General features: G+C 38.5%; 1 protein-coding gene across 1 annotated transcript; it reads right to left on the reverse strand.

Annotated features, from left to right (window-relative positions):
- Positions 1 to 51,107: 51,107 nt before the first annotated feature.
- On the reverse strand, positions 51,108 to 113,232 carry CENPF (centromere protein F). The gene is made up of 20 exons (XM_007175575.3): positions 113,103 to 113,232; positions 110,241 to 110,439; positions 109,055 to 109,251; positions 102,891 to 103,012; positions 102,381 to 102,472; positions 100,070 to 100,361; positions 98,734 to 98,936; positions 90,370 to 90,495; positions 89,302 to 89,430; positions 85,154 to 85,276; positions 79,189 to 79,324; positions 73,847 to 77,241; positions 69,826 to 72,567; positions 68,436 to 68,588; positions 65,349 to 65,525; positions 64,840 to 65,001; positions 62,397 to 62,559; positions 60,701 to 61,177; positions 59,084 to 59,262; positions 51,108 to 54,071 (listed from the first exon to the last, which is right to left on the reverse strand). Exons 2-20 carry the CDS (start codon positions 110,400 to 110,402, stop codon positions 53,868 to 53,870), a joined length of 9,234 nt encoding a protein of 3,077 aa, XP_007175637.2. The 5' UTR covers positions 110,403 to 110,439; positions 113,103 to 113,232; the 3' UTR covers positions 51,108 to 53,867.
- Between the last annotated feature and the right edge of the window lie 8,664 nt (positions 113,233 to 121,896).

The following is a 121,896-nucleotide window of genomic DNA, read 5'->3' on the forward strand; positions in this document are numbered from 1 at the left end:
TATTCCCTTCCTCCCCTTGAAACTGTGCTGGATTGAGAGACTTGATTGACCAATAGAATGCAGAGGAATGATGCTCTGGGACTTTTGAAGCTAAGTAATTGGAAGCCTTACAGCTTGGTATGCTTTTGCTTTCTCTTAAAATGCTCTGGGGGAAGCCAGCTACCACTTGAGAAGTTTCACTCCTGTGGCACCACTAATGTAATAAGCCCAAGTAACTTGGAGAGGCCCTGGAGTGTGAGAAGCTATATGGAGAATGAGAGGTATCCAGGAGCACTGAGAAGCCAATTATGTGAGTGAAAAAGCCATGTTGGGAACAGGTCTTCAAGCCACAGCCACCCCAGTTGATGCCACAGGGAAGAGAGGAACTGCCCAGTGAAGCCTTTTCCAAAATCCTAACTTACAAAATTTTGAACAAAATAAAATTGTTGTTTAAGCTAATAAATTTTGGCATTGTTTGTTACTCAGTGATAACTGCAATACAAAAAAATAATCTTCTCTTAGAAATTTGGTGTCATTGATCCATCGACAGTTCACAAATACTCACTTTTTTTCCCATTGTGTGACATTGGTATGAGCTGATCTACTTAGACTCTTTCACTTAGTTTTGATTGTGATCAGTCACAAACATTTATGAGACAACTGGGCAGAGTTCAAGATGCAGAGTCTGGATGGAGAAGATGGAGAAATTAAACAGCTTATATAGTAGTAAAGCCTCCAACCCTGGCTTCATGTAGCTCAATAAACTTCCAAGGAATAATGGAAAAAATGTGCAGGATTCAGCCTTTTGGTCAATTTCATAAGGGTATGCTTCTTATATTAACATTAGAATTAGATTAACATTAATGTTAATCTAATTAACATTAGAGTCCTTCCTTCCACCAACTTGCAGGAAGAAATCAAGTGGAACAGTTAAGAAAATGTTGCCTTAAATAAGGTGAATAATACAAATGCAGTCTAAAACTAAGCATAAGCTCTATCTATGATTATTTGAGTTATTAAATAATTTGCCCTACAATCACCTTTAGCAAGATAACTGAAAATTTTTAATTACAAGCCCTGAAATTAAAAACTCAATAGTTATAAATCACAGAGACTTGTGACAAAGACTTGACCATGGAAAATAAAGTCTGAAATAATTTCCTTCTAAAAGTGAAAATTTTTGATACATCACATTGTGGTGATGAATAAAAATGTAGGTTTTTGTTTAAGAAACCAACATGAACAAGCTAGAGGACTTCAAATTATTTTAATAAAATATATTTTCTTCACTGTAGTTTTTAGAAATGAAAGATGAGAGGATTGAAACCAAAAATGTGACCATAAGAGAAAATATAAAAATTCTGCTCCCAGGTAATGCTCAGATGAAAATAACATACATGCTCATGTCTCATAAATGTATCTTTTTATCACAATTTAATATTAAAATATTTATGCTTTTCTATTTCCTTTGTATTGAATTTTTTAGCCCTAGTTGGAGACAATAAATCAGAAATTAAAAGACATTGAGTTTTAGGCTTTTTACAGCCTGACATGTAATTGATTAATGTAAATATTTAGAGTTTAGAAAGCTCTAAAAAGTTACAACTTTATCTAGAAAACAAGGGAAACTGTGCACAGTTACAATTTGTACCTTTTGTTACTATTGTGTTGCAATCAATTATCCTGTCAATATTTTTGCTTTTTTTCTTAAGGGAACTAGATGTGGTGTTTTTATTTTATTTTTCTGATAATCTCTTTTCATTATTCTATTATACTTCAAAGGGCATTTGACTGCATTTCAGAGACATATTAAGAATAGATAAGTCTGGGTCATTAGCACCAAGACATGGCCCACCCAAGAGCCTGTAGGCCCCAGTGCTGGGACACAGCAGGCTAAACAACAAACAAGATGGAACACAGTCCCTCCCATCATCAGACAGGCTGCCTAAAGACTTCCTGAGCCCACAGTACCTCCAGACATACCCCTAGACACAGCCCTGCCCACAAGAGGGCCAAGATCCAGCTCCACCCACCAATGGGCAGGCACCAGCCCCTCCCACTAGGAAGCTTGCATAAGCCTCTAAGCCAGCCTCACCCACCAGGGGACAGACACCAAGAGCAAGAAAACTAAAATCCCACAGCCTGTGTAACCGAGTCCACAAACACAGGTCAGAACCTACTCTGTGACCAGCTGGTCCCTGGCCCTTGGGTGACAGAAGAGGAGTGTACTGCTGGGACACATAGGACACCGCCTACAGAGGGCCACTTCTCCAATGTCAAGAAACATAATTAACTTTCCACATACATAAAAGTAGAAATAGAAATTTAGACAAAATGAGACATCAGGGGAACATGTTCCAGACAAAGGAACAATATAAAACCCCATAAGAAGAACTAAGTGATGTGGAGATAGGCAATCGACCTGAGAAAGAGTTCAGAGTAATGATCGTAAAGATAACCCAAGAACTCGTGAAAAGAATGGATGCACGGGGTGAGAAGTTACAAGAAGTTTTTAACAAAGAGTTAGAAAATATAAAGAACATCCAAGCAGAGTTGAAGAATACAATAAATGAAATGAAAAAATACACTAGAAGGAATCAACTGCAGAATAAATGAGGCAGAAGAACAGGTAAGTGAGCTAGAAGACAGAGTGGTGGAAATCACTGCTGCAGAACAGAAGAAAGAAAAAGGAATGAAAAGAAACAAGGACAGTTTTAGAGACCACTGGGACAAAGTCAAACACACCAATATTCACATTATAGGGGTCCCAGAAAGAGAAGAGAGAAGGAAAGAGCCTGAGAAAATATTTGAAGACATAATATCTGAAAACTTCCATAACATGGGAAAGAAAACAGTTACCCAAGTCCAGGAAGCTCAGAGTCCCATACAGGATTAACCCAAGGAGGAACATGCTGAGGCACATACTACTCAAACTGACAAAAATTAAAGAAAAAATATTAAAAGCAATGGGGGAAAAGTAACAAATAACATACCAGGGAATCCCCATAAGGTTATCAGCTGATTTTTCAGCAGAAACTCTGCAGGCCAGAAGGGAGTGGCATGATATATTTAAAGTGATGAAAGGGAAAAACCTACAACCAAGAATACTCTACCCAGCAAGGCTCTTATTCAGATTCAACAGAGAAACCAAAAGGTTTAGATACAAGCAAAAGGTAAAAGAATTCAGCATCACTAAATAGGCTTTACAACAAATGCTAAAGGAACTGCTCTAGGCAGAAAGAAAAAGCCACAACTAGAAAAAAGAATTACAACATGGGAAAGCTCACTGGTAAAGCAAACATACAGTAAAGGTAAGAAATAATCCACACACAAATATGATATCTAAACCAGTAATCGTGAGAGGAGGAGAGTACAAATGCAGGATATTTGAAATGCATTTGAAATTAAGAGATCAGCAACTTAAAACAATCATGTATGTGTGTGTATATGTGTGTGTGTATATATATATATATACACACACACATATATATATACAGTGTGTATACATATATATATGTACACACACACACTACTATATCCAAATCTCATGGTAACTGCAAACCAAAAATCTGTAATAGATATATACACAAAAAAGAAAAAGGAATCCAAACACAACACTAAAGAAAGTCATCAAATCACAAGAGAAGAGAACAAAAGAAGAAAGGAAAACCTACAAAAACAAATCCAAAACAATTAACAAGATGGCAATAAGAACATACATATCAATAATTACCTTAAGTAGAAATGGATTAAATGCTCCAACCAAAGGACATACACTGGCTGAATGGGTACAAAAACAAGAACCATATATATGCTGTCTACAAGTGACCCACTTCAGATCTAGAGACACATAAGACTGAGAGTGAGTGGATGGAAAAAGGTATTCCATGCAAACGGAAATCAAAAGAAAGTTGGAGTAGCAATACTCATATCAGACAGATAGACTTTAAAACAAAGACTGTTACAAGAGACAAAGAAGGGAACTACATAATGACCAAGGGATCCATCCAAGAAGAAGATATAACAATTTAAATATATATGCACCCAACATAGGAGCACCTCAATATATAAGGCAAATGTTAACTGACATAAAAGAAGAAATCAACACTAACACAGTAATAGTGGGGGACTTTAACACCCCACTTACATCAATGGACAGATCATCCAAACAGAAAATAAGTAAACACAGTCCTTAAATGACACATTAGACCAGAAGGACTTAATTGACATTTAGAGAGCATTCCACCTGAAAGCAGCAGAATACACATTCCTTCTCAAGTGTACATGGACCATTCTCCAGAATAAATCAAGTGTTGAACCACAAAGGAAGCCTTGGTAAATTTAAAAAAGTGGAAATCATATCAAGCATCATTTCCAACTACAACATTATGAGATTAGAAATCAACTACAAGGGAAAACTGCAAAAAACACAAACACATGGAAGCTAAACAATATGCTAACTAAACAACCAATGGATTACTGAAGAAATCAAAAAAATGAAAAACAAAAACCTAGAAACAAATGAAAACAAAAATATGAAGATCCAAAACCTATGGGACACAGCAAAAGCAGTTCTAAAAGGGAAGTTTATAGCAATGCAATCTTACCTCAGGAAATAAGAAAATCTCAAATAAACAACCTAATGTTACACCTAAAGGAACTAGAGAATGAAGAACAAACAAAACCCAAAGGTAATAGAAGGAAAGAAATCATAAAGATCAGAGCAGAAATAAATGAATTAGAGATGAAGAAAACAATAGAAAAGATCAATGAAACTAAAAGCTGGTTCTTTGAGAAGATAATCAAAATTGATAAACCTTTAGCCAGACTCATCAAGGAAAAAAAAAGGGAAAAGACCCAAATCAATAAAATTAGAAATAAAAAAGGAGAAGTTACAACTGACACCACAGAAATACACAGGGCCATAAGAGACTACTACAAGCAACTATATGCCAACAAAATGGACAACCTAGAAGAAATAGAAACATTCTTAGAAAGATACAATCCCCCAAGACTGAACCAGGAAGAAATAGAAAATATGAACAGACCAACTATGAGTACTGAAATTGGATCTGTGTTCTAGAAACTCCCAACAAACAAAAGTCCAGGACCAGATGGCTTCACAGGAGAATTATATCAAACATTTAGAGAAGAGTTAACACCTATCCTTCTCAAACTATTACCAAAAAAATTGCAGGAGAAGGAGAACTTCCAAACTCATTCCATGAGGCTGCCATCACCCTGATACCAAAACCATATAAAGATACCACAAAAAAAAAAAAGAAAGAAAAAATTACAGGCCAATATCACTAATGAACATAAACGCAAAAATCCTCAACAAAATACTAGCAAACCAAATCCAACAATACGTTAAAAGGATTATACACCATGATCAAGTGGGATTTATCCCAGAGATGCAAGGATTTTTCAATGTCCGCAAGTCAATCAGTGTGATACATCGCATTAACAAATTGAAGAATAAAAACATATGATCGGGCTTCCCTGGTGGCGCAGTGGTTGAGAATCTGCCTGCCAATGCAGGGGACACGGGTTCGAGCCCTGGTCTGGGAAGATCCCACATGCCGCGGAGCAACTGGGCCCGTGAGCCACAACGACTGAGCCTGAGCGTCTGGAGCCTCTGCTCCGCAACAGGAGAGGCCGCGATAGTGACAGGCCCGCGCACCGCGATGAAGAGTGGCCCCCACTCGCCGCAACTGGAGAAAGCCCTCACACAGAAACGAAGACCCAACACAGCCAAAAATAAACATAATAAATAAATAATAAATAAAAATTAAAAAACAACAACAACAACAACAACATATGATCATCTCAATAGGTGCAGAAAAAGCTTTTGGTAAAATTTAACATCTATTTATGATAAAAACTCTCCAGAAAGTAGGCATAGCAGGAACCTACCTCAACATAATAAAGGTCATATATGACAAACCCACAGCTAACATCATACTCAGATGTGAAAAGCTGAAAGCATTTCCTCTAAGATCAGGAACAAGACAAGGATGTCTGCTCGCACCACTTTTATTCAACATTGTTTTGGAAGTGCTAGCCACAGCAATCAGAGAAGAAAAAGAAATAAAAGGAACCCAACTTGGAAAAGAAGAAGTAAAACTGTCACTCTTTGCAGACGATGTGATACTATGCATAGAAAATGTATTTAAAGATGCTGCCGGAAAACTACTATAGCTCATCAATGAATTTGGTAAAGTAGCAGGATAGAAAATTAGTGCACAGAAATCTGCTGCATGTGTATACACTAACAACAAAAGATCAGAAGAAGAAATTAAGGAAACAATCCCATTTACCATTGCATCACAAAGAATAAAACACTGAGGAATAAACCTACCTAAGGAGGCAAAAGACCTGTACTCCAAAAACTATAAGAAAATGACAAAAGAAATCGAAGATGACACAAACAGATGGAAAGATATACCCTGTTCTTGGATAGGAAGAATCAATATTGTGAATATGACTGTACTACCCAAGGCAATCTACAGATTCAATGCAATCCCTATCAAATTACCAATGGCATTTTTCACAGAACTAGAACAAAAAATTTTACAATTTGTATGGAAACACAAAAGACCACAAATAGACAAAGCAATCTGGAGAAAGAAAAATGGAGCTGAAGGAATCAGGCTCCCTGACTTCAGACTATACTACAAAGCTACAGTAATCAAGACAGTATGGTACTGGCACAAAAACAGAAATATAAATCAATGGAACAGGGTAGAAAGTCCAGAGATAAACCCATGCCCCTATGGTCACCTAATCTATGACAAAGGAGGCAATAATATATAATGGAGAAAAGACAGTCTCTTCAATAAATGGTGTTGTGAAAACTGGACAGCTACATGTAAAAGAATGAAATTAGAACACTCCCAAACACCATACACAAAAATAAACTCAAAATGGATTAAAGACCTAAATGTAAGGCCAGACACTATAAAACTCTTAGAGGAAAATATAGGCAGAACACTCTCTGACATAAATCACAGCAAGATCTTTTTTGATCCACCTCCTGGAGTAAAGGAAATAAAAGCAAAAATAAACAAATGGGACCTAATTAAACTTAAAAGCTTTTGCACAGCAAAGGAAATCATAAATAAAATGAAAAGACAACCCACAGAATGGGAGAAAATATTTGCCAATGAAGTGACCAGCAAGGGATTAATCTCCAAAATATACAAACTGCTCATGCAATTCAATATCAAAAAAACAAACAACCCAGTCAAAAAATGGACAGAAGATCTAAATAGACATTTCTGCAAAGAAGGCATACAGATGGCCAAAAAGCACATGAAAAGATGATCAACATCACTAACTATTAGAGAAATGCAAATGAAGACTACAATGGTCAGAATGCCCATCATCAAAAAGTCTACAAACAATAAATGCTAGAGAAGGTGTGGAGAAAAGGGAACCCTCTACACTGTTGTTGGGAATGTAAACTGGTGCAGCCACTATGGAGAACAGTATGGAGGTTCCTTAAAAAACTAAAAATAGAGCTACCATATGATCCAGCAATCCTACTCCTGGGCATATATCCAGAGAAAACCATAATTTGAAAAGTTATGTGCACACCAATGTTCATTGCAGCACTACTTACAATAGCCAGGACATGGAAGTAACCTAAATGTCCATCAATGGATAAATGGATAAAGAAAATGTGGTACATATATACAATGGAATATTACTCAGCCATAAAAAAGAACAAAATAATGCCATTTGCAGCAACATGGATGGACCTAGTGATTGTCATACTGAGTGAAGTAAGTCAGACAAAGACAAATATCATATCACTTATATGTGGAATCTAAAAAAATGATACAAATAAGCTTATTTACAAAACAGAAACAGACTCATAGGCATAGAACACAAACTTATGGTTACCAAAGGGGAAGAGAGGGGGATTAATTAGGAGTTTGGGATTAAAATTTACACACTACATATAAAATAGATAACCAACAGGACCTACCATATACTCAATATCTTGTAATAACCTATAATGCAAGACAATGTAAAGAAAGAATATGTATATTCTTTTATATATATATAACTGAGTTCATATATATATATAATTGAATCACTTTGATGTACACCTTTAACACAACATTGTAAATCAACTGTATTTCAATAAAATTTTTTTTTAATTAAAAAAAATGAAAGCTGAATCCTTAGGTGCCAAAGCTTCCCTATGAGTTTGAACTTTCAAAATAAAGAAAAAAGAGAATAGATAAGCCTGGGCTTGATGAGATGGGTTAATTTAAAGATCTGAAATTTGCATTTTTGTAGTCACCTCACAGTCATTCTTACATCTTCCAACCAAGCTTGAAAATTAAACAATTGTTTTAATCCACTGTGTTTGCAGATAGTAAAGAGACCCTCCAAGCTTCCTTTTATACTTTTAAACTTATTTTTTACTTCTGCCTCCAAAATCTTAAGTTAAACCATTTGGACACTGTGCTTATTGGTTTAAATACTTTAGGGCTTGGTAGAGGTGCTATTTGTCACTACAGATTCCTTCTCTGTCATGTGTGAAGCACAAGGGAGGATGAGCATATAACTTGTTTTGAAAATCGTTCTGAGGGTAGCTCCACTTCAAAAGCTTCGGGTCCAACTTTGAAGTTTGCTTCACTTCAAAAGCTTTGCCTTGAAGTGTGTTATGGAGAGAAATACACACCAAGACATCCTGAATTTTAAGGTTTATTGAGAATTACTTCCTGTGGAGAAAAAAGCAAGATAATAAATGAGGGGAAATCAATCTGAAAAAAAACTTGAAGAGATGTAGAAATAGAATTTTTCTTTATAAAATAAACTTTATTTTGCAAAAGTTTTAGCACACTTTTTCTTCATGGTTTATTCTATTAGTAACTTTAAAAGATTGTTCATTCTAAATAAAGTAATATTGTAAATATTTGAGTATTTTTAAATCCAATAAAATTTAAAATAGCATTAAATAGAGACCACCATATAGAGTCAAGGGTAACAAAGAATAATGCTATTTGTCTTTGCCATGTAAAAACAGTTTAAAGTATCACTTCCTGAAATGAGGAACAGAAGAAATGTAGTATAAAAGATACATGTTATTTGCTTTTATTTAGAAGTTACACTTAAACTATGATAGTCCCTTAAGGACAGGGGGTTTTCTGTTTTGTTCACTGATGTGTCTCTTTCACTAGGTTAATGCCAGCCACATTGTGAGTACTCAAAAATGATTCACTAAGTAAATGAATGAATTAATAATAAACCAGAGAGGATACAGAGAAAAGATAGCAAAGTGTTCTCAGGAATAGAATGCGAATGTTTACTACTCACAGATTATTAAAATCAGAAATTAACTAAACCTTTGCCCCTCAAAGTGTGGTCCACAGACCAGCAGCATCAGCGTCACCTGAGAGTTTGTTAAGACGTGCAGATTCTTAGAGCCCATCCAGATGTATTGAATGAGAACCTGCATTTAAGAAAACTGCAGGTGATTCACATGCACAATAAAGTTGGCAAAGCCCAGACTTAGGTAACTTCGGTGTTCACAAAACACCAAAGTCCCACAGGATGGGACTGAAATAAGAGGCATTGGGGAAATGCATCGCACAGCTGATATGACAAAGAAGAGTCGACCTGAGTAATAGGCACAGCATCCAAAAGGAAACAGAAGTCTCTGAGCATAAACTTCAACAAAGTATGGTTGAAGACCATACTTCCAAATAAGTGGGGGTGGTAGGGGTGGGGGAAGCAGTGGTCCATTCAGATAGGTTTCTGGAAGTCCAAAAAGGCAGTAAGCACATTTTGGTTCCTTGGATGGCCCATGTAGGTTACAGAGCCTCAGACACTGGGCTGGAATATAAGAGAAGGACTCTGAGGTTGGAATGAAAAAAGGAAGGAAGGAAGAAAGGAGTAAAGGTGGGAGGGAAAGAAGGAAGGATCCAGAAATGTGTGAGAAGACTAGAAGATAATCTCAGAACAGAAGAAAAGAAGGGAAAAAAACCTGTTTCTATTAAAGATCTACTATGTGACAGACACTGACCAGATGCTTTGCATAGAGTATATGGTTAAATTCCACTAGATATGTATTATTATCTGAATTTGCAGATCAAAGGGAAAAAAAATACTGAGGCTCAGAGAATAGAAAACCATAAATAGTCATTTCAGAGGAATCACATATGACCAAAACATATGAAAAGCTCAGCTTCATGAGAAATCAGGGAAATGCAAATCAAGACCATTTTATAACTATAGATTTCTAAAAATGAAGAGGCCTGACAACACCAAGTTTTGTAGCCCATGTGGATTAATAGGTTCTCTTATACATTAGTGGTGGTAGTATAAATTGGTATAATCACTTTGGAAAAAATTTCAGCATCATCTCATAAAATTGAAGATATGCATACCCTTCAAACTAGCAATTCCATTCTTAGACATATACTCTTAACTATAGACAATCTTGTGCATGTGAACAAAAAGAATTTTTGCAGCAGCATGAGATAATAATAGCCAAACTGGAAACAATTAACATACATTGACTGAAGAGCAGATAGATAAATTATGGTATAGTCATACAGTGGAATAATTTACAGCAATGAAAATTAATGAATTAAATCTGCATCCAGTAATATGGCTAAATCTTTGTAATATTTTATTTAGAGAAGTAAGCAAGTTCTAAAAGACTACATATAATATGAAACCTTTAAGCAAATTAAACTAAAAATATTGAAGCATATATGGTATTAAAACTAAAAAAATAAGGCAAAGGAATGATAAGCACAAAATTCAAGATAGTGACAACAGGAAGGGAAGAAGTAGATGGAGGAAATAGAGAGGAGCATAAATATGAAAGTTGCACCATAGTTCTTGAATTGGATCATGGATTGAAGGGTACCAATTATATTATTAAATAAATGAAACCAAAGGCCAGTGATTAAACTATATAATAAACAAGGATGATCATTAACTCAGTGCTGTACACTGACCATCCTAATTTGGAAAAGAAAAAGAAGAAAATAATCAAAAAAGGATTAAATATTTTTGATCAGGTTGCAAAAGTCAAATTTGTTGTGAAGATTACCAAATCATACAATCATATAATGTAATCAGAAGTATTTTATTAAAAATCATTTGATTTATTTTTACTCTAAAATACATATGTGCATTTAAAAGCATTTTAAAGCATCTTGTTAACTCTAAGATGAAATCAATTTATTTTCAAACTTTTCGCTTCAATTTAAAATCTCAAACTTTTTTTTCTGTTTACTATGTTTTTTGTTCAAAGTGGTAAACTTTAACTGGTCCTTTCCTAGAACCAATAATCTTAAATTAATATATGTCTTCCATATTGGAAAGAGCTTCCTTATATTTGTCCCAAAATCTTCCCTTTGTAATTTCTCTGTTGGCTCAAGTTCTGTCTTCTGGTATGCTTCTCTATTTATTTGAAACCACCTTGCTTCCAGAGTTCTACCTCCTGCATTATAAATCTCACTCTGAGTACCCCAACACTCAGTGATTCCTGTCTTTTATGAATCCCTGTCTGCATCAGTAAGTTGATACTTTAAATTTTTAATTGAACTTTATATGCTCGTTCCTGGCCTCCTCAACTACATTATAAGCTACTTGAGGGCTGCAGACTTAACATGTTTTATATCTCATAATATTAGAGATTTGGAGTGTCAAAAATTTGGAGTAGAGAATGGATGCTGGGAGATGTATAGAGATCTAAAAATCAATTTTGTTAGTGATGATCTAATAACTTTTTAAAAAGACTGAAAAGCTGGGTTGGGTAATGTAATTGGAACCTGAGGCCACACTGGGAGTTCCTGAAAACAGTTGAGACTGCAAAGCATTTGCAACCGGAGAAAATGGAAAATGTCAGACTTTCCCTTCTCTGTCCTTCATCCCTTAAAAAGCCCCTCACAAGGGTCCTATGTTGTGGAGAATAGTCATGTAGGACCATACTGCATGAACACAGGCCACAGGCATTTCCCACGAGAGAGATTCCCCATTGTCAGGCAATAGCACTAACCAGTAAAATTGGTTAGTCCATCTAATTAGGTGAAAAGAAAAAAACTGAAGCGTTCACTCTGCTAGTCCCCCACCCAGTGGGAAAGGAGTGGCACTTTTCTCTGGTAGAAATACAAGGGAGAACATGGGCATCCTCTGTTGAATGAATGAATGAACTGAAAATGTTCATGGGACAAAAAGCAAATTGTTTGTGATAAGGCATGCCCCTGTAAAAAAGAAATAAACACAGATATTCCGATGCACATGATCCCTAAACTACAACCTCATTGGTCCTTTGGACAACAGCTACAAGTCAAGATATTGTACACTGGGCTGTTGTTCTACATATGTACAATAATACAAACTGAGCTTTCATGTCTGGAAACATATTTCATACCCAAAGAAATGAATATAAAGCACAAACATGTTTTTACAAACGGCTAAATATAAAGCTACATATAAATATTGTGGGGGGGAGGGTTCTCTGACTTGGACTAGGTGAGGCTTTCTCAAATATGTGTCCAAGGATGTGTCTCTTTGCTGATCAATCTCCCTACATGAAACAAAGGCATTCTTCTTTCCTCCAAGGAACTTTGATCTGCATTCAAAATTAAGGTCATCTTTTCTACAGTTATCATTGCCCATGCGATGTGCATGAATGCATCCAGAAGCTTTTGAACAGTAATGATAAGAGGGTGAGGGAGTGGAGGAGAAGAGATGGCAGTTTCCATATTGACTTCTTTACTGTGACCAATAGAGATAGAAGAACAGCTGTTCATTCTGGGTCACAGTCTTTAGGCTGTCATCCATAAATAAGAGTTAGGATCAGGATTATAAACAGCATAAAAGCAGAAGTGGAGAGACTGTTATATTGAACTATTTATGAATGCCCTGTGCCAGTAAGCCAGTAAGTGACTTAAGATGTACTTGTTTGTTCATATCTTAGTCTCTGGGTTTTTTTTAATTAACTAAAATTTAAAATGGGAATTTATACATATTTATGCCTTTCAGTTACCCAGAAATAATGACTCTTAGTTCATCATTTCTAGCAAAGTAATAAACCCCACAATCTATTTGAGGTGGAGAGAGAGGAGTTTCATATATCTTCAGCAGACAGTGAAGTAGCCATACATATGAAGCCATGGGATGTAAAAATAAGAAATGGTAACATCTATAGTTCCTTCTAAGTCATTTAGCTTCATTGGGTTAAGCAAACAAATAAATACAGAGCTAGAATCAGATCTGTATCATTAAGTTTTCCACCCTTCGCAGCTTTATGGCCAGCATCTACCATAACGAAAGGAGGAGGAAAGTTGCTCAATGACTAAAGTCAACATATAGCTGCATCGAAAGTAAGAATATAGTCATCTATTTGCAGTTCTTAAGCTTTTTGTTTGTTCAATAGATCTCTTCAGCTGGGCTATTTTTAGGGTATGCCTCTCCTGAGAGGACAATTCTTTACAGTCTGGCAAAAAGAAAAGCAATCATTATAACCAGCAGTGACAAAATGCTATGTAAACATCAATTTAGTAATTTTCTCCTGTAGATTACCAATTTTTTCATAGAAGTGCATTAAGCACTTATGGGAGTAAAAAATATCTGTGTTGCATATTGTAAGGAAAGACAGTGAGGAAAATCACACAGCGTCTCCCTCAAGGAGCTTACAGACTGGTCCAGAAGTGACAGTACAAAAGTAAAACAGCTGGCCTGTATGGAAACAGAAAGATATTCTAAGAAATAATAACTGGGTTAAAGAAGAAATTATAAGGGAAATTTTTAAATGCTAAGAACTGAGTAACAATGAAAACACTGCATGTCAGTATCTGTGGGACACCACTAAAGTAGTACTCAAAGAAATTTTATAGTTTAAATAAGAAAATTTTTAAATAAATAAGCTACATGTCCAACTTGAGAAGGTAGAGCAACGGAATAAGCCCAAAAGAACAAGAAGGAAGAAACTGACAGCTATAAGGGATCAATGAATTAGAAAACAAAAGAATTAAGACATGATAAACTACACAAAAATTAGATTCTTTGAAAGGTTTAATAAGATGGAAAATGTTCTGAAAACTAGATGGGGAAAAAAAGGAGTTAAATAAGATACATAATGAAAGGGGAAAATGACACTATATATCAAAATGTCAAAAGATACTTTAAAATAATAAAAAGATAACATGAAAAAGTATACATTGATAATCTAGAAGAAATAGACATAATTTTGGAAAAAACATAAAATGCCCAAATTAGAAGAAATAGAAAACTTGAACAGATCCAGAAGATTGTACAACTGAATTCCACCCAACATTAAAGTAACAGATGACCTACTACAGGGAAAAAAGATGTTTCAAAAAACAATAAGTAAAGTAGTCCACTTTATCTTATGAGATTAAAATAATCTTGATTCCAAAATTGAAATATAAAAACAAGAAGAAATTAAGAATATAGGACTATTTCACTTAAGACTGTAGATGCAAATACATACTAAATAAAATATTAACTGAATACAATGGTTTGTTTTAAAATACAGTAATACATCATAATCAAATGAAGTTCAGTGCAAGAACACAGATAGTTAAATCTCAGAAAAATCAATGTGATTCACCACATTAATAAATTATGGAAGAAAATTCACATGATCATCACAATCAATCCAGAAAAGTTTCTGATACAATTTTAAAAATTAATTCCTAATCATCAGAAATTAGTAATAGAATAGAACTCCCTTGACCTTATAAAGACTATTTACCAAAAACCTCAGTAAATATCATGGTTAAAAAGAAACTTTAGATGAATTTTTAAGATAAGAAACTAGACAGGAACGTCCTTAGTATAGTAGAGGAGTTTTGATTGCCACAGTGGCTAGTACAGCATCTGGCATAAAACACAAGCTCAATAAATATTTGTAGAATGAATGACCATTGGTACTCCAGAATCTTGGCCAGCACACTAAAACAAGAAAAAAAGAGTTCTTATAAGGGCTGGGAGAAATGACACAGTTTAGCATTATTTGCATATGGTTTCATCTTTTACAAAGAAATCTCAAGCAAATCAATGTAACACACCAACTAATTGTTTAATAGAACTAATAAAAATTCAGCAATATCAATCTATACAAATTGTGTTCTCCTATGCCAGCAGTATCAAATTAAGAAATACGGTGGAAAATAAGCTGCATATCAGTTAGCTTTTGTTCAGCTACATATACCAGAAAAACCCTACTTATAACAATTAGGAGTTGATTTTTCTCACAAATCTGTTGGTAGATGGATGCTTGTATTTGTTTCAGGGATGCAATAATATCAGGGAGACTGTCTCTGCAACACTCTTGTATTTTCCCTCATGGGTGCAAGAGGGCTGCTGAGGCTTCAGGCATTGTACCCACATTTAAGGCAGACTGAAAGGGGAAAGGCTGTGCATCCACCTCTTTTTTCATGAAAGCAAAATCTTTCACAGGAACCCTCCCTAAAACAGACTCCAACTTACATTTCATTAGTAGAACAGTGTCACAGGACCACCATTTTTTTTAAATTAAAGTATAGTTGATTTACAATGTTGCATTAGTTTTAAGTGTACAACAAAGTGATTCAGTTATATATATCACACATATATATTCTTTTTCAGATTCTTTTCAATTATAGGTTATTACAAAATATTGACTATAGTTCCCTGTGCTATACAGTAGGCCTTTGTTGGTTATCTATTTTATATATAATAGTGTGTATATGTTAGTCCAAAACTCCTAATTTATCCCTCCCCCCCTTTCCCCTCTGGTAACCATAAGTTTGCTTTCTATGTCTGTGGGTCTATTTCTGTTTTGTAAATAAGTTCATTTACATCATTTTTTTACATTCCACATATAAACGATTATCATACGATATTTTTCTTTCTCTGTCTGGCTTACTTAGTATGATAATCTCAGGTCCATCCATGTTGCTGCAGATGGAATTATTTCATTCTTTTTTATGGCTGAGTAATATTCCATTCTTCTGCCCATTCATCTGTTAATGGACATTTAGGTTGCTTCCATGTCTTAACTATTGTAAATAGTGCTGCAGTGAACACTAGGGTGCATGTATCCTTTTGAATTATTATAGTTTTCTCCAGATAACTATCTCCAGGAGTGGAATTGCTGGATCATATGAAGAACATTCTCTAACACCATATACAAAAAAGTAAACTCAAAATGGATTAAAGACCTACCAGATACTATAAAAATCCTACAGGAAAACATAGAACACACTTTGACATGAATCACAGCAATATCTTTTTGGATCGGTCTCCTAGAGTAGTAGAAACGGAAACAAAAATAAACAAATGGGCTCTAATTAAAGTTAAAAGCTTTTGCACAGCAAAGGAAACTATAAACAAAACAAAAAGACAACCTACAGAATGGGATAAAATTTGCAAACAATGCAATGAAAAGGGATTAATCTCCAAAATATAAAAACAGCTCATACAGCTCAATATCAAAAAAAAATAACAACCCCCTCAAAAAAATGGGCAGAAGATCTAAATAGACATTTCTCCAAAGAAGACATAAAAATGGCCTAAAGGCACATGAAAAGATTCTCAACATCAGTAATTCTTACAGAAATGCAAATCAAAACTACAATGAGATATCACCTCACTCCCTTGATATAAAAAATTATATCAAGCATGTTTTCTAAACACAACAGTATGAAACTAGAAATCAACCACAGGATGAAAAGTGGGAAAAACAAAAACACATGGATACTAAACAACATGCTACTTAAAAACCAATGGTTAATGAAGAAATCAAAGGGGAAATCAGGAAAAATCTCAAGACAAATGAAAGTAAAAATACAACTTTCCAAAATCTATGGGATAAAGCAAAAGCAGTTCGAAGTCTACTTTAAGAAATAAGAAAAATATCAAATAAACAACCTATCTACCATCTAAAGAAATTAGAAAAAGAAGAACAAAGTGCAAAGCAGAAAGAAGGAAATAATAAAATCAGAGAGGAAATAAATCAGATAGAAACAAAAAAGAAAAATAGAAAAGATCAGTGAAACCAAGAGCTGGTTTTTTGAAAGATAAACAAAATTGATAAGCATTTAGCCATGCTCGTTAAGAAAAAAAAAAGAGAGAGAGAGGATCCAAATAAATAAAAATTTTTTTAAATGAAGGAAGAGAAATTACAACCAGTATCCCAGAGATACAAACAATCATAAGAGAATATTACAAACAGTTATATGCCAACAAATTGCACAACCTAGAAGAAATGCATAAATTTCTAGAAACATACAATCTTTCAAGACCAAATCAGGAAGAAATAGACAATCTGAACAGACTTATCACTAATAATAAACTTATCACTAATAACTTATCAAAACACTCCCAGCAAACAAAAGTCAGAACCAGACAGCTTCACAGAGGAATTTTACCAAACATGTAAAGAAGAGCTAATATCTATCCTTCTTAAATTATTCCAAAATACTGAAGAGGAGGGAACATTCCCAAATTTATTCTATGAGGCCACAATTACCCTGATGTTGAAACCAAAGGCATTACAAAAAAATTACAAATCAACATCTCTGATGAATATAGATGTAAAAATCCTTAACAAAATATTAGCAAACTGAATTCAACAATATATAAAAAGGATTGTACAGTATGATGTAGTGGCATTTATTCCAGTCATGCAAGAATGGTTCAATATCAGCAAGTCAATCAACTGATACACCACATCAACAAAATGAAGGGGGAAAATTACATGATCATCTCAATAGATGCAGAAAAAGGCAATTGATAAAATTCAACATCCATTCATGACAAAATCTCTCATCAAATTTTTATGGAGGGAACATACCTTAACATAATAAAGGCCATTTATGACAAAACCACAGCTAACCTCATACTCAATATTGAAAAGCTGAAAGCTTTTCCTCTAAAGTCAGGAACAAGAAAAGGATGCCCACTCTCACCACTTCTATTTAATATAATATTGGGAGTCCTAGCCACAGCAATCAGACAAGAAAAAGAAATAAAAAGCATCCAAATTGGAAGGGAAGAAGTAAAACTATCACTGTTTGCAGATGACATGATACTATATATAGAAGACCTTAACATCTCCATCAGAAAATTCTTAGAACTAATAAATAAATTCAGTAAAGTTGCAGAAACAAGGTTAATATACAGAAATCTATGGCTTTTCTATACACTAATATTGAACAATCAGAAAGAAAAGCCAGAAAACAATCCCATTTAAAATTGCATCAAAAAGAATAAAATACTTAGGAATAAACTTAACCAAGGAGATGTAGGACCTATACTCTGAAAACTATAAAACATAGATGAAGGAAATTGAAGATGATACAAAGAAATGGAAAGATATCCTTTGTTCGTGAATTGGAAGAATTAATATTGTTAAAATGTCCATACAAACCATAGAAATCTACAGATTTAATGCAATCCCTATCAAAATACCCATGACATTTTTTTGCAGAACTAGAGCAAAAAATCCTAAAATTTATATGGAACCATAAAAGACCCTGAATAGCCAAAATAATCCTTAGAGAAAAAGAACAAAGCTGGAGGGACTTCCCTGGTGGCACAGTGGTTAAGAATCTGCCTGCCAATGCAGCAGACACAGGTTCGCTCCCTGGTCCGGGAAGATCCCACATGCCGCGGAACAACTAAGCCCATGCACCACAACTACTGAGCCTGTGCTCTAGAGCCTGCGAGCCAAAACTACTGAGCTTGTGTACTGCAACCACTGAAGCCCGCGCACCTAGAGCCCATGCTCCACAACAAGAGAAGCCACCGCAATAAGAAGCCCACGCACCGCAACGAAGAGTAGCCCCCACTCGCTGCAACTAGAGAAAGTCCATGCGCAACAACGAAGACCCAACACAGCCAAAAATAAATAAATAAATTTATTTTATAAAAAAAGAACAAAGCTGGAGTTATCACAGTCCCTGACTTCAGACTATACTACATAGCTACACTCATGAAAACAACATGGTACTGGCACAAAAACAGACACATAGATCAATGGAACAGAATAGAGAGTGCAGAAATAAACCCACACACCTAAGGTCAATTAACCTACAGCAAAGGCGGCAAGAATATACATTGGAGAAAAGACAGTCTCTTTAATAAGTGGTGCTGGGAAAACTGGACAGCTACATGTAAAAGAATGAAATTAGAACATTTTCTCACACATATACAAAAATAAACTCAGGGACTTCCCTGGTGGTGTGGTGGTTGAGAATCCGCCTGCCAATGCAGGGGACACAGGTTCGCTCCCTGGTCCGGGAAGATCCCACATGCCGCGGAGAAACTAAGCCCATGCACCACAACTACTGAGCCTGCGCTCTAGAGCCTGCATGCCGCAACTACTCTGAGCCCGTGTGCTGCAAATACTGAAGCCCGCACGCCTAGAGCCTGTGCCCCGCAACAAGAGAAGCCACCGTAATGCAAAGCCCATGCACCGCAACGAAGAGTAGCCCCCGCTCCCTGCAACTAGAGAAAGCCCACGCGCAGCAACGAAGACCCAACGCAGCCAAAAAAAAAAAAAAAAGAAAACCTCAAAATGGATTAAAGACTTAAATGTAAGACCGGAAACTATTAAACTCCTAGAAGAAAACATAGACAGAACACGTTTTGACATAAATAATGAAAATATTATTCTGGATCTGTCTCCTAAGGCAAAGGAAACAAAAGCAAAAATAAGTAAGTGGGGCTTAACTAAACTTAAAAGCTTTTGTACAGCAAAGGAAACCATCGACAAAATGAAAAAGCAACCTACTGAACAGAAGAAAATATTTGCAAATTATATGATCAGTAAGGGGATAATATCCATACAACTCAATATCAGAAAAACAAACAACCCAATTAAAAATGGGCAGAACACCTGAGTAGATATTTTTCCAAAGACATACAGATGGTCAGCAGGCATATGAAAAGATGCTCAATATCTTAAGATACTTACAACTTGAGATGGTGGCAGGATCAAGGAAAAATATGTTGTAACAGAAAACTTGACATGTTTAGAGGCAGAGGAGGTGGAACAAGCAGAGAAGGCAAAAGTGAAGACCTGAAAGAGACTGGGGATTACACACAGTGTAATCAAGTGGGAGGACACACAAAATGGAATCATTAGCTCACATATCAGTTTGGACTTAGCAAGGACAATGGACAGTTTTTACCTAGAAAAGAAGTGCACAAAGGTCTAGTATCTATACATAGGGATTTCAGAGGTGGCAAGGGGGAAAACTAAGACATGTAAGTGATACAGAGCTCAATTTTATCTATAAAATTGAAACCAAGGTTATTTGTCAAGAAAGAGATGGGCAGAGATTAGTTAAAAACATTAAAAAAGCAGAAAATCTTTTTGAAATCTTACTGGCTACTGAGAATATTTCATCAGCCCTGTCTTGATATTTGAAAATGAATATTATATATGGGAAAATATTGAGAGGCTGAAATCCCACACCATGGTTAGTACACTGCAGTTTGCCAAGCTGATTTTGCAAACAACCACTTCATTCATTCAATCTGCATCATATGTACTGCAATTTGCATAACTGCTATCTGGCCAGTAGAGTTGGATGCCCATGTCAGGCAGTGGGGAAGAAGCTGTCTTTCTTTGTTTTACTGAGTTTGCGTTTGCCTATGGAGAGGAATGATTAGGAAAATATGTTCAGTAGGATGATGAATGTTTGCACTTATTTTGACAACATGGTTGAAACCTCTAAGAAATAAATCAGAAATCTGCTCTCAAAGAAATGTATTTGCAACCAATTTGATTTTATCTAAAATAATTATAATAATGTATTTGAATCTTAGTAGTGGTAGCTTCCTCAAGATTTCCTAATAATATTCATGTGCATTTAACCATTTTCCAATAACCAAATCAGTAGCAGAGGACCTCTCTGAAATGCATGTGATGTGGTTTTAAAGTTATTCAAATTGTGGTGGAATCAGTCTGACTACTTTTTTGAAGATTTGCCATAACTTTTTTTCTAGTATTATCTTTTTATACATAGACAATGTCAGCATCCTGATGTTTGGTTTTGCATTATTTTACATGATAGGTTTGTGGTAGTGAAATGTGTGCAGTGTATGAAAATGGAATCACAATCGACATACTTTGAAAGTGCACTAAATGCAAAGAATAATCTTGGATTCTTCGCGAGGTCTCAATTAGTATAGAATTGATCTTTTCAGTGGTTGTTTAAATTTTAATTTGAGTGACATACGGTAGGCAGTGAATAGTCTCTTAAGGAAAAATAAGTTGAAATCTTTTAAATCAGTTAATCTTTTTGACAGAAAGGAACTTTGTAGAAAGAAATGAGTGCCTGTAATGATCCATGCTTCCCCCCCACCCCAGACTCACTTCAGAATTGTTTTCCTTTTTAATACCTTCTCTTCCATATGAGTGTTGATTTTCAACTAGTTGTTGCTATCTGGGTGTTCTCTTAAAAGTCAGCTCCAGGCATTATTTTAGAGTCACTCAGAGACAGCCAAAGGTATAAATTCAACCCCTTTCTACTGGACCTTGTGACACATTTCTTTGGGATTTATAACTGTACGTTAAAGTTTTATTTTATTTACCATGTGCAGTAGTTGCTCTCCATGTATGTTCCCTAGTGAACAAGGGAAGCTCCTTGAGAATAACTCCAAAATTCTATCTGGTTTCATGTCTTTCATGCATTCCCTCTTTAACTAGAGTGAACATGCACAGAGACAATTAACTGCACACAGTAAAAGAAACAAATGACTGTGTTTTGTGCTACTTTTCCTTTTATGTCTCTATTGTGTATAGTCAGTGCTCCATATTCAGGAGCACTTTGTAGTCCGTGATGCACTCCTTCTTAATAATACACCAAAGATATCATATTTAGCAAAAAACAACTAACAGAAATTTAGATACAGAAGGTTGTATAATTTTTAAAACTTACATGGGCTGCTTGTGCCAGCAACTAGAACAGCTAATTCTAGAAACCCAGCTACATTTCAAATAGAGAACTGTGGTTTTGTCCCTCACTGATCTATGTTAGTTCATAAATCCAAACCAGTTCTCAAGTGATACAGTAAGTACAGCACACAGATCTGTCTATGAAAAAAAAAATCAGAGCTTTCTGGGAATTATTAAAGTGCCAAAAAAATATAAACAGTCAAACACCAGAATAGGAATAAATATGATGCACTACTCCTTTTATTGTAGTTCTGTATCTTTCCATGATTACTTTTTCTGTTTTCCATGCTATGTTTTCATGCTGTTTCAGCACCATTTGTAGATCCCTATCATGCTAGGAATGACTGGTTCTTCTTCCTCTGGGTTGATTGACTCTCACACCTCTGAACACATCTGCACAGAGTTGCTGGTGAGGGTGGAGTGGAGGTGAAGGTTTGATAGTTGGCCTAGAAGTAAAGTTCAGCATTTTAAAACTTGCTCTCCTGTGGTTCAGAAGAGTTGAATTTTTGTTTCCTGTATCATGTGATCCAACACACTACACCTACTTTCCCCAGCCTCACCCCTACTCACCCATCACAATCTAGGATTTTGCTATTCTAAAATGTTTTGCCTAATATATATGGTCACATTAGGCAATTTGTGTTGATTGAGCCATATGAAATTGTTAATATTTTACCAATAAAAAATGGCCATATGATTCCAAACTAAAATTCTCTATTCAAATACCATATTCCAGTACAGTGAGACATACTGTTTGTTTAAGAAATGTTCCTTTTCAGTTATATCACCAGTTTTCCACAATTCAGTAATTATCATTCCTTTTACTTTATACCTACATCATGACATAAAGATATTTGATTGGTATTTCAGATTCTATAACTTGAGATGAAAACTTTCCAGCCAACTGTGGCTAATCCAGTCATCTGCTTGTCTTTATTAGTCCTACCCATCTTTCATGTTGCACTAACAACTGTCTCAGAAAATAGACAGGTAGATGCAAACATGAATCAAGGTAATCTTCCTGATAGTTTATAGTTTGAGTAACTTTTTATTATGAACAATGCTGAAATTAGGTTTAGAGATTAATCCAGTGCCTATGTCCCCTTTCCTTGGAGAAATTGAATGCCAACTGCAGATACAATGGTGAAATAGATATCTGCATTACCATCCATAAAATTTCCCAAACCTTCCACGGTTATTTTCATCCAGTCAAATAATACAGTATATGTGATTATGTGAGACCAGTAACACAAAACCAAGCAACGTAATCCTCTAAAATACTTTTCTGGGGAAACTAGATATGCTACGAATTCTCAAGAGCATTGTGTTGCAAAATTAATACTACATATTAAAAGCACATAAGCAGCTGAAGGCATCTTGGGAAACAGGAAAAGTAAGCCATTATCTTAAAAGGAAACTTATATTTAGATAATATTTCTTTCTTTAATGGGGCCTAGTAATTTGATGCATTTAGTAAATTACAGTATGGTTCTATTATACCCTAAAAAGACCATTTAGCTCTCACAGAGACTACTTATCTTACTTAGAGTACTAAGAATTCTACACCTAAAAAAGGAATTCTTATCTAAGTACTTTCGGTGTTTTAATTTTTTGTCTCTTTTGTGAATTGCACAAAAATAGCAAAAATATAATAAAACAGATTTTGTACATCTCTAGTTTTAAAAGAATCTCTAACATCTCCATGATATTCCTTGTAAAATTTGATTTATAAATTTTTTTAACAATTAGAGACGTCACAGTAGGATGAAAAAATTTCCAGAATTGCATATATTTTTAAAGTTCCTTATTAGCACAGGAAACCATGGATTGACTGATACTTCACTAAATTTTTTTCATCGGGGCTTTTACATTTTGAACCTTAACATTTGTAGCATCCCTATAATTCCATCATTTTTCTTCAGCTTGAACTCATTGATATCAAATTTCATATACCAGTTGTTAGCCAGTCATATTTCTATTTTAATTGTCTACTTTTCTCTCACCCATTTTAAAAAAAACAAAAAAGAGTCTCCTTAAAAATTCCTATGAACGAAATGGTCAAAGACTTCAAAAGCAAAATTAAAAGAAAAGTTACATCTGAGAGAAAATACTTGCAATACAAGTAAGAGAAAAAGTGTAAATATTTGGATATTAGATGAAATCCTAAAAATCAATGAGGAATGCTTCCACATCTGGACAGATGGAATGGATGTACTTTTCCTTATTTCTCTCACCAAGAAAAACTAAAAACTCTGGACATTACATATAAAACAAACATATATAAATATGAATATATATTTATATGAGCTATATAAATATGAACATATTTAAACATATATTATATATAAAACAAACATAAGAAAACTCTGAAAGATGGAGAGAGTATGGCAGATTGGCTAAGGATCTTGGGACCCAAGGAGCAACCCATTGATGAGTTCTGTGGGTTTTCTTTTTGCCTCAGATATACCAGACTTTGAGCTGAAGAAGCTACCAACTCAGAAATGACAATAGGCACAGACCAAAGAAGTCTCAACAAAAGTCTGCTCTCTCTAGTCAAAGAATCAGGAGAGGGGAAAGCCTAGCAATAGAGAAACATTTTAGACAATAACCATTCTACTCTACCAAACAACACAGAAACACTATAACCCCACTCCTACCCATGCCAGCAAAGGGCAAAGGGGGAGCCCAGAATTCCACCTTAGCAAGGCTGTAACAAGGCACCCAAACATTTCTCCACTGGGGTGGCATCAAAGGAGGTCCAGTAGAGACCCAGGACTTTCACTATCACCCAGTGTTAATAAGACCACCACAACATGGTGTCAATGGAGACCATGTGGAGAGCAGGAACTTTCATTCTCACCCAACAGTAATGAGGAGGCAGCTCTCTCACATGTCAATGGAGGCTGAGTGGGAAAACTGGACTTTCACTTGCAACTGGCAGTAACAAGGCAAACTTCTCCTTTCCCTACCAGAATGGCATCAGGCAAAACCAGTGAAAACAGAACATTTAAATAAGATCCAGAGTCTCATAACATAATACAAAAATGTCTAAGTTTCAATTGAAAATCACTTGAGGAATATCTCAAACTGAATAAGAAAAAGAAAATCAACAGATGTCATCACCAAGATGACAGAGAGGTTAAAAGTATCTGAAAAAAATTTTAAAACAGCCATGATAAAGATGCTACAATAAGCAATTATAAACACGCTTGAAACAAATGAAAAAAGAAAAACTCAGGAAATAAATAGAACATCTCATCAATGGAATATAAAGATGATATAAAGAAGAACTCTGTGGAAATTTTAGAACTGAAGAATACAAATAACCAAAATAAAAAGTTCAGCTGGATAAACAACAAGGTACTACTGTACAGCACAGGGAACTATATTCACTATCCTGAGATTAAACAATAATGGAAAAGAATATGAAAAAGAATGTATATATATGTATAACTGAATCACTTTGCTGTACAGCAGAAATTAACACAACATTGTAAATCAACTATACTTCATTAAATTTTTTAATTCAATAAATAAAATCAACAGCAGAATGGAGAAGACAGAAAGGATACAGTGAATTGGAAGATAGAACAATATAAATTACTCAATCTGAAAAAAAAAAGAGAAAATAGGCTAAACAATGAACAGTGCTTGAGGGATTTGTAAGACTATAACAAAATATCCAATATCCATGTCCTTGTAGTCCTAGATGGAGAGTAAAAAGAGGATGAGGCTGAAAAGCATGCAAAAAAAATAATAGCTGAAAACTTCTTATTTGGCAAGAGACATAAACTGACAGAATCAAGAATCTGAATGAAACTCAAACAAGATAAATCCCCCCCAAAATTCACACCAAAACACATCATTATTAAAATTCTTAAAACAAAAGACAGAGAAAATATCTCAAGAGCAGCCAAAGAAAACAATACCTATCTATAGAAGAAAAACAATTAGAATGAGATCTGATTTCTTATCAGAAACCATGAAGAACAGAAGGAAGTTGCACAATATTTTTCAGGTGCTGAAAAAAACCCTATCACCAAGAATCCCATACTCAATGAAATATTCTTCAAGAATGAAGGGAAAACCAAGACATTCTCAGACAAAGGGACACTAAGATAATTTGTCATCAGCAGAAGTACCCTAAAAGAATGGCTAAAGGAAATCCTTAAGCAAAAAGGAAACAATACAAGAAGAAACCTTGGTAGGTCATGCAGGAGGAAAGAGCACAATAAGTAAAAATATGAGTAAATACAGTAGGCTTTCCTTCTCTTCTTCAATTTTTAAAATTTGGTTAACAATTGAAGCAAAAATTGTAACATTGTCTTATGTGGTACTACCTGTAATACAGCAGTCCCCAACCTTTTTGGCACCAGGGACTGGTTTCATGGAAGACAGTTTTTCCATGGACCTAAGGGGCACGGGTTGGTTCAGGTGGTAATGTGAGTGGGGGGGAATGGTTCAGGCAGTAACATGAGTGATGGGGAGTGATGGGGAGCGGCAGATGAAGCTTCACTTGCTCACCAGCAGCTCACCTCCTGCTGTGCAGCCTGGTTCCTAACAGGCCGTGGCCTGGGAATTGGGGACCCCTGCTGTAATAGAAGAAATATTTAAGGCAATTATATGACAAATGAGGAGGATAAAAGGACATAAAAGGGAACAAGTTCTCATATTTCACTCAAACTAGTAAAATGATGACACCAGTCAATGAAGTAAGTTATGTATATACAATGCAATACCTAGAGCAACCACTAAAAAAGGTCTATGAAAAGATACACTCAAAAATGCTACAGATAAGTCAAAATGGAATTCTAGAAAATGTTCAAGTAAACCACAGGAAGTCAGGAAAAAGAAAACACAGAAATGAAAAATGTAAAGAACAAACAGGAAAAAAAAATGGCAGACTTAAACCCTAAAATATCAATAATTATATTAAACATAAATGGTCTAAACATACTTAAATAGACTGGCTGAGCAGATTAACAGACTCACAGACTTAGAGAACGAACTTATTGTTACCAGGCAGGATGGGTGGAGGGAGGGATAGATTGGGAGTTTGGGCTTGACAGGTACACACTGCTATATTTAAAATAGATAACCAACAAGTACCTACTGTATAGCACAGGGAAATCTGCTCAATATTCTGTAATAACCTAAATGGGAAAAAAATTTGAAAAAGAATAGATACTTATATATGTATAACTGAATTGCTTTGCTGTACACTCAAAACTAACACAACATTGTTAATCAACGATACTCCAATATAAAATTAAAATTTTTTAATACATAAATAAATAAAATATTATGGTCTATAGGAAAGTTTAATTGAAGCTGTCAAAACTTTAAATTTTGTAACAATAAACTAAATCTTTGATGAGAAAAAAAAAGACCCAACTCAATGTCATCTAAAAGAAACCTCAAATATAATGTATATTGACTGGTTGAAAGTAAAAGGACAGAAAAACATAAATCAAATAAGGGCAAGAATGGCTATATTAATAGCATATAAAATATACTTTAGAATGAAGAAAATTACCAGGGACACTGAGAGACATTATATATTGATAAAAGGGTCAAGTTACCAAGAAGACATAGCAGTCTTAAATGTGTATGTGACAAACTACAAAACTGCAAAATATGTGAAGCAAAAACTGATAGAACTGAAAGGAAAATAGACAAACCAACAATTATTGTTGGAGATTTCAACACCCCTCTCTCAACAATTGATAGAACAACTAGACAGAAAATCAGAAAGGATACAGAAGAACTCAATAATACCATCAATGAACAGGATCTAATGACATTTTTACTCCACCCAACAATAGAATATACATTCTTTTCAACCTCCCATGAAACCAAGATAGACTCAACCCTTAAAGAATTAAAATCATACAGGGTGTGTTCACTGACCACAGTGGAATCAAACTAGAAATCAATAAAAGATAAGAGTAAAATCTCTAAACACTTGGAAATTAAACACTTATAAATAATCCATAGGTCAGAAAGGAAATCCTAAGGGAAATCAAAAAGTACATTGAACTGAATGAAAAGAAAAATACAATGTATCAAATTGGTGGGTCACAGCTAAAGCAGCACTGAGAGAGAGATTTATAGCACTAAATCATCAATTAGAAAAAAGGAAAAGCCTCAAATCAATCATCTAAGCCTTGACCTCAACAACCTAGGAAAAGAGCAAAATAAATTCAAAGCAAGGAGAAAAAAGAAAATAATAAAGATAAGAGGAGAAATCAATAAAATTGAAATTACAAAAACAATAGAGAAAATCAGTTAACCAAAGAGCTGATTCTTTGAGAAGATCAATAAAATTGACAGTCCTCTAATAAAATAGACAAAGAGAAAAAGAAAGAAAACACAAATTACTAATCATAAATAAAGCAGGAGATATCACTGCAGACTGTGCAGACATCAAAAAGATAATAGGGGAATACTATGGACAATTCTCCACACCTAAATCTGACAATTTATATGAAATGAAATAATTCCTCAAAACTCACTAGCTAGCACAACTCACTCAGTATGAAACAGACTATTTTAATAGCCCTGTAATTATTAAGGAAATTGAATTTGTAACTTAAAAACTCCACAAAAAGAAATCTCTAGGCCCACATTGTTTCACTGGAGAATCCTATCAAGTGTATAAAGTAAAAGTTAACACCAATTCTCCCTAAGGTCTTCTAGACGATAGAAGAGGAAAGAATGCTTCTCAATTCATTTTATGAAGCTAGTATTACCCCAATAACAAAACCAGAGGACAGTGCAAAGAAAGGAGAACTACAGACCAATATCCCTCATGAATACAGATACAAAAATCTTTAACAAAACATTATCAAATAAAATTCAGCAATATATAAAAAGAATTATAAAACATGGCCAAATGAAATTAATTCTAGGGATACAAGGCAGATTCAATATTCAAATATCAATCAATGCAATCCACCATATTAATAGGCTAAGAAGAAAAATCAATAATTATATCATTTGATACAGAAAAAGCATTTGACAAAATGCAACACTCATTTATGATAAAAATTATCAAAAATAGGACTAGAGGGAAACTTCCCTAACTTGACAAGAGCATCTCTAAAGAAACCTATTGTTAACATTATACTTAACAGTAAAAGATTGAATATTTCCCCTAAGATTGGGAACAAGGCAAGAATGTCTGCTGTCACCATTCTTTTCAACATAGCACTTGGGAGTTCTAGCCAGCACAATAAGACAAGAAAAGGAAATTAAAAGTGTGTATAACAGAAAGTAAGAGGTAAAACTCTCCCTTTTTGCAAATGACACGGCTTTCTACATAGTAAACCCCAGGGGATCTACAAAACAAACAAACAAACAAAACAAAACTAGAAATAAGTTAATTTAACCAGGTCACAGGATACAAGATAAACATACAAAAATTGATTATGTTTCTATACACCAGTAATGAATCCAGAGACACTAAAATTAAAATGTAATACCATTTACTGTCACTCCAATAAAATTAAATACATAGGTGTAAATCTAAGAAAACAGGCTTTGAAAACTACAAAACGCTGATGAATGAAATCAAAGAACTAAGTAAATGAAAGACACACTGTGTTCATGGATTAGAAGACTCAAAGATGTCAATTCCCCTTCAAATTGATCTACAGGTTTAAAGCAATTTCTACCAAAATCCCAACAATATTTTTGTAGACATAGAAGTTATTCTAAAATTTACAGGGACACAGCAAAGGAAACCATAAACAAAATGAAAAGACAACCTACAGAATGGGAGAAAATATTTGCAAATGACATGATCGACAGGGGATTAATCTCTAAAATATACAAAGAGCTCATACAGCTCAATATCAAAAAGACAAACAACCCTATCAAAAACTGGGCAGAAGACCTAAATAGACATTTCTCCAAAGAAAACATACAAGTGGCCAACAAGCACATGAAAAGATGCTCCACATCACCAATTATTAGAGAAATGCAAATCAAAACTACAATGGGGTATCACCTTACACCAGTCGGAATGACCATCATCAAAAAGTCTACAAATAATAAATGCTGGAGAGGGTGTGGAGAAAAAGGAACCATCCTACACTGTTGGAATGTAAAGTGGTGCAGCCACTATGGAGAACATTATAGAGGTTCCTTAAAAAGCTAAAAATAGAACTACCATATGATCCAGCAATCCCACTCCTGGGCATATATCCAGAAGAGATGAAAAATCTAATTTAAAAAGATACATGCACCCCAATGATCATTGCAGTACTATTTACAATAACCAACCAATGGAAGCAACCTAAATGTCCATTGACAGATGAATGGATAAAGATATACATGTATATAGATAAAGATATATATGTACAATGGAATATTACTCAGCCTTAAAAAAGAATGAAATAATGTCATTTGCAGCAACATGGATGGACCTAGAGATTATCATATTAAGTGAAGTCAGACAGAGAAAGATGAATAGCATATGGTATCACTTATATGTGGAACCTTAAAAAATTATACAAATGAACTTTTTATAAAACAGAAATAGACTCACAGACATAGAAAACAAACATATGATTACCAAAGGGGAAAGCGGGGAGAGATAATTGGGAATTTGGGATTAACAGATACACACTACTATATATAAAATAGATAAACGAGGACCTACTGTATAGCACAGGGCAATATATATTGATAATTCAGCCTGGTCACCCTTGGGTCCATTCGCTTTCTGCCAGTTTACAACATCCAGGTGCTACAGACCGTGGCTCTGCAACAGAAGAAAATTTTTGGTGAAGGGGGGAAGGTTTACTAGGAAAGGCTCATCAGGAGAGGAGAGTAACTGAGCAGCTGAGCTTTCTTCTCAAACACCTTGACCAGGCATTTCACTGTACTGAGATATGGAAAGAAAGGCCCCTTTTCTCTACCACATTCCTCCATTTCCCGAGTTCTGGCTCCCTGAATCTACTCCCAGTGACCAAATGTGGAAAGAGAGAAAGGGTCACACAGGAAATGGACCCAGGATGAAGAGGCAACCCAAGGGCTTGCCCTGCCTGAAGCCACGGGACTCCCTGACAGTTGGGATAGTTTCTCTGACACTCTACAGCCCACAGTTCAGAAGTGCATCCTGGGGAGATCAAAGAAAGCACAGTAACCCCAGGCTTCTGCTGAGCAGCAGAAACATGTGATTGTCATGAGCAAACTAGTGACCGCAGATTTGGAGTCCTGCTAAATATATTATGTACTTCAATTTCTATAAGCACTAACAAAAAAATCTAAATTCTAGCTTAATTATTTAGCTTCCCTGAGAAAACAAAAAATGACATCACATCAAGTATACATAGTCAAAGAGAATAACTGTCTTTAAAAAATGGACCCAGAGAATGTCCTCAAAATGTTTAATCATGAAGACTGATTATAATGGGGAGTTGCTGAGTGCTACTCTCCCCAGGGCACAGAGTTCCCAGACTATTCTGAATAGAGAGTTAATCTTGTAGGTAGAATGTCTTTATTCAACTTCATTTGCCCCCTGCTAAAATGAATGGGTACACAATTTAAACAAAGAAATGTATCAATGGAAGAAATTCTAAATAAAAATCTAGCTTCTTCATCCAGTTATCATAGAACTAACAAGAAATCTGCATTTCTAAAGTAATCCAAATATCATTTCCAGTAAACCAAACGCGGAGAATCTTATGTTAATGTTTTGCAGATTTAAAACTGAGAGATTTATTTGTGTAAGGAGAGAGTATTCCAGAAGTTGAGTTTGGCTGAAATAACACCAGCACCTTTGATTTTGATGGTGCTGTCAGAACTAAGAGTTCAAAGTGCCCTTCACAGGGAGATGCTTCACGTGCAAGTAAATCCAGAGATTATTGAGATTCAAACCACTCCTCACGTTTGCAATCTGATTTGTGTTATCTACTAGGAACTACTTGCAGTGAGTGCTACTTGAAATAAGCAGGGAATAGAAATATTTTTTATTAATCTAATACTGAGATTTTTTTTGGGGGGGCGGGATTTATTTCCTCATAATGGGATTACAACCAACAGTTACGTGCTAGTCACAACACTGATTGCAAAAAATACTGTCTTATGTGCAATTTCTAAAAGTTCACTTCTAAAGTGCAGAGTCCTTGCCCACTGTTTTTCTATGGCTATAGTTACTGTTACTAGCAACAATATTAATAATGGCTGCCTTTTTGGACATTTATGATAGCCAAATAATATCACATATCTAAAATCATGTAACCTCACAACGGCCCTGTGAGGTTGGTATTATGATACCCATTTTAAATAAAGAGAAATCAAGCCTTGGAGAAATTGCATAACTCCTCAATATCACAGAGTTTATAAGTGAAGAAGCAAGATCTGATACTGATCTGTCTGCTTCCACAGCCTGTGCTTGAACCGCTAAGCTAGACCACGATTTTGAATGTTCTCTCCCCAGATCTATGTGATGCAGGGACTAGGGAGCACCTCTCAGCACCAGGGCATTAGGGCCTTCGCATTCCCTGAACCACATTACACTGGTGGGTTCTCTCTGGATTGCAGTGGAACGATTCCCCTTTCTTAACTGAATGTTCCCTAAAAACATTTAACTTACCACTTAGATAATGCATCACCTTTATGGAGTTAATAATCACAGCAAACACTTTTAAAGTATCTGCCAGTCCCTTTTCTAAACACTATAAATATTTAAATATCACCTAATAATTGGTACTATTGTTGTCCCAACTTTACAGCTAAGGAAAAGAACTTTCCTGAGAGCCCACAACTAGTAAGCGGCAGAGCCACATTCACACCAGGCAGCACTGAGGGTCCCCTAACATTTCTGAGCAGGAGCTGTATGCTCAGTTCTGTCCTGGGCTCCAAGGAGGCTACTATGAACCAAGCAGACTGACCTCCCAATTAGTCTGGTGTGGAGAGACAGAAATGAATCCTGTCAATACATGTATGATTACAAACTGTAATAAATATATGAAGGAAATGAAGCAGGAGCTAAGAGAGCATAACAGGGGCCCATCTTAGGCTGGGCAGGCCAAGCAGGCCTCTGTGGGAAGCTACATCTAAGCCGAGACCTGAAATGGAAGAGGAGCCAGGCGCATGAATGCTCCAAGCCCAGAAAGCAGCCTGCGGGGGCAAAACTGAAGGAGGGACAACACCAACTCATTTCTTTATTATTTTAAAACTGTAAGAACATGCTAAACTATGGCTTGTTCTATCTGTTTGTTCTCTCCATAGGCTGACAGCAAAATAATAGATCCCAGACATCCCCACAGGAATTGCAAAGAGGGTACCCAGCCATCCCTTTGTCAATCCCTAATCTATCACCCATCTTGAGGCTCCAACAGGGTTGGAGTTGAAAAGGTTGAGAGCAAGAATTTCTCTGGAGAAGCTGTCATTTTGCTCTGCATCCACTCCCTTGCCCTCTCTCTTCCACAAAAGGGAAGAGGGATCTTTTACCCCCATGCTTTGAGATCTAGTGGGGATATACCAGGAGACTACTCAATGCACTGCTGTCTGACTCAGCTGAAATATCTAAAGTCATGCTAACGAGAAACATTCAGAGGAAGTGACAGCACTGGAAACAAACTGCACTTCACACAGGCAAAGATGTAGGAGAGATTCTCTTCAAACATATATGGGTCTCGTGGGAGCCAGACTGGAGCCATCTTCCAAAAGACCTTGCTCTCAAGAGGTTTACCACAGAGAGTCTTGTGGGGTGGAAGGCCCAATGCTCCAGGTCTGAGAGTTTGTGCTGTTAAGTGGCCAACCACATCCCACATCACAGGACTGGTCATTATCGAAGATTCCCACCGGAGGAGTTTCCTAGAAACCCACAAGATGTATCCCAAGGGAAAGATCTAGGTTTACATTTGCCAAGCCTCATGAACACCAAGGACAATCTCAATCTCAATTGATCTCAAATATCAATCTCTGGATACTGTGTGTTTTCTTAATGCCTTCTTCCCAATTCAGAAGGAGTCAGAAGCCTGGACTAGTGAGCAGCGTTCAGAAAAGGTGAGGATACGGAACAGAAGCATCCATGCTCCCCTCCCCAGTGCAGGATTCAGAAACTGGGGATGGGAAACACTTTAAATATGACTAAAAGTCTGAATCTTAGTGTTTCATGGAACTGGGTCATTTAAAGCATTGAAATAAAACTGTCCCTGTGACAGGAAGTATCCCACAGCCTTTTCATTATCCACCTCTAACTAGAAAAGCTATAGACCTGGTGAAGACTTTATCTAGGAGGAGGGCAAAAAATGTAGACTTCACTACACAGGGTTGAAGACCCCTGGATGGATTACAAAGAAAATTGTTTTTAATCATTCAGCAAGTATGAGGAATGTTTTCAATGTGCCATGTATGATTCCATACTTGGAAATATCAGTGAACAGAGCAAGTATCTACATTCTATTGGGGTGGGAGAGGGGAGGTATGATGAGAGACAACAGTAAATGTGATAAATAGGTAAATTATATATTATGTTAGAAGTGGTTAATGCTATGTATAATTTGATTGAGCTAAGGGCATTAAGAATGCTGAGGGAAGGGTAGCTTGTAATTTTAAACTGAGTGTTTATTGTTAAGTCTTATTGAGTGAGCAATACTTGAGAAAGGAGGCTTAAAGCAAAAGTCAGATCTTGTCACTCCTCTGGTCAAAACCCTGCAATGGCTCCTACACTTTGGCCACTGGGTCAAGAAACTATAAATGGGAAGAGAGAGCTGCTAGGAGGCCACTGCAGTAATCAAAGTGGGAGATCATGGTGGCTAACAGCAGCAGTGGGAGAGGTGAGAAGTGGTCAGATTCTGGAGATATTTCCAGAGAGAAATCCTGACTGGTAGATGTGAAATGTGGGGAAGGGGGGAGTGGGGGAGAAGGAAAGTTTTGCTTGATTCCAAGGTTTTTGGCCTTAGCAGATGGAATTTTGGAATTACCCAAACCTGACACAGGGAAGACTACTGGTAGAACAGATTTGGGGTTTAAAGACAGTCTTGGGCACTGTTAAGCCTGAGCTGTCCATGGGACTATCAAGTGAAAAGCTGCCTAGATGATTGGGTACATAGATCTGAAGTCCCAGAAAGAGGTGTGGGCTGGAGCTCCAAATTTGGGAGTAGAGACCAAGAATTGTCTATAACTTGTAATAAGGGTCGCAGTATAAGAGAAAAAGCAGCCCATTGTAAACCAGCATGAGTGAAGTGTCCAAAACCCAAGTAGAAAAGAAAAAATAATAAATAATAATGAATTTGCATAAAGCCAGAACAGAGATTTCTGCCAAATCTCATTATTCAAAGAAATCCTGCATGGATATTATTTGGTAATTTGGAAAGTCTTTTTCAATAATTGCTATTTTTCTAAAGATGTTCTGGGTCTCTTTGTCTAGATTTTTGTTTGTTGAATTTCTTAAAATGAGAAACACCATGTATCTTCCATACTTAGGAGACGGACACACTGCCTAGGGTCAGGGGTGGCTTGAAAATGTGATAGAACCTCTCTACTCTCAACATAGAAAATGCTCTCCTGTTAAACTTCCCTCTCTTGTTTCATCTATTCATCTTTCCTCTTAGTTGACATAGTAATCTGTCAATCACATAATCATATGGCTGGCCCTGGAAAGGTAAGCAGCTCACTGGCCCAATTCTCTTCCCAAGGAGCACACAGGGCACCAGCTGAAACTCAGCCTGCTTGACCAGGAGAGCCTCTTGATCATACCATCCTGATAAGCCTTCATCAGAGCCCCGTTCGCTCTGTAGCTCTTGGCAAAATAACTGGCATGACATTTTTCTGGTGGAAGAAAAGAAATAAATGTCAAAATCACTGTTATCAATAAAGCCAAATATAGTGACTTTTCTCCCTTAAGAGTTGGGGTGAAGTCCTTCTCTAGCAATTTATTTCAAATTTAGAGTACCACATGTCTCTTAAATACAGACAAAATTATTTTTTATAGAAGAGTGTTAATTTCTTTAAGCCAACCAGTCAGTTAAGAATATTTTTAGAGTCCCCTCTGTCTGTAAAGTATTATTTAGTTATCTACAATTTTAGAACTCAGAGCTGTTGAATACATTCCTGCCATTGTTCCTTGGTGAACCCTCTAACCACAATAAAAAGGGAAATTTAGTCTCCCTCCCCGTAGCCCAGACAAAGAAAATTCAAACTAGAGATCACAGGAGCAGACTAAATGGCACCCTGACCCAAAGATTTGGAAAGAATGTAAAAATGCTATTATGAAAAATGAGGGGGCAAGAGAAATCATGGTGCAATGTCAAACTGCTAGGTATAGTCCTAGGATGATTATGTTCCCATGAAGGATGGACCTAGAACACAGAAGTATAGATAGTCTGATCAGTTGAGTTCCGGACTGCAGGCCGGAACCAGACGATTCAGTACTTAACAGTCCTATGGCTCTAACACAGTGAGTAATTAGGGTACAGAAAACAATGGAACGAACACTGAAAAAAACAGAGAAGTGAGAATAAACATAGCCCAACAAAGAAAAACATTTGTAATATACTTAAACTCAGAGGATTTCACTTTGACTTAGAAGGCAGTAGAAGAACTAGTTCCAAATCAGGCTTGGAGAGTTGTTTATTTTGCTTTGCTCGAGTCCGATCTAATGATCCTAATGACTTTAAATGTTCCTAAATTATTCCCCAGACTTGGTTAGATTTTGTACTGGGGCTATAGTTTAGACAGCAGAGGCTGATTTATTTAGAGTTCAATCAACCCAGCTCTCAATTTGCCAGCATCCTGGTCCACTGTCAGTAAGTACAGTGAGTGTTGAAATTCATACTCCCACCTCTAAAATATTTCAAGGTGATAGCATCCCTTCAGATTTATCAAAGTACATTTTCAGGGTTAAGTTAACTGTATTGACTTCTTTTTCCTTTTTCATTTCTTTCTTTCTTTGAACTAAAATTTTAATTTAATAATTTTAATTACTTTAAACTAAATTTGAGTTTTAAAGAATCACATATAACTAGTGGTAACTATATTATTGGACAGTGCTGCTATAGAATAACAGAGGAAGTGTTATATATTACTAGCTTATAGACAAATACTGCCTCTCTGTGCAAATGTGTCTGCAAAACACAGTGGTTCTTTCCATACTCTAAGCAGAAGAAGCCTATCTTTTATTATATGGCCTGTGGTAAGCCATAGGCAGACCTGATGTGGGACTGCTGACAAAGTAAGAAGGAGTATTAGTTGCACCAAAAACTGGATGACTTGACACAAAGGGAATGTATCGTCTCACAGTTTTGGAGGCAAGAAGTCCAATATCAAGATGTTGGCAGGGCCATGCTGTCTCTTACAGCTCTAGGGGATAATCCTTTCTAGCCTCTTCTGTCTTCTGTTGTTTGCCAGCAATCCTTGATATTCCTTGGCTTGTATATGCATACTTCGCCTTGTGTATCTTCACATCATTTTCCCTCTGTGTCTGTCTCTATGTCCTAATTTCTCCTTTTTATAAGGATACTAGTCATAGGGATAGAGCCCACCCTAATGACCTCATTCTAACTTGATAACCTCTGTAAAGACACTATTTCTAAGTATGGTCACATTCTGAGGCCTCTGGGATTAGGACTTCAACATATCTTTTCCAGGGGGACACAGTTGAACACAAAACATTCAGTAAAGCAATAATTTCCTTGTATGGAAGTAAGCGGATCCCTGAATGCTAACAAGCCCCCTCTTTCATTCTAATCCTTAAAAGACAACAGGAACAGGTCAGAGGTCCTGGCAGCCTCCCATTTCCACATAAACAGTATTGACCACATGACTCTGAGCAGGAGATATTGAGAAGCCTCATCTGCTCATGTTTAACCTTCCCTAGTGTCTTCTCTGTTTGGCTGTGTGCAAGTTTGGCAGTAGACTGAGGAGAAAGTGACTTTAAATGGAACCCAAGGCATCATTTCCCCAGCCTTCGGACCAGACCAGCTCTGTGGTCTGGGCTGCACAGTGCTGCTCTCAGAACTCACCACTATTCACAGCTTCCAGGAAGTTTACATAAGGAAGGCCTTTCCTTTAAAAAATAAAGAAAGTGTACTTGCCCTTCTCTCCTTTTGCCTTTCTCCTCAATTCCCTCTGCTAAGTCAGTCTGGTGTCTACTGCTCTTTTTTTTAAGCAGCATCCTTCCACTACTGGATGTGGTGTTTCATCTTATACCTGATCCTTTAGGAAACTTGTTAGGTACCAGCCAAGAGCAAAGGGCACAAATCTCCCCCAGATGAAATTTGATCCAGGCAGCAGCTCAGAGAAAGCCACAGGCCTTCATGAACTGGGCTGGGGAAAATGTTCCTGGTGAAGCTGGAGACCTGTGCATGCTGGGAGGGCTGAGGAGGAGGAGGAGGATTTGCATTGAGCAAGCAAGTCCAAAAACCACAAAGGGAAGGGAGATAGATACGAAGGTACTGGAGAGATGAGGTTTGCCAAGGTAACTCAATAAGGACTTTGAAACACAGAACAAGAACAAGGACCTGAGGTGAGATGCTGAGGAAATCACTATGTTAGCATGAGGAGAGGGAGGTGAAAAACAAAAAAGAGAGAAGACCATTCAATCAGCATCTCCAAGGATTGAGTAAGATGATGTCAACCAGAATTTGATAATACTTCATCAGTGGAGTGTTGAGTTAGACAGTAAGCTCCTTGAGGGCAGTAAGAAGAGACTATCTTATGAGTCTTATATCAGCACCTAGTATAGTCCCTGGTACATGGAAGTTGTCCAATAAATATTAAATAAACAAAAAAGCAAATGAATTTTGGAATTACTGTATGATGTCAAAGTGTCGGAAAGACAGGCTCAGATACTATTCTGAGAAGTTAGTTGAGAGATGGAGATGGATAGCTTAAGAAAGATATTAGGAAGTAAGTGATAAAACATGAAGAACAAAGATAATCTCTAGTAGTATTGAATAAATAAATGAAGAAAATGGAGAAATGAATGAATAGGTCAGAAACAACTGAGGTTTCTTACCTGAGACATGGGTGTTATAATGCATCAGCTATTAAGATAGAAACCTGAGTATAAAGTTTCATATGATGACAAAGGATGACATATGATCACACTGCAGGTGTGTTTTATTTCACCCACACAGGGTTAAAGAATAGTTTTTAAAAAGGAGATTTCCAATGAACACAGAATCCATTGGACTGCAGCTAAGAGTGGTGTCGCTGCTCAGGCTTAGCACAGTCTGTACCACTCTCTATTGCAGCCTCATAGAGTCCACTTTACCCATGTGGGAAGGGCTGATAATCCACCAGCACAGTTTAGCCCAATGAGTTGTTACACTATTAAATATACTGGTAAATCAGCACTATCCTGTGCCTTCTAAACGTATCCCTGCCTCTGCAGCTGTCCCATCCCCACTCCCTGAGGATCCTTCAGATCTCCCCAAGACCCAGGAAATAAAGGAGAAAAGCCAGCTGTCACAAGGAACCTACTGCACCCTGCTCCACCTCTGTGGCCAGCGTCTGTTTTGATTGGTAAATGTTGGTACCGTATCAGGGAAACGCTATTAATAGCATCCCTACATGTAGGTCACCTGCCTACCCCCTGCAGACATTCGTTTGCCACCTCTCTCAAACCTTAGTCACCTCTCCATCTCATCAACAGGTGCTAATTTGAAGTTCCTGTCTTTCTTCTGCTGCCGAATATATCTTAATATATTCGGCTTGTTGACATCCTTATGTAACCTTTAGAACATGACTTTTTTAATAGCCTCATTCCCATGGAAAGCCCTAAATAACTTCTATGCTCAGCCTCTCAGCTTGATCACTCTTCTAATCCTCTGCATTGCTCGTTGTCAATTTCCATGATATCTTCCCAGAAAACTCTGCCTTTATTCCTTTCTCTGGGGCTCCACCCACCCCATGGTTGCTGCTTATTACTGGATTCGAATACTAAATGTTTGGGTACTTTTTGTTTACCTAAAATTTAGACAAAATAAAACAAGAAGAGGAAGCTCTTATTACAGAAAAATATTCCATAGATTAAAAAGTTGCCGTCACTATCCTAATGAAACTCGAATAATCAGCAGCTAAGAGAGAAAATCAGAAACATAACTTTTCGGTCCAATTTTCTAAGTGTTTCTGCATAAGCCAAGAAAATATCTAAAGTACTAGGAGCTCCATCTTAACACTGGACTCCTGTGGTGGCCAGAATTTGGCTGCATTTCAAAATAATAAGCATTTGGTTCAGAAAGCGGCTTAAAGGAAATAAAAAGGCATAAAATCTCAATCATCCAATATGGTTTGTATTAGAATAAATTGATTACCCAAAACCTAACGTGATTAGCGCTTTGCCAAGAGGCTGGCAAGCAACCACTGTTGACATAGTCCAAATTCTAATCAGTTACTTGTAACAAGTGATTATTTAATAACCATTCACATTCATCTTTGCTCCTTCAGCCAAATGGAGGAGGAGAAGAAAGAGAAGAACCCTCAGAGGGAATAAAAAGAGTTCCAAGTTTTTTTTTTCCCCTCTTTGTAAGTACAAGAAAATGTATCCATATGCAAAGAAAAATTCAGTGTTGTCAGTCAGACCCCGCACAGTGAAAAATCGTCACTCTTTCCATCCCTTTAAGTCTTAAAGAGAAGTTGACTTACTCAGTGGTCCTTTGAGTGGAAATATTGGATGAGGAGATTTGGTGTCATGACGCTTCTCCTAAAGAGAAAACTTTTTTTCTCTTGTAACATGTATAAAAGTATAAAATTACAAAACAAAAATTCAATTTAAAAAATGTTCCATTCTTTCTTAGTTGTACTTTATTGAGTGATGAATCCATTTCATCAAGCTTCTGAAATTCCAAAGATGTACTTTTAATCAAGTATACTGAATAATGATAAGCATGGCAAATTTAAAGAGAAAATTCAGAACATGTTTAAGACAGTAATGGTTTACTAATAGACAATAAACTTTAAAAAAGGTTTTTGTTAACCACAGAGCAGCATTTTTTACTCTGAGGTATCATGATAAAGAATATCTCTCCGGGCTTCCCTGGTGGCGCAGTGGTTGAGAATCTGCCTGCCAGTGCAGGGGACATGGGTTCGAGCCCTGGTCTGGGAAGATCCCACATGCCATGGAGCAACTAGGCCCGTGAGCCACAACTACTGAGCCTGTGTGTCTGGAGCCTGTGCTCCGCAACAAGAGAGGCCGCGACAGTGAAAGGCCCGTGCACCGCGATGAAGAGTGGCCCCCGCTTGCCGCAACTAGAGAAAGCCCTCGCACAGAAATGAAGACCCAACACAGCCAAAAATAAATAAATAAATAAATTAATTAAAAAAAAAAAAAAAAAAAGAATATCTCTCCTCATTTTTTCCTTGACCAGTTTTGGTAAAAATATTTGAAGTTAGTTTTTGGCTTTCTAACCTTTTATATACTTCACAGGACACCCATCAACTATCCAAGTTACTATCCTGACATCCTATAAGAAAACAGTGTCTTTTGTAACTGCCTAAAAATGTGATAGAAATGTCAAAGGCATATGGAATTCGTTATATAAATCTTGAAAGTCAGTATTATTTGTTCTCTGATGGCATATGTTTTCAGCCAAAAAGTTAATACAAAGAAAAGTTATAAATGCCATTTGACGGAGAGACCAGACAGCCATGCCCGTTTACCTGCACAAGCACCAGTGAGAGCATCAGTGATATTATTATAGCAGTTCCACAGCCACTTGCTTTTGAATTGAACTGAGTGAGGTACCGAGGCCGACATTTCCCACCCACCATACACACTGGAGAGCTCTGAGAGCAGAGTCAGCTACATCTCACCCTTTTTCCACTTTTTCCTGGAAGAGCTGGGCTGGGCTGGGCATCTCCAGCTTGGGCCAAGAGAGATCCTCTGAAAAGGACCCCGAGAAGGGTAACTTTCTCCAGGTAATCTCTGGTGCTCCCTGAGAAGTGCCCACGTCTGAGAAAATTGCTTCCACGTCTTAGGTACCTCAGGTTCCTAATCTACCAGTATTTGCTTTTTTATGCAAATAGAAGAAGGGCTTGCTGGGATGTTAAATCCATTCAGCCCCTACCCTCTTAGCCTCTGTTAATTGGCAAGCAAAGGTCACAATGGCCACTTGTCAAGACTGCTGTCAGGACCTTCTGGTGGACAGTCCTACACTGGCAAGCTTCTCAGCCAAGATATGGAATTTGGAAGGGAGAAGAACTCTTTTTTTCTTACCTTTTAATTGAGGCTCCCTTCCTTCAAAGTCCTACTGAGAAACATTCTAACCCATGAAGCCTTCTCCTGGCATCTAATTAATTCCCTTGACTCAATTAGTTCATCTTATTTAGAGATTATAGTCTTAAAATGTTGCAATGAAAAGAAAAAAATATCCCTGTAGTCTCACAGGCCATGTCTGCCACTACAGGGGTAAGAAATCTAAAGTTTTGTGCCTCAGTGTTCCCAACTGTAAGTGGTTACTTGAGTATATTGTTCTTCATTCATTCATTTATTCAGCATTTGTTTCATGCTTAGGCACTGAGAATCAATGATGGCTTTTATAAGCTCCTCTTTCCTTGAGAAGCTGATAGTTTACTGGGATTACCCCCAGTGTCCCTATTTTTTTTCACGCTTTTATTCCTCCATTCCATTAAATATTTTATGAGTTCATACTATATTCCAGGCATTATTCTAGGCACCACAGGGGAAAAAAGAGGAAGAGGAGAAGGAAGGGAGAGAAGGAGAGATAAAATTCCATAACCTCATGGAACTTACTGGGGAGAGACGGATAACTTTTTTGAAAAAGAAGAGCTAAAATATTGAGCAGGTAATAGATGCTGATAGCATAGATTGTATCAAGATCTAAAAGAATTGGGGGAGGGGCACGTATGGATATCTGGCAAGATTTTCCCTGGCAGAGAGCATAGCAAATGCCAGTCCTAAAACAAGAGCACCTGGCACTTTAACAGAATAGCAAGGAGGCCAGAGAGGCCAGAACAGAACAAGAGGGTGAGAAGAGGAGATGAGGGCAGGAACATGATGGGATCCCGCTCATGAAGGCCATGGAGAGGACGTTGACTTTTACTCTAAGGTAGAAGGGAGTCCACTGGAGACTGTGAGCAGAGCAATGACATAATTCCACTTTCTTTTAAAGGAAAGGCAAGACCAGTATCAGAGAATCTAGTTAGAAGGCAACTTAAAAAATCCAGGTGAAAAATAGTAGTGCCTTGGGCCCAAATGGAAACAGTCATGACAGAGGTGGGAAGAAATGGTTGGATGCCTTATATGTTTGTGTTCTGGGAACTCTTAGTACTTCCACTGTATTCTTTACTAAGCTCTACTGTGAATGATTACTTTATCAGGACTGAGAGCTGCTGGAAGCAGTGGCTTTGTCTTTTCCCTTTGTACCTAAGCAGAATTCTCTTAATTTTATTTAATTGCTTAATAAACATTATCTGAAACTTGAATGAACCTGGATCAGAATAGCAAGCTCAGAATTAGACCCACATGAATACAGTCAACTGATCCTTGAAAAAGGAGCAAAGGTAATTCAATATAGAAGAGATAGTCTTTTCAACAAATGGTGCTGGAACAATGGATGTTCATATGGGGAAAAACCCAAAAGCTAGACACATTATACCTTTCACAAATATTAACTCAAAATGATCATAGACTTAAAGGTAAAACATAACACTATAAAACTTCTAGAAGAAAGCATAGGAGAAAATCTATGTGCCTTTGGATTTGATGATAAGTTTTTAGACACAACACCAAAACACCCATGAAAGAAAAAATTGTTGAATGAGACTTCGCTGAAGTTAAAAACTTCTGCCCTGCAAAAGATACCATTCCGTAATGACTAAAAAAAAAACCTGATAGAGAAGCAAAAGTAACTATCAAATGAGTAATGGCACATGATCGCTGCTCTGAGCACAGAAGTTCTCAAGGGAGAAACTTTCCTCTGACCTCAGAATAGCCAACTTCAAGCCAAAGTCTCTCTGTCCCTAAAACCCATTTGTGCTCATGCTGAGCAATGTTGAAAGGAATATTTAAATCAGTTCTGCTGCTCCCACTGGGGCTTCTCCTCCCCTGCCAAGAGCAAGAAAGACCCAGGATCACTGCTTCCTGGGGGAGATGATGACTATAGTCTCCTGTGTTGCCCCCTCCTGTGATTTGGAAGGTGTCACAAGAGTGGGGCTGACTTGGATACTCCTGTTCCAAGTCATCCCCTCTTTCTGGGGTGCGGGGGGACAGGGAAACAGAACAATATCAACTCTCACTTGCTGGAAATGGAGATTTGTGGATTTTTTTTTTTTTTTTTTTTGTCTTAAAGTATTAGCATCAAGCCTGGTAAACAGATTATTGTTGAAGGAAAAATATGATTTCTAGAACATGTTACTAATTCGGACACATTTGGTGGAAATTTTAAAAGGTAAAAAACATACATTAAAGAATTTAAAATATTTCTGTTACCTCCAGATACACAAGAGAATATGTGTGCTCTGTATCAGTTACGGTCCAACCAAGATGTAGAAGTGACACCAGCTATTTAAACAGTGAATTTAACAAAGAATTGTTAACTAGATATTGCAGAACTGAAAAAGCAAACCAAAGAATGCAAAGGATTTACAGAGGTTGCAAGTGCAATCAGCAGTAACCATTCCTAAGACCAAAGGAACAAAGGGAAGAGGTGAAAGTTATTAAAATAAAAATACCTGGAGGAAGGGCCTTGCAGGTGCTGGTTCTCTAAGGAAAGGCAGTGAGGCTGATGAGTGTTGGGAGCACTGTAAATTGAACCCATTTGGAAAGCCTGTTCTCCCCAGATAATGCAGACAAATAGCAATCTAGAGCATATAAGACATTTTCACAAATTCCAAATTGATAAGGAATGGATACATTAAGTTCTACTATACCTGCAAAGTGATATAAGGTCATCTCGTTAAAAGAAAAAAGATAAAGCAGGTACAAACCTTCCGGGCTTCAATTTCTTGACCTTTCTGTGATTAGATCCTTGAACTATATACCATCTTGATTTCTCTCAAAGAAAAGATTGAAATTAGCTCTACTGGAGGTAAATAGTTAACAAACTAGTGGGAAGAAAGTGTTTGTCGTGTACCATTCTCCTAGATAATGGGAATAGTTCTGTGGATTCTGGGACAGAGATTAATCACATCAGAACTTTCAGTAAGATGCTCACCGGATCCATCAGTTGAAACAGATGTCAGCAAAGATTTGATTACTTATTAAGAAGGATTTGGTCTAGTTTTATCAAAAACAAGTGCAAGAAGATGGCTTTCAGTACCAGCCAGGGTTAAGGCTGAGAAATCAGTACATTTCTGTCAGTTTCTCACCCTTCTATGTCCTGATAAAAAAGAGAAGGCAACTGTCATCCAAGCAACCGTCATGCAAGCAAAAAGAGAAGGCAACTGTCATCCAAGCAAGAGAAGGCAACTTACTTATCATCAATAAGTATTTACAGGCTGGACCCTGTGCTTGAACTGGGAGTATAAAAATGTATATAGGACATTCTACTGTCCCCAAAGAGTCCTGGAATTCAGATGAGGAAATAGGAATATACGTTAAAAATATAGCATATGTAGCATTGTGATGGAACTGCTAACCAAATGAGGTCATGACCTCACTCCCAGCAGGTGGCAATAGAGGGTAATAGAGGTACTTCTTTTAAAAGATTAAGTAGGACTAGGGTAGAGGAACACAAACCAGTCCAAGTCAGTGTAGGATAGCATCGCTTGTCAGGAATGTGGTGGCAGAAGCTAAAACTATTAGTTAAATCAGAGTTGGAGTTGAAATAACCTGATTTTAGTTCTATAAATAAGCTTCTTTAAATAAGCAGAGGCTTTTTGACTATGCCTGAAAAATAGTGGGGGGTGGAGGGCAGGTGTTTAAACAGCAGAAAGAGCATTGGAGTGGCTTCCATGAGTTCGTGGTTGTAAAATAAGGACGTTGGCAGGCAATAGCTGTGAGATGGAGTTCCAAGGTCTGCCCAGACCTGGAATTAGCAATCCTCACAAGACAATCGAACTTCCAATGCTTGAATTGTGACTGTAAAACATCTAATGTTCTCTGGGTTGTTCTGATCCCCAACCTTCATTCCTTTCCCACCCATATCTCTTCCCAGCTGCTCAATGTTCCTCCTTCCCATCTTTTTTCTCTTCCCTCACTGTCCATCTCTCAGCATTTCCTGATCATCACCATCAATAACATATTATCAATTACTGTGAGATGATTATGGTATCTAAGCTAACCAATCTTAAGCCCCAGGGCTCATTTACCTCAATCATTTAAAAAATTATTTTGGAGACTAGGAGCCAGTTAAAGTGAACACTTAATGTATGAAACCAGAAAACAAGAGACTTTTTTTTAAGTGTTTATCTTTTTGAACTTAAAAAATATATAACAATAAACACAGACTTGAGAGGAAACCCTAATGGATAGCTATCTAACTAGGATGAGTGTGGTTAATAACCCTTCTCTGTTGATGTGTCATGAAAAGTTACATGAGGAAAAAATGTCTTCTCAAAATCTCTATTATTTCTGATAAAAATAACTTTTGGGTTAGGGTGAGTTTATAGACGGTATTTCCTTCTATTCTTGAAATTCTCTTTTACTATTACATCGACTTAAAAGATGTTTTGCTTTTGCAGTGACCACTGCAGATTCTTCATCTGTATTCCTCCTACTTGATCTTCGGTGGGTGTGACCCTCTAACAAACCTCACTATTAAATTTCTCTCTAAAACTCAGTCTTTCTGTCAAGAGGTTAATTGTCCCCAAAGCAATATGGTAGGGCTCCCATCCACTGTCATTTAAAGGGAATGCCTGGGAATTATTTGGAAAGTATGATATTCATACTCTGATTTTGTTCTGGTTTTCATAAATTGAATCAAACAAGGTTGTAGTTTGTACATATGAAGAGAAGGAGTATGGGAGAAGGAGAAGGTCTTAAAATTCTGACAGGTTCCATCTGAGGATTTTTTTTTAAATGTAAAGCCCTAATTGTGTAAAAGGTACCCACAGCCGTGTTTGAGAGCTACTAAGAGAGAAGTCCTAGAGTACACAGGAGCAGCTCGAGTGTGGGTGTTGGCTTGGGGGAAAAGCCTGGTGAGGAAAGTAGAGAGCTTCTGTGAGCCTGTCACCAGAAACACTGAGTGTTCATGCTCTGTGTGTCTGTCCCCATAACTATTCCATTAACACGTACACACGTATATCTCTCTGCAGCTGGCACCCTAATCATGGCTCCCCTGCTGGGTTTTCCTAGTGAAATCCCCGGGTCTTTAAGGCTGGGACAGAATGAAGGGATATTTGACCCTCGTAGAACTCAAGATCCGATTTTCTTGATGTGGTTCAAACTTGCTATTCCTTCCAGTGCTGTGAATGATCATTTCTAGAAAAAAAAAAAAAAGTGTAAATAATATTCACAGTGGCCACATGCTCTATTTTTTAAAAGCACCATTCTGAGTAGCTGGAATGTAGATTTTAGGACAAAGTGTGGGATGCAGAGAAAACAAGTTCTTATTCAGGATCTCAATTTCTTCATCTTCAAAATGATAAAGAAAACCTAGATAATTAAACCATATTATTATAATAGAAGTTATGGATGCCCCAAAAGTCATTTTATTTTTGGACTTGCAGCTATTTTAATTACTTGATGTTAAGAAAAATCACAACAGGCAGAATAATGAATGACTTTCAAGGTGGGCATTAATAGGCATTAGGAAATTATGTACTTTCTTCACGTCCTCCCCTGTGTAATTTAGGTTTCAGACAGGTGCCCTGTGCCAATCCAAGCAGAATTGCTTTTCATGACAGACCTGGAGAAAGTAAGATTGTTAAGCATATGGGTTTCAAAGAGCTCTCTTGCTCAGGTAGCAGGCCAGACTCAAAGAAAGGATAAAGAGCGTAGAGATGGACTAACAAAAAAATCAGAAAACAGGCTTTGCAATTATATCAGGAAGCTTGTAGGTGAAGTAACAGAATTTCCTACTGGAAGTTGCTTTAAAAAATAATAGCTTATTTTTGACAAGAAACCCAAGGTTGGTTCAGAGGCTTAACGTAGTTATCAATGACCCACCTTTCAGACCTGGCATCTGTGTTTTGGAAATGTTTTATTTCTGGTCTCAGAATTGGTTACTGCAGAGTGGTCATCATAACCAATCACTGACAAAAGGGAATGGAATGACCAGAATTGGCTTATGCTAATTTTGTTCCTTCCCTATGGGCGGGGCCACATTTCCTGAGCAAATGCTGCCCAGTGTCTGAACAAAAGCGAGTTCTGTTGGCAGGAAAGAAAGTGGCAGTGACAGTTGAGTAGGCAATCAACCATCTTTTCTGTCTGGGGATAATTTTATTTTTAACTGGCTGAATTTGGTTTAAAAAATAATTCTTCATTGACTACAACGCATGCCACATTTGGAAGATCAGTGTGAGACTCTTTGCAAACCAATATATTCTCTTCTTCAATGAGTTTATGGCAACCTCATGGAGGAAAAAATTCTAAAAATTCTAATTTTGTTATACATGTTGGAATGAGATTTAGGATGCTAATTTGGGCTTCTGGTTTTTATAACAGCAGATTGGTAAGTGGAATGTGCAGTAAATCTTCTCAGTGAGAACTTGTTTTAACTTCTAGGAATGATGGGTATCTTCCATTCATTAGCTCTGCCATTAAAATCTGTTATATGCAAGTCCATGAACGTCTGGTATTTCAACTTGTCTCATAAGCTGAATACCCAAACCTCGGAAAGAACCTAACTGGGCAGAGCCAAGATGTAGCTCACTTACCTGCTCCAAGTCGTGGCTGTTTTCAAAGGAAAATAGTCACCTGTTTACAAATCAGCAGTAGCACTTCTTTCCTTCCCCACATGGCTATGATTTGGAGGAAAGTGACCACCAGCCTGCTCTGAAGGCATAAGCTATGGGCTGACCATAAATAGCGTAGGGGAGACAAAGCATTGTGGGCTGACACAGGGCACCCTCATGACCCTCTGCTGGCCCACGCCCAAGAAGACGACCATTAAAACAACAGGCAGATGGCATCCAGGACAAGTAACACCCTCATGTGGACTGCCCAAGGTCTAGAAGGAAGGAGTGGGCTCTCAGCCAGCACACATTCTGTTAGATAACACAGCTGTGATTTCAACACCCAGAGGATCGGCTCACATTTAAAACTGAGAAATATCTCAATGTTTCCCTAAAAAGTCTGTAACTGTGGAAAGCTGCCATTTTCCTGCCTCCTTGGGGAAGGAAGCAGCATTGGGGGAAAATTCGAAGCGGGAAGAAGTGAAATTCCCTATGATTACAACAGTGTAACTTTTGCTGGAAACCATCTCTAACTAAGGGTTAAACAAAGCACATTTTCCTTAGGTGCGGAGTTGTCCTAAGCCCTAAAATAAAAGAAACTCCCCCCACTGGGTTCAGAATAGGAACCTAAAAAGAACTTATCAGGCTGGTAGTTAGCTTCTTGGCCTCTTTCCTCTCTACCGGGGGGCGTAAGGTAATATATGAGGAGCTTTGGACGGGAGATCAAGTCTAGAACCTCAGTTTTGTTTTGCCACAAATTTAATAACCTTTTTGGGTGTCTTCTTGAGTGGCAAAATAGGACCCACTTCACAAGATTATTAAATATCAAATAAGATAAAGCATTTGAAACTGCAAGGATTCGGCTTGACAAATCTGGTATTTTTATGCATGTAAACATTACCCTGTGATCATCCTCAAGGCGTTCTAGAGGAGAGGAACAACAAAGAACAGTTACCTTGTTCACCTCCCACATTCTTTACTTTGAGGGGATGAGGGCTGGTGGGATTTTTGTGCTGGAATTCAATCTGCAAGTCAACAAAAATGTATGAACTTTGGGGATATGCGTGTTTCCTCGTGATTTTCTAAAACATCAATAGAACATACCACTTACATTTACACACATAAATACATCAGCATTACACAGGACAGACCTTGCCTGCAGCATCAGAACCAACATAAAAGCCGTCCCTTTCCCTTTCATACCGGGACAGGCTGCTGCTAGAAATGTGGCAGACAGGAATCTGCGCACCTATTACTCTCCAGAAACCACTAGAAAATTCCTGTCCAACACCACAGGATGGGAAGGGTGGAACACACTAGAAAAGTGGTTGAAGGGTAGAAAAATGAGTTTCTGGTAACTCAGTGCTTAAAATATATTTTTCCAGTAAAACAATGCTATAAGTGGAGGTTCTGATAGTTGAAACAAAAGTAATTCCCATTTTTAATATATTATGTGTGAACTCAATTAACTTTCTAAGCTTGAATTAGGCACAATTTGCAATGTTGTTTCTATAAAGAAATGTATTTTGAGTTCCAAATGGTCAGTTTATATGAACTTCAGCAACACAACTCATTTGTAATTAAAATTGCAGCAATTGTTTTCCTTGGGTATTTTTTTTTAATAAATGTATTTATTTATTTATGTATTTATTTATGGCTGTGTTGGGTCTTCGTTGCTGCACGTGGGCTTTCTCTAGTTGCGGCGAGCGGGGGCTACTGTTCGTTGCGGTTCGCAGGCTTCTCATTGTGGTGGCTTCTCTTGTTGTGGAGCACGGGCTCTAAGTGCGCAGGCTTCCGTAGTTGTGGCACGTGGGCTTAGTTGTTCCGCAGCATGTGGGATCTTTCTGGACCAGGGCTCGAACCCGTGTCCCCTGCATAGGCAGGCGATTCTTAACCACTGTGCCACCAGGGAAGTCCCCCTTTCCTTGGGTATTTTTAATGAGCCAACCAAAGAAAAACCAAAACCAGTGGACAGTACATTTGCAAGATTAGTAATTGAATGATATGAACAAATCTACAGTGATTAAACTCATTTGCAAAATAAGCATTAGTGGTTTTGAGAATGGTGAGAATTTTGTAGGACAGAACTTCATCTGAAATTAATGCGTAGTGTTGGATGAACAGATTTATCTAACAATTGTAAACTGCAATTTTAAAAATTATCTAATTATCTGTATACAGAATAACCAACATTTTGAGTGCAAAATCCTATGTGTAGTTAAATAGTAACCGATTAATTTAATTATCATGACAACGTCAGGAGTATTATTATTATTCCCAATTCTACCAGAAGAAACTGGGGCATAGTGAAGGTCAAACTTGGCCCAAGGTCACTTGGGGAGCCCAGGCATTCTGACACCTGACTTTTAATGTCTACATTATACTAAACTTGCATATTCAAAGCCTTACAAATCTTTAGATGTTTCAAGTTTTCCACAACAGACTCTTTAAAAAGATTTGCTTTTATTTAAATAAATAGTGCTTATGCACTGAGTTAGTAGTTACAATTTTTAGAAGTTGAAATTTATAGCTTGTCTCATTTTATGGTTTTGAAAATTCAATAGAAGGTAACACAAGTCAGATGCCATCATCCTAGACTGAAGAACATCTCCATTGCACAGAGAGGAAAAGCTACTTCTATCACAGGAACATTTGTGCTATCCGAATTATTCTGGAACAGACTGCTACTAGAGAGGCACAATATAAACAAGAAGGAGAGTGGTCTCTATGTTCACGAACACCATGGTTGAAATACTTCAACTCTCTGAGCCTACATCATCTTTTATCCAGTAAGGATAATCCCCATTTTGCAAGCTTGTTGTGAGACACATTGTTATTATTAACAAGCTCTCTCGAGACATGAGTCAGAAGCTCCGTGTCTCTTACTTAATCTTAGCCTATGAAATGGAGATCCTAATGTCTACCTCACAAAGGTGTAAGGTTTGAGCAAACATGTGAAATGACTATAATTTTCCACACTGTTTTAAGTAGCTGAGCCATAGCTCAAGTGAATAGTACCATTAGATACATAGCTCTACTTGGAGGTAGGATGCTAGTTTCAGGTCCTCAGGTTTTTCTAATTAGAACGAACAGCCTGGTTCTTCTGAAGCTACCCAAGTTCTATTCCCTCAGTGTTCTCTCTAGTCAGTGAACTTAGCGTAAAGCCCCTTCCTCTAAAGGGAAGGCAGCTTATGTGAGTAGAAGTGGGAGGGAGAGCATAGTCCCCTTTGGACTCCTGATAACTCCCAATAACACAAAGGGCCATCTCAGTTCCTACAGAATATTCAAGAGGGAAAAATCATCTCAACCAAGCCCCTCATTGTACAGATGAGAATCAAATCCCTAGATCTCTGGACTTGGTTATTTCCCCATATGATTTGCCAGCTGGGATCTTATTTGTGACTCACCTGGCTTATTAGGTACTTCAGAGTTGGGACTGTAGTGTATTTAGTTTTCATCCTATACACAGCTAAGCTCCTAGTGTAATAAGTATTATTAGCTCAAGGAAAAGAATATTTAATGTCCTGGCTGTCCATTTATAAGACTGTGAACAATTCTCCACAATTATGAAAATGGAAGGCATGCTGAGTACTTCCTATAACAAGGAACAGCAACGACAGTCCACCTAGGAAAAGGTGAAGATGCTTTCAAGGACCCACCAAACCACCTAGCCAGGCCTATTGAGTGGAATCTTCCAAAAACTGGAGACAGCCAATAAAGCTGATGGCCTGATCCCAGCAATGTCTACTCTGGGCCATGCCCTTGAGCACATGGCAGCCTTGGGATGATTTATGATAAGGATATTGCACCAGACCACAACCTCGAGCAACAGAAAAAACAGGAGGAAAGTCAGGATACCACTTTCAGTGGATGAATGCTAAGTAGCTTAATATTATTGAAGCATTATCCAACAATAGAGGCCATCTGGCAAAGGACAATTTTAAAAGATAAATGATAGTATTTGTCAAGGTTTACACATCAATTTGAACTGAAAGTCAAGAGCAAATTATCTTTTACTAGCTCATGTCCTGGAAAACATCTTTACCCTGATTCAAGGACACAAGGACTTGTTCCAAAGTTTTTGGAACTGATATGGCTCATAATGCCTGCATATTTTCAAAGCCCTGTCATCCGTAAATGAGCTGGAAAATACCACATACTTGTATCCTTGCTGATGGGATTTAATGGGCACACACAATATGCTAAGCGCTGGCTGGACGTATTATATGCCTACATAATCTTCATGACCCGTACTCCAAATCACATCTTTTAATATAACTGAATACGTTCACTAAATATAGTAGTATCGTTTGTTAAAACATTTTTACTTTTATAAGAGGCTGGTGAAGTTAGCAAGAAATGGTACCAATGTTCATAGTATATTTATATTTAGGAATCATTTATACAGAAAACAAAGGTGAATTTTTTAATAGAAAAAAATGCCATATTTTAATAGAAGATCACCATTTATCAGAATGCATACCAAAATACTGCAACAAATTGGTCTTCAACAGAAACAGCACAATGACAGAAAACTCGATATGCTACACTTCTGAGGAGTCTGCAGCCAGGGTAATTGGAAATCAACACACAACTCCCACTACCCCACACACAAATATGTACAGGTTATATAAGCCAAGATTTAGAAAACACATTGGAAGAGGAGGGACACACCCACATATGTATTTGTGTGCATGTTTTCCTTGAAAACATATAACATTGTTTTCTTTTGTTTTACTCAACTCAAAGAAATTCTTGATCTAAAATTATTTCATGCTTAACACTATAGAAAGGAAATACCATAAAGCAAGTTTACATTTTCCTGGGAGCTGTTTGTTGCAAGTAAAAAATGTTTTGCATTTTTTCAGTGTAAAAATCCGCATAAAAACAGGAGTTGTTATATAGTGCTTGCCATTTGTGTTAACATTACCAAAAAGCTTTATACAGGACTATTATACATTACAGAAGAGGAATATCAATGAAGAGGTAATCAGTGCTTCCAAACTTTTCTAACTGTTATACAGGGGGACATCTAAAGGGTCCAACATATTTAGATTTATAAGGAATTGTTTTCTTCCCTCTGATAATGTGCTCCCTGAATAAAGAAAAACCCCACAGACGCACTGCCTTCTATTCAACTACAGCCACCTTCCAGGGGTGCTGACACACAAGGGCCCTTCTACTGAACCCTACAGTTCTCACTGCCCTTGGACTCGGGGCCAGCTTCTGGGCTGGGAGCCAGCCGGCCTTGCCTGGCCCTCAGGCCCTCCCTGGGGCTGTCAGCCGAACTTCTCTCAGGAAGGTTACTGATGGAGAGAGATCTGGTGGTGGGTTCTCGGAGGGCAGTGCCTGAATCCACTGGGCTCTGTTGAGTAACCTTCACCTGCAACACAAGCATCGTTGTTAGAGGTTTAAATCACGTTCACATTTCTACAGCGTGAAAAATCAAGCACTTAGATCACCAAATTTGAAGTTAAATTCTTCTTCTAGGAGTTATACACGGTTTTACTCTTTCTCCTTCCCTGAAAACAGGCCCCCATCTAACAGAGAAGCTAGAGAAAAGGGTCGGACACAACCTCTGACCAGCCGCCTTGCAAGCTTCCCTTGACACCTCTGACGGCCGCAAACTCACTCCCAAGGCCAGTGTGACATTCTCAGGTCAGAAGGTACGCTCTTTGAGGGCAAAGACTATGTCCTCTTTACCTTTGCATCCATAGTGCCCAGAATATGCCTACCTGGCAAACATTCAATATTTGCCTAAATAAGAACCCAAAGCAGCTTCCATTTATCTTATCTGAGCCCCTGCTGTCATTCAAATGAACGTATTCCAGATGAGTAATACCACCTTCATAGAGTGGAAGCTTTATTTACAACATTTAAAAGACCTAGAGCCTCCTCCTCACATACCAGCATTTTAATCATTCCCCTTACATTGTTGTTTTATTCCCATATTTGGTTTATGGCAGAAGGGCAGCTATCTAATAATCAAGTCCAGAAAAAAGTAAATTCCCTTTCTGATGTCCTGCCTTTTAAGAGAAAGAGGGAATCTCAAAAATGTGAGACTTTAAGAAGTAGATGAGGGCTTCCCTGGTGGCGCAGTGGTTGAGAATCTGCCTGCCAATGCAGGGGACACGGGTTCGAGCCCTGGTCTGGGAGGATCCCACATGCCGCGGAGCAACTGGGCCCGTGAGCCACAACTACTGAGCCTGCGCGTCTGGAGCCTGTGCTCCGCAACGGGAGAGGCCGCCATAGTGAGAGGCCCGCGCACCGCGATGAAGAGTAGCCCCGCTTGCCACAACTAGAGAAAGCCCTCGCACAGAAACGAAGACCCAACACAGCCAAAAATAAATAAATAAATAAAAATTAAAAAAAAAGAAGTAGATGAAAGGGCAGGGTAGCTGGTAAAGTCGAGATTTTTTTGAGGTTTCCATGGTAGCGAAAAAAGATATGGGGTCGGGAAAGAGAAAGAGGAGCAAGACAGAGGAGGCACAGAAAAACGTCACCTAACCAAAGCGAAAGGCAAGAGCAGATAATTCAGGTAGGAAGATTTGTAAAAGAAAAAGAGGAAGGACTCTTAGCAAGGGTGAAACGTGCTCAGTACCAAGTCTGAGAAGCGGCTACGGGACACATCACTCCCTGCGCAACGGATTGCCGGTGACCTCCTTCTGAAGCAGTAAGAAGAAAGAATGGAAATTATTTCCCCGTTTATATTCTTTCCATAGGAAGTACGTGGTCTTAAAAGGCAGCTAAATACTCTTCATTACAGAAAACATAGTAAATCTGGCCGACAGATCAGATCCCTGGAAAGCTTGCCTCTGCCTCAGATGATGTGCAGGACATTTAAAAGGAGCAGCCTTGAAGGCTCAGGACTTAATGGAAAATTACTGTCCATGGAAAGTTGAAGGAAAAAAAAACAGAGTTTTACTGGCACTCCTCTTTCTTTTCTTTTCTCTCTTTGTTTTAAAAGTAGAAAGTGATACAAAAACAGACTTCCCTTGAACCCAACAGATGCAGGAGAATCAAACCTTTAGATTCACCATTAAAAGCAGGGGGATGGGGGAGTGGGGGGTGGAGAGATCATGCTGGGGAAAGAGAATTTAAGCTACTCAATTCCTGAAACCCAGTTAAGTAGCCAAAGTCCACCCTTTGGCCTCCCCCTCTAGACTCAATTTCTTTGATTCTGAATTGAGGAAACTGTAGCCGGTGATCAGAGTTTACACTCTGGATTTGATCCTCAGGTTGGTTAGTTAGCCTCAGACCTATCCATCACTAGGTGAGGCCGGACTTACCAGGTACTTAAGCTAGTAAGTGCACCCTTGCCCTAACTGTCTTACAGACTGTGTCTGCAGCCACAGTGGGGAGAGGGCGGGTATGCAAACGGCTCATTGGAAATGAACCTCATTAGTAGGAATAATGGCTAAGACCCCACGAAACTGCTGACCGACTCTGTGGTGACGGCCTCACCATCATCTTCTACAATTAGTGGACGGTCCTCTGGAGCTGACTACCAACCCCAGATTCAGATCAAGTCTACACACAATCACGACTCCCTTGTTCCCAGCAAACTGGGAGCTCTGGGCTTATTCATCCCAGAGACATAACAGAGAACAATCCTCACCTAACCTGCATTTTACCCATGTTCCCCTTTGAACTTGTCAGATGTCACTAAAGGTTCCGTTAAACGATCTAGGAAATCTCTCAACACTCAGCCAGTGACTTCAGGCGAAGGCTCATAATCCCAAGTTTCTAAGCAACTGCTTTAGGAAATGACACCTTGCTCTCTCTTTTTTCAAACTGAATGATGAAATATGCTCAACAGATGAGGCAAGCATTTTATAAGGTGATTCAGAAAATGCTGAATTAAATTAAAAATCAATAGGCTGGGGCTTCTCTGGTGGCGCAGTGGTTGAGAATCCGCCTGCCAACACAGGGGGCACGGGTTCGATCCCTGGTCCAGGAAAATCCCACACCGCGGAGGAACGAAGCCCGTGCACCACAACTACTGAGCCTGTGCTCTAGAGCCCGTGAGCCACAACTACTGAGCCCACGTGCCACAACTACTGAAGCCCATGCGCCTAGAGCCTGTGCTCCACAGCAAGAGAAGCCACTGCAATGAGAAGCCCGCGCACCACAACGAAGAGTAGCCCCTGCTCGCCGCAACTAGAGAAAGCCCGCGCGCAGCAACGAAGACCCAACACAGCCAAAAATAAATAAATAAATAAATAAATTTATATATATATATATAAAAAAAACAATAGGCCGGGTTTCAAAGGCTTGCATCTAATCATGAAGTCCCCTATAACCTTCTTTCAAGAGGAACCACCCTCCATTCATGTGCACAAGTGCACAAAATTGCTTAGCAATTCATAACCGCTGGTGCCTACTGCAGCCTGTAGCTAAGGCAAGCACACAAGTCTGCAGGCAGCCATGGTTATCGCTCTGTCCTCAGCAGATGCGACAGCAGCGTGGAGAGCAGGCCCCCTAGCGTGCAAAGCTCTCTTTCTTAGATAGTAAGTCTAAACTCCACATGGAAACTGCTTTAACATCAATTCCTCATGAAAGAAGGGAAAAATGACCCATATGATGATTTCATGAGGTGATTTCCTAACACACCTTTAAACATCTATTATTGCAATCACTTCAGGACATTCACAGCTCCATCATACAACAAATATCTGTATTAGACATGAGGACACAGGTAAACTGTGAACATAACCAGGAACATCACAGAAGTCATACTGGAACTCAGAGGGCAGATATTTAGGCAAGTAATTACAGTAAAGTGAGCTGCCGTGAAATAGCAGGAGGTACAGGGTACTACCTATGTGTCATGATTTCCTATTCTAAAAGAGCCAAATACTTCATTTCAGGAATTAGCTTGTGGTTAATAGCTTTAGTCAAACCTGGAAGCTTTCACTCTTTAAAGGTGCTAGTTGCTTTATGGAAAAGAAGCTGTTCTTATGGTCCCTTGGAAAGTCAGGACCTACTCCAGTGTACTCTTCAGTGTTCGATTGCTACCAGCATCCAAAAGTGAAATCCAAATGTGAGTGAGTGAGTGAGAGAGTGAGAAAAAAAAAAAAAGAGAGAGAGAAAGGTGGGTGGAGGGGTGGGGATGGGGAAGAAATTTGCACAAAATAGTAGAATATTTCTAATACAAGGCATGAATGGGCCCATTTTAATGAGTGAAAGAAAACCTCAGACCCTTCTTCCTCACTCCTGAGTTAATCAAATTTTTATTATAATGTAAGTTATGAACAAACTTAATAGTAGGCATAAATTCCTTAATCCTTAAAGCCCTTATACATCAACATAGCAAATGTGCATATATGTTCTTGCTTTGATATAACTAATCACCAGTGTCTTTGTATTTGGTGTCTAAAATCCTACTGAGGAGCATGCCTGCCCACTTAAGAATTACTACATTACACAAATAGGATTACTACACTTTCAAAGCTTTGTTGGCTGGTTCAAGGTAATCATATTGAATACTTAAACTCTGACAAGTAAGCAATCAAAGTAAAATCACAACATTAAAAAAAAAAAAATCTGTGAGCCATTCTAGAAACTTCCAACAAGATTCCTGCAATCCCTAGTTTGAGAAACAATGGGAAAAGAGCAAGACTGGAGCTGCGAGAGAGAGTTGGTGTTAAGTCTGGGCAGGTTCAATCTTTGTAAGTCTTACTTTCTTCCGCCTTTTATAATACTACTTACTAGGAGAGTACAATAAAATAAGAAAATAAAACTTGAGTTCCATAAAATACATATACTTTGCATACATAAGTGGTAGATGCTGGTATGGATTATTGTAATGGGACAAAGATCTGTGAAGCAAATATCCTCTATGCTTTAAATAACGTGACTGGGCTGTTTGCAAGGTGCAGAGAGGTCCCTAAGATCCCAGCCCTCCCTACCCTCAACAATCAAAATAGAGACATCCATATAAACAGAGCTACTTTCTCCAGACATCTACTGAAATATGTGCTTTTTGTAGAAAGTAAAGGAATAATAAAACACAAAGAGTCAGCAGCTGGGGGGCAGATGGGTGAGAGGGAAAACTGCGAAGCAAGCAATGACCAGTACCCGTGCCAAATCCTTCGATGGTACTGCCCGAAACTTTCTTACGGACCCTTTGAGTTCTGATCTAACAATGCCAATTCCCGTCAAACGATTTATAAGTGGCCGCTGGGTCAAGGACAAGATTGTGTGGCAGGGTAATGTGATGTTTATCCTCGCATCTGCTCGCTACTTTCCTCACTACTGACTTCTTTATACCCCAGGGAGAAGGTCAGACTTTGAAGAGCTCCTGAGCCAGAGGGCGCAGTGTCAAACCCTCACCCAGATAATGCTGTCATTTCCTGGATTTCAAACGGTAGATACATGTTCACTGTAGTTTACCTTTTGTGATCTGCTGCCACCAGCTGTTGATTTGGAGGTCTCAGTGAGATTTTCTTTGTCGAGACTTAGGGGGGATGGTGCTAACTTCTGTGCAGCAAGGCGGGGGCTGGTCCTTGTCACCATGGTTGTTCTCCGCAGGATGTATGGGCTACTCTTTCCTGTTGGGATGTCGGCAAACCCTAAAGGCAAAAAGCTGACTGTCAACACTGCTGGCTCCAATTCTACCTACGGTGGGAGTACTATTCACTAGGTGAAGTTTGAGCAAGGATAAGGGTGACTCCGAAAACACTTTCTCCTAGCCACAGTGGACAATGGACGCACTTTATTCAGTTACCCTGGAGTCATCAAATTGAATAAATCACTAACAGGTTTTTTTTCTTATTAGAAACATAAGAAACCACATGGGGAAAATAACATTAAACAGAAAAAATTCTTCCTGCTCCTTTTATGTGGATGTCTTAACTCGCACTTTTCTAAGAAGAACACACCAGCAGGCCTTCCTGTAAGATCTGGATTAGAGGGGGAAAAAATGGGTGAAATGGAAAGGAAAGAGATAAAAGAAAAGGTCTGCTCTTGTTGAAAGGGGGAAAATGTGAAATGGTAACAGCTACTTGAGGTAACTACACTCAGGTAGAAAAACTAGGTGGGAGGAGAGATTTGACCTTGCTCTGCACTCCTCATCTCCTTCCACAGAGGGAACTGACAGGACCTGTGATGACCGAGAGGAGAAGGGCAATGCCAAGGATACTTAAAGAAAGCATGTCACACACAGCATTAAAGTAACTACAGTAACTACAGCAGCATGTGTTTTTGCTTTGTTTTTAACCCTTTAACTACAAATAAAAAACAGAAACGAGAAAGAGATAGCTAAATATTTAGGGGTTAGATTTCCTAAGGGCTAGAGTTACTCAGAACAGTGCTTCTCAAACTATCTATGGCAAAAAATCCGTTTTGATATATTGTGGGGGAGGGGTGGGAAGTAATTTCCTATCTGCTGTGGAATGATACTTTTGTATAGTACAATAAGAATGAATCTAATAGAAAACTGATTATGTGCTTGAATGTTGCAACAATAGCAAAGGGCTATGAAAATTTCAAACTCTTACTCTTGATTTCTATACATTGTTTTGATCATGGACCAGTGTAACAAACGTTCCTAGACTGGCCCCCAATCTCTGGTCCGCACTTGGAGGACCGGTGGGTTTTAAAAAAAAAAGTGGTAAGTGGCTTCAGCCAGGGGTCCAGCATCATCAGGCCCATCCTCTAGCTCACCCACTACCTGGGTCACACATGACTAAAGGTGGGAAAGCTCGAAGGGTGTCTTTGATTTGGGGATTTTTCAACACAGAAATACCAATTTCTAAACAGGTTTTTGACAGCCATTTTTCAAATCTCCTAGTACTTTTGGTACTGTGACATGAGTAATTAGATCTTAGCCATTCTCTCATGACAGAAAAGAAAGTATATACCTAACCAGTTTAACAGTGGACTATTGCTTCTGAAGGTCAATGAGTACTGTTATGCAATAACCTAAAAAATAAATGCTTCTGTCTTTTTGTATGTGAATTTTTATGAGCACTTTCAAAAGAACACAAATACTTTTTGAATTATGAGTACCTTTCTTTACAACTTCTGGAAGTCCCTCTGGCTCAGGCTCAGCGTCTTCTGCGTCCTCTGCAGGGTGAATACCACTTTTGACCGCTTTCCTGCTTTTTTTAGAAAATTTCTCTGGTGTAGAAGGTGTGGTTTCTGCCCCATCCTCCCGAATCCCACCGGACCTCTGCCTCTTGCCTGAAGCTTTATTTTGGCCAGATGATAACTTCTTTTCAGTAGCAGAAGGGACTGGGGATGGTGCTGGAACAACTGAATTCAGCGAAGGAGAACTTCGAAGATTAACTTTACATTGTTGTGAACTCAGACGGGCAACCTGTGTTTCTAACATCTCTTTGGCTTTCTCTAATTTCTCATGGCTTATAAGCAGGGAACAGTATTTATCCAGGTATTCGTCTGCCTCCTTGGTTTTTTCTTCAAGGGTTTCTTTCAGTTCTTTCATCTCGGTCATTAATTCATCAACATTAACATCCACAACAGTACCTGTCAAAAATAAAGCGACACATCATTTGTAACTTGACGCTTCTCTGATTAACACTGGGCATCAATCAGCAAGCAGTTAACCTTAGACTTGCTTCTTGATTTTTCTTTTTTTGGGAAGAGTGGCGGAAGATCTATCTGTATACGTTCTTATAGTTCTTGTTTGGGAGGGATCATATCAACATACATATTCTAGTGAGTTACATACTTATTGGGATAGCTTAAACATAACCCACCAAAATCTTAAACTCATACTTCAGCCAATCCATCAAACCTTCTTGTAGTTATCATATGACATCAAATGAATTAATTTATTACATCCCCGATTTTCCCCTGTCCATCCTTTCTATTGTAAGGGAATGAACAGTAAAAGTCGACAGAGAATATAAAGTCACTGCTGTAATGGCTTTGGGAGATAGGAAGGGGCCAGTGACAAGACAAGGCCAAAGAAGTTCTGAAAACCATTTGGAGGCAATGGAGGATCTGATGGACAAGGGCTTGAGGGATACTATAAGGGAAGAGGTCTCAGTAACTTATAGCTGCCTGGTTGGCACTGATTCCATTAGAGACACTGCCTGGAGCCCCGATCCATTCTGAGTACTCTTCTCAGCAGGCAAGACTGTTGACCTCCCACCCGTGCCAATTTATGTATTGTCCAGAAGAGCCACTTATACTATGCTTGCCATCATCTATCCACACAGAAAAAGCATTCCACTCTGGGGGCATACGTGGAGAAAAGTGACAGGAAGAGTTGTCATTTCTTTTTTATTTCACCTCCACACCCAAAAATATAGCCCCCAACCCTTCCATTTAGTTGACCCACCAGGATGGGCCAAGGACAACCAGAATCAGCTGTTTATAAATTACCAATGCCAGCTCAGATGCCAGTCTTCCTTTACATTAGAACTACATCATGGACATCCACGTGAAAAACTCTTCTTGGAAAGGCTCGTTAGCAGAAAGGGCTACCAGTTCTTTGTATGTTTTATAGAACAGAAGATGCAATAATTCTATTTTTTAAATGCAGGCTTCATTCTGAATCCTATTAATGACCCCAAGCTAAGCACAAAATTGTGAAATTGGAAAATGGCTAACTGCTGAAAATCAGCATGCAGTCATAGAACAGGGCACTAACGACACTTCCCATGCAGATACACCATACGTGTATGATTCACTAGCGGAAAACAGTTTGGGCTCACTGATTTACCCAGTTAACACCCACCTGCTTTCTGTTTCTCTTGTGCAGCCTCAAGATGAGACACCTCTTTCTGCAACATCTCCTTTTCTTCTTCCAGCTGTTTACAGGATTTGATCAACAACTTTATTTTCCCCTGGGCACGATCGTTTTCCTTCTTCAACTTATCTGCATATTTTAGATTTTCCATCTACAAAACAGAAGTAATTCCACTTAAAACCTTGAATTGCTTTTCATACACATATGGAAAAATAATAAGATATAATTAAGAATCATATGCTGTCAATTTAAGAACTATTATCTTCAAAACAATTCATCTTCTCTGCTCAGTGTCCTAAGTCCCCCCAGTAGACACTGTGGTTTTGTCACTCCCTTTCTTAGTATCAGCAAGCATCAGTCATAGTTCTTAATATAATGCCCTATTAAGTAGCCCACTATGTCTGTGTTTATCCAATAGGAATCACACCGGGAGGTAGGGGCCAAGGGTCCATGCACATGTTCTTGGTAGGCCAAACACTCCAGATGACAGAATTGTTCCCTTTTGTGATCTGTGCTGTTGCACAATTTCAATACCTAAGATGGCATTTGTTTAGTCACACCAAGTGATACTACGGCTCACCACACAAATTTAAGGCCAAATGATATTATGGTTTACAATACAAATTTAAATTCTATAGCAGCTCAAACAAAAAGTGAATAGAATGGTGGCAGAATTATGTCATCAAGCACTTCTCAGTAGCACATGTTTACAGTTCCTTAAGCACAATTGCAAAATCAAAAAAAAAGCTCTGAAAATGATTTCTAGGCAAAACTTGACTTGAACAGATATGAAGGAATTTATTCCTTTATTTATCCCACCTTGTAAAAATATTCATACATTTTGCTGTAGAAATATGAATTTGATTATGAAGTATTACCCCAAGATTCTGATGGGACATTATGTAATATGTGGCATATGCATTGCATTATGCAATATCTAAGAAATGCAGAATTGTAAAACAATCTAGCTCTAAGAGTTTCTGATAAGAGATCATGAACATATAAAGGCAGACCAAACTATTAAAAAAAAAAAAAAAAGAAGAACCTGAGCATCGCATTCATGTTACAAGTAGATTTCATTCTTTGCACATTTCACCTTGAAATAATTTATTAGCAATGTTGCAGTAAATCTGCACTTTCAGAACTTTCTATTTCTGATTCCAACAGTAATTGGATTAGAGATAGATTTAATTCAATTTCAACAATGCTGGGGCTTCCCTGGTGGTCCAGTGGGTAGCCCTCCACGCTCCCAATGAAGGGGGCCTGGGTTCGATCCCTGGTCAGGGAACTAGATTCCACATGCATGCCGCAACTAAGAAGCCCGCATGCCGCAACTAAAGATCTTGCATGCTGCAATGAAGATCCCACGTGCCATAACTAAGACCCAGAGCAGCCAAAATAAATAAATAAATAAATAAATAAATAAAACAATGCTTATCAACTTCTACTTCATTAAAATTATATAAGATTTGTATAGACTCAACTAACAATGTACCATTTTGTACACGGCATGCATATATATAAATAGACATTCCCCACAGTACAACTGTCGAAGATTAAAAAAAAGGAGAAAGTGAGTAAATTAAAACGTAGACCTGAAGCTACTTCTGTCTTGTTATTAAACCTAACATCTCTCATTTTGTAGCAACAGAACATTATTGATCATTAATGTTATTTTGCACTTAGTTTGTATTTTATTGGTATATTTCCTTCACCTTGATAATTGTATAAGAGCTGTAAACATAAGAAATCTATGCCTAGTTTTCTGACCTTTACTGAAAAATATTTATTTTCCAGGTTCATATTTTACATTCTGGATGGTATTCGTTTTATGAAAAGAATTTTGTGGGTATCAAAACAGCCTCCCTCTCCAGGTAGAATTACTGTAGCACCTTCTACAGTCTAACAGTACTGAGATTAGGGCTCACCTCCTTTTTTTTTATAAAGAAAAAAGTTTTATGGTCCTTGCATGGAAAAGAAAAGGAGAACATACACATACGTGTACCTGACCAAGTGCTTGGCTCACCTTGATCTCCCCATAAGCCATGGTAAAGTGGGTTTGGTGACAGCAGTGAACCTGAAGACCAGTCATGCAAGACTTTCACCACCAAATTATTATTATCCACACCTGGAGGGGCCTGCCCTGATCTGTTATTGGCTTGATCTTCATATCCATCTCAAGAAGTCTGACATCCTCTACTTTGAGAGGATTCACTGAGCAATGAATGAAGTTTATTCAAGCTATGGAACTGCAGGCTATCCTCTAATTTTTAAAAAAACCTCAGCAGACAACTGATGAATGATATTATTTATGATTACAAAAAACTTTTTTCATGAAAATTAAAATGAAAGCACTTAATTTCATACTGTTAAAACCACTGTTAGATGTATGAACCATTCTAAGTCATGAAGTAATGATAAGTGAACATACCTTGGTTTTCTTCAATTCTTCTAAAATCTCAGTGGTCACTTTCAAAGAATTATTGAGTTCTTCTTTACTGGACTTTAAGAGGTCTATCTCCACCTTCTGTGAGCTGAGACATTCTTCCTTAGAAGTCAATTTCTCTCGATATGTCTGGATTTCCATTTCATACTAGGGCAGAAAAATGTTACTTTAGCCAGGAGGCTCAGGTGCAAATATTGTAAGGAAAACAAACAAAAAAGAAAACTGCTGTTCCGGGGACCATTTCAAATGGTCTTTGCAACTCCCTTACTATTCTACTCCAAGATGGAAATGTATTTTTTAAAAAATCAAGTCATAAAATAAGACATGTGCAAGTAACTGGGGGAAAGATAGGGAACTTAATAGGATGGGATGTTCACAGGATTATATGTCATAATAATAATGCAGAACACTGACCTTCTTGGAAAAAAATGCCTCATCACCGTGGTCAACACACTCTCTCCAGTTCCCCCAGTCACCAGACCACACATTTTTACCTGTTTGTTTATATCCAGAAGCAAAGCCTGGTGTTTCTTTTCAGCTTCCTGAAGCCGTAGCTGATATTCAGCTATTTCTTCTCTCATCTTCCCTTGCTTTTCCATCTGGTCTTTGTGTACACAATCCAAACTCTTCTTCAGTTCACTATTTTCTAGCATGAGCTCCTTCAGTTGACCCTAATGAGAAAAATAATAAAATCATGGGAAGATAATTAAGAACCTGGATATATATATATCAACATCTAGAAAATATTGAATACTGAGTACTGGTTATATATATCAATATCTAGAAAATACTGAGTACTGTCTTGCCTGTCATAGTGTACAGGCAAGACAATCTATATAGAATTAGTGCTATAATCCTTAGCAATGTACAGTCGACACTCTGTTTCCCCACATTTCACATTCACTGATTCAACCAACTACAGAACAAAAATATTCCAAAACACAAATTCCAGAAATTTCCAAAAAGCCAAACTTGAATTTGCTGTGTACCAGCAACTTTTTACACAGCATTAACATTGTATTTACAACTATTTAGGTAGTATTAGGTATTTTAAGTAATGTAGATGACTTAAAGTATACAGGAGGTAGTGTGCAGGTTATATGCAAACACTATGCCATTTTATATAAGGGACTTGAGCATCTGCGGATTTTGGAATCTGTGGAGGGCCTGGAACCAATGCCCCGTGGATACCAAGGGATGACTGTATTCACTTTAAATGGCGATTTCACCTCCAGTGGCAATTTCCTTTGCTCCAGCCCAAGGTTACATCCATGGGGAACATAGAATCTCTGAAACCTTGACTTCGCTACTGAAACACTCTGGACCAAACCCTCCTAGGCTCCCAGGCTCACTTATTTAAGTACTTCTAGTGCAGTAATTTCTTGACTTCATCAGCAGTATCACCACCACCTTCACACTCAAGCCCCTCCAGACTTACGTTTTCTTCCTTGGCCAGCTTAGGTTCCATCTTCTATCAGTTTAAGAATTTCCTTCCCAATGCCCCCCACCCTTCTGCCCTTCTCTCCCTTCACTGTGCAGGACTATCAACACTGCAGCCCTAGAGGTATCTGGCTTCTCCGTGCCTGACCCCAAACAGCTGTTTCTATACGTGTTTATATACATGCTGTGTCCACTTCCTCATCAACCATTCACTCCTCAACCCACTCCAACCTGCTTTCATCCCACCTCCTCCTGAAATGGCTTTTCACGGCGTCATTAAGCTCCATGTTGCAAACCCGAGGAGCATTCTTCAGCCCTCATCTCATGCGAACTCCAAGTAGAATCTGCTGCCGCTGACCACTCCTTCGGTCTTGAGAGAGCCTGCAGTGTGGCTTCTAGAACATGACACTCTCCTGGTTTGCCTCATCTTGTCTTCTCAGTTTCTCTGCTGGCTCTTCCTCCTCCATCTCACCCTACATGCTGGAGGGCATCTGGGCTAGGCCCTGAGCCATCTTCTCTTCTCCATCTATATTTCCTACCATTCCCATAATTTTAAAACACTACCTATATTCTGAACTAGCCAAATTCATGTATCCACCCTAAACGTTCCCTTCAATCTCCAGCCTCATGTATTTGGTGTCACTTTAGATTCTACTCCAGTTCTCTACCATGCCTTTCTACTGCTCCAACCTTCTTTCCTATTATTTTCCATCTGACTCAAGGCACAATGGCTTCCTTTCCATTTCTAAAATGTACAAAGATCTTTCTAATTTCAGAGATGCTATCACACTGCTTTCTAGACCTAGAAGGCTCCTTTGTCTGCCCTGTTCTTCACATGGCTGACTCCTTGCCTTGCACGTGACATTCTCTGACCACCCCATCTAAATTAGGTTCTTCCTTACCCCACACTCCACTTCCCAAATATTCTGCAGTGAAGAATCTTGCTTCCTTTATAGCACTTAACAGTTTATGATTATTTGATATATTTCCTATTTAATGATTTATTGTATGTCAAGATGGTAAGTTCTATGAGTGCAGGAAGAACCACAGGACAGCTATCGCTCACCATTCTATCCTCTGACCTTAGCCGTGTTTATAGAATGAATAAAGCCATTGCAGACTAACACACTCATATGTATGGCTTTGAGGCTGAACACATAGCTTTCCTTTTTAGTAGAGCCTATAAATGAAAGACAAATAACAATATACTTGGGATACTCCCAAGCTGCTCAGTACCAAAGGAGATTTTAGCAGACGCAGGACTCAAATATTATCCATAGGAACTCCTTCCACACAGCATTGCCAGAAAATTCCATGAGCCAGTTGCTGAGATTAAATGCCCAAACTTTTCAATTTTCATTAGATTAAATACCACATTTAAAGAAAAGCACTAACCTCCCCAACTCCTTATACAGGCCATTACAAATATGGTTTCAACTTTTTGTGATTACTCTGGGTCATAATCACAACTATATTTTGCTGTCCTTTTCTGAGAATTACTTAGGGATGAAGTTGCACAAGGACTACATGAATATAGGAGTGTTTACCATTTGCACGCATGGTAGCTGCTACCTAGGACTTGGTGTTAAGAGATTCAGGAGAAAGCGCATGAATCAGCCATGTCTATTAGGGAACCAGCAGTGGGGGCGGCAGCCCAAATGCTATAGTTCTGCCACAACCTGCCCTAAAATAGCACCCCAAGACTGCTCCAACTTTACATCTTACTATGACTTTCTTTCTGTTACTTTGTTAGTTCTTTGCAAGATCAGTGCATTTGTCTCTAGCAACGTTCTGGCTTGTAATCTGTGGCAGGCTAGGACAACAGCCTACTGAAAGCGGCATGAAATCCATTTCTGGTATGTGTTAATGTAGTTACAAGGGTCGTCTTCTATGAAAGAACTATTTGGGCTCCGTGACAGGTATTTCCATGTGTTCAGGGGCCTCGCCTGACTCTTTCCGGGCTCATGACAGTGCTGGATGGCGAAAATTACTGCAGGTCTGATCATGACATAAGCTTGGGTTACTCTTTTCAAAAGCTAAAAAAAAAGTTTGGTACGTTACAGAAGGTCTTACAAAAACAAACAAGGAGAGAGTGCACAAGAATTATCAGAGTGTAATGAATCTGTCACAGAGAAACTTACTTTTCTGCTCTTTATTTCTTCCGACACTAATTTTAAATCTTCAGTTAGCCTGTTTTTCTCCCTACTAAATTCTTCTTTCAGCTCCGTCGTTTTCTGTACCATCGCATGCATTTCCTTCTGCAGCTCAGTTTCCTTCACAGTCATTGTGTTTACCTGAAATTTCGTCTTCGTTAGGATCTGCTTATGGTTGTCTGTTTGATCAAATTAATCACTCTTATACAGCATATTCACGACATTCGCTTTAGCTTCCAATAATAAAATAAAACCCAGCTAATCCTCCCTTTACTAATCCACTCAACTAATGTTCTCAAAACCTACTGGTAAGCTTACCTTTTCTTCTCTGCAAGATTTAATAAAAGACAACAATAAGGAAAGGAATGACAAAGAAAGATAATATTACCAAGTCTTAAAATCCTTCATAGAAGTAATGATTTGAATTAAACTTAAATATCAGAGAATATTGTACGAGGCAGTGACTTAATCTATCAGCTCTTGGATCTCTTACTAACTCTCCAATGCCATGCTAAAATGCAAGAAACATGACTATGATTCGTTAAAACCAGTTAAAGCAGTATTATTTACATTCGTCCCTATATCAGATTGAAACAGCCTGGTATAGTTTGTCTGATTGTCTCCACCCATAACTGCCATACAAAAACTTGAAATTCTTGGAAAATAGAGCGGTATGATTGATTGTATTTTCTGGACAGTCTCTTAATATTTGTCCAGTAGAAACTTAATTTGAAGGAATCACTTTCCTAGGTCAGTAAGTATAGGGCAAAAACTTAATTTTTCTTTAATAATTGAGCTTCCAGATGGCAGATTTTCCCTTTAAACATCAGCTAAGAGAACAGGAGACTGCCCGAAGAGAAGATACAAAAGAGGGGCTGAAAGCATAAAAATCCCCAGGACATGCCCTGGGAGCCATGAGGGTTCTATCGGTTACAATCGTATCAGTATCTTTAATAGTTCTTTCTCCTAAAGGCAAAAAAAGGCAGGGCAGCAGCAAAGGGGATCCCTACTGATTCTAACTGATATCTGTTATACTCTCTACAGCAGTGGTTCTCAACTGAGTATGGGTATGGGGGCTACTATTCTGATGTACTGTGAGAAAGGAACCACGCACAACCCAAAAGCTTCTGCCCTGTCCAGGTGCCACAGTGAAAACCATGCCAGTCCATAGAAGTGCCCCATGGAAGTGTGTGCCAAAGCAAAGGGCCACCACTGCTGGAGCCAACTCTATGTCCCCACAGTTCAAGACCCCCAAATTTAAAGCCTTTACAAAGTTTGGTCCAATACTGCAAACACTGTCCAGAAGGAAACAGAATTCACACAGTGGTTGACCCTCCCGCGTGACAACACATTCAAATGTAGAGATAAAGCCACTTACTTTTTCAACAAAGGACATTTTTTCCATTTTTGTCAATTCAAGCGCTTTCTCCAGATCCTTGGAAGAATTCTGCAGAGCTTCTAAGGCGTCCTGCAAAGTGTCATTTTTGGATTGCAGCACTTGGGTCTTCTGCTCCAATTCCACCATCAGATTTTCCAGTTTTGTTCTTTGCTCCTCCCAAAGTTGCTGTTCTCCTTCCATCTGGGACAGTTTAGAGACCAGCTGCTCTTGGTCTTGAATATGATTTTTTAGTATCCTGATTTCTTCATCCTTTTTCTCTAGTTTCTGTTTGCCATCTTCTACTTCTTGAATGAGGCCATTCACAGAAGACTGCAAAAGCATGTAATTACTTTTGGCCTCATCAAGGCCCTGTAGCAGTTGAGCCTTCTCATGTTCAAGGGAATCTACCTGACTACTCAGGCTCTGTTCTTCCACCTTCCAGGTCTCCTGGTCATCACACAAGGCTGCTACTTCCTCACTTAGCTCTTTCAGTTGTGTTTGCAGTATCTCCACCACAGCTTTAGATTCTTCTTTCATCTGTTCTTTTTCTTGCTCTTTTTCTTGCAGTAGATTTTCAAATGAAGAGTTTAATGTTTCTAATTCAGACACTCGACCTTGCTCTTTTTGTAATTCTTTTGTCAGATCTTCTTTTTCTGACCTTGTATTGACAAGATCTAACTCCAAAGCTCTCAGATTTTGGGCCATCTCCTCTATTTTTGCTTTCAGGGTCTCTACCTCTGCTTTGGACTTCTCAGCCTCAAGAATCACATGCTCTTGTTTTTTTCCTGATACCTCTAGTTCTCTTTCAAGGTTCTCAACTGTGTCCTTAAGCAAAGCTGCCTGATGCTCACTTTCCTTCAGTTTTTCTAAGATATGGAGCTGCTTCCTTTCATTAGTATCTAGGTGGACTTTCAGCTTTCCAATGTTATTTCTCAGCTGATGTACTTCCTGCACTGGGGAGTCCAGACTCTGTTCTTCCACCTTCCAGGTCTCCTGCTCATCACACAAGGCTGCTACTTCCTCACTTAGCTCTTTCAATTGTGTTTGCAGTATCTCCACCACAGCTTTAGATTCTTCTTTCATCTGTATTTTCTCTCGCTCCTTTTCTTCTAATACATTTTTCAATGAAGAGAGTAACGTGTGTAATTCAGACACCTGACCTTGTTTTTCTTGTAGTTGTTTCACCAGATTTTCTTTTTCGGACCGTATGGTGACAAGGTCTAAATCTAAAGCTTTCAGGCTTTCAGTCATCAATTCTATTTGTGTTTTTAGGGTCTCCACCTCTGCCTTGGAATTCTCAGCATCAAGAATCACCAGCTCTTGGTTTTCTTCTGCCATATGCAATTCCCTTTCCAGGGTCTCAACTTTATCCTGAAGCGAGTCGTTCCTACGCTCGCTTTCTTTCAGTTTCTCTGAGACGTGGAGCTGCTTCTTTTCATCGGCCTCGATGCGGACCCTAAGTTTCTCAATGCCTTTTCTCAGCTGGTGCACTTCCTCCTGCGTTGAGCTCAGCCTCACCGCGACCTCGCCTTTCTCCGTCAGTGCAGCCTCCAAGGCCTTGGCGACGGTCAGCTTTTCATGCTCCAATTCACTCAGTTTCGTCTGCAGGCTCTCGGATTCCCTTACGAGCGATTCTGTTTCTTTATTCAGTTGTCTGATTTGGTTTTCCAGCTCACTTCTTACCAAAGACAGTGCCTGAGAGTCCTTTTCCAAACTCTGCAGCTGCTCTTGGAGATGTAGACACTCATCTTGATGAGATTCGAGCTCTCGTATTTTCTCCTTCATCTTTTCGGACATCTGATCCAGCTCTTGATTTTCTTTTGACAAAGTATCTAATTCTCCACGAAGCTGGTCTCTCTCACTTGTGACCACCAAGAGTTCTTCCTCAAGACAGGTTATAAATTCCTGCTTATTTTCATTGTCTTTTTCTAAAAACAGCTTCTCTGTTTGAACTACCTCTAAGTTGGCTTCCGCAGAGAGGGCCTGATGCTCTGTGCTACCTCTCTCAGCTTTCATCCTCTGCAGCTCATTTTCCACACTGAGACATCTCTCTCTCCAGTTGTCGATCACCTTGGCTACCTCATCTTCAATACCTTCATGTGACAATTTATCTGTGCCCATTTCTAAGTTAGAAGTGAGGCCTCCCGAACTTTCTACTCTCTGGTTATCACGAGAAAAGGATTCCAATTTTTCACTGAAATCTGATTTTTCTTTCTTAAGTTCCTCAACTATTTTTTCCAATTCTATACATGCTTCAATCTTGGTAGTTAGTTGTACTTCCTGTAAATTGAGTTTTGAGTCTAACTCTTTGATTTCATTTAGCAAGCTTTCAACTTTTTGGTCACGTTCCTTTATGCCATGAAGTAATCTCAAATTCTCATTTGATGTCTCTTTTACCTGCAGTTGGAGATTCTGAATGGTTACCTGATTCTCCAGAAAATCCATAGGTACCAAAGCATCAGGACCGGAAAGTGACAATTCGGAAATGCATTCTGAACAGCCCTGGGTTGTGTCTTCCACTGGGGTCCCATGACTGGTTTCTGGGGACTGCTCCCTGGACCATTCTCCTATAAGTTTGATTGCACTCGTCTTAGTTATTTTCTCCATCTCTAGACTGAGGTCCTGCTGAACATCTTTTTCACAAATCTGATGAATCTCATGCTTTGGTGTCCTCTCTTTAGTTTCTGAAGTATATTCTTCCGATTCTCTTATGTCACAGCTATCGTTTCCACCCCGAATGGCCTGTAGTTGTAAGATATAATGAGAAGCACTTTATTTTTCAAGAAGAATCAAAATAGAATAAATCAGCTGAATTATAGTATTATTTTTGAGAAACTGCCTACTTGCTTCTGCTAAACACATCTCTTCAAAGGGCATTCTTCCCACCAAATTCACCTCTCTCCGTCCAAATATTCAACACAATTAAACAAACATTCAGTAAGTGTTCTCTATGGGCAAGGTACTGGGTATTTATCATGAAGACAAACCCTTCAGGGTCAGTTACGTGATCATCTAAATTGTGATGTAGTTACATTTCAAAATTTTTTCCTTGCTAGCAATATGCTAGGTAACCTAAATATGAAATTTTCTTTGGGATTATCAAATAAGAGGCTAACAAATTCCACATAAAATGGTCAGCATTTATGATATTCTTCGACAAGAGAAGGCAGTAGGGTTTAATGACCAGATTCCCAGCCCAAGGACTTAATCACAGATCCAGCACTTACTATATTCTTGGATAAATCACATGTTTGAACCTCACTTTCTCTTCTCTGTAAAACAGGGATCTGCTACTTTGACTACAACTGCTGTCACCTCTCACCTGCCCTCCCTACCTTACAGAGGTAGGGGGAGGGAATTAAGTGAGACTCATTGTCTGTATGCCATTATTAGTTTAGCTGGTAGACTAGAAAAGAGAAAGTTATAAGTAACTGAACAATTTCATATTCTATAAAGAAAGAAATGTCTCTTTGAATGACTGATATCAAATCATAGATTTGATATCCAAATTTGTATCCAAGCAAATTGTCAGAAAAGTATTAGAAATACATAATAAATTCCAATATTTAGGTTCATGAGTATAACTGTAACGTTAAAAACAGTCTGAAAAGGGCAAGAGAGGTTAAAATTCATATCACCTTACCATTCCTAAGTTCCAACTTGATATTTAATGTGCTTTATTAACTCACAAAGAGTGAAAACACACAGACGTCCTGAAGAACATGCTCTGACTGTGTAACATGATTTTCTCTAGGAGTCTTTAAAAAACATCTTTAGTAATGTCCAATATAATAGTGTTTAAAGATAATCATGATAGAAATGTACTCCCCAAATAAAGTTGTCTCACTTTCCTAAAGTTCTGGTTTATTTTTTCAAAACTTTGTTATATTTTGTTCTTATGTCCTTGAACCCTAAAAATATTTTAGTTTAGATTTAATGTCGATGTCAATTCAACAAACATTGATTATGTGCCTACTAGGCACTCGATTAGAGAAATAGCATGTCAATCCCACATACTTACATCCTCTATGTCGGTGCCAAGCAGAGACCGAGAGCTTAAGTCCAGACCTTGAAGCTGGAGTCGCGCTACTTCGAGCTCAAGTGTAAGGTGTTCCGTGTGTTTCTTTTCTGCCGCCAACTTGGACTCCATCTCTGCTGTCACACTTGTCAACTTCTGCTGCCACTGTTCATTTTCTGACAAATACTGCTTCCTGAGACAGTCAAGCTCTTCCCTTGAAGAACTTAGTAACCGTTCGAGTTCTTCGATTTCCTTATTTTTCGTAATCCCTTGACTTTCAATTTTCTCTTCTAGCTTCTTGAAAGACTGCAGGTACATCTGACAGACGGTCTCAAGTTCTTCAATGCTCCTCACCGGGGCAGAGGGGATTTCTTTCTCAGTCAGATTCTCCTCCTCCAGACTACTGCAAGAGACCTCCTCTACACTGGACTGGTTTGCCAAAACAGTCCTGTCTAAAGTATTCAAAAGGGATGTTTCTCCCATATGCTCTAAAAGATCTTTGTAAAAAGAGGATTCTATTGCATTACCAGGGCTGTCAGTCACACCAGAGAGTGACAAGGACAGTAAATGCTTCTCCCCGGGTTCTGGCATCACCTCCTTTACCAAGTCGCCTTGAGAGTTTCTCAGACTCGTGGACAAGACTGAATTTTCAGCCTTTAATGTGTCGATGTAGGACTGTAGCTCTGACATCTTAGAGCTCATCTGACAGTGCTGATCATGTAAAATTTTGTGTTCACTCTGTAAAGATGAGAATTTCTCCTGTAATTCAGCAAAGTGCATGTGAACTTCTTTGTTTGACACTGTCAAGTGCTCATAGGAATTACTGTCATCCAAAGGATTTAAGGACACAGACGTCTGCTCATCTTGCTGTTCACCAAATTCACTTTCTGGCGTTTCTTTCACTAACTCACCTTGGAGAAGTCCATTTTCGTCATTTAATATTTTAACTTCATTTACTAGTTTCCCTACCTCTTCTGCCATTTTGCTAGTTGCTGTGACACATTCTGATCTTGAGTCGTTCAGCTCAGATATGAGTTCAAGCTTTTCCACCTGCAACGCCTCACACATCTTCTCTAACTCGTCCAGCTTGTTCATTGCCGTCTGTAGAGAGCACTGCAGGTGGGCATTGTCCTGCTGACTGGTTGACAACTCGTGAAGCACAGAAATATATTTTTCCTCTGGATCTATTTCAAAGTTTCCAAGGCCGCTAATATCTTGTGACTGAGTGCCTTGTTGCACATCTCCAGTTTCTAATTCTCCTCTAATTTGTAATTCGTGCTGTAGGTACTCCTCCTTCTCACTCTCCTGAAGTTTTAATTCCATGTTTCTCACTTTAGTTTCTACTTGTGCCAGTTGCGCATTATAAGTGTCTAGAGAAGCATCTTTAACTTCAAGGTCCATCGGAAGTTGAACGTGACATGTATTTATCTTCCTCTCTGCTACTTTCACAGAGTCTTGAATTGGTTCCAATTCTAGATGCTGATGCTCATGTTTCGTCTTCATTAATTCCATCAGGTGCTCCTTCTCTTGTAATAAGGCATTAACTTCCTGTTGCATTTTACTTTGTTCTTCCTTTAAAGTCATGATTTCTTGCTTTAAACCGTCAGCCTCCCTCTCGGAATTGCTTTGGATATCTGTAATCTCAGATCTCAGGGCTTGCTGCACTGTCTCCAACTCTAGTATTAAACTCTGGTTTCTTTCTTCAGCTAATGCTAATTGCGATACAAATGCTTGGTGTTCCCTTGCAAATGTTTCCTTTAGCTGTCCCAGTTCATTTTTTCTATCTTCACAAACACTCGTGCATTCATTCAGCAAGCATTCTAATTGAGAGTTCTTTTCCTGCTCTGCTTTATATTTTTCACTAAGATCCTGAAATGCATTTCCTGTTTCTTCACATCTTTGGAGTAAAGTAAGTCTTTCTTGTTTGTACTGGTTAGATAGCTCTGAAATGCTTTTGTCTCTTTCATCTATACAGTTTGAAAAACTCTGAGTTTCTTGGAGCAGGTTCATCTTCTCTTGGGTTAAGGTTGCATTAATTTCCTTGAGAGTCCCATTCTCTTGGGTCAGCTCTTCAATGTCCTTTTTATCAAGAGAAATGATGGAACTCATTTCCTTTTTCTCCAAGCTCAGAGTTTCAGACAAAAGTTGTAGCTCCTTTAGAGATTCCTGAAGTAAATCGTTGCTCTTTTTTAATTCTTGAATCTCTGCCTGCTCAGTTTCTAATTTTTCATTCAAAAGTTGCAACTCTCTTTCCTTGCTCTCCAAGGCAACTAAAGTTTCAACAACAACATTCTGATGAACAGAAGTGTCTTCTTGTAACTTACTAATTCGTTGACTTGTTTCAGCCACAAAACTTTGATGCATCTGTTCTGCTTTCATGAGATTTGCTTCAATTTCTCCTTTGATTTGCACCAATTCTTCACACTGCTTTTGCAGATCTGAGTTCATCTGCTTTTGAGACTCTAATGAAAATTCAAGAGAAATGACTCTGTTTTGTAACATGGATGAGCTTTTTGGACTTTGGTCTGTTTCTAAATGGCATTTGCTCCTTTCTGAAGGCACACTTTCTTGTTCTTCAGTTATATTTGCAAAGGAATTATTCACTGCAGACTGCTGTTCAAATGCCAAAAGACTTCTCTGATGAGACTCATTTGTCACCACAGAGGAATCTCTGGATTTTAGCAGATCCCTGAGGCTCTCAGATTCAGCATGCAAGTCTTGGTAACGCTGGTCTTTGTCCATTATTTCACTTGAGAGTAACTGAAGCTTATCTTCTAGATCTTCAACTTGCCCGGTAAGCTGAGAAATTTTCAAACACATATTTTCTATTTCCTTCTCATGTTTCTGATCTGAGAACTCGGCTTTCTGTTGTAGTTCTCCATAAGCTTGCTTCTGTGTCTCTGCCTCTGCAGTCTTGCTGTCTATCACATTGTGAAGGTTCCTGATCTCGACGTTTAGATTTTCTCTTTCCATCTCCAATGTTCTTACCCTTTCATTGTATTCGTGACTTTTTATTTGTTGTGTCTTAAGACAGGTTTCCAAGTGATTAATTTTACTCTGCAAGCTTTCCTTTTCTGATTCCATCTGATTTAAAAGTTGTTCATTTTCACTTTTCCAGCGAGAAAACAGAGTTTTCTCTTCTTTCAATTCTTCATATTCTTTCTTCTTTAATTCCAAAGCACTCAATAAAGCTTCGGACTCTCTCTCTGTTTTGCTTAACTTTTCATTCAGTTGTTCAATGTGATGTTCCCTTTTCTTCAAAAGGTCTTGAGAACAATCTCGCTGCTTTTCCAGATCAGCCAAGGCAAGCTTCAGTTTCTCTAAAGTCAAGGAATTCTCTTGCTGATTTATTTTTTCTTGAAGATCTCTTAACATGGTTTCCTGAGAAGTATTCTTAGCTATTAAAAAAGAAATTTTTTTAAGTTGTCATGGTTTTAATAAATATTTACTCTACAAGAATTCTAAACTCTAAAAAAAAAAAATCCAAACAAACTAACAGCTTCTCAAGTCCTGTAAAAACTGGCATTATTGCCTGCATACCTCCTTGAAAGTAGATCACCTGATAATTATCTAAGCTTATATAAAGACAATGAGAAAATGGTCCTTTCAGGATGGCAGTACATTTGTTTGTCTTCTTTCTCAGCAGCTTAATAAAGTGTTGTTGTATAAAATACCAAGGGATTATTTTCCTAAGCACATGAAACTTTCTTTTATTCTTTTTCCTTATATGTGTTTATGTATATGCATACTTTTGCCCTTTGGAAATACTTATTCAAGGAGAGAAAAGTGTGACAAGAGCAGCACTAAAATGGAAATATCTCAGGAATACTATGGAGTATTCTGGATTTCTCAGAAAAGTAAATAACTTCTTTGCCATTTTAGCCAAAAAATCCATAGGATCAGGCATAAGTACTAGAGTATAAAGTGCTACAGGGAATTATACTCAATATTTTGTAATAACTTATAAGGGGAAAAAATCTGAAAAAGGATATATATGTGTGTGTGTGTGTGTGTGTGTGTGTGTATAAAAAACACAATCACTGTGCTGTACACCTGAAACTGACATGTAAATCAACTATACTTCAACTAATATATATATATATTAATAATATATGGTGCTATATATCAGTAACTCTCGAGGCCTACGTGTGACTATCACTGAGAAGCAATATCCCCCCACATCCCAGCCCCTCAGAGTGAGGGTGGTGCCTGTGAAGATGAGAATCATCAGGAAGACATCACAAACTCCATTACCACCTGTCCTCTGCCTAAAAACTCCCCTCTGCCCACCGGCCCCTCCTAGTTGAGAATAACCACACTGCTTTCATTCAACAATGATGGGAAGGCTTCCCAAGTATGTTGAGGAAGAATAAAAGTTGAGAATCTCAATAGTAGATGAAAAAGGTAGCAGGTATTATAAACTCAGATGTAACTAGAAATCATTCCTATTTTTAGCCCCCTAATCTCAGGCTACATACTGAGAGTGGAAGGCTGGTGGAGGCAGCACCACAGGGGATATCAATCCACTTTGCGTGTGAGGACCTCAAACAATGATACTGATGACCAACACTGAAAAACGCCCTAACCCTTTCTTTTCCTATAGTTTTCTTTCAAAAAAGCTGAAGATTGACATTTCTACCTCCTGCCGTGGAAAAATTGAAAGCTGTCTTAGGGAGACTGGAATTTAAAAAGAAAACAGTCACAGAGAAGTGTGACACCCATTCCACAAGTCAAGTTAAAAGAAATCCAAGATGTGCAAATACCTCAGGGGAGAACATAAATCTAAGTAAAGACTCAAGGCACATATACATAAATGTGAAACAAACGGTGGATTCATTTGGTGTATACAGCGTCATTCTATGGCTATACAGAGAGTAAGGAAATAAAATCATTCAGACAAGTAAGCCATCCCAAAACAATGGTCACTAAGGGCTGGGAAAACATGCATTTAACATAGGATTTTCCATTATAAGGGAAATGGTGATGGGTAAGAAGATGCGCCGTCTGGATGTAACTAACAGACACACTTGAGACACAAAATAGCACTCTGGGGCGAGAGACAGCCCCGACAATTTACTTTTGTGTGGAAAATATTTACCCTTCTGGTTTCAAAGTGCTGAAAACCAGGCATCTGGGGACTCAGTGTGTTCCAATAAAAAAAAAAAAAGTCCAACTATCACTCTGGAAACGAAAAAGTGGAAAAGCAAAAACTTTTTCCACATCAACTGCAGGCATCTCTCTGGGAGAAGATATGGAAAAATTCAAAGAAGCTTCTAATGATATCCATCCTCCTTCGTGGGAACATTAGCCTAGAGAAAGAACTCAAAAACGCTACGTTTACTCACCCCTCATTTCTTCTGCAAAGTTCTGGCTCTGACTCAAACGCTGCTTGGCCTTCTTCAGTTCTTCCTCCAGGTGGCAGACTTCTCTGGCCTTTTGCTCAGACTGACTCTTAAGGAGGCTGTTTTCCCTCTTCATTTCCTAAAGCACAGGTTTAGTTAGTTATCACCCAAGCAGATGCTCAAGGAGCTTAGGACTTCTGCATTGGTGACGGTCCCTAATGGGACTGTGTGTGTATCTCACTAGGGGAGGAATCACACTTTCCCTTTGAGCAATGAAGTTCCATAGTTTTACTTCAATAAAATGATTTTATAAATAGAAGTCAAAAGCACAAAACCCAAAACGGATGATAATCTTTTTACTTCAAGAAATATATTTTTTGAACTTTCTGGATGTCCCTATGGTTGTGAAAGTGTTCGTTCATAAAGGAAAACCCTATTTACAAGCTCCCCAAAGACACAAATCCTCCAAGTTCCCATCACACCTGAATGATCAAATGTATCTTTGCAAAGTTCTGAGGTGCTATCGAACCAAAAAATTCACGTGACAAATTTTGATGTTTCGTTGTAAAACCATCTTGAGGTTCACCGTTATGGGAATGTCTTTATGAGTAAAATTACCTTTAATAAATGTTTATTAAGAAAGTCTGCAATGTAAAGATGTTGGAATGGGCATTGTGAAAGATGCAGCTACAGACTAAGAGAGTCTCTGCCCCCAGGACCAGGTACCCGCCAGTGGGGGAAGATGTAATACCAATCACGTAATACACACCAAGGTGCACTACATCCTCAAGAGAGAGGAAGTGTGCTATGGGAAATCAGAGGGCTGGAGCATGGAAGAATTAATTCTAGGTGGAGGAATCTGAGATTTCACAGGGAAAACAGGTCCTTTGGGTACCTGATTAAATGAAGGACCCATGCATCAACGTGCCATAGAGTAGCAGAGACACACATGCAGCCCCATTCTATTTGCTAGGGGGACCTGTCTACTTTTCTGAGTCTTAAAGTGAAGCAATATTTGCATGCCGAATAAAAATGCTTCTTATTAACCATATGACTTGCATAATAAATATTATAAATCCTCTATCCATATTCCTCAACCTGCTGTTCAACCTTCAATGATATTACAGCTCAGCTGATAAGTATTTCAACCTATGTTATATGCCACCCTCTGGACCGCTGGGAATTGGCATATATCATTACAAACTGACAGAATCAAGCAACTGCCATCCTTGGTGGGGGCGGTGGGATTCATAAGCCTGACTTTAAAACACACACACACACACACACACACTCTTAAAAAATATCCCTCTGAAAAGCTGAAAAGTAGGGGAAATTTTTGAATCTTAAAGAAACAATTAAGACCCATCCTCCAAAACTCTACGGCACTGTTGGAAAACAGATGGCCCTGGCAATTCAGTGCTGGAAGCCTGCCTTCAATTATCAGTCTGGTTACTACCAGCAGATGGGTACCAACATAGCAAAGCCAAATTCAAGAAGAGGGAGAATCTGGCTGGTAGAAAGCACTTGAAAACTTGCTGGCAGCTGCTGTATTCATGTATATATGTTCATTTCATCATCAAAATAAGACAGAGTCCGTTACAGTTATACTTCTGTCTCCTTTGTCCTGATCCTACCTCCTTTCCATGAGCTCAACTGACAAGCTATCAAATTAAGAGATCAACCAGAACTAAAAGCCCGCTCCAACTCGCCTCAAGACTGACGTTCATACCAGCCACTGTGAAATTCTGCAAAGAATGATCACGAAAGTGCAATGATGTTACTGACTTATACTAGCATCATTCAACTAGAGAATCTATAATCGCTTGTTTGCTCTTCAGGCTCCAAATAATCACCACTCAAATGAGATCACAGATGTGAAAGGAAAAATACCTGAACGCACTTTAACAAGGGTAATGGAGCATTATCAGTAGTGTTTCCTCCTAAAATTTAACAGCAGCTAGATGTGTGTGATCAATGCTAAGATCAGCTAAATGAGCTCAACATAAGAGAGTAACTAGAATGTAACCATCTGAATTGACTTAGCATTTTTATTTTGCAACTTATATTTTTTACCCTAAAAAATATCATCAAGTCAAATGGCACCTACATCTAGAGGCGTGACGAGAAAGCTGACCAGACACTGTATACAAAGCTGGGTGCATCCCAGTAGGAGGAAGGAAGGTGAAAAGGAGGAGAAGAGGTGGGGAGGGACCCCAGGAGGGAGGGTGCAACTTATGTTTATGTGTCTGTTCATCTCTATCCATCTCTGTGTATAACTGGAGACATTTAAATGAATACTAAGCTCAATGAAAAGATTAACATGTCTTTGTCTATTCTGGCAGTAGTTCCATAAATACTTGTTTCAAATGAAGAAATGTTCAGCCAATCCTGGGACCCAGCAGGCTTATCATGCTATGGCTATGGCCAACCCAAGAATTTTAAAAAGCCAGAATTTAGAAAATGAACACCTGAAAATGGAGCTGTAGGCTGCCACCCATCAGCAATTAGTTTTCTGCACAGCTTACAGCCATTTAAGATTTGACTGGGTAGCTCATTGCCAACGATGCGTTAAGCATACAAGGATATATTCTCCTAGGCATCTCTTGCAACCTCATGTGATTTGCAGAGTTGGGCACTAGTCTGGAAAAACAACAAAAAACCCTATAACCACAAGCCAGCCTTAGAGCTTAGCGAGCAATTCCACCCAGATCAACTTTGGTTTAGGAACAGCCAGGGAAGCATCATTTCCTAGGACCAGACAAAACAAATTTCAGTTACTGTGTGGCATTTCGTGATCCCATCCATGAATGAAGCTTAATACGTCCCCTGCTGGGTGAAGTCTATATGGTGAACCAGGGATGGATGCAAAGGATGTGTTTTTCCCCTTCCACCTCATCATTCTTGCCTGCCAGACCAGGCCCCTTAGGGGGACCCCGTTGTAATACAGGTCCCCACGCTCGGGAAGGTCCCCAAGCAAGTGTTCCCTCATCTAGGCTGTCAAATGATGGTATATGATTGCCTAACCCCAATGCTGTGGGGTTGGCGCTGGATGCTGGATGAGCAGCTTATCTAAACCTTCCATTCACTTTGATACTAAATGCTAACTTTACCCTGTATTGGGCCATTAAATCACATTTCCACTACTGATAATTTCTCACTGTGAGCAGCATATTAGTTTGCTAACATGGACAAGGAAAATTTCAGTACAACTGTCTCATTTTTTCGGCATCCAAAACCTATAAGCCTGATAAACTTGTTTGTACTTATAATTAGATACAGAAAGACACCCAGTGCGATAAGACTAGAATAGGCTGTAATTTTATATGTGAAAAATCTCAAATGCCCTTTCCTTTGCCCATCCTTTCTGTACCTATGGGTGACAGCAAACAGTGGTAGCATCAAAAAGTTACAACAGTTGTGAAGACCAAAGAGCCCTTATGTGCTGGGCACGGGTCTAAACATTTGACATACAATATTTAATTTAATCATTAATGCAGCTCTGAAAAGGGAGGGTTAGTATTAGTCCCCATATGCAGATGAGGAAAGTCAGACTCAGAAATGGTAATCATTGTCCCAAGGTCACACAGCAGGGAGGTGGCAGAAAAGTGATGCAATTTCAGATCTCGCTCATTTTAAAGCCACCAAAATTTTACCTCTAAGTTATACCACCAGTCTAACTGGGTAAATTGCTTTTCTGATTCCAATACCAATTCAAACTGCAAGAGCCAGCTAAACCCTTTGAAATCTTGATATCATCCTCAAAAGAAGGCACACACACACAAACGTACATTAAAGACAAATGCTAAATGAATTCCCTGGCCCTGAGCTACGCACCTCCAATGACTGCCCTCACTGGACACAGAAATCAATGAAATATTAAGTGCAACATGACGGGCATTTAGCTAGAGTTCATGGTGGACAGCTGCACAGGTGACAAACCAGGCCCTGCAGGGATGCATGAGTCTTCAGAAACACCTGCAAGAAATGTCCAGCCCACTACGGAGGCTTGGCCAAGCAAACCGTTTGCAAAGTGTTTGGACCCTCTTAACCAGTCGATCGATTTTACAAAATGTTTCCACCAGGCAGCCAGTGGAGTCGCGGGAGAGTTCCTGGCTGAAAGGGAAGCTCACAGAGGGAAGAGTTCAGTGCCAGTCTGCCTATGGAAGTGTTAGCAGAAGCATCTGTTGGTTGGTCCCCACTGGCCAAAAGGCGAACATTTGTTTTGCTGAAACAAACGCTTTCATTTAAAAACGTTTGCTGATGAAACCATCATCTGATATGAAGTTTTCTTCCACTTGAGTTTCTGGGGCTGTGGCCTCCTCTCTCCAGCAGTATTACCCCTCTGAGGCCATAGCTGCTTTAACAACCTCTTCTTTGCTACTGACGGACGTTCTGATTTTATAACCATAATACACCCTTTGAAACTGAGGGGATAAATATATTTAGACTTGCCTCACCTGGATAAACCACTTCTTTACAGAGAACTTAAAAAACAAACAAACAAACAAAAAAACCGTACAATCTAAAAAGTAATTGCAAAATAGTTAAAAGATTAGTGAAAACAAATTCTTTCCTGCGACATTTGATGGAAAAGAAACCTCTACTGTTCTGCTGTGCTTTTTCATAAAATAACAAAGCAGATTTATGACTCTATTCATATTGTTTCAGTCTATTAACTGTCCCTAAATGGTTCTTAATTAAGCCCTTTAAAATAAACTCCAAGCAACTAAATATATTCAGAGAGAAGCAAATAAAGTAAGTACGAGGACCTCCCTGGTGGCACAGTGGTTAAGAATCCGCCTGCCAATGCAGGGGACATGGGTTTGAGCCCTGGTCCAGGAAGATCCCACATGCTGCAGAGCAACCAAGCCCATGTGCCACAACTACTGAGCCTGCACTCTAGAGCCCACGGGCCACAACTACTGAGCCTGTGTGCCACAACTACTGAAGCCTGTGTGCCTAGAGCCCATGCTCCGCAACAAGAGAAGCCACCACAATGAGAAGCCCGAGCAACACGATGAAGAGTAGCCCCTGCTCGCCACAACTAGAGAAAACCCATGCGCAGCAACGAAGACCCAACACAGCCAAAAATAAATAAATAAATAAATAAAGTAAGTAAGTACAGATAAAATCCTATCGGTAGAAGCAACATCAGGGTACGCCTTGTAATCCGTGCCATTGGGAAACCTCATCCACCATTTTGTATCGTTACCATGACTCTCCAAAGACACCATCACGGGAATTCACTGGTGGTCCAGTGGTTAAGACTCTGCGCTTCCACTGCAGGAGGCGCGGGTTCGATCCCTGGTGGGGGAACTAAGATCCCGTATACCATGCGGCGTGGCCAAAGAAAAAAAAAAAAACCCAGCAAAGACACCATCTCCCATGCCTGCGCACACTCAACATGAAAGTAAATGTTGACTGCTGAAGCCAGAGTAATACAATTTATAGTTACTTGATGCTTTTATAACAATATTAAATCTAGAAACTCTTTATCTGTAAAAAAATTTTATATTTAAGTCTATCACTTTGCACAAGGTTTTTAATATTTGATGACTCAAAAGCCAACCCTTGGAAAAGGGATTTAAATTATACCTCCCATCACCAGTTTTGTTTCTTTCCATTTAGAAAATCCCTTGCTTTCTTCCATCCTTCCACCTCACAGGTGGTCTAAAACAATCTTAAAAAAAAACAAAAGAGTAGTACATGGTCTTAATATAAGTCATGCTTTCCTATAATTGCTAGATGCATATTAGTAAGTTATATCAGAATAGAAAGTGAAAAAAAAACAAACACATGTTCTATGTCATAGATTATATACAAAACACTTCGTAATATATACTTCTGGCAAATTAAAAACAAAAATGTAGCTATAATAAACTACTAGAAAATGGTATAGAAATTCTTTAACCCTCCCACTTCCTCCTGTACAGAAGTTGACAAATACTCTTCCCTACCCCTCACTTACCTCACTGCTTCTCCTCAGCTCATTTTCCTTGGTCTGACTCGCCTGTAAGGTCTGTTCAGTTCTACTGAACTTTTCCTTAAACTCTTCCAATTTTTTTTCTAGCTGGTGCTTTACAGATGTGACCTACAAATAGAAAACAAAGCAAAGCTTCATTTTTATTTTCTTTACTTTTTAAATAACTATTTATTCTTAAAGAATAAAAAGGTCATGGAATATAAGAATTGATGCCATCTATTTTGGTTGGGACACACTATACGTCACAGCTTAATAAGGCCCTAGAAGTTGAACTTAAAATACTGTCATGTCAACCTGTGACATTACTTGGCAGCAGCATATGTCGATGAAAAAGGCTGGGTTTGAGGAGGAAGCCACAAGGAAAACAATTAACCACAAAAAATAAAACAACTAAATAGTAATAAACTAAATTTAAAAAATAAATAGTAATAAACTAAATTTTAAAAAATGAGATAAGAAACAACAAAAGTTGAGAAAACAAACTGGGAGAACACATTTGCAATACATACAACAGAATAAAAACGATATTTCCAAAATACAACACATAAAGCATATCTATGATTCAATATACAAAGAGACAAGCCCATTTAAAAAAAGAGCGAAGGACAGAAACAGAAATGTTATACAAAAGATACAAATGGCAAATCACCTTCTGAAAGAAATAACCTCAATGGTAATCAAGAAAGTGTGAATTGGGACTTCCCTGGTGGTCCAGTGGTAAAGAATCCACCTTACAGTGCAGAGGATGCGGGTTTGATCCCAGGTCAGGGAACTAAGATCCCACATGCTGCGGGGCAACTAAGCCCATGCGCCTCAACTACTGAGCTCGCGCCTCTCAACTAGAGCCCACGTGCCACAAACCACAGAGCCTACATGCTCTGGAGCCCATGCGCCACAACTAGAGAAGAGAAAACCCGCACTCCACAACTAGAGAGAAGCCCGTGTGCCACAACGAAGAGCCCTCACACCGCAACAAAGACCCAAGGCAGCCAAATAAATAAATAAATAAATATATTTTAAAAGTGTGAATTAAAACAATGATAAGATAACATTTTTCACTCCTTAGTTGGCAAAATTTTTAAAACCTGGACTATCTCCTATTAGGAGGATGGGAGGAAACAGGCCTCTTACAGCTGGTGTCAGGTGAACTGCTATGACTTTTCTGGAGGGCAATTTGGAAGTACCTATCACACGTGAGAACACATATGCCCTCAAGGCCATCAATGTCACATGTAGGAAGCTGTCCTACAGAAGCACCAGCAACACACACCTTTACCTGCCCAATGGTACTACCAATGGTGCTACATGAACCTAAATACCCATCAGTAGGGGAATGACTAAATAAACTACAAAACATCTGATAAAAACAAGGCCCTGACACTACCAACAGAATGTTCCTTTTTAAACAAAAGTTAAAACCAAAAAAAAAAAAATTATACGTTTGCAAATGTATATTTTTAAAAGTCTTGGAGGACATCAAATAAATAGTTCATAACAATTTATCCTGGCACAGGAAGATTTTTTTTCTTTTTTCCAAACTTGGACTGATGGATAGATAAAGGAATGACTATTAGAACTTGAGATAATCCCTTGTACGTAAGAGATGTCAATAAATGTTGGCTCTCCACATTTCACCTGCATTCCCCCATCCCCAGCTCCTCTGCTACTAGAAATCAACATGTCCTACGCTGCTAGGGAATTGCATTTGGGAATTAACCTGTATTTTTCATATAATGAGACAACCTAATTGGTAAATCCTCACTTTTAGAAAATAAAGAAACAAACACTAAGAAAATAAGTATAACTCTGACAACAGGTGAATACCTGACATATTCAGCGTAAAACTCTAAAATGTGTCACCCTCTCAGGGAAAATGGGTGAAGTCAAGAAAAGAATGAATTGGGAATTCCCTGGCGGTCCAGCAGTTAGGACTCTGCGCTTTCACTGCTGAGGGCCCACGTTCAGTCCCTGGTTGGGGAACTAAAATCCCACAAGCCTCAGGGCGCAGCCAAAGAAAAAAAAAAGAAGAAAAGAATGAATGACCACGTTGCTTCTTCTGACACTATAAAGCTGTGGATATTTAGTGCTCCCGCATTGCAGATAGAGCAGGAAACTAAACAGACGAGACCCTGTCCTCATGCAAAGATCTGAGTGATGGAAGGAAGATAATATTTGTTTAAATTAATTAATTAATTTATTTTTGGCTGCATTGGGTCTTTGTTGCTGCGTGCAGGCTTTCTTTTTAGTTGCGGTGAGCAGGGGCTACTCTTCGTTGCAGTGCATGGGCTTCTCATTGAGGTGGCTTCTCTTGTTGCAGAGCACGGGCTCTAGGTGCGCGGACTTCAGTAGTTGTAGCACGTGGACTCAGTAGTCGTGGCACGTGGGCTCTAGAGCATAGGCTCAGTAGTTGTGGTGCACGGGCTTAGTTTCTCCGCGGCATGTGAGATCTTCCTCGGACCAGGGCTCGAACCTGTGTCCCCTGTATTGATAGGCGGATTCTTAACCACTGCACCACCAGGGAAGCCCCAGAAGATAATATTTAAATAAACAAATAACTCTATTATACGTCAGGTGATAGACCTTACGGAGAGAAATAAAGCAAGGTAAAGAAACAGAAAGTACTTGAGGGCAGGGGTCTATGTAGTGACCACGGGAAGATGTCATTCATAAGGTGACACTGGAGCAGAAGCCTTCATAAAGTGAAGGCTCACACCCTACAGATCTGTCTGGGGACAGAGCACCCCCAAGAGCAAAGCCCAAAGCTGCCACTTGCTGGGTGTGTCCCCCCATGGCAAGGAGGCCACGTGGACAGGTAAGCAAGGGGAGAGTGGGAGATGGGGTGAGCGGGTGAGGTGGTGGGAAGGCCACTTAGGCTCCTGCATACATTTGGAAGGACCCGACTCTTACTCTGAGAAATGGGGAGTAACTGCAGACTTCTGAGCAGAGGAGTGACATGATCTGACCTACACTTGAAAAGACTCACTCTGGCTGCTGACTGAAAACACACTGTGAGGAGGAAGGGTGGAAGCAGGGACACCAGTTAGGATGCTGGTACAGAAACCCAGGTGAGAGATGATGTGTCTTAGACCACATATAGAGCTAGAGATGGTGAAAGCAGTCAGATCCAGTGTAAAACATAAAGACAGACAGAGAAGTCAGGCTTATTCTTAGCAGGGAGGTATGTGGTACATGAAGGGTTTCTGGGGTGGCCAACAAGATTCTATCCTCTGACATATATAATGGTCACAAGAGAGGCGTGCCTTATAGTAATTTATTGTACATTTGTTCTATATAGATTTTGTGTTCTAACACACAAAAAAGTTTATACTATTCATATAATACACACATATACACATGCATGCAAATATACATATGCACAGAAATACACAAGTACACATGCACACACATGTGTATATGTGTGTGTGTGAATAAATAAAGGTAGAGCCAGCAGAGTTTTAATGGATTACTTTGAGGTGTTGAGAGGAAAAGAGGAGTTGAAGATGACATTGAGGTTTAAGCCTGAGCGACGTGAAGAACGGAATTGCTATTTACCGGGACAAGGAAGACTAAGCAAAGAACAAGTCTGAAAAAAGTTGGAGTTCCATTAATAACATGTTTTAAGTGTGGGATGCCTATTACATGTGTGAGTGGAAATATCAGATGCACACCCACAAGTCTGAAGTTCAGACCAGACATCCAGGCTGGAGATGTAAACACAGGTGTCATCAGCACATGGATGATACAGAAAGCCATAAAAGCAGATGAGGTCATTTGTGCAGTGAGTGTTAAATAAGTAAATTATAATCTTCAGTGCTTTGACTATTTGGAAGCATAAATACTTGGGATAGCTCCCACCTGGTGGCATGACCAAGAACCACTGGAACATCAGAGACGCCCACTGACCTCCAGATCTGAGATCCTCACTCACTGTCCTCCTTCTCTAAACAAGAAAACCCAGACCCAGAAAGGTTCAGTTTGCTCTCCACTTTGATAAGGAAGGAAAGTGAGGATAGAGCTTTTTTTTTTTCTTTCTTTAAAGGTATCATATGTCCGCTGTGGTATAGAAATGACATGTATTAAAAAGGGGGTGGTGGGCAGGTTACGGAGGAGGGAGAAATCAGTTAGCACCCTACTTTATCCAGTTCGGCCTGGAGGATGTTGTGCACGTTCTTGGCTTGCTGTAGCTCCTGGGTTAGCTTGGCTTTCATCTGAGTGAACTCTTGGTCCAGGGTTTGGAAGGAACGCTGTTGACGGCAGAGCTCCTAAAAAGCAAAGGACAAATGCATCAAACTGATGCTGGTTAACAAGGGAGATCCTAGGGCGAGACCCATTCTTCCTCCAGGCAATGCTCTTCTGTAAGAGCAGAAGATGATGGGAGCCGGTCTGCGACTACCTGATGATTGATATAGGCAGCCTTAGCACGGGTCCCAGGCATCAGATCCGGGTCTCTGAGCAGAAGAGGAAGGAGTCCGCCAGGAGAACACATGGAAACTGGCCTGTTCCCGCCTCATCCCCAACTTAAATGAATCACCTCTGTTCTGAAATATCCAGGGGCAAAAGAGTAGAGCCGAGCTGTAGCTCGGCTGAGAAATCAACACACTCAAAAATGGAGTTTAAAATGTCAAATAGCTTATGCCACCGACCACTGAAAATGACAGGAAGGAGATGCCACCAATTAACTTGGATAATCACACAGGGACACCAGGTTAACATTTCCAGTCACTCTCATTGAAAGACTATAGACCCATTTCAAGGCTAACTCACCTGAAACTGATACCAAGCCTTATGCAAGGGCATCTTCAGCCCTAATTTGTCTGCCAACTTCTTTCCCCTCCCCATCAATTACCTTCCTAATGTATTTGCCAACTCACAGCCTTTTAAAAACACCTGGTGAATGTAATACAATTTCCTTTACAACACAGAGTGTTTGAAATAAGAAATACAATCCTTTTCTACTTGGCATCAAATTTCAAACAAATCAGAAAATGTGGATAAAAAAGAACATTCTCAGTCCCTTCTCCAGTCAAAAACTAAAAGATGGAAAAGTGTGAAGGAAAATATAGTGCCTTTTCCGCACAAAGCATTTCCCCTCTAGTGGAACATCCCAAATAATGACAGACACTCCTCTTTTCAAATGATCAAATGAGGAAATGCCGACAAGAGCCCTCTGGACAAACTCCTCATGAATCCATTTACCTTACCTCTTGGAACTCCTTTTCTTTTTCCTTGATTTTCTGTTCCAGAGAACATCTGGCACTTTCTGCATTTTGACGCTGACAACTCAAATCTTCAGTCAATTTTTTCAGTTTTTGTTCCAAAGCAATACACTAACAACAGATTAAGACAGTCAATACAAAACAAAATTATTCTTGGAAAGAAGCAAACATTTTGAATTTTAGAAAACATTAGTCCCATGATCTGGTTCAAGTTTAACATAGTGTTTTGACATTTTTATTTCATAAAAAGTTGGGTTTAAAACAATTAGTCAAATACCAAAACCACTACAATTATTTTAGCACACATAAAATTTATATTTGGGAAATATTAGCAAGGATGTAAAGCATTAGACCATTTAAATAAATACTTCATAACTTGTGCCATGAAGAAAGAAATCAGCATGTCTGAATAATGATTCACCGAATGTTTTGTTGCACGGGAATGAGAGGTTAAAATGCAGTGATGTTGACCTGCGTAATTTAGAGGCTATAAAATAACCAGAGGGTACCCATTATCCTCATATGATAGTGTTTTTCAAGCACAACAGATTTTGTGGGAAATTTAAATATTAATATGCATCTTTCCACAATGCTCCCAATATGCCATTTTAAATGTCTGGAGGTTCACAGCACTCCAAAGAATATCACAATGGGTTTTAACCAAGCTGCCAGAGGCAACACGAAGAACATGCATTTGCCTTTTTACATAGCCAGTTATCTTTTTTTTTAATTGAAGTATAGTTGATTTACAATGTTGTGTTAGTTTCAGGTGTACAGCAAAGTGATTCGGTTACACACACATACATATATGTTCTTTTTCAGATTCTTTTCCATTATAGGTTATTACAAGATATTGAATATAGTTCTCTGTGCCTTACAGTAGGTCCTTACTGTTTACCTATTTTATATATAGTAGTGTATATCTGTTAATCCCAAATTCCCAATTTATCCCTCCTCCCACTCTCCCCTTTAGTAACCATAAATTTGTTTTGTATGTCTGTGAGTCTGTTTCTGTTTTGTAAGCAGGTTCATTTGTATCATTTTTTAGATTCCACATATAAGTGATATCAGGTGATATTTGTCTTTCACTGTCTGACTTACTTCACTTAGTATGATAAGCTCTAGGTCCATCTATGTGGCTGCAAATGGCATTATTTAATTCTTTCTTATGCATAGCCAGTTATCTCTAAAATAATTTTTAAAACATAAACTACATCAAAATTTAGGATGCTCTTCTAAAATTAAATCTTCAAGTGTTAAAACCCATTCCTCTGATGCTTCCCTGTGGTGTTCAAATCCTTGAACTGCCCTACAAAGCAACTCGAACTTCCCAGGAAAGAATAAGAACAACTCACATTAGCGGGGGAGAATTCCTGTTCCAAAAGAAATGTGCCCCAATTTGGCAAATCTCTACACTAATGTATTTCTCTGAGACTCATTATAGTCCCATTTAGAACTATTAGAACTATTAGAAATTTAACAGAGAATTCAGAGGAAAAGAAAACGTTATATAAGACTTTCCTGGAAGACCAGACACCAACTATTAACTAACCAAAGATGAAAAGATAAAGCTGGTCTGATTTTGCAAATATCCTAACTTTAAAATACTGAATTCAAAAAGTAAAATATTGAGCAGTAGTTCAAATTAGTCCACTGCTTTGAACATTAAGACACCTTTGTCATTAACCTTATTGTTCTTGAATTTTTAAATCCCTAAGGAAAAGTATGAAAGAAATTATTTCTAATAATAATAAATATGAACTCAACAAATATGTCTAGCACCATACTAGGCACTGGGGATATAGCAGTAAACAACTCAGACAAAAATCATTGCCTAAATGATGGTCTAAAATTTCAACAGGGACTTCCCCAGTGGCACAGTGGTTAAGACTCTGCGCTCCCAATGCAGGGCGCCCAGGTTCAATCTCTGGTCAGGGAACTAGATCTCACATGCATGCCACAACTAAGAGTTCACATGCCACAACTAAGGAGCCTGCGTGCCGCAACTAAGGAGCCCCTGAGCCACAACTAAGGAGCCCACCTGCCACAACTAAGACCCATCGCAACCAAATAAATAAATAAATATTAAAAAGTAAAATAAAATAAAATTCTGACAATTTTCAGGGGGAAAAAAAAATGCATGGCAGAGTAGATGAATGAACCCTTGGCACCCTCTGCTGGCATTCCCTCAAACTGCAACATGTTCCACTACAGGATCTCAGAATCAATCAATTCTTTCTTATTAGAAACAGTAGCTTAAAAAAAGACCCTTTAGGAGTAATTTATATTTTATTTAGATTATTTTTATGCTGATATTTATGATGCACAATCCATGTGCAAGTACCTGGCCACTAGGTGTCATGAATGCTCCGTAATACTCTAAAAAAGGGTCCAGAGCTCAAGTCCTTTAAAAATACACAGCATATGACCCTGGAGACTCAGTGCTCTGGGTCAATGAGTTTTTAGCTGTAAAATACAGGTGCTGAAGTCCAGCTTTGCTGCCAGCCCCAGCACTCTGTTTCTACATGAGTTCAAACCTTGCATCCCACATGCTTTGTAAATACTTGGAAAAGAAGCATACGAGAAACAGCATATGTTCACTAAAGCACATGGTATTGATTTTGGCTAAATTAGCTCCATTTTATTTAATAGGTAGTTCTAATGGTACATCAGGGAATAGCATAAACAAAGCATAATCTGATTTCAGCAACATATTGGACAAGGTCGTATTATCTTTAGAGACAAGATGGAGAAAGGTGGACTGAATTTTCAGTTAGGTGGGTTTGTAGTTTACAGGAAAAAAATGGAATACAAAAAGCATTGAACGAATGAGTCTTAAGAACCTGGAGGGAAGTCTCCAATAGAAAGAAAGCCAGAGCTATGTCCTCCGCACTGTCCTAGTCAAAAATTCTAATTCATGATCTGGTAAGAAGAGACTTCATCAAATATGCTAGTCAGTACAAGGATTTGGTGACCTTGTCACACCAAAACCAACAAGACAAAATGTAAAAGGATAAGTATAATTTTCCTATATGAGAAGGCGTGACTTGGCAGAAATGCAACTGAAAATGAGCTTAATTGACAAGGAACTTAATTGATATAATAATAACAACTATTGGGCTTCCCTGGTGGAGCAGGGGTTGAGAATCCGCTTGCCAATGCAGGGGACATGGGTTCGAGCCCTGGTCTGGGAAGATCCCACATGCCGCGGAGCAACTAGGCCCGTGAGCCACAACTACTGAGCCTGCGCGTCTGGAGCCTGTGCTCCGCAACAAGAGAGGCCGAAATAGTGAGAAGCCTGCGCATCGCGATGAAGAGTGGTCCCTGCTTGCCGCGACTAGAGAAAGCCCTCACACAGAAACAAAGACCCAACACAGCCAAAAATAAATAATAAATAAATAATAATTTTAAAAAAATAATAATAATAATAACAACTATTATTATAAGTTCACCATGTGCCAGGCACTATATGCTAAAACCTTTATAAAAGTTATCACAGGGACTTCCCTGGTGGTCCAGTGGTAAAGAATCTGCCTTCCAATGCAGGGGACGCGGGTTCAATCTCTGGTCGGGGAACTAAGATCCCACATGCCGTGGGGCAACTAAGCCCATGTGCCACAACTATTGAGCTTGTGTACCTCAAAGAGAGAGCCCACATGCCACAAACTACAGAGCCCACGCGCCACAACTAGAGAGAGAAAACCCACACACCACAACTAGAGAGAAGCCTGTGCACCACAACGAGAAAGAAACCCGAGCAGACCACACACTGTTAACGAAAAGATGCCACATGCCTCAACAAAGACCCTGTGTGCTGCAACTAACACCCGATACAGCCAGAAAAAACAAGGAAAATAAATAAATACAATAAATAAATATTTTTTAAAAATTATCACAAACTTTACAGCAATCCTATGACAAAGGCATTATTATTAACACCATTTTATTGATTAGGACACTGAAGTTCAGAAGTTAATTAAATAGCTCGAAAGCAACACAAACGGGATGTAGTAGAGCCAGGGTTTGAATCCAAGTCTTTCTAACTTAGAAAACCAAATTACAAACCCAGACTGCACAAAGAGAATAAATATATGGATCAAGGGAGGTCGTGTTCGTTCATACATCTAACCCATATTTATCAAGAATTTCTCTATGCAAAGCACTGCACTAGAAGAATTCTAAAAATGAACCTGGACTACCACTTCCAGGTAGATGGAAGAGATGAACATTTCCCTATACCTCCCACCAAGAATAATCCAAAACCTTGCACATTACATTAAAATAAACATAAAAAAGCTCTGAAAAAAGAGAAGAAAGAAGATGAACAAGAGACTTTGGGGCCCAAGGAAAAACAAGACAGTGCTGAAAGAAAAAAACTGTTAACCTTTAGAATCCTATACCCTGCAGAAATATCTTCCAAGAGTGAAGAGGAAATCAAAACATTCCCAGACAAAAGAAAATTTAGAGGATTTGTAACCACACTAAAAGAATGGTTAAAGGATGTTCTCTAAACAGAAAGGAAATAATGAAAGAAGGAAATTTGGAAGGAATCATGAAGGAAGGAACAATAAGTTAATGAACAATAAACATATATACAATAGGCTTTCCATCTCTTCTTCAGTTTTCTAAATTATGTTTGACAAGTGAAGCAAAAATTATAACACTGTCTGATGTGGTTCTAAATGTATGTAGAAAAAACACTGAAGAAAATTATACTATAAATGTGGGAGGGTATAAGGACAAAAAGAGAAGTAAGTTTTCGATAATTTATTAGCGTTGATAGAATGACAACACCAATAAACTGTGATAAATTGTATGTATATATACATTATCTAGAACAATCATTATAAAAGCTCTACCAAGAAATACACTCAGAAACACTGTCGATAATTCAAAATAGAATTCTAAAAAATGTTCAAGTAAACTACAGGAAGGCAGGAAAAATGAAACAGAGAAATGAAAAATGAAAGAAATAAAAAACAAAAAATAAGATGGAAGACTTAAGCCATGACATATCAATAATTACATTGAATATCAGTGATCTAAATACACTAATTAAAAGACACATAGTGTTTCTAATAGGGAATAGTGTTTTAAAAGAGTGGATTAAAAAATATGACCCAACTATACACTGTCCACACAAAACTCACATTAGGCCTATTTTGTAAATTATAGTTAGGTCATAATTTTTAATTTAATAGCATAGATATGCTGAAAGTAAAAAGACAGAAAGAAATACATCATGAAACATAAACCAAAGGAAAGCTAGAGTGGCTATATTACTACCAGATAAAGTAGACTTCAGAATAAAAAAAATTACCAGAGACACTGAGGATATTGCATAATGATAAGGGTCAATCCACCAAGAAGACATGGCAATCCTAAATGTGTATGGACCAAACTACAGAACTGCAAAGTAAGTGAAGCAAAAACTAATAGAACTGAAAGGAGAAATAGACAAATCAACAATTATAGGAGACTTCAATATCCCTCTCTCAACAACTGCTAGAGCAACTAGACAAGAAATCAGGAAAGATACAGAGGAATTCAACAAAGAACATTAACCAACAGAAGCTAATGACACTTTTAGAACATTCCATCCAACAACAGAATATACATTTTCTACCAAGTGCCTGTGAAACATGTACCAAGATAGACCATATACTAAGCCATAAAACAAACCCCCACAAATTTAAAAGACCTGAAATCATAAAGTATATTCTCTGAACACAGTGGAATCAAACTAGAAATCAATAACAAAAAGAGAAAAGTGTCCAAACCCTTGGAAACTAAACAAGGGATTTCTGAATAATCCATGAGCCAAAGAGGAAGTTTCAAGAAAAAAAAATTTTTTTTTAGTACATTAAAGAATAAAAATTAAAATACAATATATCAGGGACTTCCCTGGTGGTGCAGTGGTTAAGAATCCTCCTGCCAATGCAGGAAACACGGGTTCAAGCCCTGGTCTGGGAAGATCCCACATGCCGTGGAGCAACTAAGCCCATGCACCACAACTTCTGAGCTTGTGCTCTAGAACCCACGAGCCACAACTACTGAAGCCCATGCACCTAGAGCCTGTGCTCCGCAACAAGAGAAGCCACCACAATGAGGAGCCCATGCACCACAACGAAGAGTAGCCCCCGCTCCCTGCAACTAGAGAAAGTCCGTGCACAGCAACGAAGACCCAACACAGCCAAAAATAAATAAATAAATTTTTTAAAAAATTATTTTAAAAAAATACAATAAATCAAAATTTGCAGAGCACAGTTAAAGCAGTACTGAGAGGGAAGTCTGTAGCATTAAATGTCTGCATTAGAAAAGAAGAAGTCTCAAGTCAGTAGGCTAAGCTCCCCACCTCAACAACCTAGAAAAAGAAGAGCAAAATAAACCCAAAGCAAGCATAAGGAAATAACAGAGAGGAAAAAAAAAAAATCAATGAAATTGGAAATAGAGAAAAATCAATGAATTAAAGAGCTGACTCTTTGGTAAGATCAATAAAAGAGCAACAAAACTGACAAATTCCTAGCAATACTGACAAAGAGAAAAATAGAGAAGACACAAATATCAGAAATGAACAGGGAATAAACCTGACCTACAGACATCAAAAGAATAAGGAAATACTATGAACTCCACGTACACAAATTTGACAATTTAGATCAAATTTCCTCTAAAATCACAAACTAACCCAACTCATCCAATGTGAAATAAATAATTTTAATAGCTGTGTAACTATTTTAAAAATTGAATTTATAATTTTAAATCTCCCAAAAAAGAAATCTCCAGGCCCAGATAGTTTCACAGAGAATTCTACCAAATGTATAAAGATGAAATAACACCAATTCTGCACAATCTCTTCCGAGAAGAGAAGGGAATCCTTCCCAATGCATTTTATGAAGCTAGTATTACCTCTGATACAAATACCAGACAAAGACAGTACAAAAAGAGAAAACAGCTGACCAACATCCCTCACAAATATAGACACGAGAATCCTTAACAAATTATTAGCAAATAAAATTCAGAAATATATAAAATGAATTATACACCACGACCAAGTATGGTCTATTCCAAGGATGAAAGACATTCAAATATCTGAAAAGCAATCATTGTAACCCATCCTATTAACAAGCTATTATTTTATACAACTACATGAATCTATAATTATCTTAAAATAAAAAAGATTAATTTGGAAAAAAAAAAAAAGAGAGAAAGAGCCTGTTCCCAGGAAGCAAATAGAAGATACAGGTCTACCTACTACAGTGGTTTTTACCTAGAGATTTTGTTAAAGGTAAATTCCATAGGCCCACTTCAGACGTGAGTCTAAGAAGATTAATTCTGCAAGGTTCTCAGTGATTCTGACAATTAGCCAAGTGTGGGAACTACAAGAGCTAGAACATAAATAACGACAATAAAAGGGTCATAATGGGGATGGAAGCCAGGAGAAAAGACCTCACCGCACTAAGAGATGAGAGAAGGAGCTCACGGGATGCAGAGCATGTCAAGAGTATTCCAAGAGGCGGGTATGCCAAGCAGAAAGGCAAATGTGAGCAGAACACTGACCCAGACAAAGATTAGGTTCAAGAAACACCAAATAACTGCAGTTGGTCCTAGAAGATAATTCGTTTTGCTCTACGCTTTTCTCCATATAGCACACTATCTACGTGACTGGTACATCTATGTTACGTGCCCCATTATGATGAAGCTCCACAAGGGCCGTTCTTTTTGTCTATTTACTCACTGCTGCATCCCCAGGTCTAGAACAGTGGCTGACATACAGTTGGCGGTCAATAAATATTTGTCAAATGAGTCAGTGAATGAATGAATAATAGAAAAAAGAGAAGAAAAGACTAGAGAGGCAGGTTGGGGGCAAAGCAACAACAACAACAACAAAAACAACCCCCAAATAACAGGCTATGAAGCTTGGCCTTAATTAGAGCCTTAGATTAAATGGTAGGAGTGTATATACACTGGATCCCAGGAGTAGGTCTATTCAATTCTATCGTATGTCCTAAACCTCTTTTAAAGCTCCATGACTTTAAGTGCCTCTTTTATATAGTAGGCACCTGCCAGGCGCTGTACATACAATAATCTTTATTCTTCACCACCCTCTGAGATATAAAAGAGATCAGTGACTTGCCCAGGTCCCTTGGCTGGGAAAATGTGCAGTCCAGATTTGACCCCAGATCTACCCAACTCTAAAAGAACTTACTGTTCAACTGCATCAATACTGCCTAGTATATAATAATGTCCATTACTAATATTTATTTCACAAGTCTAAGTGCAGAGTACTCTTTCCAAAGAATTATATGAAAATAATGGAGATTTATCAATAACTCATGAAAAGTCGAGTACCTTGGTTGATGCCTGGTCATACTGTGCAGTTGTTCTCACCAGTTCATCCCTGCTTTTGTTCAAAACTTTCTCTTTTTCATTTAATTCCGCTTTTGCTTTCTCCACTTGGAGTTGGAGTTCTTGAAGTTTATTCACTTGGCCTTTCATTTCTTTTTCGTGTCCTTGCAGACGTAGTTCCAACTCACTCACCTTGCTCCTTAGCTCTTAAATAACAAACAAAACCCACACTTCAATTAATATATATTTTTCACGAGGACATTTACAAACTAAACTCAGAATGTACCAAAGTTACTCTGCTCTGAAATCTTTGGTGAGTCAAACATAAATCAATTCACATTAAACAAAGAAGCTACTTTAATTGGATTTAATTTCAATGTTTAGTCTTTATTGTTATTTGTATTCAAAAACCCTACAGAAAGCAGGAGAAACAAATTTTCTTAAGTTTTCACAGAGAAACTTGCGGGGGGGAATGTTTTTCTAAAATCGTGAATTGTATCTTATCGAGACTGCAAAAAGTGTACCACATATAACACCCTGCACTAAAATTACCACTTGGTTTTATACACCCACAAACTAATATTTTTTTTTGTGCCCATATCAATGCAAATGAGTGCTAAGCAGTGAAAAATTCACCCTCCCATATTCTCTAGTAGCTTGTCCTCCAGTAAACAGCAAGACAGCGTGAACCTCCAGTATTGCCAAAATTAACAACAATGTTTTTTTTTCATTTTTTTTCCCCACGTATACACAATATTGGTTCCAATGGCACTGGCCATGTGACAGGTCTCACCAGTGCACACAGATGGTGATTTTCAATCTATCGTCGCACTGGAAATTATCATAGTCTGCAGACTAGATTCCAAAACACCACCTGGCACCCTTGGCTGTCAGCATCAGCGTGGTGCAGCAGCCAAGGTTACAGGTTTCTCCCATACACACAACCTGGCAGCACACAGCAAAGCTGTCCTACACAGACACATGCCACACCTCTGGCCAAAACTGGCTTGTTTCATGGGCCACAGAAGGAGCCAGGGGAGAGCCGTGGGGAGTGGCAGCTGTAACTCACCTGCTTGCCCCGCTCTGGAAAGTCAAAGCCACTCACCCTACTTTTCAAGTCTTCAGGGCACCAGCTTTATAGTACAAATAAAGGTACCTTTCCAAATGGTGATATCGTTTCTCATTATCCCAAAGACGGTATTTCACATCACCAGGCTGGGATGCTGATCACCGATGGGTCTCACAAAACACATTAGCACTTTCTAGGGCTAAAACTGTCTAGAAATTTCTGGACTTCTGAAATTATCTCAGGAAAATTTAATTTAGCTCAAGAAGTTACCTTGATTCTGGGCTTTTAGTTGATCCAAAAGATGAGACTTGCTAGAATTATCACAGAAACTGCTATTAGCGTCTCTATTGCCTATTTGCAAAGTTGATCTACTCGGAGTCACTTCTTGTTCCCCAGAAAAATTAGATGCAGAGAAATCTCTCCTAATTGGAGTTTTTAGAGCATTGGATGAAAGACGACTTGGGGTCTTTTCTTGTTGCCATGAGAACACAGATGATGAGGCCTGATGTCGGGCAATGTCCCGGTGATTCATGGTGCTTTGGGGAATAGCCTGGCTCGCTTTCTGTGAAAACAGAAACTCTTTAGAGCCCTTTAGAAGTCAAAATATTTAAGACTATGTACTAGACTCACAGACATAAAAAAGCAAACTTATGGTTACCAAAGGGGAAAGCAGTGGGGGTGGGAGGGCGGGTAAATGAGGAGTTTGGGATTAGCAGATATAAACTACTATATATAATATAGATAAACAACAAGGTCTTACACACAGGGGACTATATTCAATGTCTTGTAATAAATTATAATGGAAAAGAATATGAAAAAGTATATATGTATATATAATATATATATAACTGAATCACCTTGCTGTATACATCTGAAACTAATACAACATTGGAAATCAGCGATACTACAATTAAAAAAAAAAGACTATGTACTTATTTTCAAATAGAACATAAAGCCATGCCAAGAAGGTAACACTTCCACTGTGTACCAAGAAAGAACATTCATCAAGTCAAGGGAACCACTGAGTCCCAATAACCAGTGAGGAAATGTTCTAACTGTCAGACTTAGCACTGAAGGGTGAAACCAGTACCATCTGAGGCCCGATCTATTTTAAATGGGCTCAGTTTTGGTATTTATTCTGCATCCCTCATATACTTCATAAAAACACATGTGAGTACTCACTGCCATTTTGAATTCTGAAATTTGATTTTCCTTTGCCCATCCTTGGTCACCTCCCCCTGTAGCTTTGCACACAGAGACTCAAAATTCAATACTAACCTAAAGAATTCTTTCAAGAATCTCACGTTCCACCATAACACTCTCCCCCCAGAAATGTCATATGAGGTATTTTGTATTATATAATACACATTTGTGGATTTTCTGCTGTTTTGAATTCTTCTTTTTGTTCTTCTCTCTGCCTGCATTCTGACAACTATCAAGGTGTGGCTATAGAAGCTGAGTTAAATTTTTTATAGCAAGGGCTTTTCTTGCCACAGGGAAAGGTTTAATGCTTCTGGACACCCATAGTCCTCCACAAAATAACTCTGGGAACAGAGGTCCGGGCCAGAATTGATACCAATGGCTGAACTGGATAACAAAGCACATATTTCCAAGTCAGACCAGAGAATTATTGTTTAATTTTATTCATCTTGTAAGCAACGCCTTTGCTACATATCAAAACCCTGGTGATCTCAAAACAAGGGTTAAAGGCGTAAAAAGAATTAAAATTGTTAAAGCTCTAATAGGTACTTTTTTGATCCTCAGTATTTAAGGCATCTACGTCTAAATTCAGCCTTAAACTGTTCGCTAAGTTGTGCCGTCTCACCAAGTTCATATGTTTAGTGGAATTGTGCCATTAAGTGCCAAACTGGAATTTTTTAAAAAAATAAATAACATCATGTGTGCAGAAATGGGAAAGGTATATTCTATAGACACCAGGTATTTTCAGGGTCAGTCCTGAAACTAAAAGCTGGGGTTTCCAAAATGTGCATTTTGTTTATTTTATTGATATTAAACAAATCTTTTCACCCACCTCTCTCTGCTTTTTTTACCCCTATCAAAATGTAATTTAAAACACTTGTCAGCAACTTATTTAAAAGAACTGGGGAGATTACGTTCATAACATTCTCACCTGAAATAAACAGTTCATTAATAATGACCCCCAAACCTCACGTCCCTGGTAGCAATCACCACATTCCATCAGAAGGCCTGAACAGGAAGCAATCGCCTCCAGGTTCCAAAGCTAGTGAGTGTCAGTTATGACTCTGGTCTCACCCTCTTCAAACTTGTTCTTTATCATTAGATCTTAACAGAGAAATAATTACATTACTACAGTTTCCATGGAATTCGGTGAACATTTAATATTTAGGGATAAAGTCATCTCCCCAATCTATTTTACTCCACTCTTACCTATTTTTAAATTTTAAAATACCATAACCAATGAGCCAGGAACTTTATTTTCTCAGTGTAAGAAAAATGTGTCAGCCCTATGTAAAGCAGATTTTTCTCTATCCTTGTTGCATCCTATATCAAAGTACTTCTTCAACTGCATACTCTATTAAAAGGCCCATAATTAATTTACCTTTGCCTGCAAGGCTTTCACCTCTGCCTCTAATCTTTTTCGTTCTTCAACTTCTTTATTATATTTTTCTTTTAGGTCTTCATATCTGGAACCTAAACACAGACATTGAGATACAGTTTTACTTCGATCACTGATTTTGCAAAGAATCATTATGATAGATCATCTAGAAATGAGTATCTTAGTATATCAGATAGAAAGAACATTTTGGTTAAGGCAACCAATACTGATCAAATTACTCAAATATCAAAATACATGTAAACATAGGCGTTTTAAATATTCCAAAACTGAATTATGTTTTAAAATACCATAGAAGGATAAAGTGAAAAGTTTAAAGGCTTACTGATGGCTCAACATAGTTCAACAGATACACAAATGTATATGTAACTAATGGCTACTTTTTTTTTTAATGCTAAAATTAGAAGTTGAATTCAAAGTTGAATGAATTCATTTCTTTGGCAGAATTAAAATCTCAATAAAAGAGCTATTTATACGAGGGGAAAAAATCCTTACCGCTATAATACTGGCTTGGTGTGAGTGGAGTTGCAAAAATTTTTTGTGGTGTAATGCATGGACTCATAGAGATATCTGCAGACTGTGCAGCTTGTTGGCTTCTTTCAAGTTCAGATTTACACCTGTGAGAAAAGGACCAGAGAGGATGGCAAGTCAGAGCAACAGCTGTAGTATACCAACACCATACATTCTCAGAAAGCGATAAACTTACAAAAAAACCAACCCTCTAAGAATTCTTATCACTTCATTTATCCAACAGACGTTTAATAAGAACTAATTTATGAGACAGTCCTTTGTCTTCAAAGGAACTCAGTCTAGTTAGGAAAACAGAAATATAAACCAGTAATTACAATGTGATAAGACAATAATGAAGATCTGTAATAACCACCATAGTAGCAAAGAAGAGTTGGGAGGGTTAGGACACATTCCAATCAAATTTTGTATTCTAGGCCAAAGAAAGACACAATGCTACAAAAAACCCAGAATTTCAGAAACACAGGAGAAAATTGGAGCATGGGCTCAAATCATAAAACTGGATGGCATTACTTATAATATTGCCATTTTAAAAACAGAGATTTGATATACATATCATGTCTTTTGTGATATTTTTAAAACGCATATTAAAAATCAAGTTAACGTAATGCATCTAGAAAAGATACTGGCAGGAAACAGATCCAAAGAACTGGAGAAAGTGAGCTATATACATTCGTCCTTGGGATCTGTGGGTTGTTGGTCCCAGGACACCTGCACATAACAAAATCCAGGGATGCTCAAGTCCCTTATATAAAACAGCAGTCGTACACTCAGCCCTCCATATCTGTGGGTGCAGAACCTGTGGATACGAGGGCCGACTGTATTGTATATGTGTACAGAGTATCCCTACCATTTCCGTTGTAACACCCTTCAGAAACAAACCTAAGAGAGGACTCAATTCTTGCAAGTCTCCGATGTCTCTGGCTTTAACTTAACACAAGAAATAAAATGAACACCCTAGTAGAATGGCTAATGATGTGCACCATTCTCTTTGCCAAGGACACATTACTCAAAGCAGGGAGTGAAGAAAGTAGTGAAGAAAGTGCCTCAGTGCCTTAGCTCCGCCTGCTCCAAATTCAATCCGGGAAGGAAGAAGCAATGTATGAGCTGAAAATGGCTACTCAGCAAATCAAACTGTCACGTTCGAATTTACAACAGGTAAGAGCCCTCCAACAGAAATGTTCTATTAGCATGAAAAAAGTAACAAGAAATAAATGAATTTAATCTTAATATTTAACTCAACATTTTCCATATTGTAATTTCAACTTATAATCATTGCCAAAATCATTAGTAAGATATTTTACATGTTTTTGTACTAAATCTTCAGAATTTGGACTGTGTTGTGTACTTCCAGCACACCTCAATTGACACTAGCCACATTTCAAGTGTTCAACAGCCGCACGTAACCAGTGGCTACCATATTGGACACTGCAGGTCTATAGACTTCCAAAGGTGTAAAAAGGTTGGTAACTCCAGAGATAAATTTTGAAGAACTTTGCAAAACTGATGTTTCTTTGCCCTCTCAAATTCACATCTTTTTAGTAAAAAAAAAAAAAAAAAAAAAAAAAAGTTTATTAATTTTAAATATTAGGTAAAAGTATACCCTATTATTTTTATAAACCTTTCTATCTCCTGTCTCCTAGGGAGAGAAAAAACACAAACCACCACCACCAAAACAAACAAAAAAAGCACTAAATTAAGCTGTTTTCTCCTAGGTTTAATTTAACTATATGAGATTGCTAATATTCACCAGTTTTTATTTGTTTGTTTTTGTTTGTTTTTGTTTTGTTTTAAAAAATAAAATTATTTTTTATTTGTTGAGGTGAAATTCACGTAACATAAAATTAATCAAATTAAGTGAACAATGCAGTGGCATTAATTACACTCACAGTGTTGTACAACCACCATCTCTATCTACTTACAAGCCATTTCTATCATTCCACAGTAAAGCTCTTTAACCATTAAGGAATTTCTCCCCAGTGCCATCTTCCCCCAGTCCCTGACAACAACCAGTCTGTGTTCTGTGTCTATTATTCACCAGTTTTTGACCAACATTTCAAAAGTTCAACCTAACTCGTTCAAGATGTACCTGAAATCGGTGGCCATTGATGGAAAAAATAAGTTCTTGCCCTGTATCTGAAGGTTACCAGTGAAAATTTTAAAACTATACTCAGGGCTTCCCTGGTGGCGCAGTGGTAAAGACTCCGCCTGCCAATGCAGGGGACACGGGTTCGAGCCCTGGCCCGGGAAGATCACACATGCTGCGAAGCAACTAAGCCCGTGTGCCACAACTAGTGAGCCTGCACTCTAGAGCCTGCGAGCCACAACTACTAAGCCCGTGTGCCACAACTACCGAAGCCTGCGCGCCTAGAGCTCATGCTCTGCAAAAAGAGAAGCCACGACAATGAGAAGCCCGTGCACCGCAACAAAGACCAAACACTGCCCAAAAAATTAAATAAATTAATTAATTAAAACTATACTCAATAGTTATTGTAATCTATAGGTCTTATACCCTTAACAATTTTTATACTATAGAAGAGTATACTCAATAGTTTTTATAGTCTAAAGTTTATACAGTTTGTAAACTTTTATAAACATCTATATCTATCAACATCATAGATAATAAAAATATTTTTAAACTAAATGTGTTATGAGGGTATCCTAATCCCATGATGATGATGATAATAACTAACAACTGATAATAATAATATTAATGCCAACATTTAACCGTTGCTACATGTCAGGTACAACCATGAACACTTTATATCTGCAGGCATTGCTACCAAATGGCACTTTTCAATGAAACAGGGAAATGTATACAAAAGCATCTTTTCCTCAAATGTTAAAAATACTAACATTTCTGTCTAAATTAAATTAAATTTTTAAAACCAATTAATAACCAATTAATAAATTATTAAAACCAATTTTTCTAACATTGGCAGCCAAAATGTTCTTTTCAAAGAAATAATTATTCTAGCATACTGAAGTGAGCTTCCTACTTCCCGAGCACCTGCTTTCCAAAACAAATGCCTCTCTTTCATTCATTCATTCAACAACTATTTGAGGACCTACAATTGCCAGGTGCTAGGATACAGTGATGAACAACACAGACCAGGATAGAGTTTAGGAAAACAAAGAACTCAACAAGACAGAAATTTATTTATCATTCTAACATTGCAAATTATAGCCACCTTCCCACATGGATAGGAAACAAAATTAGAAAAAGATTTCTGTGCACTTAAATTATCAGCTTCACCAAAAGACAAGCATATAGTTGTCCCTGGTACCTGCAGAAGATTGGTTCTAGGACCCCCTTGAATACTAAACTGTGCAAATGCTCAACTCTCATATAAAATCACATAGGTAGTATTTACATATAACCTATGCACATACTGCTGTATACTTTAAATCATCTCTAGGTTACTTATAATACCTAATACAATGTATATGCTATGTAAATAGTTGCCTGCACACAGCAAACTTAAGTTTTGCTTTTGGAACTCTCTGGAATTTTTTTTCAAATATTTTTGACCCTTGGTTGGTTGAATCTGTGGATGCAGAACTCATGGATATGGAGAGCAAACTGTAATTTTTAAACGTTTTAACTTTCAAAAGTATGTTTCCTTTGTAGGTAGAATTAAGATTATTGCAGCTATGCCAGGAAAAAAAATTCCTGGCATCAAAATATTTATTAATTACAAATGGAAAAATAGTAACTTTATAATGCAGAAACCCAGATAAACACCCTAACAAGCCATCGGTTTAAAAGTCAAATTAAATCATGTACACTCTGATATGATGCATGCCACTACTATACATGTCACTATAAAGGTGTGTCACTACTTCCGTGGTATTCTTACCAAAAATTCATAACCTCAATCTGACCCAGTGATTCTCCATCCAGGATGAATTTGCCCTCCCAAAGGACATTTGGCAATGCCTGGCAACATTTTTGACTGTCAAAATTTGGAGATGGTGTAGGTGCTACTGGCATCTAGTGGTAGAGGCCAGGAATTCTAAGTACCCTACAATGCACAGGGCAGCCTTCCACAACAAAGAATAATCCAGTCCAAAATGTCAATTCTGCCATTGTTGAAAAACAGCAGACGAACCCAAATTGAGGACTATTCTACAATAAAGGAGACTAGTGCTCTTTAAAAATGTCAAGGTCACGGGACTTCCCTGGTGGCACAGTGGTTAAGAATCTGCCTGCCAATGCAGGGGACACGAGTTCGAACCCTGGTCCGGGAAGATCCCACATGCCATGGAGCAACTAAGCCCGTGTGCCACAACTACTGAAGCCCGCATGCCTGGAGCTCGGGCTCCACAACAAGAGAAGCCACTGCTATGAGAAGCCCGCACACCACACAAAGAGTAGCCCCTGCTCGCCACAACTAAAGAAAGCCTACGCGCAGCAACAAAGACCCAGCACAGCCAAAAATAAATAAATGCATTTATTAAAAAAAAAAAATGTCAAGGTCACAAAAGACAAGAAACCATCAGGGCTTCCCTGGTGGCGCAGTGGTTGAGAATCTGCCTGCTAATGCAGGGCACACGGGTTCGAGCCCTGGTCTGGGAGGATCCCACATGCCGCGGAGCAACTGCGCCCGTGAGCCACAACTACTGAGCCTGTGCGTCTGGAGCCTGTGCTCCGCAACAAGAGAGGCCGCGATAGTGAGAGGCCCGCGCGCCGCGATGAAGAGTGGCCCCCACTTGCCACAACTAGAGAAAGCCCTCGCACAGAAACGAAGACCCAACACAGCCATAAATAAATAAATAAAAATAATTAAAAAAAAAAAAAAAAAAAGAAACCATCAGAGCTTAGAAAAAAAAGTAACTAAGACCCGGCACAGCCAAATAAATAAATAAATATTAAAAAAAAAAAAAAAGTAAGAAAACATCAAGTAAATGCAATGTGGAATCCTGGATCAGATCCTGGAACAGAAAAAGGCCATTACTGGAAAAATGAGCGAAAGTCCAATAAAGTCTGTAGTTTAGTTAATAGTATTGAATTAATGTTTATTTCTGATTTGGTCATTGTACTCTGGTTATGTAAGATGTTAACAATTGTTTCTGGAAGTTATTTCAAAATAAAATTTTTTCTTAAAATTTCTGGGTGTATATTCATGGAATTAACAATAGGGCAATTTGCTAAAGTCTTTTTTGCTTTTAGTGTTTATCACTCCTTGTTATTTTGACAAAATTCCACTACTAGAACAAGAAGATTCCATTTATAAGCTAGCGGTGCTCAAGGCCCATTAAATTTATTTTGATTAATGCCTATAGCTGTTTGGGGGATTTTTTTTTAATGGAAAAGTAGTAATAAGCACCTTTTTTTATTGCCTAAATATGGAATTGATATTGGTGAATTGATTATGTAATGCTTAAGATGGAAGATGGGTCTCTCGGATGGGGATCTCAGTAGGAAAGTCTTCTAGACTTCACTTCCCTCCTCTCCAGCTGAGATTCCACGGCACCCGACTTCAATCACTCTCTTCCAATATCCTCAATTATTCCACTGTCTTCTATCCCATCACCCTCGCCCAAAAACCCTAAATCGATCCTCCTGTATACCTTCTCAGCATTTATATGCTAAAGAAAGGAAAAAAAAAAAAACCTCATTAAACGCTATAGATTGGTCCCACTATAAATTCCTGGCCTCCAATCTCAACTGAGCCCTCAGCACTCCTCAGTCCTTTTGAAGTTCCCTAGTTCTCTCATTCTCTACAACAGCTTTTCCACGCAGAGGAAACAGAAGCCATCAATATAAGCCATGCTTTAACTTCCCTCCATCTTTTCAGTAACCACTGTTGATAGTTTTGGTATTATTTATTATTGCATACCCTAGTAACAAACACAGTGCCTGGCACATGAAGCAGCTTAATAAACATATACTGAATAAGTAAATGAATAAGCTAGCAACCATTTAATGAATTTATATAGTACTGAGCCACGCAACAATAGGACTGGAGCATATAAGAAAAGAATGAATCTTCCTCAAATCATTGTTCATTCCACTGGAAAGAAAAAGTTGCAATGTGTAATAATTACACCATAAAAGGAAAAGATAGCTGCATCTGATGAATATATACAAAGACATCTATAATAAATACCATTCCCAAAAAAGTTACCTTTTAAGTTCCTGTTCCAGTTTTTCTATTTGCTTTTTGCTTGAGTTCAGTTGTCCTTCTTGGAAATTCACTTGTGACTCCTTGACTTGAAGTTCATGAGAAATCTTCTGCTTAGTCTTCTCCAGATTTTCACATATTTCCATCAAGCTTTGGTTCTCCCTTTTCAGGTTTGCACCCTCAGTTTTTTCATTCTCAACCTAATGCAGATTATTCAAAAGGAACTAGGTCTCTTACTCATGAATTTACCAAATATTATCTGTTAATCTAACACTGATGACTAATTTTCTGAGATACGGTTGTAAAAATCCAGAAGTCAGTGCTTGATGTACACCGAAATTTTAGATGATCTCACTTTGAAGTCTATTGATAGAAAAGTTTTGCAAAGTCATGTATTACAGTCTTTGGTTAGGGCTACACAAACCCATCCTAGAAAGAGAGGCTTTAATATGCTTTCGAGAATTAAAAAATCAAAAATAAATCTTATAAACCCTCTCTTAGCTATTCATTTTCAAGTTCAGCTGCTAAAACCAGTTACTGTAAGAAACTGAAAAATTCTCCCACTAGCAAAAACATTTTAGGAGCTGTAATTGTATTACTATGGGTTGGCTAATGCAAATGTATGAAGGAAGTACTATTTAAGTTTCCATTTACTAGTCCTGGAGAGAGGTGGGAATACCAAGGTGAAAAGCTCACTCTCAGTAAGCGATATCTATTTGGACTGCAATGTGCTCTAATATTGATCCCAGATTCAGAGCCAGAGACTTTCGGCCATGTTGGTGCAGAATGCAAAAGCAATGCCCAATTCTTGGTCCTAAACAGAAGTGAAAATGGAACTCAGCAGCCCTACACATTAGCAGGTTAGCAGAAATGAAAACAAAGAATGGAGAAAATGAGATAATTAAAATAAAAATGACTCAATAGGGGAGGGGACTTCCCCTGTAGTCCAGCGTTAAGACTCAGCGCTTGAGCTTCCACTGCAGGGGGGGCGCGGTCCCATCCCTGGTCGATGAACTAAGATCCCACATGCCATGTGGTGTGGCCAAAAAAAAGACTCAATAAAGGAGAGGAGGGGGGATTACCACCTGAAGATCGCAAAATCATTTTTCTCTAAATTGAAAAGACCAGGACAGAACCATTCATCCAAATAATGAGAGAACAGTTTTAAATACCAGCATTTCAGTGATACCTTCTGTTTTTGCTTCTGCAACGCAGCCTCCAGGGTTTCAAGTTGAAACTGCCTTTGCTGCCTTTCTTTCTTCAGTTTGTCGAGCTGTCCTTCAAGCTCTTGAATTTTCTGAAGAGCTCTTGTAGGCAGGCCTTCCTTCCATTCTTCCAAAGCCCAGCTCATTTTTCTCTCGTTTATTATTCAAACATTTATAAATAAACTGAAAAGAATAAACAGACTGTTGGTCTTACTAGAGTAAAAAGAAACTTACAGTCTCAGAGACTAACTAATCTACATAACCACCTCTAAGAATCAAGTTTCAAAACTTCATGTTTCAAAAGATAACAAAGTATAACATCCATCTTCTCCACCCTCTGCAAGGTGACTACCAATAACTGACTGTGAAGTGTCAATAGTACACAATATGCTTGTTTGGCTTCCCCTTGCTTTCTGGTTTTCTTATATCTCATTTTTGACTTCTTATATGGCTACCTGCTTTCTACCACTCAGTTTGTTTTCATTATACAAGACATGAATATTTTGCTATAAGGTTTCTGGTGAAATAGGTCTTACAGGACAAATAAAATGCATGATAAGTTACTTTGCAAATGCTCTTCTTTCCTCTCTCATGTCATTAATTCCCACTCATACTCTGTCCCTCTTCCTCCAGGAAGCCTTCCCTGAGGACAACCATCATAATCTGGTCATATCTCCCCATCAGAGTCTCTCATGGCACAGGTACCTCCTTTTCCTCCCAAGTGGTTATCATTTGTTGAATCAATGCATGCATGAACAAAGGGTGAATGCCATACTAGCACTAGAGTCACTGCAAAATGCAGTAAAGTCATTCTCCAGACAGACCCTGACCAGGAATCAGGTATATAGCCTTAGTGATTCAAATCCCTGCTCAGCAACCTGCAAGATGTGTGACCTTGGGCATGTTATTTAACACCTCTGTGCCTTGGTTTCCTCATTTGTAAAATGGGAATAATAATGGTGGTGGTTCCCTAAAGCTTTAGAACAGTATCTCCTGATAAGCTTTCCATACATATTAGCTATTATATTAGTCACTGAAAATGCTTTTTCATTTGTATACTGATGCCTGTGGCACCAAGACAGAAATGGCCTACCTCTTTCTCAGACATATCTTAGAAAATTTAAATCAGCTGGGAGAAAAGTATGGCAATTATTCTTTATTGATTAGCCTTTAGAACTTAAATGAAAGAAAAAGCATTCATTTTCCAGTTATTTTAGCAACAGGATGAGAATCCGTTTTTTACTAAATGAAGTCCACAACCATTTTAGCGTTTTGTTTCAGTCGACTTTATCAATGAAATTTTTTATCAGAACAATTAATAAATAGTTGATGAAAGTACTAAGTATAATAAAACTCTTTTCCAAATATTAAAAGAGAAGGAAGGGTCTTGGAAAACACATAATTTAGTATCAAGCCTTGGAGAGCTGTTTTCTCTGCCATTCCCACCTCCCACCCCACCCTTTTAGTTCTTTGAACACAACATCTTAAATTCCATTCCCATTTACCCAAAAACTACTTAAAGGAGTCTCATGCCGCTCCACCAACAAAGGACAATTTACACTGCCCCAATAGGCTACTCCTTCTATTCCAAACTAGCTTGCTCATTCAGGGGTTCACGGGTAGGTATATCATACCTCAGAGGCACACAACTACAACTCCTAAACAATTCTGCCAGCCACTGAAATCATGACATCCATACGCCATAGTGAACAAAATATTAAAAGGAGCAATTTAAAAAGATGATAGAGATGATGGAAATAAACAGAAGGAAGACTGGCAAGTTAAACGCTTTTCCATTTCCAAAGTCTAAGATACAGCAACAAATAAATGGTTAAAGCAATCACCAGACCCAAGCTAATTTTGATTAGAGGGGACTTTGACAGATTAAGGCATCAACCATTCAACAATCTCTAGGGAGCCACTGGGAGAAAAGGACGAAAAATGCAATCCTCAAAGATGTGAGGGGCAAAGTGATGGGAGTGGGGGGCGGGGGTGGGTGATGAAGAAAAGCCCTGGATATCTAGGTTCCTGCAAAAAGGATCTGAAGGACTATGCTCCTTCCAGAAAATGCTCTTTCTGTCTTAACCGTGGGGAGGACACTCTCCATGCCCGAATCACTCAACCCCAGAAAGTGCCCGAGGAAGCTCTTTTGTGACCGTGTGACCCGCCCACCCCCGGCACGGCAAGCCCGTTTTGCGCTTTCCCTTTATCAGAATTCCCCATCTCCACCAAGAAACCCAAGTTCCCGCCTAAAGTGCCACCGCGGAGCCTGTGAATGAAAACTCTGCCTGCTCCTCTAGACCAGGCTCAAAGTCATTTATTTCTGAGTCCTCATCCCATAGCGGAGCCAGGAACCCAGGCGCAGCCAAATAAACGTGGAAGGCGAGAGAGAAATGCTCTCGCAACTAACAATAGGCACACCAACCCGCTGCCCGGATCAAAACCCTCAAAACTAAAGTTTGCATTTCCTCCACGCAACAAAGGACCGATGTCCAAATTTCAAATAGGCGCGGAAGGCTGCTAGGAAATACCTGCTGATCTCCCAAGTCTTTTTACCTTACAAAGGAGGAAATTGATCCTCCAAAGGGCGAGCCCGTGACCGAGCAGGGCCTAAGGACACTAGTGCGAGCCCACTTTTACCAGGAGCAGAGGGGGGCCGACACCACAAAGAACTTGGCCCGGGGCCGATTCCCCAGTTCCGTCAGGAGGGAGGAGGCGGCGGCCCGCTGCACCTTCAGTGCCTAGGAGCGCGATCCCACAGGCATCCCCGCCCAGTAACCCCCTGCAGAAGGCCAACAGCTCCCTCACTCCCGCCGCCAGAGCCGGGACCCAAGCACAACGCTCACCTTGCTGGCGGAGAAGGGAAAACAACCCTTCAGAGAGTCGGGTCCTAGTACAGCCGCCGCGGGCTGGAGCATAGATTCCAATTCAAACTGCCCGCGACCGCCACCCGTTTTCGATTCGCTCGCTTCCGGCCCAGACCAAACTCATCTCAAAGCCTATTGGTCATTGTCAGCAGCTGTCAGCCAATCCGCTTCTGCGCACTCGGACTGCCGCCTTTGATTGGTCCTTTCGGATGGATTTAAAAATCAAGCCACAAGAGCAGAGCGGCCGGTGCTGGTGCTACAGTGTTTTTTGTTGTTGTGGGGAGGCGGAGCCCACGTGCTGTAGCTGAGGCTGGGAGGCGTTATAAACCGCTCTTTCCGCAAAAGCCAGGGAATGGGCCGACTGATTAGGAGGGTGAGGCCTATCGGCTACAGCCCGCGGGAGTGCGCTGTCTGGTGAAAACTCAATACCGCACACACATATCTACTTATTTATTAAATACATAACTTAGGACATAAATACTAAGTACTGTGCTGCCATGTGTTCTTCATCCCGTGTCATTCTTAACAATTCTTTGAGGAAAATATTCTTATTTTTATTTAAAAGTTAACTGAAGCACACAGAAGCTAAGTCATTTGAAATTGAATCTAGACCATGCAGGATCTCACTCTTAACTGCTGTTCTCTATTGATCATATTCTAAAGAGGTGATTCTGAACATGTGTTAGCTGGGATTCCAGGGGAGAACACTGTAGCCAGAAGAATCGTCGAAACAGGATGCAACCTCTCCTTTTCTATGAAGCTCACTAGTATTGTGGGTATTTATGTACCCGTTTTATTTCTCTCAACTAAAAATAAGCTTCTAAAGGCAGGAGCAAAACAATGAATTGTTAAGTTAATATATCTCTGATGCTGTTTTCTTCCTCAATAGATTCCAGTCTTTCTGTCTCCCTCTCTTTACCTTTCATTAGACTGTTCCTGCAGCCCCTTACCTTTCACTGAAATTCTGCTCATCCTTCAGTACACCATTCAAATGTCACTTTCTTCTTAAAATTTCACTATTCCCACCCACCCCTTAGAAATAATAATTTCCTAGGCCTTTCCTAGAGCTTGGTTTATACTTCACTTTTAGGATTTTTGCCGTGTCTTATAATAGATGGGTAGATAAATATAGTTATACATATAGATATCTATGTTTATGTCTGGCTCCCCTTCAGACTCAGAAATTCCTGTAGAGTAAAATCTTTTTAAATTCATCTTTGCATCCCTAGTAACTCCCCAGTAATTTTACACATAGAACTTAAACATAAAATTATCTTGGGAGGTAAAACTGCCAGCTGGAGAAAGGCCTTGTTCTCCAGTCTCCTTGAAGCCCCAAGGAGAGAGGAGGGAGCAGGTAAGGGAAGAGAATTTTATGAGACACTCTTCCTTATCAGTCTAGTATCTGGCTGTTTGGGGATTTGAACCAAATTCTGACACCAACAACAATTCCAACTATGTTGCTTCCCAGGGTAATTATTCAACTATGTATTAGCTGCCTAAGGAAAACAGAACTAGAAAGACATGTAATAGAGGATTCTCAAGGTTTGAATGAGAAATTTGCAGTTACTATTCTTTCATTCATTACTAAGCAGATGTCTCTTAGCGACCCCTGTATAGCCAAGCTTTATGCTACACTATTCTATAATAAATAATAAAGAAATACATTCACTTCTTGGACAAGGGAATTATGTGATGGAGACTATTGTAGCAACTTCGGTGATATTTCTGTAACTTCAATTTTATGATTCCCTTCTCCTGCCTCTATTTTTCCCCAGCTTTGTTTTTTTAGGGGAAGAAGGGGGTAAAACCTAACCAACCCAATGTACATGTTTTTGGAGAGTCCATTTTCAGCTCCCTGCCTTTCTTTTTCAAAATCTTCCCCTCACTGGGCCAGTCCACTCACTCTGGACTGTTCATCCTCCATCTCTGCTTTCTACCTATGAATCAGAACTCTTGAGCCTTTCTAACTTTTCCTCTCCAGCTAAGATGCAGGGCCCATCACAATTTTTAAAGGTTTTACTCCATTTATAGTTATTATAAAGTATTGGCTATATTCCCTGTGTTGTACTATATATCCTTATAGCTTATTTATATTATACATAGTGGTTTGTACCTCTAAATCCCCTACCTCTATCTTATCCCTCCCTGCTTCCCTCTCCCACTGGTAACCACTAATTTTTCTCTGAGTCTGTTTCCTTTTGGTTATATTCACTAGTTTATTTTATTTTTTAGCTTCCACATATAAGTGATATCATACAGTATTTGTCTTTCTCTGTCTGACTTATTTCACTAAGTATAGTTCCCTCCAAAATCCATCCATGTTGTTACAAATGGCAAAATTTCATTCTATTTTATAGCTGAGTAGTATTCCATTGTGTGTATGTGTGTATACAATATACATATATAGGTATATGTCTCCTATCTTCTTTATCCATTCATCTGTGGATGGACACTTAGGTTGCTTCTATATCTTGGCTATTGTAAATAATGCTGCTATGAACATCGGGATGCATGTATCTTTTTTTTCTTTTTTATTATTGAAGTATAGTTGATTTACAATGTTGTGTTAATTTCTGCTGTACAGCAAAGTGATTCAGTTATACATATACATATACATTCTTTTTCATATTCTTTTCCATTATGGTTTATCACAGGATATTGAATATAGTTCCCTGTGCTAAACAGTAGGACCTTGTTGTCTATCCATTCTCTATCTGTTATTTATCTATTCTATGCATCTTTTCAAACTGGTGTTTTTGTTTTCTTTGGATATATACCCAGGAGTGGAATTGTTGGATCAGATGGTACTTCTATTTTTAGTTTTTTCTACAGTGGCTGCACCAATTTACATTCCCACCAACAGTGTACAAAGGTTCCCTTTTCTCTACATCCTCACCAGCATTTGTTATTTGTGGTCTTTTTGATGATAGCCATTCTGGCAGATGTGCAGTGATATCTCATCGTGGTTTTGATTTGCATTGCTCTGATGATGAACTATGTTGAGTATCTTTTCATGTACCTGTTACCCATCTGTATGTCTCCTTTGGAAAAATGTCTACTCAGGTCTTCTGTCCATTTTTAATTGGGTTGTTTGTTTTTTGATGTTGAGTTACGTATTTTGGATATTTACCCTTCTTGGTCATATCATTTGCAAATATTTCCCATTCATAGGTTGTTGTTTTGTTTGTTTGGTTTTGGTTTCCTTTGCTGTGTAAAAGCTTTTAAGTTTAATTAGGTCTCGTTTGTTTATTTTTGCTACTGTTTCCTTTGTCTTAGGAGACAGATCAAAAAAAAAATATTGCTACAATTTACGTCAGAGTGTCCTGCCTGTTTTCTTCTAGGAGTTTTATGTTTCTGGTCTTACATTTAAGTCTTTAATCCATTTTGAGTTTATTTTTTGGATATAGTGTTAGAGAATGTTCTAGTTTCATTCTTTTACATGTAGCTGTCCAGTTTTCCTGGCACCACCTATTGAAGACTGTCTTTTCTCTAGTGTACATTCTTGCCTCCTTTGTCATAGATTAATTGACCATAAGTGGGTGGGTTTATTTCTGGGCTTTCTATCCTGTTCCATTGATCTATGTGTCTGTTTTTGTGTGAGTACCATACTGTTTGATTACTGTAGTATAATCTGAAGTCAGGGAGTATGATACCTCCAGCTCTGTTCTTCTTCCTCGAGATCATTTTGGCTATTTGGTGTCTTTGGTGTGTCCATACAAATTTTAAAATTATTTGTTCCAGTTCTGTGAAAAAAGCCCTTGGTATTTTGATAGGATTGCACTGAATCTGTGAATTGCCTTGAGAAATATGGTCATTTTAACAATATTAATTCTTCCGATCCATGAATATTCTTTTGCTAGTGTCCTCAACTCTCTTACCCCTGTTCTCTCAATCTCCCCAAACCTGTGTGCATGCAACTCTCCACACCCCGACTAAGAGCACTGTTGCTGTAAAATGAGGCGGGAGAAAAATCCCAGGACTGTGCAGATAGAAGCCTTTAAATGTATAAGTTCTAACTGGGGCCTCAATGCTGCTCCCCAGCCCTTTCTCCCAATTCCAGAATTTCTCTTATCTCCTCTAGCCACCATCTCCACTCAGGCTCTCAGAAAATGACCTCATCTCCTAGTATACAGAAAATGTAAGACATCTGACAGGAACATCTTCTACTTCCTGCCACCCAAATCTACAAATTTGCCAAGACCTAAACCCATTCTTCCCTCCATTTTTCTGTTACAATCATAGGAAATATATTTCTGACTCCTTCTAAGGCTAAACAATCTGTGTTCTGGAGCCCCTTGTTTCTCGGGAACTTCACTCTCAATTATGCACTTGCAAACAAGAATTTTTAACTACTCCTACTTTCCTGGGTCTTCCTCATAGTACTTAAACTACTCAAATCTTTCCCTTTAAAAAGAAATGCTTTCTCGGGCTTCCCTGGTGGCGCAGTGGTTGAGACTCTGCCTGCCAATGCAGGGGACGCGGGTTCGAGCCCTGGTCTGGGAAGATCCCACATGCCGCGGAGCAACTAAGCCCGTGTACCACAACTACTGAGCCTGCGCGTCTGGAGCCTGTGCTCCGCAACAAGAGAGGCCGCGAGAGTGAGAGGCCCGCGCACTGCGATGAAGAGTGGCCCCTGCTCGCCGCAACTAGAGAAAGCCCACGCACAGAAACGAAGACCCAACACAGCCAAAAATAAATAAATACATTTAAAAAAAAAAGAAATGCTTTCTCAATCTACATTCCCCTCCAGTGATCATCGTAACTCTTATCACATTTCATTTCCTTTTTAGACTTGACTAAATTTGTGATACTCCTTTTGATCCATTATTTTTTCTCAAAATAAAAAAATCCATAAAAGTACTTTCTATTAGTGAAAGTTGTCTCTATCTCTAAATAATGAAGACAGTATAACCTATTATTTTAAGCAGCAGTTTATTTTTCATTATTTCATATTAATGTTTCAGCTATGTGAAGACAAAAAACACTTTACAATTATCCATGTATCTATCTAACTGTGAGATTGTGTCTCCCACTACAATGTTAGTTCCATGAGGAAAGAACCCTGTTTGGGTGGTGGTGGTGGTGATGATGGTGGTCGGTTTGATTTGGAACCAATTGTTTTCAGTATTAGATGGAATATATTTTTCCATCTTCTTATTTGCAACACTTATATGCCTATACAGTTTAGATGCTTTTCTTGTAAGCAACATATGAATTTATTTTGTTTTTATCCATTCTGAAAATCTAGATCTTATAAAAAAAATCTTTGTTGAGGTATACACTACATAAAGTACACTTATTTTAGGTGTATAATGGGATGAATTTTGAAAACTATATACACCTCTCTAAGCAACACCAAAATTAAAAAACATTTCTTCATGCCCAAAGGTATCTTTGTGCCCCTTCCCAGTTATCTACACCAAAACCTCCCTGACACAGGCAACCACTGATTTGTTTTCTGTCACTAGACCTCAGGGGTCCCCAACCCGCGGGCCACGGACTGGTACCGTGCTGGCAGGCTTTAAGTCAGAATCCGACACTTATTTTAGTCCACGCATGGCCTGCCCATTATTTTATTTACCATTTCCATCTGCACCTCTTTCCCTCACTGCACACTTGTCTCAGTCACAGTTTTGGTAAGCCCACAAGCTAACCCTAGCCAAAATGAGTAAAAAACAAACATCACTGGAGAGCTTCTTTGAAAAGGGGAAAAGACCCAATGAGGAGACAGCAGAAGACTCTAAGACTGCCAACAAAAAGAAAGCTGCATTTAAATGAAAATACCAAGAGTCCTACTTGAATTACGGGTTCATTGCAACAGGTGATTCACATTCTCCAAGCCAGTTTGAATAATATGTGGCGACTGGCTATCCAATGAAACCATGAAACCTTCCAAACTGCTTCGCCACATGGAGACCAAGCATCCTGCATTAAAAGACAAGCCTTTGGAGTTTTCCAAAAGAAAAAAATGTGAACACAAAGAACAGAAGCAATTATTAAAGGCCACTACTTCATCAAATACGTCTGCACTGAGAGAATGATTCTTAGTGGCTAACTGCATTGCTAAAGCTAAGAAGCCCTTTACTATTGGTAAAGAGTTGATCCTGCCTGCTGCTAAGGACATTTGTCGTGAACTTTTAGGAGAGGCTGCAGTTCAAAAGGCGGTACGTGTTCCTCTTTTGGCTAGCACCAGAACTAGAGGAATTGATGAAATAGCAGAGGATACTGAGGCACAGTTGTTAGAGAGGATTAATGAGTCACCGTGGTACGCAATCCAGGTTGACAAGTCTACCGATGTTGACAACAAGGCAACAGTGCTTGTTTTTGTGCGATATATTTTTCAGGAGGACGTGCATGAGGATATGTTATGTGCACTTTTGTTGCCAACCAACACCACAGCTGCAGAACTATTCAAGTCCTTGAATGATTACATATCAGGAAAACTGAATTGGTCATTTTGTGTCAGTATATGCACGGACAGAGCGGCTGCTATGACTGGACAGCTTTCTGGTTTCACTACTCGGGTCAAAGAGGTCGCTTCTGAATGTGAGTCTACGCACTGTGTCATCCATAGAGAAATGCTGGCCAGCTGAAAAATGTCACCTGAACTTAACAACGTTTTGCAGGATGTGATTAAGTTGATAATTAACAATTAATAATATTATTATCAATTAATATTATCACGTATTAAAGTACATGCCCTTAACTCACATCTGTTTGCGCAGCTCTGTGAGGAGATGGACGCAGAGCACACACGTCTTCTCTTACACACAGAAGTGAGATGGCTTTCTAAAGGTAGATCACTGGCCAGAGTTTTTGAGTTATGAGAGCTGCTCCAGAGATTTCTTTTAGAAAAACAGTCACCACTGGCAACACATTTCAGTGGCACAGAATGGGTCGCAAAACTTGCTTACTTGCGTGACATATTCCTGCTCAACGAATTCAATCTGTCACTTCAGGGGAGAACGACACCTGTGTTCAAGTTGGCAGATAAAGTGGCTGCATTCAAAGCCAAACTGGAATTCTGGGGGCGATGAGTGCACACTGGGATTTTTGACATGTTTCAAACATTAGCAGAGATTTTGAAAGAGACTGAGCCAGGGCCTTCTTTCTCCCAGCTGGTGCATGATCAGCTATCTCAGCTTTCAAAAGAGTTTGAGCATTACTTCCCAACCACAAAAGACCCCTGAACTGGGAAGGAATGGATCCGTGACCCATTTGCGAATAAGCCAGGTGAATCGACTTTGTCCGTCCTAGAAGAGGATCAACTGCTTGAGATCGCAAATGACAGTGGCCTTAAAAATATGTTTGAGACTGGGCTTCCCTGGTGGCGCTGTGGTTAAGAATCTGCCTGCCAATGCAGGGGACATGGGTTCGATCCCTGGTCCGGGGAGATCCCACATGCCTCGGAGCAACTAAGCCTGTGCACCACAACTACTGAGCCTGTGCTCTAGAGCCCGCGAGCCACAACTACTGAAGCCCGTGTGCCTAGAGCCCGTGCTCCATAACAAGAGAAGCCACCGCAATGTGAAGCCCATGTACCGCAACAAAGCATCGTCCCCGCTCACCACAACTAAAGAAAGCCCGCGTACAGCACGAAGACCCAACACAGCCAAATATAAAAATAAATGAAATAAATAAATTTAAAAAAATATATGTTTGAGGCAACTTCAAATCTCCATACGTTCTGGATTAAAGTCAAGGCGGAATATCCTGAGATTGCCACAAAAGCACTGAAAAGCCTGCTTCCATTTCCAACATCCTATCTTTGTGAAGCAGTTCCTGTTCCACAACGTAGTGATTCGATATTTCAACACATTTCAAAATGATCACCACAATAAGTCTAGTTACCATGGATGTTTAACTTTTTAAGAAACATCCTCAGTCTTTTCCAAAGTGGTTGTATATTTCACATTGCCACAATGCATGAGTGTTCTATCTCTGATCCACATCTTCACCAACATGTGGTAGTCAGTCTTTATGTCATTCTAATTGGTGCGTGTATTTCACACTGGATTTAATTTGCATTTCTCTGATGACTAATGACATTGAGCATCTTTTGACATGCTTATTATCTAGTTGTATATCTTGTGAAGTACCTAGTAAAATATTTTGCCTATGTTTTTAATTAAGTTGGTCTTCTTCATATGATTTCCCATATATTCTGGTTACAAAGCCTTTGTCAGATATATGTCCATTGCTTGTCTATTCAATTTCTTGATGATGTCTTTCGAAAAGCAGAAACATTTGATTTTGATGGAGCCTATTCAGTTTTCTCCTTTATACATCATGCTTTTTTTTGATAAATATCTTATCTCAAATTTGCAAAGACTGTCTCTTCTGTTTTCTTCTGGAAATTATGTAATTTGAGCTTTTACATTTAAGTTCATGATCCATTTTGAGTTTATTTTTGTGTATGGTGTGAAGTTAGGGTTAACATTTACATTTTCCCATATAGAGATCCAGTTATTCTACCACAGTTTGTTGAAAAGATTATCCTTTCTTTATTGAAACCAACTTTGTTGAAAATTAGCTGAATATACAAATATGGATATATTTCTACCTCTCTATTCTGTTCTACTGATCTATATGTCTATCTTTACACCTGTATTACACTGTCTTGATTACTGTAGGCCTTATAGTAAGTCATGAAATTAGGTAATGTAAGTCCTCGATTTACATTATGATCTTTTTAAAATTGTGTCATCTATTCTAGGGCCTTTATCTTTCAAAAAAAATTTAGAATAAGAATATTAATTTTTCTAAAAGTCTT

The sequence above is a fragment of the Balaenoptera acutorostrata genome, chromosome 1 (genome assembly GCF_949987535.1).
Source record: "Balaenoptera acutorostrata chromosome 1, mBalAcu1.1, whole genome shotgun sequence".
NCBI lineage: Eukaryota > Metazoa > Chordata > Mammalia > Artiodactyla > Balaenopteridae > Balaenoptera > Balaenoptera acutorostrata.

What these genes read in the sequence shown, in the direction of transcription:
- CENPF (XM_007175575.3), bottom strand. Translation starts at nt 110,402, where the DNA reads ATGAGCTGGGCTTTGGAAGAATGGAAGGAAGGCCTGCCTACAAGAGCT. An exon ending in ACTAAAAGCCCAGAATCAAG is followed by an intron (nt 98,937 to 100,069) that starts GTAACTTCTTGA and finishes TTGTTATTTAAG; the next exon opens with AGCTAAGGAGCAAGGTGAGT. An exon ending in TTCTGGATATAAACAAACAG is followed by an intron (nt 65,002 to 65,348) that starts GTAAAAATGTGT and finishes TTTCTGCCCTAG; the next exon opens with TATGAAATGGAAATCCAGAC.